At 37.1% G+C, this 144,179-nt stretch overlaps 1 protein-coding gene across 2 annotated transcripts; it reads right to left on the bottom strand.

Annotated features, from left to right (window-relative positions):
- Positions 1-24,177: 24,177 nt before the first annotated feature.
- TRPC6 (transient receptor potential cation channel subfamily C member 6) lies at positions 24,178-143,330 on the bottom strand. Of its 2 annotated transcripts, XM_069469026.1 has the most exons (13): positions 142,650-143,330; positions 70,477-71,251; positions 58,792-58,974; positions 56,526-56,690; positions 49,655-49,871; positions 42,885-43,118; positions 40,239-40,503; positions 38,825-39,020; positions 37,867-38,070; positions 36,131-36,205; positions 27,958-28,041; positions 26,262-26,337; positions 24,178-25,726 (listed from the first exon to the last, which is right to left on the bottom strand). In XM_069469026.1, the coding sequence occupies exons 1-13, from the start codon at positions 142,817-142,819 to the stop codon at positions 25,575-25,577; spliced, it is 2,796 nt and encodes a 931-aa protein (XP_069325127.1). In that variant the 5' UTR covers positions 142,820-143,330; the 3' UTR covers positions 24,178-25,574. The 2 variants fall into 2 exon arrangements, with proteins under 2 accessions (XP_069325127.1, XP_069325128.1); XM_069469027.1 differs by lacking the exon at positions 56,526-56,690 and having other exon boundaries at positions 25,575-25,726; positions 142,650-142,819.
- Between the last annotated feature and the right edge of the window lie 849 nt (positions 143,331-144,179).

The raw sequence follows: 144,179 nt of genomic DNA, 5'->3' as shown, positions 1-144,179 counted from the left end.
TCAATTTATTTCATCAACTTTTTATAGTTTTCCATGTAGATGTCTTTCATCTCCTTGGTTTATTTTATTCCTAGGTATTTTATGGTTTTGTAACCATTTTAAAATAAATCGTTTTCTTGATTTCTCTTTCTAATTTGCCATTAGTGTATAGAAATGCTGCTGATTTTTACATGTTGACTTTGTATCCAGCAACTTTACTGTATTTGTTTTTTAGTCCTAACAGCTTTTAGGTGGAGTTTTAGTGTTTTCTATATATAAGATCATGTTATCTGCAAAGAGGGACAAATTGACTTCCTCCTTTTTAATTTGGATGCCTTTTATTTCTTTCTCTTGCAGATTGCTCTGGCTAGAATTTTCAGTACTATATTGAATAGGAGTGATAAAAGTGGGCATCCTGTCTTATTCTTGACCTGAGAGCTTTTAGCTTTTCCCTGTTCAGTATATTAGTTGTGGGTTTGATATGCATGGCCTTTATTGTGTTGAGGTATGTACCTTCTATACCTGATTTATTGAGCTTTTTGTCATGAAGGAATGTTCAATTTTGTCAAATGCTATTTCTGCATCTATTGAAATGATCATTCAGTATTTTCTTTCTTTTTGTTAATGTGGTATATCACATTCATTAATTTGCATATGTTGAACCAGACTTGCATCCCTAGGATGAATCCCACTTGATCATAATTATTTTTTTTAATGTGCTCTTGAATTTGGTTTGCTAGTATCTTGTTGAGGATTTTTGCATTTATGTTCATCAATGATATTGGTCTATAGTTCTCTTAGTTTTTGTTATTGTTGTTGTTGTATCTGGTTTTGGTTTTAGTATCAGGGTAAGTCTGATACTATAAAATGATAAAATGAGTTTGGAAGGATTCCTTCTTCTTCGCTTTTCTGGAATAGTTTGAGGAGAATTGGTCCTAGTTCTTTAAATGTTTGGTAAAATTCAGCAGTAAAGCTACCACATCCTGGGCATTTTTTTTTTTTTTGATGGAAGAATTATTATTACTTATTCCATTTCCTTACTTGTTATTGGTGTTTAGATTTTCTATTTCTTTAAAATTTAATCTTGTTAGGTTGTATGTATCCAGGAATTTTTTAATTTCTTTTATGTTTTCAAATTTGTTGGCATATAGTTGTTTATTATAGTCTCCTATAATCCTTTATACTTTTGTTATATCATTTTTGATTTTATTTATTTTGGTCCCTCTCTCTCTCATGCACGCTCTCTCTTTGGTTAGTCTAGCTGAAGATTTGTTGATTTTGCTTATCTTTTCAAAAAAACAATTCTTTTGTTGATATTTTGAATTATTTTTAGGGTCTATTTTTTTCTCAGAGTTTTATTATTTCCCTCCTTCTACCAATTTTAGATTCAGTTTGTTCTTGTTTTTCTAGTTTCTTGAGGTACACAGTTAGGTTTTTTATTAGATATCTTTCTTTGTTTTTAAAAATAACGTATATGTTTATTGCTATGAACTTCCCTCTTAGAACTGCTTTCACTGTGTCCCATAGGTTTTAGTATGATGTGTTTTCATTCTTATTTGTATCAAGGGATTTTAAATTTTCCTTTTAGTTTCTTTATTGATGCATGGGTTACTTAGGAGCATGTTGTTTAATTTCCATGTATTTGTAAGTTTTCTGAAGTTTATCTTTTTATTGATTTCTAGCTGTCTACCATTGTGGTCACAAAAGATACATGATATAATCTTTATCTTTTTAAAGTCATTAAGACTCATTTTGTGGCTTAGCATATCTTTCCTGGACAATGTTCCATGTGCAGAGAAGAAGAATGTATATTCTGCAGCTGTTGGATGGAATGTTTTATAAATGTCTGTTAAGTCCATTTGGTCTATGATGTAGTTTAAAGCCAATGTTTCTTTGTTAATTTTCTGTCTAGATGATCTGTCCATTGTTGAAAGTGGGTGTGCAGTCCCCTATGATTATTTTATTGAAGTATATCTCTCCTTTAGATATAATAATATCTCCTTTATATATTTGGGTACATAAATATTAAAATTGTTATATTCTCTCATATGGATTCTTTTATCATAATATAATGACTTTTTTGTCTCTTTTTAACTATCTTTGACTTAAAGTTTATTTATCTAAGTGTGGCTGCTCCTGCTCACTCTTGGTTTCTGTTTGCGTGGAATATCTTTATTAATCCCTTTACTTTCAGTCTATGTTTTCTTTAACAGTGAGGTAAGTCTCTTATAGGCAGCATACAATTGGGTCTTTTTAAAATTAATCCATTCAGCTACTCTGTATTTTAATTGGAGAATTCAATCCACTACATTTAAGGTAATCATTAATAGATAAGGACTTACTACTGCCATTTTTTCACTTGCTTTCTTGTTGTTTTGTATATTGTTTCTTCCTCTCTTGCTATCTTCCTTTGTGGTTAAGTGATTTTCTTCAGTAGTATATTTTAATTTCCTGCTTTTTATTTTTAGTGTATCTGTTAAAGGTTTTTGGGTTACCATGAGACTTACAAAACACATATTATGGTTATAACCAGTTATTCTAACCTGTTAGTGACTTAACTTTGATCTATAAAAAGAAATAAACAAAATAAAACTCAACACTTTAGCTTAATTCCCCCCAAAATTTTGAATTTTTGATGTCACAATTTACATATCTTTATATTGCCTATTTCTTAGAAAATTGTTATAGTTATAATCATTTTGTCTTTTATTCTTTATATTAAGGATACAAGTAGTTTATACACCACAATTACTACATTTTTATATTCTGAATTTGTCTCTATACTTTTACCAGTAAATTTTATACCTTCAGATGCTTTCCTGTTACCCTTCTTTCAGTTTGAAGAACTACCTTCAGTATTTCTTACAGGATAGGTTTAGTGGTGATGAATTTCATCAGCTTTTGTTATCTGGGAAAGTTTTTATCTCTGCTTCATTTCTGAAGGATAGCATTGCTGGGTATACTATTCTTGTGGGATGGGGCAATTTTGTTCCTTCAGCACTTTGAATCTCTGAATATATCATCCCATTCCTCCCTGGCTTATAAGGTTTCTGCTGAGAAGTCCACTACCAGGCATGTTGGGTGGATTTTTTTTTATAAGTTATTTGTTTCTTTTCTCATGCTGCATTTGGAAGCTTCTCTTTTTCTTTGATATTTGAGAGTTTAATTGTAATGTGTCTTGGGGTAGTCATATTTGGACTGAATCTATTTGGTGACCTTTGACCTTTCTGTATCTGAATATTTATATCTTTCTCCATGTTTGGAAACTTTTCTGTTATTATTTCCTTGAAAAAGTTTATACTCTTTTATCACTTTCAAGTCCCTCTTGAACTCCAATGAAATTTGCATTTACTCTTTTGATATTGTTCCATAGGACCTATATGCTTTATTTCTTTTTATTCATTTGTCTTCTTTCACTGTGTATTTTCAACTAGTTTGCCTTCAGGCTCATTGATAGTTTTTTCTGCTTGATAAAATTTGTTGTGGTGGTCTTCTATTGTATTTTTCAGTTCATTAATTGTATTTTTCAGCTCCAGGATTTCTATTTGACTTTTGAAATTATTTTAATGCCTTTGATAAATTTCTGAATTGTTTTTCTGTGTTACTCTGGAGTTCACTGATTTTCCTCAAAATTTCTATTTTAAATTCTTAATCTGAGAGATCACACATTGTCAGTCACTGGCTCTTTGTTTTGTCCATTTTTTGAGGCTGTGGCTCCCTCTTTATTCTTGTTTCTTGTAATGTATGTTTATGTTTTTGCATCGAAGTATTAGGTATTTATTTTGGTCTTCTCTGTCTGACTTGGTTTGTCTTGGTCTTTCTAGAGTATGTTTGTCTACAGGTCCTATGCAGATTGACTGTTGAGGTCCCTTAGCTCAAGATTGCTGCCTCCTTTTTAGCACTAGATGGCACCCTAAGCCAAGGTTTGCCATGGCTCTTGGAAAGGTTCTGAATTCTGTGCAGTGCCTGTCCTAGATAGGCCTGGATGGGGTCCCAAGGTGGATACCTGGCTGTGTGTGAAGTCTATCTGGGGGGTTATGCCCAAAGGACTCATGGTGCATGTCTCCTACAGCATAGGGCTGCTGAACAGCCCCTCTGATTTGGCATCTCCTTTGACTGAAATGGAGATCAGCTACCATGTTTTGTGCTCTGACTGCTGCTAGCCTCACCTCCACTCTTTATCTGTAGCCTACCTGAGGAATTTTTGCCCTACAGGCAATTGTAATGCTTCCTATGGGTTGAGGCAGGAACATTTTTCCTGCAAGGAACCCAGTATGGTAAGGAAGTCAGCTGTCTGCCTCTATCTCAGTTTCCCAATGTAGAAACTGTAAATCTTAAGGGACTTTTCCATGTGGTATCTGACAGCGTAGGGGAGGGGAATCACAGATGGAGAGGTCCAGTTCCCCTACCTTCTGCTACTGTTTTTTTTTTTTTAACTTCTCTGTGGCTTCAGGGATAATCACAGCCTCAGTTTTGAGTTCTAGGATATGCCAGGTAATAATCTTGTACTTGATAGTTGTTTTAGCTTTTCTGTGGGGGAGAGTGAAACTAGATTGCTCCAAGTTTGCTATTTTGGTGATGTCACCAAATCCACATTAAATTTTCAATAAATCATCTGCTAAAGGTGATTGGAGAAGAAACTCCAATGTTGGACATGTTAAGGAAGGGGAGCTAAGTGGTTGAAGTTACATGGCAGAGTCAACCAATTGGCAGCTATTAATGGGGAAGAAGGAAGGGCAAAGGCAGTCTCTTAGGGTTCCTCTTTCTCTTTGGGTTCAGGACTCATTCTTGTAGAGAAGCAACCTTCCCTCCCACTCATGTTTTTTTAATTGTGTGGTTATTATTATTATTCTTCATTTTATGGCTGCTATTTTATTTTTGGGTTTTCATTTTTTTACATAAAAGAGACACTACTCCACCCTTCAGTTTTTGTTTTCTTCTTTCACCACTTTATTCTATATTCTCTCTCTGCCTCTTGGCTCTCTTCCATCTTTCATTTGGAGAATATTTGGTAGGAATCAGCCAGAGGGATAGTTTGTCGTTTATAGAGCAAAACTCTTCAAAATGTACAGAGACTTCCCCAGAATGTCATTTCAATGACAGGTCTTCAGGGCAGCCACACAGTACCAGGAAGAATATAATAGCCATGAAAATGTGCCAGTGAGATCTCTTGCTTCAGGGAGGATAACTCACTGGGGGCCTCAGTCGCTGTCCTTCTGGATTCACCCCCTGTGTTTGTGCTAAAACCATGCTTCCCATGGGTTCCTTCCAGCTAACAAATGAGCCTGGTGGAGATATGGCCTAATAGGTGCAGGCCTATTCCAGAAAAACACAGGACTCCTTTAATAGGAGGCTTTAATTGAGAACTTCCATTTGGATAAAACTCTCTTAGAACTTTGCTACAGTCTGGGATCCTTACTACTTAATCCCCTTTACTTCCTCCTTTGGGAGCGCCAAAGATGTTTAAATGTTGAGAAAGGTTGAAAAAGGTTGAGAAAACTTGGGATCCTTAAAAAAATGGGATAGAGGCATCTGGATGGATGTCCTGAGGATGGTGGCTCTGCACACCTGCCTCTATGCTATCCTGGCAATTCTCAGAGCTTGCAGCAGTCAGGTACCCTTCCGTAGTAAGAGCTAATACTACCCCTTTGCTAGAAGATACAGCAACGAGGCAAGAAGGACCCCATTCAAGAGCTGCCCCTACCTCCTTTCCTGGATTCCAGGCTGATAAACTAGCTTAGAATATGCTGGGCTACATAAGGGAAGAAAGAGATTATATACCAGAGAAACTACAAAAAGTAGTGAGACTGTATCAGTACTGGATTTTAAGGATGTTTGGTCAAGGTTGCTGGAACATAAGAATAGATAGGCAAGAAATCATTGACTTGGGGGAACTTTCTTAAGACACTGAATTTAACACTCTGGCAAGGACCCCAAGGGATTGGACAAACTCACTGCCAGGGTAGCTATTAGAAGGCTGGAGAAAGTGATGGCTCAGTCTGAGTAAAGCATCAATGCTGGGGTTATACTGGAAGCTAGTAGAGGAGGGAATAAAGAAGCTGAGGGACATGGGCATGCATGGATATATTATGTGAGGTCAGAAGATCCAGCAAAGGATTCTGTCTCACAGGAAAGTCCAGAGGACACACCAGTTATCAAGGCCACTATGAATGCACTGAAGGCAGTAGCAGCAGAATCACTGAAAAGTTTAGTGGTGGCTGTCCTCTGCAGGCCAGGGCTGACGGTGGGGGAGGCAGTCACAGCGCCAGCAGAGCTGGGCTTGTTGATATCTGTGGGGGTGATAGATTCTTGAAATATTATCAGTTAGGTGGTGGCTCTCAACTTCCAGAGGCTAGAAGACCATACTTATCATAATAACTGGCAGCCAAAGAGGCTTGATCTTTAGGGAGTTTTGGAAATGGTTGAGCATATGGTTTCTGGGAGCAAAATAGATAGGAGCCAAAAAGGGTGCTATAAAAATCTATAGATTGCTGCATCTTGCATCTCCTACCACAAAGAAGGAAGCACACTCTAGGCCTTTTGGGGTCAACACATTCCACCCCTAGGAGTGCTGATTTGACCCATACTCCAGGTGACACAGAAGGCTGCCAGCTTTGATAGGGGTCTAGAGCAGGAAAGGCCTCTATAGCAAGTCCAGGCTACTGTGCAAGCAGCCCTGCCCAGTGGGCAATGCAGTCCAGCCAGATGACTGTATGGGCCATGCATTGCAGCTAGTGGTGGGAAAAGATTCAGTGTGGAGCTTGTGGTAAGCCCCGGTGGGAGAATCACAATTCCGGCCCTTGGCTTTCTGGAGCAAGGCTATGGCTTCTATAGCAGAGAATTAATTACACAGCTTTTGAGAAACAGCTCCTGACATGGAACATTTTACTATGAGGTGAAAGTGACCATCCATCCAAAATTTTCCATTATGAGCAGGGTTTTATCAGACCTACCAGATAATAAAGTTGGACAGGCCACACTTGCTGTGGCTGTGGCAGCCAGTGACTGAGCACAGTGGGAGCAAATTGCAGGCTCATTCCTGTGAGAAACAGCAATTTTGGCTGAGGTACTTCAACAGGCAACTTTGGCTGGAGCAATTGTCGTTGTTCTGGCCGACACTTCTTAGTACAGCACTGCAGTTTGCCACAAGCAGAGTCTCCTCCACCCAGCCGTTCTTTCCCTCTCTTCCTCAGGGGAGCCTATCTCTACCCTCTCTCTTAATTTCCCTCCCCTTTATCCTTACAGACAGTTCCTTACCCCCAATAAAGCTCTTATACATAACATCTCATCTTGGTGTTTGTTTTTAGGAGGGTCCAAATTACCACAGGGAGCCTTCTGGTATTAACCTATGAGGAAAAAAGCCAGGAAAAGTAAAAACCTCCATGAGGACTTGATTCCTTGAGGAATTTTTCCCCCTGGATTTCTTTCCCCCAGATCTCTGGTAAACAGCTTCAAGTAATGAGTTGTTTATCCCCAAACTATTCCTATACTCTCAGACTTAGAATTCTACTTCCCAAGGCTACTCCCCTCCACAGCAGCATATAAATGATAACACTCACTGCAGCAGGGGTTGAAGAATGTGAGTTCCAGTTCAGACTTCTAAGGTCAGAGGGCTCTCATTCTATCCTCAGGGCTCCCATTTCAAATCATAAACTGGTAATTATGAAAACAAAAGGAAGCCTGTGGATCATAGTCCTGTGTGGTCTCTCTGTGTGCAAAAACTTGTCTTGCATCCCTCCCTTGCTTTCCTTCTTTACAGTGTTGTAAGTGACCCATCAGGGAGCCATCAGATTTGTTCCCACATACTGCCCACCCCAGATGAATCTTTGTGTGGTTCTGATAAGGCTTCAGGATTCACCCCACCCAGGGATTTTGTAATTTGACAGGAAGAGCTGCCTTGGAGTCTGATGGAGATATCTAGAAGTGAGGGCCCATGTAGTATCAATCACCTTCCACCTGAGCTGTGATTACTTTCACTTCACCACTTTCACTTGCACCAAACACACCCTCACTTTTAATCAAGAATCCCCTGTTGATTTTGGCTGCCTTCATCACAGCTTTCCTGAGGCTCCTGTGTTACGGATTTATCCAAATATTCCTCAGCATCCCTCCTCACCTATGCGTAGTTGTGCGCCATGTTAATTTGCCGTGCGAGGTGCAGGCTACTTTGCTACACCTTTCCTGAAATGTGTATCATGGGATAGTAATTTCTTGGGATGTAAATAGTTGTTCTAAAAAAAATGTTTCTATGGTCAAATAAATTTAGAAAATGCTGGGTTAACATATATATATATAGAGAGAGAGAGAGAGAGAGAGAGGAACACAAGAAAATAAAAACACTTTGTGACTTCAAGGCTTCACAGAGTCTTTAAGATGACTAAGAATATTGTGAATCTTCAAGAGAGAGAGAGACAGAGTGTGTAACAGTTCCCACAATTACTTATCACAGAATTCATGGAGTCCATTCTGGTGTCTGCAGGGTGAGTTTTCACAAGTAACACCTCAGCGACTGGCACATACAAAATTCAAGGCTAAGTGGTGAGAAGGGTGTGGGGTGCCTTCCCTTGCCTAACAAGGAGTCTCTGCTGGAATAAGACTGGTCCCTGTTGTCCCTGCATGGAGCTCCTGAAGCCAGAGCCATCAAGACTGGGAATAATTTGATTTTAATGTCCTAGATGCTTCTATGGCAACCTAAGAGTGTTTAACTCTGGTCCCTGCTTTCAACTTTAAACATAGCCAGACCCAGACTGTGAAGTTGCAGTTAATTATTTTAGTTCCTATTTTCCCCAGATTCAGTTGGGTCCCATCAAAAAACAAAGCTCATGGTAGCTGAGAAAAACAGGTCACAGTTGGAATTCATTTGGCAATGGAGGGTATTGGATTATGTCCCTGAATGTCTCCTTTGGCAACACTAAAACTTCCCAGCTTTTGCTAAACAAACTAATCCTGTGTGTGTGACACACTGTAAGTCACGAGCCCAGACTGCCATTCTGTTCGAAGGCTTCCTAAATTGTAGTTTATATGCAAACCTATTGCACAGCAAAACCCAATGTTTAGCAACCCCCTGCCAGATACATCTATTATACATTCAGAGACTTTCTGGTATGTCCTATGGTCTAATCACTACTTGGATTGCTTTAGAGTGAACGTCTTTGCCAGTTACACTCTGGAGTTAGGGGTTCATCTCCATGTAGATCAGCATGACAGACCCAAGCAGGGAAAGCAGGCTAAATCAAGTTGAAAAGATTTAAGTGCTTGGCTGATACAGGAAATCCTAAGGATCTAGGATTTGGGAGAAACTCCTTTATTGGTGGTTTTCTTACAGTCTTGAGGCTCAGTCTGACGGTTGGATATAATCCAATGTTTAAATACTCCAGGGCTAGCTCAATGAGGCAAGCCTCTGGGGACTGTCTGGGAACATAAAGAGAACTGTTGTCGCACTGTGGAATATCCAGTTATTGCATGCAACTTCTTAAAAAGTTTCCATAAATTTTCTTCATATACCATTGAGGATTTATTTCAATATTTATCTATATTTAGGTATTTATCGCTCACTTTCTTCCACTAAGGATCTGAGGCCATGGATTGATTCCAAAAATGTGAGACTTTTTCAAATAAATAAGGCTTGTTTTCTATTTTTATGTTGCTCATTCTGCATCAGTTTCCCAAAAGTGAACACATTGCCACTCCTATAGCGATGGGTTATCACAGTTTCCTTTCTCCCTTTTGTCATTTTTTTTTTTCCTGGAAAACTGTGGCAGTGTTTCTGAAGGAGGCCTGTTTGTTTGTAGAATAGCAAGGAAACAGGGAGAGTCCAAAACATGAGGGTTGGTGAAAGGTGTGGTTAAGACGGGATGAGGGGACATTCAGGACAGAATCAAGGATTATGTTAAGAACTAGAAGATGTCAGGAAGCCCTGTGTATTTGACTTTCTCAAGTATCCAGTTTAACCACATGCATTCACCTTGTGGCTTAACTACATGGAGCGTCAACAATGCCCTTTTCCTGAGGGAAATGTTGGCACTTTTGGCCTGCAAAGACAAGAATACTCTAGCTGAATACATTTTCCAGGATCTTCTTTTTATGTACCAAAAAATACAATGAAAATTTCACACAAAAAAAAATGTAAGGCAAAACAATAATGAAGTGAATGTAGCTGGCGGCACGGACCCTACAGCCGATGGTACCCCTGGTAGGGGGCAATGAATGCTGCAGCTTCAAGGCAGGCAGGACAGGAAAAACAGGGAGGTTCAGCTCTTGGCATGGGGGTTAAGGGTGTGCTGGGAAGGGTCTCTGTCTATGCAGATGAGATAGTCTTTTCATCCATTAATGCTTTTAAAAATCAATTTGTGGAGGGAAATATTAGGATTATGCACTGAAAAGCCATTTGCATTCCTTAATATGGTGTTCTCATTTCCATGAGTTGAGTTTTCTACAATTCTCCTTATTCCACAGCAACAGAGGGAATCACTCCCTTGTTTGTACTACCTTTGTAGGTATTGTGCATGTATCTATTATTACAATTACCACCCTATTTGATTACTTGCTTGTTTTCTGTAGTAACCTGATCCTGGAAGGACAGGTAGCATGGTCACATTGATCTTAACTTCCTCTGTGCCTAGCACAGTGCCAGGTATTTAGTAAGAACTCAAATGATGTTTGTTAGACTTAATTGAATTGAAGGTGGCTACAATGGGAGTAGAGAGAGGTATAAAACGTATCTTCTTTTCAAGTCAGAAGGAAATTAAGGACAGCATTCTTAGTATCATTAAGTTTCATTTTTCCACCTGCAGCCAAAAATCTGTTAACTCCAGTTAATTTTGCACAGACATGCAAAACATTAACCACACACCCTACCTCTATTATAGCTCACGCTGAAAACCAAGGCTCTATCCCCATAGCTCACAGCTTGAACAAGCCAATCTAGGTTTGTACCAGCTACCAGCTGCTCCTCGTCCTTGTCAGACAGAAAAATAGATACATGACCTATAGCTGTCACAAATTACAGTGCTCGTGCTACCCAGAATAGTACAAGCTGTTCTTTCTTTTCTCACCAGTCAATCAACCTAGATGTGGAAAACCCATTAGGGTGTCTTTGCTGTGCCTTCCCCTGCCTCCTTCATCCTCTCATTGTATCCCTGCAGGAAGGCCTCTAGGCCTAACTATTTCTTTTTCTAAGTTAATTAAGGCAGGGGCCAGCCACTGCTACTGATGGGAGGCAATTACACACATGAGCAGATTTTATCATTAATGTCTGCCCCTTAAACTGTTCCATGCTCAGTTTTCCATGGCTCCGTTTCATTTATTACTCCTAATTAGAGCCAGCTCCTACTTATTCAACTCATCAGGTATTTTCGAAGCATACACCCTGAGAGTAAGGCTGTATCTGTTACCACTGGCAGAGAAAGGACGATCTAAACATCTCCTATGCTTGCTGTTCAGCATGCTCACTCCTGATATGTACAAGCAGGACAGCTCAAAACCATGGCAGAGAGGTAGCTGGGGAACATGGAGATCACCTGGGTAGTGCTGGGCGTATTTAAGCAGAGGGTACGCTGGCCCACTCATGCATTCATTCAGTCACAGTTTATTCAGTACTCCCTGTGGACAGAAGTCCCTGCATGGCCTGCGTGTCCAATAAGGAGGCTGGTTGAGAATTTAGAATTGGTAGTGGTAGTGATTGGTAGTGATCATTTTATATCAGTTTAAACTCTTCTGGCAGAACTGGGCAAAGCTGGTTATTTACAGACTTATCCTCTCTTCCTCAAAAAATTAAATCTATTCCAAAGAAAACAGCCTGGGCTATTGTTTGCCTTCCTCGGTCTCATTTAGTCATTTTAAAACGTTTTCTAGTGAGTTAAAAAGTCCTTCAAAGTCAGTTTCAAAGATACTAAGTTATTTGTATCTATAAAGCTCAGCTCCCTATTTTCTTTAGGGATATCTTCTCACTGATCTTCTAAATTTCATGGAAAGAAGATGCAGGAGTTTGTGACCATAGAAGTTTGGCACCTCTCGCCTGGACCTGGACCTCTTCCTTCAGGCCAGATGGGTGAACTCCTCGGCGCACATACCACATCTACAGGGAGGGGCAATGGCACCCTCTAGTGGCTGATCTATGTCAAGATGCTTTTTCCTGCTATCCTTGATTGGCAAACTGAAAGACAATTTGCTTTCAACTAACTTCACTGCTGATAGATGGGAGCAACTTGACCTGAGTTTGAGGATTATTTCAATGCTCTTCCTTTTGGAAAAAGTCTCTTCTTTCGCGGTTACTGGCATGCTTGCATTCATAAAGCACTGGCTTTGGTCTTCAAAGAGCTGGGGTTAGAATCCTGGTTTGGGGCAAGAACAGTGGTTGCTACTTCTTTTCTCTAAGCTGCAATATGGGGAATGCTGTGAGGACGATGTAAGCAAATGAATTAAAAGATACTACATGAAAAACACCCAGAGAAAAATAGTACACATCAAATAAGCATTCTGCAAGGGGACTGCTCATCTAGTTTTTCTTACTCGGGGTATCAGAGGTGCAACTTTAATAGTCAGATGGGATCCATATATATGAAAACAATTAGGGGAGCACATTGATTCTCAACAAATCTTTTCACTTCCTTTATAAAGTATTAAATTAAATGCTTTACAAGAACTAAGCAAAACTTAGGCTATATATTTATCAGAACTTTCTGTATACATCTGTATACATTTGATCAGTTGCAGAGCTCAGGCTCCAAGATTTGTTGTTTTTTGTTTTTTGTTTTTTGTTTTCTAAAGAGTTGGTGTTTGTTTTAATCCATGTATCGCTTCTTGGCCTTCTGGCTAAGATCAAGTGTTCTAGCCTATGTGACGAGGGAACAGAAGAGAATTCAGAATAGATGAGCCACACTCATTGCTGGGGAAGATAATGCGACGGAATGACTTGGGTACGGCCTTGTGCAAGTCAAGGCTATAATTGCATTTGCTCTACAGACGGTCTCAGGGCCCCATCGGAAACACCATGATTATGAACAAGATTAATAGAGCCTACCAGTGACCTCATAAAGCCACGGAACCAGTTCCGTGTGACAGTGCTCCGGGCCACCTGGCAGGCTGCCCCAGAGCTGGGGCACAGGCTCAGGCTGCTCCTCCCCTCGGAGCCTGGATAGGGGACCGAAGACCTGCACGCACCACTGGCTCTGCGCCACAGGATGGCGCTAGAGTGACTTGGGAAGTATGGCTCCAAGTGGCCCTAGCTTGCTTGCTTCAGTCACGAACCACATTGGGTATGTCCTGCAATACTGGCTCAAGTCAGTTAATTTCAAGAAGAAAAAAGAAGACACTTTTTAATTTATTTTTTAATCAATTTTCCTATTGGCCTATAATTTCCTGAGGCAAGCACTATAGTGATTTCATTGCCATTTCTTCACACAAATGAACAGGATGATGGAGGCATGGAAGCTTCTAGGTAAACAGCAGGCAGCTCATAACTGTGTCAGCACCAGCTTCCAGTAGGTATTTAGAAAACCCTGAGGTTAGCACCAGTTTCCAGGGGCAAAAGAGCCCGTAGCAAGGAAATTGTGAGGAAAAGAAGGAAGAAAGCAGAGGAAGAAAGATTCACCTAGAAGCGAGCAGGAACTAGGCTGGAGTGTGGGGAAGGGAGGCCGGGGTCAGAGACGGTGTGAACAGAAGTGTGACTGATCTAGGTCAGCTCCGGCAGGTGTGTCACAGCAAAGGTCTGCAGACAATGTCACCATACAATGTCACCATACAGGTCTTTAACCCAGCCAGTTCTGATGATGTCACCATATGGCTCTTTAACCCAGCCAGTTCTGATGCTGCCAACATCACACCAAACTTTCCATTCAGGAGCAATGTAAGTTGAGGAAAAACAGGACTCAGCTCCAGAAATGAGGGTAGAAACAGGCCCCCCAGACAGATAGCAGGAGAATGATGTTGCTTTTGCTGCCTTTGAAACCCTGCTGTGATTTCTTGTTCCATTCACAGTGAAAGCCACAGCCCTCCTGTGGCCTTCTCGGCCCTCCGTGCCCTGGCCCCTGTGTTCCCTCTCTGATCCCTTCTCCTCTTGCTGTCCCCTCCCTCAGTCCAATCCTCCTCACTGCTCCTCAAATGCACCAGACACGGTCCTGTCCCTAGGTCTTTGTCCTCAGGCTCGCCCAGTCTAGAATGTCACGTACCTGCTTAGCTCCCTCCTCTACCTCCTTCAGACCTTTTCTTGTGAGGCCTTTCCTGACCTCCCTCTTTAAAACTGCAATTCCCTTACCTCTCTTCATTTGTCTTCATAACACCTTTTAATACACTACATATTTTACTTTTTTTGCTTCTAGTTTGTTTTCACCTTCCTGAATGCAAGCTCTATGAGAAGACTGAGATTTTGCCCGTTGTCTTTGTCACTCAGAACAGTACCTGGCACACATTAGGCATTCAGGGCATATTTGTTGTATAACAAATGAATCTGGAACTTGCTGTTCTCAGCGTCGTATCTCTCCAGCGGAGCACACAAGCTCCAGGGGGCGCAAGGGGCTCACACCCCGCATGAAGGCCGAGGTTCTGACCTGGCAGGGTTTAGGAGTGCCTGTGTGGTGAAGACTCAAGAGAGCCCTGCGAGTGTGTGGGATGGTACCCCGACTGACTGTGAGAAACAGGCATGCCCGTGACTGAGCCCCCACCGCCAAGACCCTTTGGATGTGGCGGAAAATAAAGCCCAGGATGAAACTCTGTCCCTACCAGAGAGAGCAGCCATGTGTGGAAGGCAAGACCAGTGTGAAATTTGGAGGTGACATTTGGTCAGGACCTAAATTAAGGGTTATAGACAAGAACAGGTGTAGTTCCCTTGCCCTGACTCTGGACAAGAGCCCCCTATGTCCCCACCCTGCTATCTGCCCTCTCCCCACATGCCATCTGCCCAAGAGTGATCTGCTCGTGTCTCAGCCTGGTCTTTGATAGCCCAGATGAACACCTGAGGCTTCTCCTGCGCTTAATTTACAGGCATGAATAGCATCTCGGAATGGAGCTGGGGGTCTGCGGCAGACCCAGTGTATCAGATGTGTAAAGGATTGTATCAGCCTGTTTCCTGACAGAGATGCTCAACTCTGTCAGAGATCCTCAAAGACCAACTACTTCATATACATTTTCTTGTTTAACCAACACTTGACCTCATCAAAGAGGCATTTTTAAGCAGCTGAGGAGATTGGTTCTACATTTGCCCACGCTCACATGGGAGGTAGGAAGAGGCACCTTAGGGATTTCCCTCCAGGTTTGTTTCTGGAGCAACGTGCATTTCTCTGAACCGCATTGCCTCGTGCCATCAGCACCAGCAGCTGGGGCTGCCTCCTGCCTGGTTCCTTGCAGACCTTGTCACCAGCCTTTCTGATCTGTGTCACTGTGACCTCTCAGTCTGGATAGAATACCATGTGGGTTCGCCAGCATCTAGGTATGACAGAAACAAAGACAGCCCAAGTCCAGCCAGGTTTGTAGGTTCTTTCTGACAGTTTTTAAGCAGATCCCCATGGTAGACAGACAGAGATAGCTCCCCCAAGCATTGGAGATCCATGTTCTCCAACAGGTCTCAATGCTGACTAAGCCTGGAGAGGGTGACTGAGACATCTACGTCAACGTGTTTGGCCAGAAAGTATTACAATGGTCTGGGAGTTTTTCTGTGCCTAGGGACTGTTCCACTTTTCCCCTCCCAGGCTACGGCTGCCAGCCCTACTAGGGTTGCAAGTGGCACCAAACAAAGGATTCATTCAACAAATGTATTCATTTAATAAATATTTTTTGAGCACCCGGTATGTACCAGGATCACTGAAAGTATCTGTGAAGTAACTTCTTGGGTTATGGGTCTGTGAGATTTGTGCAAGGTCTTTTTTGGTGGCAAGAGGAACCGTGAGTCCTGTGAACTAGGTGACCTGAGGGAAAATTAGTCATTGTTACCTTGCTGCCATTTATTAAGGCCACCTTCGGCCCTTAAATTCCCCATAGCTATCTAATAATTCCTGCTGCCCCTCAGGCCAAGAACACCACTGTGGTGTTCTTCGTTACAAAGTGGCCTACCAAAAGGACCCCATATTCTGGATTCTTTCTTGGATCTACTATCATCTAAAGTTACTAATTCTGGGTCTCATTCTTTATAGGTACAGATAAATTCTTTCAGGTTAATGTCAGCAGTTGGTTAATGTATAACCCTCATTAAAATTGCATTTCAAAGAATATATTATATCTCCACTTAAAGGACTAACCAGTGGTCAATCTGAAGGGCCTACCTGCCTCAGGAGGAAGGATGTTGGTCCAGGATATCCCTATAACCCTTGAATCATATCATTTAGTTAAATGGAGTGAGTAGCTACCTCTGGAAACAGCCGTGTCCCCGGAGGGTAAAGATGTCACCTGGTTTAACCCCAGGTAACCCAGACATTCATTAATTTCATGAGGATCCGACCCATCTCCTCTGAAGACTCAAAAACACATACTATTTCTCAAAATTCCAAAGTTCCATGGAAAACCAAATAGCACTGTAGAATTCTGATGCAATCTGTGACTACAAAGAACTCGTCTGTGGCACTGTGCGTTGGCTATGGAGTGGATGTTCCTCCCAGATCCCTTTTCAGTGTGTCCCTCCGAGAGGGCTGTGTGCTTTTGGTTCTAAATGCCTGCACCTGCTGCTCTCTCTGGAGGCCTACTCTCGGGCTCCTGGAGCCTTTGCTGAAAGTGCCGGGAGTTTCACATCCCTGGCCGTTTGCCAATGACGGATGGGCAAGAGGCATAAAAGTCTAGCTCAGAGGTACACCTTCAGAATGCCTCTGCAGGATCGGGTTGAAATCACCCTTGGCAGGATTTTTCCCAAGTTGCACAGTTGCTTGGCTTTCTCCCTCCCTATCCTGCTTTCTTGATCTCTTTATCAGTTTTTGCTGGGAGCATTTCTTCATGAATCACTTGCACGTGAATCCTCATTCCGGGCTCTCCTTCTGGGGAACTCTATTTAAGACAGGTGCATGAAGATAAGGAGTACACCAAGCAACATATATTTCTGACACCATTGCCCCAAGGAATGGAAGTAACAAAGCTTCAGTCTAAGCGCATGTTTCTCTAAATGTATGATACTTCCAAACAGAAGCCCCCTAGACCTGAAATTCCAGCTCACCCCCTCCCACCCCCATAGACATACCTAGATGCTCCTCCCGGAGGCTTTCACAGCATTTCATAGGCTGCATGTCTGAGTCGGAACTCCTTGAGGACAGAAACTGTGTCTTAATTATTGTCTGAATTTTAAGGGAAATGATTAAATAAACCACACATTTCTGATTACCCACAAAGTCCCAGGAGCTCTGCTAAGCATGGAGATGCATAAAACTCATTGGAATGAAAATGGCATTAAATACTTCTCTTGCAAATCACAGGTCAAGACACATTGAATACTGCATTACTGTAATTCTCTGACAATGCATTTCTTGTAGATATTTTTGTAATTCTCATGAAATATGGTAAAATACTAGAAGGCTACAGGCCTGATGCCTTCCTGGAGAAGGAGAAATCAGAAGTGGTGTAGAGTATCTCATTGCTTACAGTCAGCTGCAGATAGGTTACAATTAATGTCTAGCTTCTCACACTAGGCATAAATGAATTTCTGGAAAAAATCATTATATCCTCATAATGTCATAACCCCAGGCCAGACTTCTTAGAGGAAAAAGTTTATTTAAAAAAAAAAAAAAACTGCTGATCTTGTGACACATTAAAAATGCTTTTATCAACCACAAACAACATTGGAGGACTTCTGATTTGTCCTAATTGATAACAGTTCCAAGGCTATAGAGGGCCTTAACTGTTCCTCACACCAAGTTTTTCTTATAAACCCTCCCTGAGCTCTTAAACCATAATGGTTTAGGAGAGAAAAGCTTAAATACATCACTAGGTCAAAGCTGTTTGGGGGATTTGTGAGAAAAGGTAATTAGGTCCCAGAGTGGACAGTACCAGGCAAAAGTGACAAAACTGAGATAGGCTATTGATGTCCTGCTCACTAGTGAGGCTCAGTGTCAGATGGACTAATGGAAAAGCCATGGGCTAATTGCACCCTATTAGTGGATCATGAAAGACACCTGGCTCATGGCTCCAAGGCAACCTGATAGGCTAGACCCGTAAGTGAATTCACAGAAAAAGCTGGCATGTGAGGAATTTATTATTTACTTCTACTTCTTGAGCCAAATGATAACTTTCTTATTAAACAAAAGTATGAAGTGAATGAGTCAAGAGCCATTACCCTCCCAGACGGAGATGGATATAATCAGGAACCGCCCAATCAATGACTAGATAATGTCAAGGTTTCCTTACACGAGTTTGGTATGTCCTCTAAGAAATAAGATGAAATTACAAACTGTGGCAGGTAAACTAAACCTAACACAAATTTGTCCAGGCTTCATTTTCTACTTTGAAGATGTCAAAGAACTTCTCAAGAGTTGTATAGCTCTATAGGATGAATAAATTAAAATAAAATAATACAAGGAACTAACTTGTATTAATTGGGTCTATTGCTTATAAATAAATTACTTGTAAAATAAATACATAAATAGATTACTTGTGTTCTGTTTCTAGTACTTCTACTAAAAATAGCACCCAGAACATTGCAATGAATATCACAGGTTTCAAATAAAAGTTTTATGAGCAGGATCTAATATGGTACTTGCCCTAAACAATATTATGATTCTATTATAAAATGATACAAAATTATTATGATCCAAAATAAAAAAAAGTGCTTTGAAATTTTCCCAAATATTGCTCAAATGTGATTTATATTTTTCAAGAATGACAAATATGGCCAGGCCAGGTGGCCTGTAATCCTAGCACTCTGGGAGGCCAAGGCAGGAGGATGGCTTGAGGTCAGGAGTTTGAGACCAGCCTGAGCAAAAGCGATACCCTGTCTCTACAAAAAATAGAAAAATTAGCCGGGCATAGTGGAGCGTCCCTGTAGTCTCAGCTACTCAGGAGGCTGAGACAGGAGAATTGCTTGAGCCCAAGAGTTTGAGGTTACAGTGAGCTATGATGATGCCACTGCACTCAGGCCCAGGTGACAGAGCAAGACTCTGTCTCAAAAAAAAAAAAAAAAAGAATGGCAAATAAGTGGCATGAGGGTCAACTTTCCATGTCAATGGCAAGTATTGTTCAACGTCTGTGTGTCATTATTTCCTACTGATTATGACTGGGCCCCAGAATCTTTTTTAGCATAATGTTCGAGACATTGTGTACCAATTGATTGGAGAAACATGAGTTAAAACCTAAATTTCATTAGGTTTATGAGGTTTAATAGAGGGTCGTTTAAGACAGGGTGGAAAAGCAATTTTGGAGTCACATTCTTTCTCTACAATTGCTACCACTAACTGACTGCTTACTATGGGCCAAGTACTATTCTCGGAATTGTACTCGGATTGATATCCATCTCTGTCTGGGAGGGTAATGGCTCTTGATTCATTCACTTCATACATTTGTTTAATAAGAAAGTTGTCCTTTGGCTCAAGAAGTAGAAGTAAATAATAAATTACTTGCATGCCAGCTTTTTCTGTGAATTCACTTACAGGTCTAGCCTATCAGATTGCCTCAGAGCCATGATCCAGGTGTCTTTCATGATCCACTAATAGGGTACAATTAATTCATTTCATGCTCATAACAACTCAATGCTGGAGATGGCATTAGTTTTTTCTTCTGTAGAATTGGGGCAATGAAATCTAGAAAGCTTAAGAAACTTGGTGAAGAATACACAGCTCGTAGTTGTCAGTGCTGGGATTTAAGCCTACACCTTCTGGCTCCAGATCCTGTACTCTGAACCACTAGGCAGAAGAGAACTCAGAAGTAGACAACAGAGAGACTAGAAAAGAGTAAATCATTGAAATAAAGTATAAAAGAAAGCAAAAGAACAAATGAGGAAAAAAAGTCCATATTTATAAGCATAATGTTTTTTTCTAATCATATCAAATCATAAATAGCTATGCTTTGAAAAATGCCTTTGATCATATATACATGTGTATATATGTATTATATGGTTATCTATTATATATCATGGCAGACGACATGTCTATGCATATACGTGTGTATATTGTACATGTTAACAAATAGTAATAACGACACGACATGTTAATATTTTTCAAAATACAAGAAAACTTAGTAAAATTTGACCTTTTTCAATTATTCCAGTGAAAGTCCATTTTCTGCCGAGAGTGAAGGGTAAATGTCATACGGCCACATCACAGACTACTGAAAAGGTTAAGGCAAAAGCAGAGCATCACTATCGTTCTTTGAGCCTGAGACATGATAATAAGTAAACTTATTTATTCTGAAAAGATTGTTCTTATGGTAGTACGAGAGTCTATTTTCATGGACAATAATTAGGACAAAAATGCAGGGCAGTGAAGTTAAAGATTCACTTCTTGAATGTCAGCATCAAGGTTTTCTCACATGATTTACAAAAAAAGTCATAATGTTCTGTGCCTTTCCCAGAGGACATACCTGTCTGTCTACTTTTTGTACACTGTTCCTGCAGTTTATCAGTGGGCAATGATAAAAGCTTTGTGGCCTGCAGGCTGAACCTTAGAAAAAGAAAAAAAGATAAAAATTCTTAGATTCTGTACATAACAAGCACTATGGTCTGAATGCTTACGTCCCCTCCCCCACACTCATACGTTGAAATTCTAACCTTCACTGTGAAGGCATTTGGAGATGGGGCTTTGGGGAAGAATTAGGTCATGGGATATCGGAGCTGCTGTGAATGGGATCAGTGCCCCTGTGAAAGAGGACCCAGATGTCTCTCTTGTCCCTTCTTCAATGGGAGGACGAAGCGAGGGCACCATCTATAAACCAGAAAGTGGTCCCTCACCAAACACTGAGTCTGCCAGCACCTTGACCTTGGACTTCCCAGACTCCAGAACTGTGAGAAATATTTTTTGCTCTTTATAAGCTACCAAGTTTACATATTTTTTAATAGTAGCCGAACAGACTAGGACACCAATCTTTCTTCTGTTTTTTTCCTTCAATATTCCAAATAATATTTTACTTACTTAGGAAGTATTATGGTCATCATGAATGTATGATCTCCTTAGTAGATATAATTACCTTTACCATTGAATAAGATATAATAGCTTTCAATGTGTCATTTTCATGAGAGTTTGAAAAATGTGAGTCACTATCCCTTATAATCCACTTACACTGGTTAAATTGACTATCCATCAAATGGCACTAATACAAAAAAAAAAAAAAACCTGTCCTATACTTGGTCAGTGTCTCTAGCTATTTCCTCAGTTGTACAAAAGTCTGTAATTCAAATGAAATATATTTGACAGGAATTATCATCAAATCTATCCTAGGGAAATGTTTTTAAAATTTTTTATAGCGGTAGCTATAAACACAGAGTAAAGGAGAAAATTCATAGAATCATTCCACAGATCCACAAGAAGAAAAATGCATTTGCCTTAATTAGCCAGGTCTGTCAGAGAGTTCATGGTGTATCTCTCACCTTAGCTAGCCATGTATAAACGTAGACTCAAACAATGAGTCAACGTTTTGTACGGTAACAGATGGTTAGCTGAATTTTCAATTTTCTCCATTTTAGGATGCTGGGCTGCACTCCCGCACAACCTCTAATTAACTTGGAAACTTGTGCTGTCTACATCAAAGGGCAGAGACTCTAAAGTGTAGAAATCCTTATCCAGCACCATTCAACGGAGCTGCCGGGATGACCCGCGTGACTCTTGTAAACTCTGCTTGACACGCGGCGAGGAAGGAAGGTTTCAGAGACAAGAGGGGGACTATATTGGCGTGTTGGAATCAGAACGGACGCAGGGTACACTTTGAATGTGCCACCGGGAGAACAATCATCTGTGTCTGGGGCTCTTCCTCGGCCTGAAGCTGGTAATCGGTCCTGACAGTGATTTCCTTAGGGGACTGGTCAGCCAGTCTGCCCGGCTGGCACATACTGACATACAGTGTCTCCATTTTAATTGACAGTTTGGTTTGTTTTTACTATTCACCTGGCAGTAAGATTCTCTCATACTGAAATAGTCCTGGAAGGGTGGGATTGGCTGCCCAAGTGAAGTACAAATGTTTGCTCCGGATCAATCCATCTTCCTCACTGCCGTGCAGCCACTGAACGTGCTATTGCTCCCTGAAGAACTCCCTCAGTGTCCCGTGCTCATGCCTGGCTCTTGGCTCACACTGTCCCCGCCACTAAATATACACTTCTGTCTTTATAACGGTGATGGGGTCCAGAACATGCTACTCCGAAACATGGAAGCTTGGCATATTGAATATTAAAAGCTGAAGGAATTTGAGAAATGGCAGAAGCAGAAAGGTCACGCTCACCCTGCCCTTGCCCTTCTCCTCTGAAGCAGGCCATAGAACCTAGGGAGGATTTTCCGACCTTCCCCTGAAGCAGGTCATAAGCCCCTCACTCAAGAGGTGTCCTGCTTCTGCTGGAGGAAGGGAGCATCCTTATCTCTGAAGATGCAGAGAAGGTCGCAGAGAAGAAGCTGAAGAGAACGGCCTTGTGAGGTTCCCTCCAGTTCATTCCCATTAGAGCGCACCCCCTTGTCTGCTTATATTTCTCCACGACTGTCCACTCTTCATCAACCTCTGCATAGAAATACGTAAGTTCAACTGTTTCTTGAGTCTTCATTTCTGAAGGCTCCCATGTCATATAAAACACATTAAATAAATGTGTATGCTTTCTTCTTGTTAATCTGTCTTGTTGAAGGAGCCTCAGCCATGAACCTAGGATGAGTGATGAAAACATATTTCTCCTCCCCTGTATCTATAACCCTTTTGGATCCAAATCTCCTCTTTACCCACCGTCTTCCTCACTTAATGCTATTGTCTGTCTCTGGACTGACATGTAATGGAAGTTAGGGTGTTCCTGTACAGCCCATTTTTCCTCACCTAGAGACTTAATATAAGCTGCACAACCACGAAACAACTGCACTCCATAGGGCTGATCCGTAAGGCAGCTCAAGACCACCAGTAAATGGGAGGCAGGCATAGATTTTGCTCCTGGCCTTGACACTTACTCTATGTGCACGTTACCTGGCCTCTACTGCCTCGAATGTCTCATTTCCAAAATGAAGATAATAATAGGATTTGCTTCATACAGTTACTGTAAACGTTAAGTTATATTAAATTTGATAATGCATGGAAAACATTTATCACAGAGCCTAGCACATGGTAGGTGCTCAGTAAATGTTTCTCATAGTTGTATTAAGTCACATGACTCAAGTACCTGGAGTTCACATGCTCATTTTCTATTCATTTCAATCCCTGGGAGTTTTAAGCAGATAGCAGGTTCTGGTAATTTATTTTATATGACTAGTAAAATTGTTATGGAGTTTGTGCTATTTCTCAGTTTCAGAGTAATGAGAGCAGCAGAAAGTAAAACCAGGCATTGATGCAGAAAAACAGGGACTTTATTCTGTTCATTGGTGGCAGGTCTGCTGTGAAAAGTTGAGGAGTGGGCAGGACGCCATCCTCGGGGAACATCCTCGGGGAACATCATCCTCACAATGACCAGCATGGCTGCTCTGTCCTCCTTCTGGAGCCTGAACCTCCAGAAAGCACAGACTCAGAGAGCAGAAATATGACAGAGAGAGCAACTGGGATAAAAACATTTCAACTTATTAATCACTTTATTTTAAAAGGTGAAACTATGACATGAAGATAGGATTTAAAGCCAGTGGTCTTGAGACTTTCATCATGCTTATGACCATCTTTTGGCAGTGTGCCTTTAATTAACCTCTTGTTGGAATTTTAAAAATCTTTCTTAAAATACGTTTGTTTCGTTTTTCATCTTCCAATTTAAGGGAAATTAGAAGAGATGCCAATTCAGCTGCACTTTGAGGAACGTCTGCTGACTTCAGGTCATTAATTTCGAACAACTGGAGTCACCTGGTGGGTAATACCTTTTACAGCGAAACCCACAGTCTTGCCGGTTGTATTTCCCAAAACTTCTATCTTGTCAAGTCAAACCAACTTAAGAAACACTGGGGACTCTGAACATCTTTTCTAGAATCTTCTGGAGTCAAGCCCATGTGCTGTCATAGAGCAGTTCTTGGCATGCAGGCCTATCTTTTGCTTGGCAAAACACACACACTTTGTGGGTGTTAGATTATTTTAATTTGTTGATAGTGTATTTGGTATGAAGTTGATTTTTCACAAATGCTCATTCAAATATTGTCGCAAAACATTTGAAAATGGACCTTTTTTTGATATCACTAAGTAACTTCTCCATAAGTAATACCCACAAATACAAAAATCACTGAATATAAATTTTCAGCTGTAGTTTCTGATCTGCTTGCGTAAATGTTCTTTTATTTCAACTAAGCCAAAGTTGGGGCTAAATAGATTTTCTGTGACCATTTCATCTTTAAAATGAAGCTAAAGATTTGCATTTGAAGCCTCCCTTTATTGAATCTAAAGCAGCATATCCAAGTTAATGCCCAGAATCATCTGCATGTCAATAGTCTTGGGTAAACAGATAAACCTTCATTTTTTCCCTTTCAGTTGTTTAAGATACCACCTCATATCATCAGTAAGTAAAAACAATAACCTCTTGATGAATGTACCCGAATGCAAATTCCTGTTTTATATATTTGGGTAGGAAAATAGTACATACTGAGAATAACAGGTAAGTGTTAGCAAATTCCCACATCACTTTTTTTCCCTTTACATCAATGGCCAGATGTGGGAATTTATCTGTAAATGCCCCCCAAAATGGCACAAAATTGTGCTACAGTTGGACCAAATAACCACATTGCTTGGGGCTCTGATACTTCCCCAATAAAATATTCTTATGTGGACAATAGTTTTGCAGTCACAACAAAAAATTATAGCATAAAGAGCTTTTGCATGTCCCCATTAGCTACAAAAGAAATGGGGCAAGCATCTTATGTGTGCGTACACACGTTCACATACATGCATACAAAATACACACACTCTCACACATACACAACTGGACTACATTTCCAGGGTTCAGTGGAGGAAACACTTTTTCATTGTTAATTGTAATGTTCTCAAAGAGATGAGTCAGAAAATTTAAGAGAGATATAAGGCCAATTTGCACGAACAGAATCTGTCATATTCTTTGGGGGCTAAGTAGGATAGATGATGATTAAACAGCATTTTTAAGTGGCCATAGATTATTATTCTCCGTATTTCAGGGCTGGGAGTAACAAGCAGGGAATCCACAGAGCACTCAAGAAGGTACCTGAAATCACCTTCTGGGGGGAAAACCACATGGAAAATAATGTGGGTTCACCCCTGCTAGCTGAGACCCTTCCCAGGCAGACACTGCAAGGCGATCACATTAGCACAATAGTTATACCCAAGGAAGCAGTTTATAAGACAGGCACCAAGCGACTGATCATCATTTTCATCATAATCTTCAACCTTTAGCCTGAACAATAAAATTTAATCACCAAAATATTAGATATTGGGGGTCCCAGGTAATAGGATGACCCAAATTATCATTTAACTTTTTTCTCCTTTAAAAGGTGGGCACATTGGCACTTAAAAAAATAAATCAGAAAATAATATGGCTTCAAGTGGACAAATAAATAAAAATCTCTAAGGAAGTCTTTGCATTATCTATTGCTTTCCTCTTGATTTGGTTCCATGGATAATTTCTCCCCAAGTTTTCTAATAAGTTCTGCTAGATCTTCCGTGTTCTGAGATTTTTCTTCAAGGAGTTCATAGCGGAGACTTGAGATGTCCTGCTTAATCTCCTTCAGTTCCCCTTTGAAAAGCAAGAGTGATAAGAAGTCAACCGTTAATACATAATGCCAAGAAATAGGTGATTCTGGGATAGGATAAAATCAGTCCTAATTTCATATACATTTGTAGTTTGAATCGTTTGAAGGGAAATAACCTCCAAATGGAGCAGGTTTCTATTTTCTCAGTTTAGTATTTTGGTGAATGAAGAGATCATAGCAAAATTATAACATAAGTCCTCCTAAGGTAAGTTAAAAGGGAACTGTAGAAGATGTTTTTCAGGGGTTGGGGCAGCAGCCCCTCAATTTTCTCAGCTACTTCCTTCTCCCTCAAAGCCTCCCTAAAAACAATAGCTTTTCATCTAGCAAGTGACATCTGTCCCCAACTGTGGAGAAATAGCCTATTCCCCACTATTTAGTGGGACTGATGGTTGGTGAGATCCTGTTCTACTCTTCCCCTTGGAGCTCACTCTCCCAGACCCGTCCTTCCAGACCTCTCAGCGCCACATCAAGGCCCCTGGCTCACGCTTCGGGGATGATTTGTCCCTGTGTCCAACTCACCTTCATTCACTTCGTCACTTTCCTTATCTATCTGGGCTTGTAGTACATATCTTTTAATGAGCCTCTTCATTATTTTCTAGACAGAGAAAGGAGAAATGCATCTTAGTTTTATGTTCATGAGAAATCTCTCATTTGCAATAAGTTTCTGAGTCTTCCTCCCTTTAGTAAGCACTTTGGAAATGATGCCTATCGAAGCCAGTAAGCTGGCAGGGGATGCATAATATCTCCAAATTTTGTTTTTCTTTTTAAAGCAATTTTTATATCAGCTGGGCTATGACTCAAAAGTTAATTCTTGAGACAAAAATAAGTTTAGAGAAAACATCTAATCTTTCATGTCCATTGCTTGTATTTTATTTGAAAAGTATTAGTGCAAGACAGAGCCTTGCAGTTGGCAGGATAAAGATGTGTAGTGCTGCATATAGAAGTGGGGAATTAAGCTAATGTCTACTCGCTTATGCCCCACCCCTGACCCACCAAAAAATGTAGCCAGTTTTGATTTTATACTTGCTGTTAATTTAGGAACTGCTAGTTTCAATGCAATAAAGTTTCTCCAGTATCTGGGCATCTATCATGCAGACATTGCTTTTATTATATACTTTTCATAAAAAGCAGGAATCTCAGTGTGTGCTCAGGAAGTCCTGGATAAATGTATAGCTAAACCAAATCTTACACCTAAGCCCAAAGTTACATGGTAGATAGTAAAAGCCTGCTTTCAAGAATCTATTCTAAGGATATAATGTGGTCCATGGACAAGAATGTTCATATTACTACTACTAACAATAGTAGAAAAAAATAAATCCTTAAATGTCCATTAATAGGGAATTATTATAATAAATTTTTATACATTTATACAAAAGAAGATGATACTTTAACATTTAAAGAAGTATATATCTTGTGGAGAGAAAAACACAGACTACAAACTATTACTCATATAAGTAATATTAACTTATATTACATATACATGCATATAATACTATTAAAATATATGTAAAATTATGCATATATACATACATATAGTCATCTGGCAGAATATTAACCAAAATAAGCAGTCTTTGTTTTCAGTGGTGGAATTTGAGGTGAATTTTATTTTCTTCTTTCTGCTTTTTGTAAGGTTTGCCTTTTAACAATAAACATGTAGACTCTAAGCTCCATGATTTTAAAATTTTATCTATTTTGTTTACTCTTGCACTTCTAGCACTTAGAAAATGCCTGGCACATGGTGGTTACTCAATAAATATTTGTTGAATTAATGCATTACTTCAATATTGAGAAAAATATCTTAATAGTTCATTTTCCTTTCAAGAATCACATTGTTTGCAACAATTTGGATGAAACTGGAGATCATTATCCTAAGTGAAATATCTAAAGAATGGAAAAACAAACACCACATGTACCCAATATTAAATTGGAACCAACCGATGAGCACATATGTGCATAAAGGGAAGTAAAACTCAATGGAAATCAAGAGGGGTGGGGAGGAGGGGATGGGCAATAACCTACTGAACGGGTACAGTGAACACCTTCTGGGTGATGGGCACACTTATAACCCTGACTCAAGCATAACAAAATCTATACATGTAACCAAAAACATTTGTACCCTCATAATATTTTGTAATAAAAAAGAAAAAAGAATCACATAGTTTGATTCTAAATATTACAAATTACTAGCCTTATTTCTTTAAAATATCATGCTTACCTGATATTGTCTTGGAGGATTATTAAAAGTATTTAAATGAAAATCTTCTGAGCTCCTTATACTTGATTGTTTATTGTGCCCAACCTGTAATTTGAAAAGAATTAGAAATTGATTCTTATTTAATTTTTCTTTTAAATAATGTGATGAGATTATTAATTAGTTATATATATGAACTAATAAAGTATCACATATACAAATAATCTTATCTATAGATGCAGTGCCATTTAACTTTACTTGCTTAATATTTTGTCTACCAAGACAAATCAGTGGCACTCTAAGTGTATTCAGTTTCTCATTGGCTATTTGAGGTTATGGAGTTTCTTAGACTGTGGCTGTCAATCATGTTGTCATGAGAATCATGCTTTAACCTTCCCACAGATACACCTGTGGTAGAGGAAGAGGCAAATGAGCCAGAGAAATAATGGTAGTGATTTCAGAAGTCCATTGATGAAGGATTAACAGTCCAGCCTGATTAACTAAAGCATCCACACCTGCAGTAGGGTCTGATGTGGCTTCTGAAGAAACACCAGGGTAAGACTTTATTGTGAGATATAATTTAGGTGCCAAGAAAGCACTAATTAGTCCATTTAAATTTTAGGTACCATATAATATCTCATTTTGGTAGCACTTTTCACATAATATATTTGCCCGAACAGGCAAACAACAAAGAAGTAAAGCAATCTGAAATAAAGGTGATGGCATGCTATATTAACATGCTAAGAGGATGATTTTAAACTTTTAAATACATTTTCCAATGGGAAAAGCTTGTTTTACAAAAAAATAAGTAGAAGAACCTGAGCAAAACAGAGCAGCTCCAAATTTGCATGTTTATGATGTACAACTGTCTTCTAGGGGAAGAGAAACTTCAAGACTGTCTTCAAAGATACCCGTGATTTCTATTTCCTAGTAACATCTAAGTTGCTGTAAGTAAAGCTCAATGAGACTAAATTAAAATCCTCGCCTTAACTTCAATGCTTTAAACCTTTAAATGGACACATGCTGAATTAAAATAACTACGCACACATTCATCCATTGAACAAGTATGTATTAAGGGTTCTCTATATGTGAAGTACTGTGCTAGGCTCTCAGTGTTCAATGAAAAACATGAACAATTATGATCTAGCTGAGTTATAATAATAGGAAAAACATGGCAAGCCTATTAAGATCCATAAAATACACTATATAAATATGAAAATATTATTTAGATAGCATCATTTTTCATGTAGTTATTTCCCTTTTCCTTTCACTTTCTCTAAAAATGTCAGCAAAATGTCCACATATTTTTTACTTATATGGAGTTTAAAAATCATTAGGATAAAATTACATAATTCACCAAATTAATCAAAGAGAGACAGCTTGGGTGCTCAAAAAGAGTCCTTGAAGAAAACCTGAAGACTAATTACCATCTGGCTCTGCCACAAGCTAGCAGATTATTAAGATGCTTAAACTTTGTATAATCTTTTCTGACAATGAAGGGAATGGGCTAGTTGATTTCTATCATCATTTGAGCCCTACTAATTTATGACTTCGTGAAATGCGTGAAAACTTCAATGTAACATTTTAAATAATATAATGGGAACTCTGGGTTTCAAACTATGATTTATACTTTAAGGATATCAACTGTGAGGACCTGGTTTAAGCTCACACTCAACCCATTATGATAAAGCATGGAGGTGAAGACAGCCTCATAAGCACAGAGAAATTGTCTGGACAAAGGAAATATTTGTGGATCATGCCTTTGGTTTATTTACCATCTATTCATTAACTCACTATTGACACTTTGGGCTGGATAATTCTTCGGTGGTGGGGGTGTCCTCTGCATTGTATAATGCTTAGCAGCATCCCTGGCTTCTAACCACCAGATGCCAGTAACAGCTCCCCCACCCACCATCGTGACAACTAAAAATGTTTCCAGGTATTATCAAATGCACCTTGGTAGAGAGAGGGGGCAAAATCACCCCTGGTTGGGAACCACTGGTATAGTTAAATGGTATATAACTAAATAGCTATAAATTCATTTAGAGCATTTTTATGAAACTAGTTCTGCTCTAAGTCTGAAAGTTTTAGATGGAAATGTAACATTTTCCCAGCAAAAAACTTCTAGTCAGTTTGTAATGCATCATAGAAATTCAGCAATTACTTGTTAAAAATGGAATAATACAGAGAAATAGTATGGAAGAGTAAACTCCAATGATGCAAAGAAGCATTCTTGCCACTTGGTGGCAGAAAATCCTAATATATAATTGGTTCAATGTACAATTACTAAAATAATTTCATATCTGGAAAGTCATGTCTGTAACACTTTTGCACATATAAGGAAATTCAACTTGTAATATGAATAGTATTTAAACCATAGGGATTTGTGTATTTATAGATCGTGCCAACAAGTATAATGGCACAGGGGCCAGAAGTGGGGAGTTTGTTGACTGGAAGCAGGAAGGATTGGATGCAAGCTTTGTTTTGGACTAATATGTAAATAAACACTCTCTTCAATACTGAGTGAACCATTGCCTATCCTTTTTTTAATACTTTCTGCCACATTTTCTGCATTCTTTATGCTTTTTATTTTTCATTTCCTAATAATTAATTTGATATTAGCTTTTTCATATTATGGGTTCATTGTAGGATTAGAGTAAGGAACACTAAATATCTTGTTTGTTATTCATTAAAAGGAACAACTAAGCTGTTCCTTTGAAATTTCTTACATTGCTGGACATAGCAACAGTTCTGGGAGTCTCCCATCTCCCACAAGCATTAAATAACCTGAAGCCAGGAACAAAGCAGTGAATTTAGAAGGCATAGGCAATAGATCCAGTCAGCAGAGAATACAGATATGAAATGAAGCTGTGTTGTACAGTGTTTGTAAACATTTTGCTTTGGAATCAAGTAGATATGGATTTGAATTCTTGATCTCTCACTTGCCTGAAATAGGGCTTTGAACAAGTCATTTCACCTCTCTATTCTTAGGATCCTCAGGTATAGAATAGGAAAACAATATTACCTACCTCCTAGAGCTAACATGAGGATTAAAGAGACAAGGTGTATAGAATATGTAGCTTGACATACAGTAGGCATTCTATAATTGTCATAATTGTTATTATTGTATAGAAGGAGAAATATCTACTATGTGGCTTTAGGTCTAGTTCATGGTCAGCTTTAACCTACAGATGATCTGGACTTACAATGGGGTTATGTCCTGATAAACCCATCATAAATTGAAAATATTGTAAGTTGAAAGTGTATTTAATATGTCTAACTACCGAACATCATAGCTTAGCCTAGCCTACCTTAAACATGCTTAGAATACTTACCTTAGCTTACAGTTGGACAAAATCATCTAACACAAAGCCTATTTTATAAAAAAGTTATTATACTTTTTCTTTAAGGCTGGTCAAGTGAAGCAGTGGGAGTGGAGAAGGAACAAAGAAATCTGTAACTGGTTGTGATCAATTAGTTGTAAACACCACTGCATTGGACCAACCTATTATAAACATTTTGAATCAAAATTCAAAATTTGAGGTGTGGTTTCCACTGAATGCATACCATTTTCACACCATTATAAAGTCAAAATATTTTCAGTCGAACTATCATAAGTCAAGTACTGTAGTCAATTTATTCTGAAGATATTTCGCCAAATATTGCTTTTTACCAATGTGCCCAAGCCCACAACCAAGTCATTCCAGGAATGAAATATTCACTGATTCCCATACCCAGATGAGCATTAAAATCTCCAAAGGTCTTATTAAAATACATATTTTCAGGCCCCACTGCCAGAGGTTTTTACTCAATAGATCTGGAGAAGAGGAGGGGGAATTTGCACTATGGAGAAGTGGCCCTAGAGAAACGGACACAGTTGGAACCATTACTTTATGTGATTGTTTCATCAGATGATTAAAAATATAGTCTCTGCCCCAAGTAAAGGATAAAGAACACAGTTTCTGGATACATAACTAATTTTTAAAAAGTCTCACTTGATCCAATGAAGAAAGGACCTACTTTATAGGGCATAGGAACCTGCTCTAAAATTGACAGCTCGAGAGTGATCTGTTCAGAAGCTGGAACAAAGCAGCCATTCAAGAAGTAATTTGGCATTTTCAGGTTTACACGTGTAATAGTGTCTGCAGAGATCGACCTTTAATGTATGCTATCCTTTCAGACTGTATATCTGAAAAGGTAACTCTAGCAACCACCAAAATCAATGACCTTTAGAGTTGAAGGATGTGATTGAAGATAATGAGTAGGTCTGCGTACTTTGTTTCAAAAAATATTTTTGTATATGTAAAGGGAATGTAAATAGTTGTTATATTATACTGTCTGTATTATTTTTATTGTTGTATTGTTATTTTTGTTCTTTTTTTCTAATATTTTCAATCCTCATTTGGTTGAATCCATCAATGTAGAAACTGAGGATACCAAGGGCCAATTGTGTGTGTGTGTGTGTGTGTGTGTGTGTGTGTGTCTTTATAGTCAATTGAAATGCCCTTTGCAAAATTATAGAAAGTTTCTGTCATTATCAGACATTTTTTAGATCATAAATGGGAGTAGATGGAAAGGGAAAGAGTCATTTCCTTGGATTACTCAATTAAGAATTAGTTGTCTGCATTGTCAATATACTGAATGCCACTGAATTTTATACTTAAAAATGGTTAAAATGGTAAATTTTATGCTATGTATATTTTACTACAATAAAAATAAATTTTTAAAAAAGAAATCAGTTGTCTGTATATAGGAACCCCAAGCTATCTGGGCTACTATGCATATTTAGGTTTTGTAGTGGGACACTGTTATTTTTGAGACTAATACTTCCTGACCTCTTATCTGTAAGAAAACATAGTGGGCTATATTGTCAATTACAACTCAACTCTCATGGGCATAAGTAAGACTAAATAATATTATTAATACTAGCTGAAACTCTGCGCCTTTCTTTTTCCTTTAAGCATCACAGTATTTAAAATACATAGATGAAGTTAAACTTGTAAGATGGACTATATCATTTACAAATGTTTATATCTTATTAAACTATTATCAGTTATATATTACTTGGTACACATGTCACAAGTGACAGGGACCAATCAGTATGTCACCAGGGATATTCATTTCTGAATATATCCACTTACTAGAGAAGCCTTTGAAAAAAATCATTAAATCATTTCACCTGGCTCTACTTTTCTTATGTGATATGTGCAGATAATCTAACTCATAAATGACAGACTTTATTAAAATGACCTATCAAATTATAAAATCTTTTGAGTGGGATACTCTTTGGAGACAAACTATTCATATTCTTTCAGTTTCTCTTTCCCCTTCATCTTCCCATCCATCCCTCTGTCCTTCTGTCCACTCATGCATTCTTCCCACAGACACTAGTGAGTATCAACAATGTGGACGTATTAAGGATCAGGGCTGAACTAAGACAGGGGCTGTGTCCTGCAGAAGTCCACACCTTCATCAGTTAGTTTGCCTTTTCTTGGTCTGGGGGATTAACTGGTTGACATATCATGACTAATAGGATCTCACCATGGAAGAAGAAAGGGAGGAACAAACTAATACATAAGTAGCAACATATACTTCCTACCATGTGCCTTGCCAGGTATTTTATTTAATTTACTTTCATGACCCTTTGAGGCTGTAGTAACTACAAGTGAAGAAACTCAGGCCTGAGAAGGCCATGAAATTTGTCCCAGTCCATAGCTGGAAAGTGGTGGGGAAATGAGATGATGATGATGATGATGATGATGTGTGCGTGTGTGTGTGTGTGTGTGTGTGTGTGTGTGTCTGTGTGTGTGTTGCTGCCAAACATACTCTAAAAATGCTAATTTTGTTGCCATTTTACAATTAATGTATGCTGACTTCAAACTTATTCTGATATTACTATTTCCCATTACTGTTACTATTTCTACCACTCACTATTTAATTTTTTAAATTATTTTTTCCAGATATAACCATTTACAATTTTTAACTGGACTCCTTTCATTTTCCGCTGGCTTTCTTCCTCTAGGACTTTCAGACCTAATTTCTCTGTCCTCACTGGGTTAGTATCATTACCAAATTTTATGGCTATATTTACTCTTGCTGCTCTCTAATAATAATAATAAAAATAATAAACAGCTATTACATACCTACTATGTGCCAGACCCTGTTGTAAGAACTTTACATGCATTAAATAATTTAATATTAAGAACAACCTTGGGGTGTTAGCATAATTACTGCCTATATTCCACAAATGGGTAAACAGCCTTAGTAAGACAGAGTTCCAAGTAGAACACATACTGACATGCATTACAGTGATAGAAATTGCTTATAAAATATTTGAACTTAATTCTCTGTGTTTCTTCAGTATTCTATTCCTGACAACCATCACCATGAGACTGGGCTGGCAGGCTTTTTCTGTAAAGAACTAAATAATAAATATTTTAGGCTTTGTGGGCCACATACAATCTCTGTTACTTATTCTTTATTTTTTTTTTCACAACTTTTTAGAAATGTAAAAAACAAATAAAAATTAAAAAAAAAAAAAACTCTTTAATTCTCAGTCCAAACAAAAACAGGCTGAAGACAAAATGTGGCTAAGGGCTGTGGCTTATTGGCCCTAGACTAGCCTCCTAACTACCAAGCTATCCTTTCTAGAGTGAAATTGATTTTGTAGCTGTGTTATATGTGTTATTTCCCATTTCATAACTTTCCCTTATCTGAACCATTTTTAAATGCAATCTAGATTCACCTGGTAGCCCACAAACAAGCCCAACAAATCTTGTCTGAATAGCAACATTCTGCCAATTTGCAATGGCCTGCTCTGTTGACTGTCTTGGAAGACCAGGGGTGATTTCCATTTTTGCCCTCTAGCTGTCTACCCTCAGCCCATACTGCCATATTGCTGCAGTTGAGCCCCAGATCGTGGGAGGCCTCAGAGGTCTACGCCCACCTGCCACCTCCCACTGCAGCCCTTCCTGCCTGTGATGTTGTTCTTTGGAAGTTCTTCCCATCAAACCTCCTAATCTTACTAGAGCTATGGGTTAGGGTTTCTCTTATCCTAAAGCTCTCTTTGGTGTTCTGATTTGAAATGGGGAAGGTTGACACATTTGTGGCAGGGATGGTTAGAAAGAAAGCTAGGAGGCTGGATATCAGATAGGCCTTAAGAGGATTCTTATGTTGTTGGAGGAGGTAACAAACCCAACTTGAAACAAAGTGGCCCCTCTCCCTGGCATTTGTGTCCCATGGGGTGGCTGTGTAGCTCAGCTCTGGCCAGTAAGACATGGTAACAGAAATTGCTGGGAGGTGCTTCCGAGGGTGGCAGCAGATTCAGCTAGCAAGCTCCACTTTTCCTTCGCCCTTACTCCTTCTACGTGCCTGAAAAGTGGGTATAATGACTAGAGGTGAAGCTATCACCTTACATAAGAGTATGACAAAAAATCCAGGAGAATCACAGAGACTCACCCCTGACAACAGTCCCATACTGTCTAATTCTGGGGAGTTAAGTAAGGTGGGGGGAGAAACAATTGTCTTGTTTAAACCACCGTGATTTGGGTTTTAGCTTACTATGTGCAATGGAATGCAAGTCCTACCTGATACATTACCCTTTTCCTGATTCATCCTTTTATCATTTCCCTTTAGCAACAAGCATTTGCATGCTGCAAGAAAGGAAGAAAATATCCTCATCATTGAGGATTTCACTACTCCTAATTAAGGAGCTGATGAATCTCTAGGGCACATTGTTCATTAATAACTGTGTCAACCACAACAGCCATTAAAGTCCTACAGTGCCTATTTCTACTGCTTCACGATCACTGACAATAAGGAGCCACTGCTGGCCATGCACACTCTCCATCTCAGCAGCAGGGAGCTAAGCTAATCATATCCTCCATCAGGTTCCTGACAGATTCCTCTCTTATTTTAATTTTCCCTTCTTCACATTACTAGTTTTATATTTCATCACCATAAGTACCCATAAGTATGTGCTTAATGTCTTAAATATACATGCAATTCTTCTGCTAATCCAGACATAGGCTTACTGCCACCTCTCAGTAACCAATTCTTTTGAGAATTATTAAAATAGTTAAATTCTTTAATGTGTCTTTTATCTACTTTTTGAAATTGCTTCTGAACATTTGTCCCTTTGTCTGAAAAGATAAGCCTGATCATATGCACAACTTTATAGTTTCAAATGTTACCTTACCTGTTTTTTGTCAAGTGCTACTTTTGAAAGGTCTTCGTGACTTCCTAAAATTCCAAATTTCTTTTCTTCATTTCTCTTTTAAAGATAGATAGTAAAATGAGTACAGTTGCATAGCCAATTTCACTCTTTACTTCATATTTCAAAAACCATCAGGTCTAATTCCCCAACAAGTTTTAATGAGAGAAATACATTCTTACTGTGTCCTTCCCTTTGGGAAGTGCTTGGACATTTCGTTCGGATACTGAAATGTCTCAGGAGCAGTTCTAATCAGACCTGTAAACTACACACTTAATCACACTAAGCAAAGAAAGAAAAAGATTTGCTACTCCATTGAGTTCTACAAGTTATACATCCAGAAGAACGCCGTAGATGGCAAACTTTTCCAAAATTCCTACACAAAATAACTATAATAAGAAGTACATTTAAAGAGGGCTTTCAAATTCTCAAAGTACTTCTACATATTTATTTGATTTGATCTTCACAATATAGACATAATTTTTATATTATAGTTGAGGGAACTAGAACTCAGAGAATTTTTTACTTGAAAATCTCAAGCAATAAATAGCTAACTGAGCACAATTAGAACATTTCCCTTTTATTCAATGATAGAATTTTATCATTGCAAAGAAACTTTATAATCATTTGGACCAGCTGTTCACCCAGTGTAGGAAGGAAGATCTCCAATAAATTCCTAATGTCAACCATCCAGCATTTATTGACTACCTACCATGATGGGAAGCTCACTACTTCCAAAGTCAGCCCATCACTCTGTTGGGCAGATCTTATTGCTACAAATTTGTTCTTACATTGAACAAAAATTGAACTATTTGAAACTTTTGCCATTACCTCTCTTTATTTTTGAAGCAACAAAAAACAAAGAGTATTGTCTAATCAAAGGTTGGAATTCTAAAGATATTCTTGTTCTCCTTTAATCTTTTTTTTTTCCCCAGGAGAAACAGCCAGCTCCTTCATTTCCCCCTCATATGACATTATATTCATACATGTCCCCATCCTGGTCCTCCTCTGGATGCACCTAGTGTCTCAATTCTCCTCTGGGTAGAGAGTTCTGCACACAGCAGAGATGGCTGCACAGGGTAAGCACCCACCTCCCATCTCCAGTTATATACAACGTGTTCTCTAAACACACCCGAACATACTGTGATCATCCTGGCTCCTCATCTAAGCACTATATCTCTTTTATGTTTTCTTGAGGTTGCATTGCCTTGTGGGATTATTGTTTTCAATTAGTGTCCTTAGAGATTTCTTCTTTGAACTCCTTACTGCTGAGGCTGGTCTCCCATATTGCAAGTGAGAAACTAATTTCTGAATTTTTCAATGGAGAACTTATTTAAGAGTCTGTGAAGTTTCCCTGAGTCATAATCAGCTCCTGATGCTTTACCTTGCTCTATACATTGAAGGTGAAATGAGGGACATGTAGCCACAACAGCAAAAATGGGGCCCAGAAGAGCTCCCCCTTTCAGTATTCACTCCAGATAATATAACACATTAGTTTAGTTATATTTCATGAATTTTTTAAAATATTATTTTAAGTATGAAATGTCCAATGAGCTCATATTAAGCAGACACAAGCCAAAGGACTAGGCTGTGTTAAGTGACTACATTTGGGAGTAAATGATATGTTATCCTGAACTGCTTCTTTTTAAAGAGATGTGGCATAGTGGTTACAATGGTCGGAGCACTTAAGAGTACAACTATAAATTTCCAAGCCAAATTACCTTGTTCATTTCTGCATCCTCCTGGAAACCTTTTTTATGACCCTGGAACAGCTCAGAAATCCATTTTTTAAGCTTCAGTAACAGATAAAACAGGGACTTTGGACTTGGCACTAGGTTGAAGGGAACAGGAAGTGTTCTCCCCTCCTCAAAGTAGGAAAACCAAAGTTTGGCCCTTGCAAACTTCCACTCCACATCAGCGTCATCCTACACAAACACACATGACAGTTCATCAAGGAAATGCATAAACAGAATTACTGGGATGCTTTTAACATTGTGTGGCTAGATGGAAGAACAATGCCTACAAACACTCTCAGACCTCAAAGACTGCTTCAAGTTTTTTTTTGAAATGTTAACATTATAATCACACGCTCTTTCCTAAATCTACCTACAATTTTATCAGGCTTATAGGACTATAGATTTCAAAGTTCATACATGTTTATAAATATACTGAAAGATATGAACATATTTTCCTACATTCTAAAAAACACTATGAAAAATTTTTTATTCTGCAGTAAATCACTCATTAATTTGGGACACAGACCAAGATTTCTGGAATAAAAATTTACATTATCATTCTCAACTTGAAAAAGGGTGAATTTGGAACATCACTCAAAAAAGACTTGGAGAATAGTAGCATTCATAAACAATAATTTTTTGAATAAAATATAAATTCATGCTGATATAGTATTCCTAAAGTTTTTTTTTTTCTTAAATAAATAACAAATCACATCAGACAACATTTCTACTCCTTATGCCTTACTGCCCCACCATATCTTATCAATGTTGTGTTTGGAGGCAAAGAGTTAAAATTTTCTAAATGGCTGATAAAACAACTATATAAAATGGGGAAAGAACAAAGGAGGAACAGCAGTCCATACTTTCAACCTCATTGCTGTGTTGATCCTTGAAATAGTAAAAACATGTAGGTACAAATTATAAAAATGAATAGAGATTATACCTCAATTTCCTGGAATGAACTGTTGATCATTGCAATTAACATATTTAGTAAAACGATGACCATTGTAACATTATAGACTCCATAAAGAACATAACCAATGTTTTCAATGAATTTATGATTATAGTTGATGACCACTGATTTCACTTCAGAAAGTCCAAATATAGCCCAGAACAGTGTCTTAAAACTTTCCTCCACTCTGGGGAAAAATATAAGAAAGAAAATAAATAAGAAGGTGTATAAACAAATAACAATAGTACCATAATAAGAGTGAGTTGATTTTGTGTCTTTGCAAATACTAGCTATTCATGAGAAAATCTTTACCTTTCTGAAACTCGTTTTTCTTTTCTGTAAATCAGGTACAACAGGATTGTTGGAAGGATGAGGTAATATTGTGCATATGAAGTACATAGTCATATAGCTCAATATCTGGCACATTATAATCACTCAATAAATGCTTACAACATAATTTTATAACCACAGATATTAACGTTTAAATACTCCATAGCTTTGGCAATTGAAGTGTTAAATGTATTACTTTAAAATAATACAATTTGTTAGAGTTCTTTTAGGTTTCCTGATGATCTATCCTTCTACTCATCCAATAAATAGATAGTAATAGTACATGTCTTAATGACAAAAATGACAATATAAACAGACAATGTAACCCAAACCACTGATATATCTTAGGTAGGAATCCCAGTGCTTTAGGCATGCTATTGACCAAAGCTAAGCCCATCTACTTAACCCAGGTGGTTTCATTTTCCTGACAAACTACAAATGGCAAACAGTAGGTTATGCTTCAGTTGATGCTTCTCATAGTAACACTGAAGACCTGATAATTGAGTAATCTGTTCCAAACATACTTTATAAAAAACACATGTGCCCATGATGAACATAAGTCAAAACTCTCATTACTACTGATAACTCAGATCTTCTCAATGATAATATGGGAGAAATGGAATTAGCAAAGCAGCTGTTTTCATAGTCAGTTCCCCAGGAGGCCCCAGTAAGCATAAGGGCCCAGGGTACAGGGCAAAGGTGTGAGAGTCAGTAAACAAGGGGTCACATCCTCTCTTTTCCAAATACTAACAGCCATGAAACATTTAGCAAATTATTTAACTCTTGTGAATTGCAGTTTCCTCTTTTTGTGAAATTGAGATAATGAAAGGATGCATGTGAGATATTTACCATAAAACCTGGCTCTAAAAATGTTAGTTATTATTTAATATTAGGAAAGGTCTTACATCTCAGAGTTTTTCCAACTCATTTTAAAATCCTCTCATTTTGTGAAAAAAGAATTAGAGATGAAGTCTTTACGAAAATATTATTTATCCCATGGTCTTACATAAACACTGTTAAACTAACATTTATTTAATTGGCAATAACTATCACCAGAACATCTGAGATCACATACGTTGTGAAAGCTTCATTCTGTTTTGCGCCAATGTAGTAGGAGTAGAGGTTGAACATTCCAATCATAAAGGCCACAAACACCATGATGAATATGACCATGAACTTGAAGATATCTTTTACTGTTCTTCCAAGAGATATCTGCAGAGGTCCAAAGCTTTCATTTGCTGGTAAAATATAGGCTATTCTGGAGAAACTTAAAACTACAGCGATTGCATAAAGACCTTCAGATATAATTTGAGGATCGGAGGGGTCCCACTTTATCCTGGCTAGGAAAAAGCAAAGATAAGAGTTATGGTGAGTTTCTTTAAGTAGTTTATTTAGGTAACTTTTTTTCTGAGAGAGAAAAATAATTAGCAATCCATTTCCCAAATGGAAGTCTCTGATCTTAAAAGGTTTCTTAAATGTCAACTGTATTTGAGCGTCTGAATTTATTAAGAAGATGATCCCCCTGGTTTGCTAGCAAGTTTCCATAAAGGTACAGCATAATAGCTAAGAGCTCAGACTATAGATAGAGTCAGTATCTGTAAAAATTCATATATATATATATATATATTTCACATATATACAAAATTTCAACTGAGATAACTTGTGCAAATTACTTCTCTTAGTTTTATTTTCCTGTTTTTAAAAATGAGATAATACAACTCCTACCTCCCTCATCTGCTATGAGAATTCAATAAGTCAACATATGTTCAGTGTTTAGAAAGTTCCTAGTACTTAATAAATGGTAGCACTTATTATTTAATCTTCAGCTATAATTACAATATAATGTAATTTGGGGCTTATAGAAAACTTGTAGTTATTTAAACTTATTAGAAGTAATTTTGATTGGTCACTCAAACAAGTCTATTTTTTACCATAAAATGTAGCAATTATTCACTTATAAATTTTTATGCATTATTACATCAGGTCATTAAAAACCCAATTAAGAAACCATTATGAATAAAAATGGAAAACAGTGTGGAAGAAAGAGGAAAAATATGATTATAAATTTTTATTTGCTTATTTGTTGAGAAGCAGAATTAGGAAAGGATAACAAACTAATAAAAGCAGTTTCATTTTTTATAAGTGCTTTGAATATAAGTATCATCTCTAAATAGATAGCTTTGATTTTTAAAAGTTCTATTTTTAAAAAATCTTTAAACATTAAAATAAATACTAAAAATAATAATAATAAGGGGCTCTTGTGTGATATAAATGATAAACCCATAGAGGTGCCAAGTGAATGTTAACTGATTTCTTAACAGAAAGTTTGAAATAAGTATTCAAAGGGAATATATTTTCCCCAATCCATGTTTCTACAAGGAGGGATTTTCCTCAAGCAAATAACTGGACCTACTTTCATCCCTTAGTCACTTCCTCCTGAGGAGGTGGAACGACTTATCTGATTGCTGAATTGGAATGAAGAACTTGGCATCCTTGGCTCAGTGTTACCTACTTTCTCTTGAGAATTCTCCTCTGGTCCTCCATGGTGGAGTCTCACCTGATCGGGCACTTGCTGCCATCCCCCTTGTGGGGAGAATGCCCTGATGCATTGATGTCTGAAATTGGAGGATATGTTTGCCTCGTTCTGGGATATTACTGAGCCTGCTGGCTAATAGACTCAGACCTATGTCATCTACCCTGAATCTTATCAGTATCAGAGTTGATGATCTGACCTCCATATTAACTTCTTGTTTTATTTCTCAACTAGTTCAGAGCCTGATGGGGAAATAGTGGTGTTATTTATTGGGGGTCCTCTCAGAGATCTCAACAATTCCTTTGCTTTCAAATAGTTTATGTTTTAAATGGACATGGTACTCAAATGTAAACTTTTTATTGTATATATTTATGGGATATAACATGGTGTTTTGATATATGTATACATTGTGTAATGATTAAATCAAGCTAATTAACATATCCATTACCTCACATATTTATCATTTTTTATGGTAAGAACATTTAAAATCTACCCTCTTAGCAATTTCCAAGTATATAGTACATTATTATTAACTATAGTCACCATGTCATACAACAGACTCCAGAACTTATTCCTCCTGTATAACTGAAACTTTTTATCTTTCACCAAGATCTCCCCATTTTGCCTCCACCCCAGCCCCTGGCAACCACCATTACTTTCTAATTCTATGAGTTTGACTTTTTTAAGATTCCACATATAAGTGAGATCATGCAGTATTTGTCTTTCTTTGCCTGGCTTATTTTACTTAAGATAATGTGTTCCAGGTTCATTCATGTTTTCACAAAATGACAGGATTTTCTTTTTTTTTAAAGGCTGAATAGTATACATTGCATATATGTACAATTCAAATGTGAACTATTGTTAATAGAAGTAAGGAAAAAAATAAATCCAAGACATAAGGAAGACATTCTCAATGAAGTTTGGTAGGTAGCCAGTTGATCTAAGACATAAAAGGAGATGATTTCTGTGACCAAGGGAGGGTTCCAGCCAGTAGACAAATTAAAGGAAGAGCAGAAGGCATGCTTCCTCATGCTTCCTCAGATAGGTGCTCATTCTTTAGATACAGATGTTGGAAACTAACCAACATTTTACGAAAATTGGGAAGTAACTCAACTACTACTGATATCTATCATACAAGAAAATTCTGCATATTTATTAATTTATATTGACTGTGTACTGTAAACTCACCCAAATTGTAGTATTTCACATTGTCTCCCAGTGTAACTTTTGTCAAGTCCTTCAAAGTATCATTTGCATCAATGATGCTCTGGGCTTTGGAAGCATGCCAAAATGCCATGAATCTTGCAATGAATGATGCTGCAAAGATCGCTAACATACCAAAATCAAGCATATTCCACAACTCAAACAAGTATTCCTTGGGACCTTGAGTCCAAATTTCTTTACATTCAGCCCATATCATGCCTGCAATAGAAAGGGGTTAAAATATCAATTCAATTTCATTCCAGCCTTAGTTCTTCAATAAAACAAAATAAATTTTAAAGGTCTCAGCCTGACATTTAAAATTTAGCCCCAACCTTCCTGGCCAGCCACAATTCCCACATCCCTACAAATCCCATAGTCTAGCAATATCGGTGCATTACCTGAAAGCAATTTGACAAAGTTCATTGACAGCCTTAAGATAACAAACATCCTGTTGATCAACAAATTCCACACATAAAAAAATATTTAAACAATGTTTATTGTGGGATACTTTATAATAACCAAAACACACAAACATACCCATATCAACACCCTGAAATAGAAATAATCATGGGACTTGGACAGATAGAATATTATGCAGCCATGTAATATGATATTGTATCAATTACCACGGGGTAATGTCCACGAGAATGTGCCTCACTGACCTCCAACTACAGGAATGTGATTGACTGTGGGTCTCAGCTACTGCCTTCTGAAAATCATTTTCACTTTTGTTTAAGGCCATGCTTCCCCTGAATTGCTCCCAGCCAGTGACTGAGGGTGCCCCTTCTTGGGAGACATGGGACTCCTCTGACGGCCGACTGGCTCAAGGATTTTGTGGCAGCCTTGCTAAGCTTTCCTTAGACTGCATGGAGATCTAGGATGCTTCTACCCAACTTTCCTTCTCTCTCTCTCTCTCTCTCTCTCTTTTTCTCTCAGTCCCTTGAGGTTTGACTTGCATCCCAATCTGATGGCCATTGAGAGCTTCCTCAGCTCTCTCCCCATTTTCTCTTGCAAGAAATTTTCTTGATAAAAAATTTTTCTCTTGATAAAATTTCCATTACCCTTAATAAAATTGTTGTACATTTAATCTCTGTGCCTACATCTTGGAGGACCTGGACTAACACACATTGGAAAATCTTTACATCATAATGTTAAGTAAAACAGTTTAAAATGTTATATAATCTATGACTTCATGTTTAAAACCAGCATAGCAAAAGACTAGAAGAAATTACAGAAACATATTAATAGTAGTCATCTCTTTCTGGTGGAATTATTAATAATACTGCATATGCTCTCAAATTTTTAGTGTGGTATTTGGGACCACTGGTTTTGAAATCAGACTGTCATGAATTTGAGACTTTGTTCCTCCACTTATTAGTTGTGAAGTCTCTGGTAAGTTACTTAAACATTCTAATACTCAATTTGTAAAATGAGGATGATAGTTCATATCTACTTCATAGGATTATTATGAGACAAATAAAATAGTACATGTAAAATAAACAACACAGTGTTTGGTACTTGGAAAAAATTATGACTAACATTTATTGAGCATTTACTATTTTAAATTTTCCATGATTGGCACGTCTTCTTTTTTAATTTGAAGAATTTCATTTTATTTAAAAGAAGTGACTTTACCCCCCATTGTCTTTAAGACACCCCTCTCTGACATCCCACCTCCTCCTAGAGCCCCCTGGAGAAACAGAATCCAAACTCCATCAATAGATCAAAACCTACCTCCATCAAGAAGTCTTTCATAGCCCCTAGTTGAAAATAACCTTCCCTTACCCTTGGCAACCACCTGCCCCAAATTCTCACAACGTTTGTCGGAGATGCCAATGACAGAAGCTGCTATGTGAATGGCTGCACAGCCCTGTAGGGATTAAGAAAATGCCACAGTCTCGGCTCTCCAAGAGCACATCATGTGCTTTTTCTCAAAACCAACAATCAGTACAACATAAAGGACATAGTTTACAGAGCAGACAACTTCATTACTTATTTTGAGTTATTTCAAGTTAAGAGGGCACTAGGATTGAATTCATATATACGCTAGCAGAGCAACTCTAAATCTACACACACACACTAAAACGTAAGTAGCGATGAAAAAATGCAAAGGCAGCTTTCTTTTTGCAGTCCCTGCGTTCCTGCCAGCCTCAGTAGGAGGTGAGGACAGGCCGGAGTAACAAAGCATGGGGACTAAAGGGACAGTTGAACTCATACAGCCTAGTCGTTTTCAAAGTTTCCCCTCCGCTTTTTCCTTCCACTTCTCCATCTTCTTTCCTCTCTTTTTAAGTAGAATTCTTGGTACAAATGATGTCTTACTGAAGCTTAAAAACTGAAACAAATACAATGAACAATTCTGCCAGAAGGAATAGTTCCTGTCTTATTTCTCCCGAGGACCCCTGGGTGCTGCCAAGCACAGTTTGAAATCCTCCCTCTCATCCAGGCTCTGTCCCAAGCAGGGGACGTCACGGGATCAGGGAGATGGGGTGCTTACTGACGCTCACGGCTGCTCGTCCCATTGTTGAAGTTTTAGAAATACTCCTTCATCGTGGACCCAATGGTTCTATTTTTGCCTTCTAGAGCAGTAGCAAATGAGTCAGCTCACTCCGCCTTTAAATTTCTTAAAAAAACAAAAAACAAAACCCAATACCACATGTGTGCTTATTAAATCTATTCTTCTCTAGCAGAGGCAGGTTTACCATGAAGCTAATGAGCTCAAACTTCAAGAGGCCTTATTTGCTCAGGCTCCTTCTAGGTCCTTGCTTTGTCTTCTTTTTCTAAAAATGAAGCCCTCCAAATAAACAAGCCTCGGGATGGACAATGCTTGGATCCACTCCACTCCTTACCCCCTAGGGTAATCTAGATCTCAGTCCCTTTAAGTGCTGTTTCATGGAGAAGCCACTCACCCTTCTGGCTGCTGTGCTTGGGATGCTCCCTATTTGCCAATTGGCTGCAGGTGGCACCCAGAGCCAAGCACAATCCTGCGGACGTGCTCTGGCCAGTGGGGTAAGCACAGCCTTGACTGCAGTCCTCTCCTTCTGTTGAAGAGTCATCCCAGGACTGCATTTGCTTCCTCCGCAGCTCACACTGGCCACTAGGTTACAAGAGCCCCTGAGGATCTTTCCACCTGAGTGTCTTCAAGCACGTCCCCCTCCCTGTGTTCCTGCTACACGTCCTCTTGTTGGTTTGAGCTCACCATTGTGTCTCGTCAAGATGTCCTGGAACATCAGTTCTGCAATTTAGCCTTTCAAATTTTTTTCAACTAAAAAATTAGATGAATTTGCTTTCTGTGACCAATAATGTCAGTTTTCTCCCTCAAGCCAACATAACACACTCAACATCTAACCTAAGTAATGCCACTTCTTACTAATATTTCCAGAAGGTACAACAAACTTCTTTCAAAAATAACTTTAAACAATAAATGCCAGTGTTGGAAACTGAACTAGGAGTCTAACATATGCTATAAAAGCATCAGTTGTCTATTCCGAGTTATTATTTTCCCTTTATTTTATTTTTTTAACTTATAAAGAAAAGAGGTTTATTTGGCTCATGGCTCTGCAGGCTGTACAAGAAGCGTGACACCAGAATCTGCTTCTTGTGAGGCCCTCACAGTAGAAGGCAAAGGGTAGCTGGAATGTGCAAAGATCACACGGCAAGAAAGGAAGGAAGAGAGAGATGCCAGGCTCTTTTTACAACCAGCTTTTGCAGGAACTAAGAATGAGAACTCACTCGCCACTACCCCACAGGGAGGGCCTTAATCTATTCATTAAGGATTCACCTCCATGAGCCAAACACCTCCAATTAGACCCCACCACCAACACCGGGGATCAAATTTCAACATGAGGTATGGAAAGAACAAACATCCAAACCATAGTGTAGCCCCTCCCTCAAAGCCTCCCTTTCTCTTTTTTTTATTTCAGAATATCATGGGAGTACAAACATTTTGGTTACATATAATGCCTTAGCTGTGCCCAAGCCAGGGCTACAAGCATGCCCTTCCCCCACACAGTGCACTCTGCATCCACTAGTTGTGAGTTTACCCACCCCCCACTGACCGGCACCCAGTGAATATTACTACCACATGAGCACCGTAGTGGTGATCAGTTAGTACTGATCTGATGGTGAGTACATGTGGTGCTATTATTTTCCCTTTAAATAAATACTGTAAGATAATCTCTGATGCCAAATACAAAGTTAGTGGAGTAATAGTTCCCCAAAAAATGCTTTTATTTATAAAGTTAAAAGCTGATTTAATAGTCTTGGTTTAGGTTTCTAAGTGAAAAAGGAAAAAACATCTAAAGTTTATAATAAAATTAGACTAGTATAAGGAGTTAATTATAATAAAGAATAAAATGAACATTCTTTATATGTAATCTCCTTATATAAAATGTAATTTTTCAAAGTTTCATCTTACACTAAAAGAGTCATGTCTGAACTAATATGCCTTTAGCAGGAAATAGCACACCTATATAAAGGTAACATAAAAAATCTTAGTGAAAACTTTAATAATAATTATAATTACCTGAAATTTATTGAATATTTCCTGTGTGTGAGCACTGTATTATGTACTTTTCATATACTAACACATTAAAAAAAACCATAGTGGAGAGGATTTAAATATAATAAGGTAAAGGCAATGTCCCAATGATTGTTTATTCTTATTTTAAATCTGATATTATAGGTGAAATTTCATTTATTTGTTGTTATAGTCTCCTCAATTTGATTGGAAAAGAAATAGAATAAAATCAAAGTCCTCTTCTGTATCTAAGAGTTTTTATTATTTGGTGATACAATTCACATTTTATGCCACTGTCCATATTTTTCCTTGAAACATATCCAGAAAATGAAGTGATTCAGAAGTTTTGAATAACTCAAATGCTGTTGAATTACCTCACATGCATTTAGAATGATAAGGCATTTTGCAAAATGCTTCTTAATATTTCAATAGATCATCCCATCAGGTTCCAGCGTAAAGAAGCCAAGAAGACAAGCCCTGCCCTAGAAGTGATAAAAAACTGACTATATGCTTTTACAGGTCACTGGGTAGGGTGCAGGGATAGGGGGAGAGGATGGAACCAAACTTATGGCCTACTAAAGGTAATATATGAAAATCCCTTGGGCCCTCTTCTGTTTTTTTATATCTTGTTTTCACCCTAGGTAATTTCATGCATAGTCAGGGCCTTAAGTAGCGTCTGGGAATTGAGGATTGCTAGAACTTTATCCACGGCTCAGACTTCTCCCGGGGGTTGTATTAATACTCTCTATTACTTAGTGAACATTTCCACCTGGAAATTCCATGGGCACTTCAAAGTCCACCACAACCCAAACTTAACGATCAGCTTTTCATTCCCCTAGTCCCAAGCATGATCTTCCTTCTATATGCTCCCACTTAGAGAATTGCAGTCATCACCCAGTAGTCCACGGCAGAATCCACAGCTCTCCCTTTGGATGTGCAATAATCACCACGTTCTCTGGAGTGTATCTTTTAAGTAGCTCTGAAATCCTTTCCCCATGTCCCTGAGTTCTGGCCCTCATCCTCCTCACAGGGATCACTTCGAGCCACTGTGTATCTTACAACCACTGTGACCTTTTTACAATGTGATCTGATCACATCACCAGCTGCTGAAAATCATCCCCCAGACATTTCAGCACCCTTATCTCCCATCACCCACAGCCACACATGCACCTGGGCTCCAGCTCTGCCTAACTCACGTGCTCCACACGTTGTCTTAGTTCCATACCTCTGCATCTGTTTCCATGCCTTGTAGAGTCCTTGTGCCCCAAACACAGTCCAGTTAACATTCCCTCATCCTCAAAGTCTCAGACTGAGCATACTGTCCAGGGAGGGCTTCTCTGCCCCTTCCACATCCCACCTCAATCAGATTTCTATGCCCAATCTTTGTGTGTTCATAACATCCTAACACTTCCTCAAGTAGAGCGCTTTTCACATTGGGTTTTAATTACCAATTTACTTATTGACCTGCTCCCCAGACTTAATTAACTTCCTTGAGCACAAAGGCTGCATCTCATTCACCATAGTAACCTCATTACCTAACAAAGGCACTTATTAGCTATTGAATTTATTTATTCATAAACATCCAATTGAAATATCTTTCTCATTTGCATTATATTTAATGATAAGACACATGTATGTTTGATTCTAAAGACAAATAGTGCAGTAACTAAGATCAAATTCTTTCTCTTTCACTTAAAACCTGGGAGATTTAAAGCAAGTTACTTAAGTCTCACATAAATCTGATAAGAAAATGTAACTATACGTTACATATTGGAAAACTGAGGCACAGAGAGATTCCATGATTTGATATATGTAAAGTGCTTTGAATAATTCCTGGTATGTAATAAATATTAAATAAATGAGAGCAGCTAATAGCTTCAGCTCCTATTAAATCTCAACATGAAATCATGTGGTTGTTTTTAAGCTTGAAATTTTATAGCTCTTCCAAAATATGAATGGCAGATTTTTATTACCGGTGGGGTTTCATTGATATTATCCTGTTGGTTTTCTTCCTGGATTTTTCTTGGAAATACAAAAAAGCACATGGTATGTGAGAAGACTATGGCACTGACAATGCACCCAAGGCAACTGTGCTTTAAGAACACAAAGCACACATTTGGTGTGTGGTGCATTATATCACGCTGCATACATTTGTATAACTGATGTGTAAAAGAATCAGTGTCATTCAGTCCAACTGCTAAGGCTGCAAAAAGACATGATGACAGAAATTAGTCTTTACCTATTACCCAGGATATAATGAGCATCTCCATCCATGAGAAGCAGGATGTTTTCATCCTGAACAGCTGTTTTGCATTATCTGTGCTGGTTTCATTAGGAAGGAGTTTGGTGCCTTCAAATCTGTCAGCTGCATTCATGACTAGCAGTCCCAGAAAAATGGTGAAGGAGGCTGCGTGTGCTACAAACTTCATAAATGGTCCTCGCATTATCTTCCCCATCTGCCACAACACACACCAAAAGAAAATATTAACTTGGTATTGTACATTTTGCAAAACACACACATATACACACAAGCATAAACATCTGCATATTCCCATGTTCTTCTAAGATAATTATAAATGTTTATATAATTAGTGATAGAATAATAATTTTTCATGCTGTTATAGAATTTCAGTCTTCACCAACATGTACCAATGTTCTTGATTAACAAATAGACTTTCTTTTCTATTAAAGGATTTTTAAGTTCTTCAAATATTATATAATATTGGTGACAAAATGCAGAGCATAATATCAACATTATTCACAGAAAGCAAACTAATTTTGCCTGAAGTATTGAGGAAGCAGCAATGAAAATATAAAATTGAGTCTACTTTGCAATCAGGTATGGCTCCTTGGTTGTTGTCCTCAAGTATATTTCATTGGCATGCATGCAATTCAGACATCAGCTGATGTTGCCATCTTGGTGATGTTGTAAATGGAGGAAAAAGTCATGAGTACCATGAAGAACTCCCAACTGAAGACAGGGCAGCAGGGCAGTTCCCATAGTGTATTGGAACAATGTCCTGGAAGGACCTTGGATTTAAAGTCCAGCATTTTAGGTTCAGATTCCAGTTTCATTCCCTCATTAGCTGAGTGACAATGAGTACATTTCCTAAATTATATGAAAACCAGATTCTTCATAGGAAATATGGGGACAATAAAAGCTATTGTGCCTCTTATAAGATTCATTTCTGCCTGAAATGCAGAGATCTTAGTCTAGGCAGGGAAAGGATCTAGAATGTGTCTCAAGGGCTCCGGACATCCTCTGAAATGGTGAACAAAACTCAAAACGTGTGTGCAGTGTTTTTAATTTTTTCCCTTAGGAGAGGGCCTATATCTTTCAACACCTTTTCAAATGAGTTTATTATTTCAGAAAAATTTATAAATTAATAAAATACAACCAACACTGAGTTGGTATTTGTATACACCAAGTACTGTTTTAAGTGCTTTGCACTGTTAACTCATGTAATCATTACAATGATCCAAAGGAATAGATACTAGTAAAATGCTCATTTTGCGAAGAAACTGAGGAAGTAAGGTCAAGAAACTTGTTCAAGTTCACACACATTGTGGTAGAGGTGGAATGTGAACACAAACGTTCTTGTTCCAGAGTTAATTCTTCTATTTGGTTACAAAGCAGTTTCATACTTTCTTATCAAAGTGCATACATATGTAAATTATTAAAGAAAGCAAGTATCTTTTAGGACTTGGAAAAGCTAAATGCTATAATGGAAGGAACACAATGTTCTGTGTTCCTGTAAGCTTTATGTGTCCATATGTTTTCCAAAATCATAAAAGTTAGAGCAGAAATGAATCATGCAGTTTGGTCTCTTCTCTCTCTTGATATTTTGAATCTTAGGCCAGGCGGGTGTGTGTGGGGGGGTGGGGATTATGTGTGTGTATTCTGGATGTATATACAGGTATCCATGTTCTTAGATATCCAAAGTGGATTGCTTGCAAGACCTTAAACGGATACCAAAATCTAAGGATGCTCAAGTCCCTGATATAAAATGGGGTAGTATTTACATACAACCTATGTATATCCTCCTGTATACTTTAAATTATCTGTAGATTACTTATACTATCTAATACAAAATAAATGCTATTTAAATAGTTGTTATACTATATATTTTTAATTTACATATAAATGTACATATTTACAGGGGTACATAGTGATGTTTTGATACATAGAGATCAAATCAGGGTAATTGGCATATCTATCATCTCAAACATGTATTATTACATTCAACATCTTGTTTAGAGAATAATGGCAAGAATAAAAATCTAAAAATCTGTTTCTGTTCAGTACAGACACAACTGTTTTTTCAAATATTTTCAATGTGTGGTTGGTCAAATCCAGGAATGCAGAACCCATGGGTATGGAGGGCCAACTCTCTCCCTCTCTCTCTGCCTCTCTCTCTGTCTCTCTCTATCTCTCTCTCTCTATGTATATATTTAAGGCAATAGATCCAACTGGTATTTCAGAGCCAATCCAAAGTTACTTTGTAAAAATTTGCTGTAAAAAGGAACAATTCTATAAGATTACTTATTAAATTGATTCAAAGAGTATTTTTTAAATACTTTTTTAAAAATCTAACTCACAAATAATCAAACGAAGGCAAAGTTAAAACACATGATAGACAAATTTTCTTTTGCCTATTGCCTTTAGCTGTTTTTCATTTTAAATATGAACAGTCAATAAATGAACATCAATGTGACTTTAATTTATTTTTCCAGGGTGTGCCATATATGCAATTGTAATTCTGTAATGTTTTAAATACAATTTATTTTAATCATATATTAAAGCAAATGAAAATTTATTATAAGAGTCCATATCTTCCTCATGGAAAAAGCTATTATAAATCTTACAAAGCAGCACGATACTGGCATAAAAACTATAGACTTAACTAAGACCTGAAACTATGAAACTACTAGGGCAAAACATTGGGGCACACTCCAGGACATTGGTCTGGGCAAAGATTTCTTGAGTTAAACCAATTTTTAAAAATTCTCAATTTATTTAACTATTTTGAGAAAACTTAGATTGGGGCCAATGACTATTAGTAGTGAAATCCATGGAAAAATGTACAACTTGCCTTGTTCCAGAAAGATTAAGAAGCAGCCTTCAAGGACATCAAAAATACAATAGAGCATACATTAAAATAGAACGTAATTAATTAATTACAAAAAGAAAAAGTGAGGTTGGGGACTAAAATAGGGTTGAAAATAAAGCTGTCCACATTGAATGGGGCACCAGTCTGATAAATCTGAAATCTTTTTTTTTTTTAGCTTATTATGGGGGTACAAAAGTTCAGGTTATATATATTGCCCATGGCCCCCCATCCCTCCGAGTCTGAGCTTCAAGAGTTTCCATTCCCTAGACAGTGCGCATCACACTCATCATGTAGGTATGCACCCATCCCCTCCCCCCAGCCCCCACCTCTGTCCGATACCCAATTGTTGTTATTCCCAAATGTGCACTTAGGTGATGATCAGGGAAACCAGTTTGCTGGTGAGTACATGTGGTGCTTATTTTTCCATTCTTGGGATACTTCACTTAGTAGAATGGGTTCCAACTCTCTCCAGGAGAACCAAAGAGATGCCATATCACTGTTATTTCTTATAGCTGAGTAATACTCCATGGTATACATATACCACATTTTGCTAATCCATTCATGAATTGATGGGCTAAATCTGAAATCTTGGTTTAGCTATCCTGGACACAGCTAAAGGCAATGATCAGTTATCAAAGTAGGGTGTCTGATCTGTGTGCCTCACCCCTGACCTGGCTTGCTTTCCTTCTCCACCGGGCTGCTGGCCCTTACAGAATATTACTCCTTCCTTGTATTATTCCAAAGGGAGAGGAGAGAAGAGAATCAAACCAGGCATTCTTGCTGATTAATAACATTTTAGGTTTTTGGTTTTTTTAAAGCAAGCAAACCAACCAACCAAATGCAAACAAAAAGTTGACTGGAAACTAAAGTGCCATGTCCGAATCTTCACATCCTTTGTTTTTCTTTTTGTTTGTTTGTTTGTTTTGTTTTTTTAGACAGGGTCTCACTCAGGTGCCTAGGCTGGAGTGCAGTAGTGTCATCATAGCTCACCGCAGCCTTGAAGTCATGGCCTCAACTGATCATCCTGCCTCAGCCTTGTGAGTAGCTGGGATTACAGGCATGTGCCACTATATCTGGCTAATTTTTAAAAAAATTTTTTGTAGAGACAAGATCTCTCTATGTTGCCCAGGCTGGTCTAAACCCCTGGCCTCAAGGGATCCTCCCACCTCAGCCTCCCCAAAGTTCTGGGATTACAGGCATGAGCCACTGTGCCTGACAGCTTTGCTTTTTATTATAAATATTGAGTCACATTTCTCTTTAAATTAAGGGGAATTTTGGCATCTCTCATTGGACTTTAGGAATTGAAGTGAGTTATCCATGTTAGTAAAATTTGCCACCTATATAATCTAGGATATAAACAAGTTTCTAAAAATACTGTAAAGGAGGAGATAATTGAATAAATTGAACAATTAATGTACCTGGCAATTTATTGAGGGTAAGCATTGAAAGAAATACTTGCCTTTAAATATTATGTATCATATTCTTTTTCAGGTATTTATTGATGACCAAATACCTAGCTACAAAACTCCACATAGAAATGAAAAACGTTGAGACTTGCTTAAGGTAAAATGATTTGAAATACAGTAGGAACTATTTTTATTGTAGTAAGCATAAAACAATTGATATTTGGGTTACGGTAGGAGAAAGAGAACAAGAAAGAACAAAGAAAGTTCTAGGCCAGGTACAGTGGCTCACTCCTGTAATCCTAGCACTCTGGTAGGCAGAGGCAGGAGGATCACTGGAGGTCAGGAGTCCAAGACCAGCCTGAGCAAAAGCAAAATCCTGATTCTACAAAAAATAGAAAAAGTTAGCCAGGTGTGGTGACACACACCTGTAGTCCCAGCTACTGGGGAGGCTGAAGCAAGAAGATCACTTGAGTCCAGGAGTTTGAGGTTGCTGTGAGCTAGGCTGATGCCACGGCACTCTAGCCAGGGCGACAGATTGAGACCCTGTCTCAAAACAAAACAAAACAAAACAACTCCTACAAGGAGAAGAGAGAAAACTTGAAAAATAATACCAATGTTAAACAGAAATAAGGACTCAGTCAAGGTGCCTAGGCCTGCAATTTGATTGATGTGGACTAATTTTCATTTTCATGGATACATTGGAAAATCTAAAATATTTTAAATAAAAGCATCAATTTAGCTGGAGCAATCCCCCCACACACACACGCGCACAAAATCAATCCTGTGACCTGTAAATAATGTTTATGTTCATTTCTAGTGGGAAACTGTAAAACAGATTTTATCATCATGCTTCAAAGGATAAATAAGTCAGTTAAATATATTTTGTATAGGAAAGAAAATACCTTGACAATGTCCTTTTAATTTGATTATTTGCCTCAGTGTTCATAAACGAGGATGGAAAACAGATGCCAGAAAGAAATATGGCCAGGGAAGAAGAAATAGTGAAGGAAATCAGGTTAATTAGAATTCAATCAAAATTTAAGAAATGTGTAACTCTAAAGACTGCCAAAAATAGTCTGTGTCAAAGCACCAGACACTCTGGAAGGCATTATGCTTTTGAACTAGCTGGTTATGGAAAAAGAAAATTATTCAGTTCAGGAAAAGACTATAATTTAACTGATCACAGAGTCGTAAGAAGAATAATTCAGAAACTCCTCCCTTTCAATTCAGTTTAATCTCTGAAGGCTTAGGAAATGTAGTAGAAACAGAACAAAGAGAGTACATATAGAGATGTAGCTTATGTTCTAGTGAGGACAATTTAGATTTGTTTTTCCAAGTAAAATCTGATATTCCTATGAAAAAGGGAAAAAAATACAACTTTATAGATGAAATCTCTGCTATAAATGTCATTTCTAGTAAATCTCACTATTTTCATTTTATGTCCCTCATTTATATTTATAGGAGATGTCAGCTTTTGGCCTTATATATTTTAAGGGGAAAAAATCTATGATGATGGATTTTACTCTCAAGAGAAAATGCCCAGTTTCCAGCAGTACCTATCATAATCACTAGAAATAATTATGAAGTTTCCACTGTGTAAAAGTGCACCAGCTTTCTAGCATGAGTCATCATGAAATGTCCTTATATAGCTAAAACACCAAATATATGACTAAGTAATAAGAAGACAATATGTTGGCAATGGTGGTGTATGTGTTTGCACCCACATGTTACAAATGTTTGAAAATGAGTCATGCCCATCTTTAAGAATGGCAAGTGATCCAACTGATATTTCTATACAGCACATTAATAGATGGTCTTGCAGATATTGTAGCCACTTAGCATTAGCATTTTTTCAGTCTGCCTCTCAGAATTACAACTTAAACAGATCGAGGAATGTGGCTTCAAAACATGAAGAATAGGCTTTTTAGCAATGCAGTACACAAATTTTTCTGCCTGTTAACAGAATGACAGGTAGACATTTCTCAAACTTGTTCTGTCACATTAATGAAAGGCTAGGTCCATCTGAATGTATTATTTTCACCAAAGCCTGGGCAGGTAGAAAATCTTTGCTGTTAGGCTCTGGTGTACTTTGTCCCTAAAAGAAATTCCTTATTGAAACAAGTATTATATTAATGTTTACATGATTGGCCTTTATTTAAGATTTATCCGGTCATATTAGCTAAAATAAATACAAAACAAAACTTTCATCTCAAATTTTGCCAGAGGAGAAACAGAGAGAGGAAAAGTGTTCATCTGTCATTTGAAATATCTATTCAATGATACTATGACCGTATTAAAATATATAAAAGTATGTACATAAATATATTAATACATAGAGAAAAGAGCAAAAGTAAATAATATAGTAACTGAAGTTTTCTTTCACACATTATAATGGTGATATTACAGGTGAATTTCTCTTCATTTTTTTCTGTGCTTCTATAGCAAATAATATTAGTTTTGTAATATTGAAAGCAATAAAGATGATTTAAACCCAACTATACTTCTCTGAAATTTTCATTTTCAGAAATAGAATTTTCCCCTGCATAAGACATACTTCTAGTGGGTAACAGAGCTCCAGGCTTCGCAGACATACCTTGCTGCATGGAGCAAACCAGTAAACGAGAGCCAGGAAGGGCAGACCAATGGCAACAGCAAGGACCACAAGAAACTTGACCGCCATCGTCTGCTGCCGTAAACCGGAGAGGTTCTCATACCATATAGAGAGAAGCTGCTGCTGGCAGTTTGGATGAGCTACAAACTAGCGGGGAAGTGACAAAACATTTAACAGCTTGATTAAAGAAAGGTTCAGTATAAACTATTTTCACATGTTTTAATATTCAGTTCTGTGCCTTCCCATAGATAATACTGTTAGAATTAAAGAACAAACATAAAACATCTAATTAACAGGCATCGGCCGGGCGCGGTGGCTCACGCCTGTAATCCTAGCACTCTGGGAGGCCGAGGCGGGTGGATCGCTCGAGGTCAGGAGTTCGAGACCAGCCTGAGCAAGAGCGAGACCCCGTCTCTACTAAAAATAGAAAGAAATTATCTGGCCAACCAAAAATATATATAGAAAAAATTAGCCGGGCATGGTGGCACATGCCTGTAGTCCCAGCTACTCGGGAGGCTGAGGCAGGAGGATAGCTTAAGCCCAGGAGTTTGAGGTTACTGGGAGCTAGGCTGACGCCACGGCACTCACTCTAGCCCAGGCAACAGAGAGAGACTCTGTCTAAAACAAACAAACAAACAAAAAAAACAGGCATCAAGCAAGAAGGCAAGAGGTTCTAATATGTACTATGTAAATTTGAAGATTACAGTTTATCAAACTTTTCCTTTATGGCTTTCTTTGAAAGTATAGAAAACTTTTTGAAATTTAATATTATAAAAAGATTCATCAATGTTTTATATGAGGGCTTTTAGGATTATTTATATTTTTTTCCTCTAGAAGAAGTGAGGTAAATATCATATTAGCCCAGCTGGCTAAATATTTTAAAAAAAATGCTTCCTTTCCTATACTGACCTAAAAATGCCACATTTATTTTATACTAAATTCCCATTTGTATATGGGTCTGTGTCTAGACTGCCTATTCTGTTCCACTGATACCTCCTTTTATTCTTGTGCCAATAATTCTTTCAATTAAGAAAACTTTAAAATTCAATTTTTATTCTTCAGAATTTTTCTATTCTCACATATTTAGTTTTTACAAATGAACCATACATATGACAGAGTTATTTAATCTATAAAAAGCAGCAACCCGAAATAAAAATTGGTAAAAAATGTTAAAAGATTATATAAAGGAACCACAGTTGAGTCTTAAGGATGGTTGACCTTGAAGGTAATTAAAGCAAGGCACAATGTTCACTCGGAATGGTAAAGTTTATAATACCCATTATGGGTAGAAACTGGTACACCTTTTTTGAAAGGAAACTTAGCAGATGTTTTGAAATTTAAAAATAAAAATTTGACATATTAATTCCATAGTTATGAATTTTTGTCTACAGATAAAACTCATGCAAGTAAGCAAGCTATAAAAACAAGTATGTTTACTGTACAAAAATAGACAAAAAATCTTATAACAACAAAAATCTAAAAAACATAATAAACATTCTTAAATAGTAAACTGTTTGAATGAATATAGTAATACAACAATGACGCCTTTAAAAAGATGAAGTGGACATTTGTTGGCTGATATGTGAAAATGTCCAAGATAGAAATTTGTGGAGAGATACATAAGAGTGGTTAATTAATCTCCATTAAGAATTAGAAAGATTTAGAGGGGGCATGTCTACACAGTTGGAAAGCTTACCGTGAGCATGTATTACTTTTGTTAGAAAATCTACCTTTACAAACATTTTAAAAGATATTTTATATAACTTAAGAAAGCAGTCAAGTGGGTGGAGGAGGCCACTGCATGAAGACAGAGACTAAAAATATTATATTCCACAAATAAAGATACAGCTGGAGGAAATTCAAAGGTACCAAGGAAGAAATGGAAGGCACTGATTCCAAATTGGTAAATAGCAACAAATGGGAAATGGAATCTTAAATAATGATGTTTCAATCGTATGACAAATGTAAAATTTGAATGAACAAAGTCTTCGTTCAATCATTAGTGAAGTCAAGGAAAGTGGCAACCACTGCAAAGTTCTGTAAATGTAAGTCTAGATTTTAAAGACTGGCAACAGGCTAGGTCAAAGTGCCTCACAACTAGATAGATGCTTATGATTTATTAGAGAATCTGCCTAGTGCAACTGTTAATTAGAAAAACCCAGGTCAACTTAACAATAACAACACTTTATCTTTATTTAGCACCAATAAGAACTGGAATAACGTAAATGGGCTTCATGCCTGATCTTACTTTTTTTACTTCATATTTAATGGCAAGTTTTAAACGGCTGAGATTCGGGCGACCGTGATCACCACTGCGGAGCGTTTCAACATCCCCGTTGAGAATGGCCTCGACTTCTTCAGTATTTCTGCACAGATCAAGGAGTCCAACAACAAAATCCTTGCACTGCATTGACAGTTTTTTGTAGTCATTCTAGGAAAGACAAGCCAAAATAAACATAATAATGTAAAAGTAGCACATTTTATTAGTTATGCGGCAGAATTTTTCTGTGACTGCAAGGATCATACACTTCAAGAGAAAAATTCTACTTTTGGTTTGCTGACTGACCTCTAAAATATATTAGCACCACAAAGATTTTCTTCATACCCTACAAAAAGGAAATTTGCCTAAAACATAATCAAAGATTTTAAAAGAGAGTATGCTGTACCAAACTTACCTGTTGATTCAGGAGAAATATAATTAACTTTTTCCATAGCACGATGATAGTACTTTGTGTACATCATATCCTTTATGGTCATAACTTTATCAGCTGGCCATGTAACATACATTTAATAGATCTTTGGAAGACCTTCTAAACTGTGTTGGTAAACTTGAGAAACATAGAACATTTAAAAAGGTTCCAGAGGAAAGCAAGCACATATAGATTATCTATTTCACAAATTGTTATCAAGGAAATTTATATGCCAAGCATATAAATTTGAAAAATGAAATCCAGATATAGAATCTGCAAATTGAGATTCTTCTCTTTAGAGAAAATAAATTGTAATGAAAATTCTTTCGTTATTGTAGTTTCATAGTTTGCTGATGACCTAATATTCCCTTGGGAAGATTTAGAGAGTGTAGGTCACATTCTGATCACCATAAACTCATGTCATCCTTCCATACAGCATCTGTTGACATCTCCATTCAGGTCTTTCTAATACTTTCTCCCTCTTACACGAAGGCCACCTATAACCACACGTTAATCAAGAAAACCTACTAGCCAGAGCTTTTTTTATTGTATTGCAGGATAATGACATTATCACATTTAATCTTCACAATAATCTTGCTCAAGTTAAATAATGTGTCCAAAATCATGTAACCAGTAAACCCAAATATGTTTGGCCCAGACTTCATTTCTTCTTTCTTTCTTTCTTTCCTTTTTTTTTTTTTTTTTTTTTTTTTTTGAGACAGTGTTGCCCAGGCTAGAGTGCAGTGCCACAATCATAGCTCACTATAACCTCAAACTTCTGGGCTCAAGTGATCCTCCTGCCTCACTCTCCTGAGTGGCTGGGACTACAGGCTCATAAGACCACACTTGACCTTATTTATTTATTTTAGAGAGGAGGTCCCACTATGTTGCTCAGGCTGGTCTCAAACTCCTGGCCTTAAGAGACCCTTCTACCTTGGCCTCTACATTTGGCCTCCCAAAATGCTGGGATTACAGGCATAAGCCATTGTGCCTGATCTAGAACATTTTTTTACTTTTATTTTTGAAACAACTGGGTGGCAAGCAGGGTAAGTACTATTTCTCATTTTGCACATGAAAAAACCAAGATTCCCTGAAGTCACACAGTTTCAATGACAGTTTGTTCTTAAACTCAGTTTTGCAGATTCAAAGTTAGTTGTCTCCCCTTCCTAAAACTATCTGTATGTTGTAGGATGAAAAGATCACCCTGGATGGATCAAGAGAGGAAGATGCTGGAAAAACGTGTGTGGTTCTGGATGTCAGTTAATAAGGCAACACGTTGGGGGAGTCTATATGGAGCACAGCTCTATACTGGATATGTTATGTTTAAAGCACCCACTTGGGCTCCTCTCTGTAAATCACGCCAAAAGTGAACTTCAATACAGTTCAGTAAGCTAAACAGGCTACACTTTGCTTCAGGTCCAAAGAGATTCTATGAAAGCAAATTGAGAAAGCAAATTGTGTCTTAGCTGAGAACAGCTCAAACTATTTCTAACCAGGTGTCTGGTTAGATAGTATAAATAGGGTTACAAAGAAACAGCTTTGCCCCTTTCCTAAAATGGTCAATTAGGGTCATGGGGACAAACCTTGAGATATGTTGTCCATGTCCATCTAGACCTAGATACACCTGTAACCAGATCCCCGCTCTTCAACTTATTTGCCATGTGACCTTAGATTAAGTTAGAACCGCTCCATGAGGTAGGTGCTGTTATTTACTCTTATTTTACAGATGAGAAAACTGAGGCTTAGTGAGTTTAAATAAGTGTTGAAGAGATCATGCATGGCAAGTCCTTAGCACAGTGCTGGGCAGTTAGGAAGCATTTGATAAAGTATAACTATTCTATTTTACACATCAAAGGCAAAATCTGAAAACAGTCCATCTCTTGACATTCACAAAATACCATGGAGCTATGACAAAATTAATGCTCTTGGCTTCTTTTGTATGTAGAGCTCAATTATAGAAGTATATATTATTAGTCCTTTTAAAGGCAACAAAGTAAGAGTCAAAATCCGTGCTCTCTAGAATTCTAAGCAAGCTCGGGTGAAATCGGATATTTAAAGAGAAAGTACGATTCTTCAATATTGGGGTAACAGTAGAAACCACAGGGACTGAAAAAGTAAAGTGCAAGAGCTTTGTGGTATTTAATGCTTTAACCTAAACATTTTTCCTAATTCGCTGCTAATTTCTAAGGAATATTCTCAAGCTAACACACCTATTTTAGAAAAGAGAGAGAGAAAGAATAAGACTGCTTTTAGAAATACACTTTTTAAAACTTGAAAATCCATTTACAAATGTATTCATATTTTAAGTTACTGACATTAATATTATTAATTCATATTTTAAGCAATTGCTCTATCAACTCACTTAAAATGAAATATTGGTAATAGTCCATTAGCCAGAACATACACACAGACACACACACACACACACACACACACACTTCCATACCGCTTATATAATTTTGGTTCCTTGAGAAGAAAAATGAAGCTGATGGGTTGATTTAATTCTGAGTCATGTCTTTGGGTCACACACCTGTACCATACATTAATAAATTAGAAATGGGTGCTCACCTACTAACCTTTCAGTTGAAAAGAGATGACTGAGAATAGGCTAATAGAACAGAGTTTAGAGACTATTTAAAAAATAAAAACATTCCTGTTAAAATTATCTTCTTAAGGGGCCATCTGAATTGACTTTTGCATAGTAGAGGAGATGTTATGATTTGTGAATTTAATCTCCAGCTCTCCTTTCTATATAAAGAATGAAGTCTACTTCATAGAAATTAAGAGGGTGGGGAAAAATACATGCCTTGATCCTTAGTAATCAACTGTGGGCTTTGGAGAGGGCAGACCTGGGTTTGAAACTAGGCTCAGCCACTGACTAGCTATGTGACTATGGACAAATAACGTAATCCCTTAAGGCCTTAAAATCCTCATGTGTAACATGGGGATAATATTAGTACCTACTTCCTGTGAGGATTATACAAGATAATGAATGCCAAGTTCTTGGCACAGGATAGTACTAGTCAACATTAATTATTATTGTTGTAGTTTTCATTGCTTCACAAGCAATGTCCAGGTCTTTTCAGTTCCTCATCACAAAGCTATGCTAACAAATATAAAGGCATGTTGGGGTCCCAGGATATCACCTAAAAACATATAGAAAATAAAACAATTATTCATTCATGCATTTCACCAAATATTCTATGTACCAGTGCTGTGATAGATACCACAGTCTTACTAAAATGGGAGTTCATAAAATAGATTATGTACATGAAGAGTGAGATAAGCACATATTATTATCTATATAGTGATGAATTGGCCAGCCTTGCTTCTCGGAACCAAGAGTAACTCTGAGCCTTGCTATTCAGGATAAATGTCTCTAAATGGCACATTGATTGTTGAGTTCTGTCACAGCTGACGTGGTGACAATTGGCAAGCATTTATAGACCACTTACTATGTGGGTTGTGAGGACCATAAAAATTAACCAGACACTATTTTACAGAAAAAGTGGACAGAAATGTAATAAAGTTTCAAAACAATAATTGAAGAAAAACATTTTCTTTGCTATGTCAGATGCTACTGCCTTTTTCTGTTAATTTGCACCATCAGCAGAGGCTGCTTATTTAACTTAATGTAGAGTTTGGTAACCAGCTTTTATTCTTCCCTTTATGTAGGAATTTTCAGGTCCCATCGAAGCTATGAAGCTTGGAGAGCAGTGGTGACAGTAAACAGGTAGTTTCAGGGGCCAGGGTCGCTCATAAAGCAGATTGTGGCACTTAACTTCCCTCCCTAACTGTTGACTTGTCATAGACCTAAAATTATGCCAGAAAGAGATTTTCTCTGCCTATTTATTTCAAACTGTGATAGGAAAGTCAAAGGGGAAAACGTACACACAGACACACACACACACACACACACACTTCCATACCACTTGACTGCATTTGTTTGGCTATCTGCCTCTCTTAATAGACTCAAATATCCTTCAAGACAAAGATTATATACTATCCATCTTTGTGTCCTCTGAGCCTAGAATCATGTGAAGCACACAGTAGGTATTCAGAAAATTCTGTTGACTGATGTAAAGAAAGAAATGTGGCTGGGTACAAAACACACCTGGATCTGAATTCCTGCTCTGCCGCTTAATAAGTGTACGATCTTGGAAAGCTGACTTCATTTTCTGGCCTTCTCCTAATTTCTCCTAGTTATGAAGAACTTAAATGCTACCATATCATAAAGTTAAAGTGTAAATAACTTAAAATAATTCATAAAGCTCAACAAAGGTACATTTCCTCCTTCCTCTTTGATCCGGTGCAAGCCCTGCGCTTCTGGTGTTGTGATTCTGCCTTGCAGGCTACTTCAGCTAAGTGATACCCTTTGTTATCCTGTTAGGTTTGATACTGGTCACACCACTTTCCTGCTAACAAAAACTACTTTTTAACACAGCCAGTTTCTTGGAGGATATTTATCTTTCAAACAATGCCAGACATTTTTGAACACTATACACCAGAACATAGCAACAGTTTAAAAACAGATACAGCAGAAGTTTCTCTACCCTTCCTCTTTCTCAAAGTCAGCAGCAGAGGCATCTGGAGGGCCATGTGCACATCTGCGCACAGACCTCTAGGAAGGAGCTGGAAAAGCTCCAGAAAGCTATCTATCCAGAATGACAAAGAGGACAATCCCAGCTATATAAAAGAGGGGGAATAAAAGGAAACACTGTAGGTTATACAAACAAACTAAAATGTAAACAGGTTCAAAAAAGGATTTAGAGACATAAGTCATAGGTACAAACTGAGATACTAAAAGGAAATTAGGACTTCAGAGGAATGCATTTGCTGGCAAAACCATTCCTGCTATTGATTTTCTTGTTTTTTCAGTTTGTTATTCCTTATCTGAGCTTAGACTTGAGTCAAGGAGAGAAGCCAGGAGTTTTGCTGTCTTTCCTTAGTATCAACACCAGTTAAGTTCTGGGTTTTCTATTTGTTTACTCATTTGTATTTGTTGCCAAAATTATTCTTAATCCAATTTTAAGCTTAAGGTGGCTAAGGACTCATGCTACCAAAGCCTAAAACTATTGATAAACATTCAATATAAAAATTGAATTTAAATGGATTAAAAACTTTTGAATATGTTTTTCCCTATTCCCTTTAAAAACTTGCAAACCTCCAAGGCCTATTGGTTTTATTCTTGTTCCTGTGGCTCCATCTAATTGTTAGATTTCTCTACTATGGTCTGGTGTGTCACCTCTTCTTGGAGCCAGCTACAGACCTGGTGACGTAAGTAATAGGGCAATTTGTTTGGCTTAGAAGATTCAAGTCATGGGCTAAAATTGGCTGAGAAACTAGCAATGCTTGTGGCCTCTCTTGTTAATGGACTGTGGATTATTATAGAAGGGGAAAATTTGGAAGGAGCTTAGAAAAGCTATATATTGGAGCTTATTTATCTTAATGAAAGTTTTCATTCTCTGACTGTAGTAAAATACAGTCAAACACAGATGTTCCATGGGCTGTAGAACACTGATTATTTTAAAGGAATCAATTTCCAGATCCTCAGCTTTCCTAAAACTGATTTCCTTGAAAATAGATCTTTTGCTCTTTCACAAAATAATTTCCCACTTTCACCCACTCATGTACCAAACAATAGAGAATTCCCCTTTAACGACTAGCCCAGGTACTATAAACTCCGAGGGGCTTCCTGTATTTTCCCACCTTAATTCAATTTCTGTTGAAGATGAAGCTTAGTGATAGAAATGCAACACTTTGGCTCATGTTGGGATGTTCTGAATTCCAATGTATGGTGCAGTGTGGTGATAGAAACAAGGATCATTTTTAATGTACTTCACCTCTTTTTTTTTTTTTTATTCAAAAACATTTATTCGTCCTTCTATAGCACAGACTTTTTGGAGGAGGAAACTAAGGGTGAAATTGATTATTTGGCATTAGTCAATGGCAATTCAGACTAAAGAATGTCACCAAACAATAGAAGGCAAACAATATACCAGGTAACAAAGTCATGATTTTATACCTTTCTTGCCTGACCTCCCTACCATCAGCCAAGGATAGGGAAAGACCTGAAATATCACATCAATTATCATTAGACAACTTACGTGGAATCTCTCTTTTGGCCTACAAAGTGGCAAAGCTGATTTCAGGATCATGATTGATTTTTAGAGAAAAACATTCCCAAGTAAGTAGATAGGAGTTCCCAAGTAGGTAGAAGAGAACTGCAATGAATCTAGCTGTTTGTTATCAGAAGAATGGTACCCAGAGGGTAAATATAAAAGCTAAAGATGAAATCTCAAATCAAAAGCAGACTAATTATAGAAGCAATTCCTAGACAATTTTTTGTCTGAGAACACAACGAAGTTACCCAACAACCAATCCTGGAAAGAGTGAATGGTTTCCACTCAGGATGATTTGGTATGATGGGTATTCAGCTAGAAATCCAACAGTAACAGAGATAGTGACTAAGAAAAGAAGGAGGGCGAACAGAGTTGGGGAGACTGAGTAAGATGCTCTGGAATATGGAGCTCAAAGTCATGTTTGTGTGACAAAAGACTCCAGTTCTAGAGCTCAAAACTGGAGTACCTGATAAATCTGTATAGCAAGGGAGTCCTTTCATTGTCCTGATGGTAACACAATGAAATGCCTTCCTCCCAGAGACTGAGAATTGTCCATACCAGACATGCAAGTTGGTGTCTGAAAAGTATCAGAGCATGTGATGCATTTGAGGGATTGTTCTCTATGACCCAATTGATTAGGAGGGTGTTTCTGGAAACAACAAAAGATCATTCATGGAGGAAAATAGGAGAACACTTTCATAAGAATATGAAAGGAAAATAAAACCAGCCTTAAAAGGCTGATGAGTGGAAGATTATGGCAAATCAAATTAGAGCTGGGAAGGAATTCAGCCTCAGGAACTAGAACCAATAAATGATTTGAGGGTCTTCCTATGAAAGGGAAAAATACCAGCTCATAGAAAGAACCCACAGCTACCTCACACATGATAGGTACAAGCAAGCAATGCTCAATGCCAAGGAGGAGGCAAGGACTTGCACTCACCTCTTCATTTTTAATCGTCAAAGAATGCACACTTCTGAGTGAGAGTCCAGTAAAAGCAGAAAAAAGAAGGCACCAGTAGGGAATATTAAATACAAAACATTTGCATTTTGATGTATTTAAATATAAATGATTCTTTTAAATTATTCTTAATACTCGTCTTTCGGATATATTATTATCTTGAATAAAAAGCATCTCAAACGGGCAAGGCAGAAAAGGTTAGTGAGGATGATTCTTTTCAGTGTGACTTGGAATGGTTTCTAGGACTCAAATTTTCACAGGACCTTGGCCAAAATTCACAGATAAAACTTTTATGTGATTTCTTTCAGATTCAGCATTTGTAATTCAGTAAGAAAATTATGAAATCATATCAAGAAATATTTTTCCCAACTACAATCAACTCTCTTCTAATTTTATTCCATAAAATCTTTAATAATTTGTATATCCTATTAACAAAGACTAAAATAACATGCTGGCTGCCATAGCAAGTAGTTTTTAGCTATGCATGTGTGTGGTGTGTATATAATTATATACAAAAAAAATACATTTTTTTCATTAAATATAGCAAAAGTGTGAACATGAGTAATCCCACTAAAAATGCATTACCAATAATAATTGTGTCATATAGTTAAAATTTGTTTTTCAAAAAGTGTATATATTTGTTATTTTGAACAACTGGGTTCAATTTATGTGGATTTGATCAAATGTACCAATAATAGATATAATGGTAACTCTTTCCAGAATATTTCTAATATCTAGAGTCTTATGATCACAGTAAATAAAACAAATTCTAATTTCATATATACATATAGGTGTTATATGTTTTATCTATATACATGATATATATGTTAATGTGTATATAGGTGAGTATAAGAGACTTCACAACAAAAAGTTATTACATTAGGAATCACATTTATGGAGGAAATGGGACTGGAAGTATGAGCACAAGGAGAAACAGGAAAGATGCAGCTATTCTGAATATTAAAGAAGAGGTTCTTCCCTTATTTTTAAAACAGGTGAAGGTAGGCATCAAATCATTATAGCATTTAGAGACCCCTGGATATATCTGAAGGAGTAATTTAAGAGTTCTATTTTTAAATGGCAATACATACACCATGCAGAAATTATATCCCTTAAAGTACTTAAACTTACAAAAGAAAAAAATTAGCTGTCAATTTTAAAATGTGTAAACAAGCACAGAATTGTTCAAATATCTTTCAGGTGAAAAAGGAGCAAAATAATTCAAAGACCATGAGCAGGGAGGATTCCTGTGGCCAATACAATCCCTCAGGTCTGTGAGGCAGCCCAGGCCTGGGTTGTCCAGCCTCTGTGATCTTTGCTTCCTGACACTCTAAGGGGCTTGACTATATTTAAAAAAAAGACTGGAAGGATATGTGTCAGCATATTTACCCCTTAATAGTGTTTATTTCTTGGTGGCAAACGTTAGGAATGATTTTTAAAATTTTATTCATTTTTATATTATTATTTTCTAACATGGCTATATATTATTTAAAAATAAGAAAAAGGATGTTATTTTTGAAGGGAAGAAGTAGCACATGTAGCAGAAAAGCTCACCTCAGAGACATTAGCTTCTCCAGCCCTGCCAGGTGCCACCTGTCATAAACTGAGGCTGGGATGCTGGGAACAGAGTTAGTGTCACAGTAGCCATGGGTGGTAGGGAATGTGGTTTCCCTGAAGGTTTACACACAAAGGCGATGGTGGCCTGCCCTCATCTAAGGCTGTTCTTTCCTGGGCTACCCAAATTAGTCTCAGAGAATAGAATATTTGTTTTAATGCATGATATCTGGCAAGGAACAATTTTTGTTGTTGTTGCTGCTGTTGTTGTTTTGTGTCAGTAAAAGGTTTTATAAAAAATGCCAGGAACTTCCCTTTCTCTTTGTGCAATAATGTTGAGTCAAGTGTCTAATTAGAAAAACTGTTTGTCAAGTGGTAAGATAGACTTTTAAAAATATTTTTAAAACCACTACCCTCTTTTAACAGTAAACTAATTTAAGTTTTCAAAGTGATTTTAAAAAGACATTAAGAATAACATACTACTAAAGAGATTTATGTTTTCAGAGAGATTTATCTCTTCTTTGCCTTCAAACCTGCACAGAGGCAGGGCATTAACAAAAGGGTATGCTTAGAGCATCTAAGTAACTGCTGATGACAGTGGAACTAACAGAAAGCACGAATGGAGGGCGGGTGACTGATCCGTTTACCTCACACCTACATGAGCAGAAGGAAATGTGTGATGAACAAATAAAAGAATAAAAGTCCAAATCCCTAAATCTTCAAGATCCTATGGGGACCTCTACATTTTGCAATGCATCTAGGGACAAGGAAGTGCTCACATCCTGGATAAATGTGATTCTTCTCACCTTTGAGCCACTAGCCCACACCTCGCACCATGAGATCATGCCTAATATGGTAATTACCAGACACAGGCTTTTTCTCTCCCATGAGATTATAAACGAATCCAGGGCAAGATTACTGACTGAACTGTCTTTGTGCTTTGCACTATGTCTCCATCTCCATCCTCAACTATCTCCGGTACAATAATTGGTACAAAACAGGGGCTCAAAAGATGTAGGCAAGTGAACAAATGAATGTAATAGTCTTCAGTGGTTTAGAGAAAGTGTTCAAACAAGGATACAACAAGGAAACAGAACTGTTGAAACCTAAGCAGTGAAATTACTGAAAATTAAATATACAGTGAAAAAAATAATTAATATGAATCAGAGTTCAAAGAAACTGCTTTAATTTGAATCTGGCAAAGTTCTTTGAAGCACTAGGTCCTAGGAGTCAAGTGAAAAGCAGGTGACACTCTGAAAGGGTTGGAAAGGATTATTTGCTTGATTATTTGCAGTCTTAGCTGCCAGGTAACTGGGGGAAAAGCACCTTCCTTCGCACTGGGAGCCATGCACACACTGAGGGTTTCAGCAGCCATTTGCCTTCTTCTCCCCTCCCTGGATAGATAGGACCTGAGGCTAGACGGGCACATGACATCCCATACTGTGGTGGAACACCATTCTTCTAGTGACAGTGGCACTAAGAAGCTGTCCAGGAGAGACTGGGCTGCAATCTCCCAGGTGTGGAGTATAGAGACAAGCTTTCTCACAACACATAGGATAGAAAAAATAAAGCCAATATTCATTTTTGTAAAACACTGTACTTGATGAATCAGACCTGATTCCAACTCACATATAGTTTAGTAAAGGAGAAAAGCACATCATAAATAATGACAATTCAGAGTATAACATGATCAATACCATATGGATAGGTTAGACAAGCAATGGAGGGTGTTTAGAGGTATGGGGGGCATGATTTTGGGCTAGAAATCCCAGCTTTCATCCTCTCCAAATGCAGCACAGACCACATGAACAATGGCAGTATCCGACACCATTTATCTCTCCAGATACTTTTTATCAAGAGACTGACTATTCAAAGTTCTAAGTGCCTACTTCTTTCATATCTACAACCTTTTGCTTTTGCTGTTACCTTGGCCTAAAATATCTTTTCCCTCATTCCCTGTCTTCCAAAATCCTATTTGTTCTGCCATGAACAACCGAAATGCCATTTTGCATTTAACTTTCTTTAATCCTAGCTTTAATCTCTGAACTTCTACAGCACATTGCTTAAGCTCTACCTAATGGTTTCAGTTTGCTTTGTATCATATTTATTCATGTATGCATCTGCCTCTTAAGTCAATCGTGACTTCCTTAAACTTATTCCTCTTTCTGACCTGAATAGCATCTACCACTGTGCTCTGAACACAGAGACAGTATTTTATAGGAGCAAAAACATGGGTTTTAGAATGCAGCACACCTGGATTCTGGGTTCTGACCCCAGCTCTGTCATTTCCCAGTTGTTGATCTTGGGCCTTACTGAACCCTTTTATGCCTCCATTTCTCTATCTAAACAGGAACTAATAATATCTTTCCAAGGTTTTGATAAGGATTAGGTATAATAAATGTAAAATGTGTGGTAGGTAGTAGATCATCACTAAATGGTAGTGATCACAACTTTTACCATGATGATTATAATAAAGAGCTTCTTGAATAAACATATAAAATTACCTAGTGTCCACAGTAACTAGCACAGTGCCAAGCATGTCATGGAGGCTTAAAATGCACCTTAACTCTGACTTGTGGAAGGTGAAGAACCTATTGTTAACAACCTACCTTGAACTCTTTCTCAATATTGGCCAGCACTGCCAGCTCATTGCTAAGTTCTAAAGCCGTCATGACTGGATCTTCACTAGACAATGACAAGTAAGCTGGACTTGCCAGTCCTTTATAGGCATTAATCCTAGATCTGGAGTGGCTAAAGGAGTCATGTTTCTGTTTCTGGTTGCATTCGTTACACTTGCAGAAATAATCATGAGGCCGTTCAATCCTAGCACCCTTCCGTAGGAGGGTGTGCACAATTTCATATTCCTGGCAGTGGGCAGCCAGAATGATTGGAGTCACATCGTGGGAGAACCGTGTCCCATCTTCATCATAGGCATAAAAATCATCTTGCTGGAGTTCAGACTGGCTAGGGCTGGTTGCTAACCTCTTGCCTTCAGCAAAAGCTGGGTGACTGAGAATTGCTTCCACAATCCGAACATAACCTTTACTAATAGCTAGAAGCAAAGCATCCCCAACGCGAGAGAGGTTTTCTTTCTTGAGAAGAAGCTCTGTAATTTCCAGATGCTCGTTGGCCACTGCCAGCTGCAGGGCATTCTGGCCCATGTAATCCACACAGTTGACATTGAGCGAGAGGCATTCTTCTAACATCTTCCGCACCACTGGGATGTTGCCGTATTCCGCTGCATCTAAAAAGCGTTCCTCCTCAATAGATAGGCTTGTTGAGCGATCATTAAACATGTATGCTGGTCCTCGATTAGCTAACCTTCTCCCCTTCTCTCGGAGAACTGTCTGCCGCCGGTGGGCCAGTCTGTTGTCGGTGCCCCGGCTGCAATAAAACAGAAAGATTGTGAACAAATCACATTAGGAGCATATTAGCGTGCCAAATGACCTGCCATTCATCTAATGCATTCCTCAAGTATATTCCACGTTGTCTCGTCATCTCTAGACCTACTATATTATAAAATGAAGATGCATTTATTTGTTAATGGATTCCAAGAATTTCATGCTTAAAAAAGCTGTGCACTTTGCAGACTTTAACAGCCCAATTTGGGGTGGGGACTCTGGCAATTGTCATAATCTCTCTGTGCCATTCATGTAGAGATTACAGATGATACAGACTCAAGAAAGACAAACTCTCTTGTCCTTAATCAGTCACCAACATGAAACAGAGTATGCAACTATTTTTAACAAGTAGAGACAAGAGCAAATCCACTCAAGTTAACAAATATTTATTGAATCCCTCCAATGCCAAGACCAGGCATTGACTCAGGAAGACTAATATATTTGACCCAGGAAAACTAATGGTGGAAAAAAGTATATATTTTTCTGCTCTTACAAATCTTATAATCTAAAGGGAGAAATGGGCAATCAGCACATTGCTTTGTTATCAGCTGTTTAATTATCATGATAAGACTGAGCAGGGACATCTAACCCAGCTTCTGAGAGAAAATGACATGCTGAAAATGGAAGGATGAGTAGGAGTCAGGTGAGAGTGTTTTTGGGGAGGGTGACATGGATCAGGTACAGGTAGAGAGTTTCAGCAGAGGGATCAGCTAGGTGCTGGTGCATAGGTTTCATTAACAGAGACAATAAATGTTGGACTCTATTGTCCCATAATAAAATTCACTGCAAACCTGAGAAAATTGGATCAGGTGCCAGGTAGGAAGGAAAAGTTCCGTGAGGAAGACAGTGGCCAAAGCAGAGGCCAGCTTTCAATCTGTGATAAGAAGGGAAAGTGATTCTTCCTTGGATAAAAATGCTACAAAGGGGATTTTTGTCCTTATTGATTCATAACTTTATGTCTTAAGGTCTTTTTGAGATTGGAGGGATCTCATTATGATTAGAGGTTCTATTCTTATCATTATTATTAACTAGAAACTCAAAGAGGGTAAGTTTCTATAGAACTGGGGAAGGGCCAAGTGATGGGGGAGGCAGAAAAAAAAAGAAAAAGGTATGATAAATGAGGATTGTTTACCTCTCTTTGTAAATGTTCAAAAGGTCATCCCTCTTTAAAAACTATGACAAACTTTCCAGTGTGAAGAGAACATAAATGGATCCAAAGACCCCACAAATCATCTTTCCCTCTAATGTGGCCATGTCTAGAGATTCTAAGTCACTTTCCCTAGTAACCCTTCAATCTTGATACCAAATCCCCAGGCAATGCCAACTGTGGCAGCATGGTGCTCAGCAATAGAAAAGAAGTTAGTAAAATTTCAGCAACTCACAAACAGATTATGGTTCTCCAAGGAGCTTGAAGGATATGCTGCAACATTCACAAATATTTTTCACAGATTTTCATTCAACAGTGATTTCTTTAGCTATCCAAGGCCTCTTCAAAACCAACCAAATTGCTGTTTTATTAAAGAGACAATTTTGTAAATTTAAAAAAATGACATGGAGGACCAACAGCCAGACATACAATATGATAATAATAATTTCAAAAATGGGCCTTAAGATAATGTATACATAACTTTTTTTAAAGTGTCACTGTTCTTTTTTTAAATTTCAGAATATTATGGGGATGCATATGTTTTGGTTACATGAATTGCTGTTGTACAGTATATTAAGCACATGCATCACCTAGATAGTGTGCATTGTACACATTAGTTGTGAGTTTACCCATTCCATTTTCTCCCCTCCTACCTTTTTGATTTTCATTGAATTTTACTACCATATGTGCACACTAGTGCTAATCAATTAGTTCCAATTTAGTAGTGAGTATGTGTGGTGTTTGTTTCTCCATTGTTGTGACACTTTACTTAAAAGGATGGTCTCCAGTTCCATTAGATTGTCACCATTTTTTAAGCCTGAGTAATACTCCATGGTATACATACACCACATTTTGTTTGTCCACTTATTTATTGAAAGAAAAGGGAAAGGAAAGGGAAAAGTTCAGAGGACTCTGCTTTGCAACTTGGGTACCAGCTTAGCCACAGCAAAATAAGTACCAAGCAGACTCCTGAAGGCCCTGAGTCCAGGCCTTAGTTCCTGTAAGGTGTTTCCGGACCCACCCTGGACCAGAAGGAAACATGCTGCCCTGAAGGGGAGCCCTGGGAGGACCCAGTGTGGCAGAATTCAACACCTGCTGACTAAAGAGCCCTTGGGCTTTGAATGAACATCAGAGGTAGCCAGGCTGTGGGTGAGACTGGGATAGCTTCAGGTGTAACCTGGCACTGGTGGCCACAGGGAGTGACCATGTCACTCCTCCCCTAACTCTAGCAGCCCAGCTCAGAGAGTAAGGGAAGAGAATGAGAGATTTTGGATAGTAATAGAGGTAATTCTCCCATATCTTACCCAAGCCCACCAAAGTGGTACCACCAAGAGTCTGCAAGAGTCACAGCATTACTAGGCTTGGGATACCCCCCATTGCTGATACAGCTGCAGTGAACAAAGACTTAGAGCATAATACTCAATTCCCTTTGAATTTTTGGGAAGCCTTCTAAAAAAGAACAGATGCAAATAAGTCCAGACTGTGCAAATTAGTACAACCCCCATGGAAAGTAATTTGGAGATACCTCAAGGAGCTAAAAATAGAAATACCATTTGATACAGCAATCCCACTACTAGGCATCTATCCAAAGGAAAAAAAGACATTCTATAATAAACACATCTGTACTCAAATGTTTATAGCAGCACAATTTACAATTGAAAAGATGTGGAAACAACCCAAATGCCCATCAATACATGAGTGGATTAATACAATGTGGTGTATGTATACCATGGAATACCACTCAACTACAAAAAACAATGGTTATCTAGCACTTCTTATCCTGGATAGAGATTGAGCCCATCCTTCAAAGTGAGGTATCACAAGGATGGAAAAACATGCACCACATGTACTCGCCATCAAACTGGTACTAATTGATCAACACTAACGTGCTCACATGGTAGTAATACTCACTAGGTGCCGGTCAGGTGGGGGGTTGGGGCGTGAAGGGTAGAGGGGTTGGGGTGGGTAAACCCACAGCTAATGGAGATGGGTGCACTGTATGGGGGAAGGACACAGATGTGGCCCTGGCTTGAGCGAGGCAAATGCCTTTCATGTAACCAAAATGTTTGTACCCCCATAATATCCTGAATTAAAAATAAATAAATAAATAAAAGAACTATACTAAAAAACATAAAAATAAAAAATAAATACCTAACTCTTCAATGCCCAGACATTGACAAACATCTGTAAGAATCAAGAACACCCATTAAAACATGACTTCATCAAACAAACTAAATAAGGTACCAGTTACCAATCCTGGAGTGATGGAGATGTGATCTTTCAGACAAAGAATTCAAAATAGCTGTCCTGAAGAAGCTCACTGAACTCCAAGACAATGCAAAGAAGGAATTCAGAAGCCTATCAGAGAAATTTAACAAAGAGATTGAAATAATAATAAAAAAATCAAGCAGAAATTCTGGAGGTGAAAAATTCAATTAACAAACTGAGAAATCCATTAGGGTCTCTCCACAGCAGAACTAACCAAACAGAAGAAAGAATTAGTGAGCCTGAAGACAGAGTATTTAAAAATACAGTCAAAAGAGAAAAAAGAAAAAAGAATTAAAAAAGAATGAAGCATGCCTACAAGATCTAGAAAATAGCCTCAAAAGGGCAAATTTCAGAGTTATTGGCCTTAAAAAGGAAGTATAGAGGGATATTGGGGTAGAAGATTTATTCAAAGAAATAATAAGAGAGAATATACCAAACCTAGAGAATAATATCAATATTCAGATATAAGAAGGTCATAGAACACCAAGGAGATTTAACCCAAACAAGACTACCTCAAGTCACTTAATAATCAAGCTCCCAAAGGTCATGAATAAAGAAAAGGTCCCAAGGGAAGTAAGAAAAAAGAAAAAAAATATAAAGCAACTCTGATACACCTGGCAGCAGACTTCTCAGTGTGATAACCTTATAGGCCAGGAGAGAGTGGCATGACATATTCAAAGTGCTGAAGGAAAAAAACCTTAACCTTAGAATATTATATTATGTTCTGCAAACAATGCTTCAAACATGAAGGAGAAATAAAGACTTTCTCAGACAAACAAAAGCTGAGGGATTTCATCAATACCAGACCTGTCCTACAAGAAATGCTAAAAGGATTTCTTTGCTCTGAAAGAAAAAGATGTTAATGAATAGTAAGAAATCATCTGAAAGTATACAACTCAGTAGTAGTAAGCACACAAATATAGAATACTCTATTGCTGTAATTGTGGTATATAACCACTTATATCTTGAGCAGGAAGATTAAAAGACAAATCTACCAAAAATAACTACGATAACTTTTGGAGAGATAGATTGTATAAAAAGACATAGATGAAAACAAAAGTTAAAAGTGGAGTTGGTGGCATTAAAGGGTAGAATTTCTGTTAGATTTCTCTTTGTTTATTTGCTTGTGTGTAAGCAGAGTTGTTATATGTTTAAAATAATTGGCTATAAAATATTTTTGCAAGCCTCATGATAACCTCAAATCAAACCTATTACAGATACACAAAAAGTAAAAAGCAAGAAATTAAAACACACTACCAGAGAAAATCACTTTTAACAAAGGAAGACAGGAAGGAAAAAATAAAGAAAGAAAAGACCACAAAACAACCAGAAATCAAATAATAACATGGCAATATTAAATCCGTACTTATCAGTAATAACATTGAATGTGAATGTACTAAACTCTCCAATCAAAAGATGAGAGTATCTAAATGAATAAAAAAAAAAAGAGCCAACTATATGTTTTCTGAGAGAAACGTGCTTCACCCATAAAGACACACATAGACTGAAAATAAAGGGATGGAAAAAGATATTCCATGCAAATGGAAACCAAAAGATAACAGGAGTAGCTATATTTCTATTAGATAAAATAGATTTCAAGACAAAAACTGTAAAAAGAGACAAGAAAGGTCATTATATAATGATAAAGAGATCAATGCAGCAAGACAATATAATAAACCTAAATATATATGCACCCAACACCAGAGCACCTATATATATAAGCAAAGTTTATCAAAGCTAAAGAGACAGAAAGGGCCCAATACAATAATCAGGGAAGACCTCAACATTCCACTTTCAGTATTGGACAGATAATCCAGATAGAAAATCAACAAACAAATTCTGGACTTAATCTGCACTATAGACCATATGGACCTAATAGATATTTACAGAACTTTTCATCCAACAGCTTCAGAATACATGTTCTTCTCCTTAGCTCATAGATCATTCTCAGTATAGAGATACTTCAAAGAACTAAAAGTAGAACTACCATCTGACCCAGCAATCTCACTACTGGGTATTTACTCAAAGGAAAAAAAGACATTCTATAAAAAAGAAACCTGCACTCAAATGTTTATAGCAGCACAATTCACAGTCGCAAAGATGTAAAAACAACCCAAGTGCCCATCAATACATGAGTGGATTAATAAAGTGTGATGTGTATGTATATATATACATATATATACACACACACATATATACATATACACACATACATACAAACACACACACATATACATAGCCTAGAGTACTACTCAGCCATAAAAAATGGTGAACTAATACCTCTTGTAACATCCTGGATGGAACTGGAGACCATTCTTCTAAGTGAAGTATCACAAGAATGGAAAAACAAACACCACATGTTCTCAATGTTAAATTGGAACTAACTGATCAACACTTACGTCCACATATAGAAATAACATTCATCGGAAATCAAGCAGGTTGGAGGAAGGAGGAAAGGATGGGTAAATTCACACCTAACGGGTACAATACACACTATCTGGGGGATGCACACACTTATAGCTTTGACTCAAATGGTACAAAAGCAATTTATGTAACCCAAACATTTGTACCCTCATTATATTCTGAAATTTAAAAAAAAAAATTTAAAGGCAAGCAATAAGGAATGTTGGTGCAGTGTGGAGAAAGGAGAACCTTCATACACTGTTGGTAGGAATATAAATTAGTGCAACCACTATAGAGAACAGCAAGGAGGTTCCTCAAAAATCTAAAAATAGCACTACCATGTAACTCAGCAATCCCACTGCTGGGTATATGAGTATATCCAAAGGAGGAGAAATCAGTATATGGAAAAGATATCTGCATTCCCTTATTTATTGCAGCACTATCCACAATAGTCGAGATTTGAAATCAACCTTAGTGTACATCAGTGGATGAATAGAATAAGAAATTTTGGTGCATATACACAATGGAATATTATGTAGCCACAAGAAAGAATGAAATCCTGCCATTTGCAACAACATGGATGGAACTGGAGAACATTATGTCAATTGAAATAAGCCAAGCACAGCAAGACAAACCTCATGTGTCTTCACTCATATGTGGGAGCTAAATATTCAAAACAATCAGTGTCATGGAGACAGAGAGTAGAATAACGGTTACCAGAGGCTAGGAAGTAGAGTGGGGAGCAGGCAATAAAGTGGTGATGGTTAATTGGTCCAAAAATATAGTTAGATAGTTAGATAGAATGAACAATATTTGATAGCACAAAAAAGTGGCATAATCAACAATAAATTAGAGTATACTTTAAAAGAACTAAAACAGTGGAATTGGAATAACCCTACCACAAAGAAATCATAAATGTCTAAGGTGTTGGATACCCCAATTACCCTGATTTGATTATTTCACACTGTATGTCTGCATCAAAATATCACAGGTACCCTATAAAGATATATAACTGTTTTATACCCATAATAGTTAAAAATTTAAAGAAACAACTAAAAAAAAACCTAGGCTGAATCTAGCATTGGTTTTGGCACAACACAATTTTTGAGTTAGAGCTGAGTTTCCAGAACAGCAGCATTCTTTCTGAGTTAACAGGATGGATGAGGTAGAAGAGACAGGAGATCATCAAGGTTTGTTACATGAGCAAATATCCATCATCTTCCTGTCAAAATTCTTAACCCTGTTCCCTTCTCTCTGTCACTTTTCTGGCTTCTACTAACCTCATTAGTGTTTCACTTCCTCTCTTGTCGTCTGTATTTATTACTTTCCATAGTTTCTGTTGTAGACAAGAGGAAGTTCAAAGATTAGGGGAAGAGGAGGTATCTGCTGAACATTGAGAATGCTTTGAAAAAAATGTAAAATTAAAGGAGAAACCAACTAGGATCAGGGATTTATAAAAATGAAATGAAAATATTGGGTGTGAGAAATTGCAAGAGAAGTTCTCATGTAACTAAAAAAATTAAGACAAATAATTGACACAAAATAGCATCACATACCAAAAGATCAAGAACCAACCCTCTTTTTTGCTCTTTTTCCTCCATTAAAATGGGATAAATAATTATTCCAGCCTATCTCAAAGGTTTATTTTTAGAATCAATAGAAATTATGAATGTGCAAAGCACTTAAATTTGGATTTAATTGTTTTTTACAGCCACAGGAATATGCACTTATATGAACAAGAAAGACACTTGGAATTTATCATTTTCCAGTTGTTATTCAATTAGAGGACACATGAAAAAGGAAAGGTCTGTGATGATAATTGATATAAGTTGTTTTTGTGTTTTTAAAGAAAGAAAAACTATAGTTAGTAACTTTACTTATGTCTCAATTTTTAATGTGATTTACAAAGTTCTATTTGTTCATATAATACTTCTAAGTTTACATTGAGTTACACTGAGATAGAATAAGACTGAGTTGTGACATCTTTAATTCTAAAATTTGAAAATAATAATTTATGATTTTAATGCCTATTTATTTGAAAAATGTCAATTTCTATCTTGGCAAGCCACTAATCCTAAGGATATGTTCTATTTCCTCCTAAATTACTACTTATGACTTCATACCTATAACTTCTAACCTCTTGAAAGAACAGCAAAGATATTTCCATAGAAAATATTTTTTTTAGGTTTTAAAGCATCTCCTGTCTTAGTTGTTGTGACAACAAATATTAATCATATGCAATGACATAAATTTCAGAAACACTTTTAGAAAAAGGACTGGATTATCGTCATCTTTCTTAGCACTCTGTCAACAGAAAAGCCAGATAAAGAATGTTTATAGAGGCATTTTTAATTGCTTTAGGAAGATCACAAATGCATGCACGATGAAGTCAGTACTCTTTGCATGTGTAGTGCGATAAAGTGTAAGCTGCTTGCATGTTGACAGAACAAAATGCATGCCTTACTGTTTAATATTCTTAATTGTAGTCTAGAGAAGCAAAAAAGATTCTGTGTATTTCTGTGTTTCAAGTGGTGTTGCTTACTCCCTGATGTTCATATGCAAAAGTAAAACGTGTAAAACAACTTTTTAAGTAACAAATATTTGAAAACATTCAAGAAAGATACTAAATGTTATAAGATTATATAATAAATCTCTTCTGTAAATGGATTTTATAAAGCTGTATTGTATAATTGCACATTAACAGTAAATGGAACCTAGCAAAGTCATCTATTAAAAAGAGGAAGAGCTCAGTCCAAAGCACTACATCAACCAAAGAGATATTTTCATTTCAGCTAAAGGGCACACTTCTGAAAAGTTTGCTCTTCTATCTAAGAAAAATTTTTAAGACATTTTCTTCATCCATTTAGCTATATTTAGCATGATTAAAATGTTAGTACCCTACATTTGTATGTCTATATTTTTTAAATGTGTTTTATCACAATATATAAATACTAGTTCTAAGGATATGTGTAATTAGCCACCATCTCCATAGCATTCAAATATCAATTAAGTCACAAAAACCAAGTTTGTACATACCTCATTTTCCTGATTCTTTTCACTGGCAAAATAATGCCTGCTGCCCCAGATAGTTTTATTCCATCTCTATTGAAAATGCCAGCAACGCAGATGATTATAGCTTCTGAGTAGAATGGACTGTGTGGTTGAGTCCAGAGCATGTGAGGTAATTTTTTCTACTTCCTGTTCAAATATGATGCACTTTTATCAAGCGGAACTGCTCCTATACAAACCGAGCTCCATCTTAAGTACTCAGCTTAACTTTTACTTTTTGCTTTAAAAAATATCCTCGTAAATACTTGAATTAAAGCACAATTCTATCAAAGCAGCGGTGTTAAAAATGTAAATGGCATGTAACTATTCCAGGCAGCGTGGAGAGCCACCACAGGAGACTTTGTAGATTCATCCTAAGAAAGTAGAAATAGAGGAAATTCCAGAATATGCATTTTACTACATGCACAATTATTCATGGGAAGAATTAGACTTGGTTATTTAGAGGTTAACAGTCAACACAACTAGCAAGTGTGCAGACCACTTTAGGAGAATGAGTGATAGAAGTAGTTTTATTCTAATTTTATAACACTGAGACTGTTTTCTACTCTGTTCACTTAATTGCTGGCCAAACTAGGCTCTTCCTCTGGGGTTGAGGAAGCAGTAAACAATTAGAGTAGTTTTCCTTAGTCCCATGAAAGCCAGAATAATTTTGCCTTATTCACCACTGAATTCATCACTCTTAGCAGAGGAGCCCACTGCAAACACTCAGCACATAATTGCAGAGTACATGAATCTCTCCTGTCAAAGGAATAAAGTTCAAAGCCTATTTGTTCCCTATTAACCCTACAGCAAATCACTACGATGTACAACCCTGCAAACAAAAAAGGAACAAAGCACAAAGGCTGAACTACAATGTGTCCTGCTGTATATATTTTTTTATATTCATTTCAAATGAGCAAGCAAGATCAATAGGGAACAAAAGAAGTTGAAAGGCATATTTCTTAATGGCATCCTTGTGACTTGTCCTTGATCCAGAAGTGGAGATTTTTTCATTCGTAAAGGCAGAACGAATATTCTGTCACCTATCCTGCTCTCCCTGCCTGCCTATCTTTGACATTGCACATAGACCATGACCACCCACCTTCACAATGCAACACTGAATCCCTTTAACTTCCATATAGATTTCTAGAGAGCAATTCTTCATTTTGATTCAGTTAGCTTTGATTTTCCCCACAAACTCCTCTCATTTCATCAAACACTAACTTTCTGTTTGATCAGTCACACTACATCACACTCTGCCTTAGTACTCTATGAGTGAAATAATAAGAGCCTGAGCTGTTTGTCACTTTCAGTTTGGAGCCAGCAAAAGTGTGACTGAAAAATGTCTTGTGCATGTTACATATTTTTGGTTGGTTTGTTTGTATCACCAATTGACATCTTGTTTATGTAAATTAGATACCTAACTGTGAAAGAGAATGAAACCATGAGTAAATAAGGGAACAGCTATAGAAACTTGGCTTTTTATAAAACAACTATATCTGAAATGTCACTGTTCCTTTTTAGCACCCAGTTTGTGGTTTAAATTATTTCATGTGTCATGGCTTGCTTCTTTGAAGTGCTCTTCGGAAGATCTCTGGGAACAGGCATTTATTTTGGTCTAGTTTGATAGAGTACTCTAGGGAATATTAAAAAGTTTATATGTAATACAAGCAAACTATATCCCAGTTATCAAAGGAATAGATTTAAAGCCATTGCTTCTATTATCAACTGTCATAATCCTGTGTATTACATGAGCATATTTTCCCATTCCACAAATAACCTCAGTATAAGGTGGATTCCAAGCAGAAAAAAGACAGTGCACTTAAATTGGATAATCTGAGGGGTTTAACTATGGGACTCTAAGAGTGCCATGGTGTTAGAGAAATCCAACATGGGGCCGTGCAGTGACAACATCAAGGACAATGTGGGTTTACGTCTGAAGCGGCATTGGGAAGGAGCAGTTAGCACAAGATAAACAGGATGAATGTAAGGCAAGGGCCACGTGGCAGAGGTCCGACCTTTGATAGAGGATAACAGCGACCCTCAAGGAGACAGCCAGGGGAGTTGGTACCCTGACCTCACCCTCCTGCAGGGGCCCTCACAGCCCAAAGCTGGGGAAAAAGCCCCCGGAGGCAGTCCACACAGGCATGCATTGAGGCTGTTTCCCCAGGCAGAGAACAGTGTGCAAAGGGTGAAGAGCGGGCCATGAGGACTAACCCAACAACACTCAGCACGCGCTCTGTAAGTGAATTTGACTTTGCCATAATTAACTCCTTCAGAAAGTACTGAGGAAAACACATGCATAGAGAAAATGGTAAGTGTATTTTTTATTATGAGTCACTGATGCATCATCAGTTCACACCTTTCTGAGCTTATTTTTCCCTTCTATAAACTATCTGTCAGGAAAGAAACCCACCCACATTCAAGTTCAGGCAGTCCATTATCTTCAAAAATGAAACTGTAACTAAAATTCACCCATATGAATTTTAAGTTGATGTTCATATGATGCTTAGGATGAACAACTCTGATTCTGAGGGTGAGAAAAAGAGTAATCTGATGTCATAGAAACATTAGAAATGGTTGTGATGAGCACAAGCTGAAGCTGCAGATTCCCAGGGATAACAGCATGAAGGAGACAGACTCCATAACAGATCTGGAACATGCTCTAAACCTCTTCCGTAGGTGCCAGATCCAAATGTTCACAGTACCAGGTTTTAGTCGATACCAGACTGCCATGTGTAAGAGAGAACACATATAGAAAAGGAAAAGGTTGGACCACGTAGTACACAGTTTTCATCTATCGAAACCAAAATTGTGGAATGTCTTCCTTTCCTGATGTGCTATGATTTCATACACTACTATCAAACCCCACATCCACCACCAGGATCTTAACAGTTCGTTCATTCATTCCTTCATTCATTCATCAGTTCAAATATTTACTGGACATCTCCATCAACATGTTCCAGGAACTGTGCTGGGCACATAGGGGGTACAGCAGGGAAAGATAGGGTATGGCAGAAAAGAGAGAATGAAACAAAAGATTACAGCATGATGAATGTTATCAAAGGGGGAGTAGTGTGCTATATAAAGGAACTGCAATCAGTTTGCAATCCATTCTGGGGATCAGAAATGAGGAAATGAGGAAATGTCACTGAGTCTAAAGAATGAGAGAAAGTTAGCTGGGAGGAGGGAAGAGGAGAAATAGCCCTCCAGGCAGAGAAAACCATGTATGTATAAGTCAGTAGTCCAGAGAAAAACCAAAGCATGTCCATTATGTCTGGAACATGCAGGAGTTTCCTCCGCCATGGGGATTTCTGGTTCCTGGCTCAGTTTATCTGAAGGTCTAGGACTCAGGGTTAGAAGCTGAACATCCACTGATGCTCAAGGTTTGGCACTCAGCACTTTTACCTTAGGGCAGAGAGGTAAAAATTTAGGTAATTCCCTAAGATCTCAAGATTCTGATTTAGGAGGTTCAAGCTTCAGAACTCAGATACTGGGTTGCTGGCCAAAGAGAGTTTGTTCGGAGGGTTTGGAGTTTGTATAATTCAAGGTCCTGAGTTAAGAATAATTAAGGACAAATTTAGGGGAAGTGAGAACTGAGTTGTTAGAGATCTGGCCTTGAGCCAATTTTAGGGAGCCTTGCAAAATACTTGGAAGAACAAAGCTTTGAAGAAAGACAGAGTGAACTGAAAATCCCGACTGCCATTTACTACCTGTGGCATCTTTTTGAGCCTCAGATTTCTTAACTGTAAAAATGGGGGAGGAGTTAGGGGTAGTAGCTATGTTTTAGGATTACTATCAAATTGGTGATTGTCAAATTCTGCACAAGGTAATTCAATGCCTCATCTATTATGGACTTCAAATCCTTCTTAATCATAATTATTCAATACTTTCCACTTTGAGGATGTTCTGCTTAATAAACAAGATGGAAACTAATAGCCAATAAATTGCTCTCTCTCCTAATGCCGTCTGTTAAATTTGCACCATGTGCCCAAAGCAATAGTTTGACCCTTCCTTGTTTTTTCCTTTGCTCTGACGTCAACACATCCAAAAGGGCATTTTTATTGCCTTAGTATAATATTTATTTTTTAATCTTCAGCATACTATGTGCTTTAGCCTTGCTGCCACTGTTCTTGGTGCTCCATTGTTTCATCTTCATTCCTGACTAGATATTTCCCTTTCTCTTCTTATATACACATGCTTTTAGAAACTGAACTCATCTTTGGATTCTCTTGCCAAGCACAGGGCCAGGTGCAAAATGATTTATGGATTTACAAATGAATAAAAAAGCAATGGAAAGAAAAGAGTATGAAAAGAAAAATGAATGGAGAGCACCCTAATTTGTCACCGTTTTTGGAGTTTCTCAAACTATTTATTCCATATCAAGAACCTTTTTAAAAATTATACAGTTAGAATTTCACTTATCATCAATAGCCAAATGCATAACAACCATACTACACAAACTGCCTCTACCACCAGAGAGTTAAATTTTGAAAAGAAGTGTATCTGTATTTACCAAAAAGGCAGGACTCTCCCTAGTGTTTCTACTTCATTCAAGAAGCTGCAGGGAAGGTAGGCAGAGCACTTCATACATGTGACCATGGTTGCTTCACTTCCCACAAAATGACTACTCACTGAGGATTTCTCCTACCAGAAGGATGTAATCTAGTAATACACCAGTTTTTAGATCACAGATCTGTGGCAGTAAAAGAATTTTATATCTGAATATAAAAGTTGTCACAAGACCAAATGTATCAATTTTAACTACTCACTTAATACATCTAAAGTCTTCCAATAATTTACAATCCTCTCTTCTAAGTGGGTTGGTGACTTTAAGACACAGGGCAAAGTATTAGAAAGCATCACAAGTAGCAAATGTTGCCGAAGGACTTTCAAAAGCAACCTATAGTCTGTAGTTTTGTCCTTTATACCATTCCTAGCATCATAATGTCAGACTATTTTAAGCTATGCTTTTTTTCCCTCTTCTTGTACCCAAATTTGTAAGTTTTCATCAAAAGTTCCAGATTCACAGTGGTTAAAGCACGGATGCTAAAGTAACCAGATACAGATTCAAGTTCTGGTTTGGTCATTTGTTGACTATCTGGCTTCCTGCAAAACGAGGATTACAATGTTCCTATTTCACAGGTTTGATGAGAGAGTTACAGTATTATGTGTGTTTTTATTTGGAAAATACCACTAACAGCCGTAGCATAGTACTAAGTGCTCTACAAATCTTAATTTTATTAACCTTCATAACACCCCTATGTAGTAGGTACTCTTTGTTATTCTTACTAATGTAAAGATCACATATTTTTAATGTGATAATAGTAAGTTCTTAATAGTCACAATTATTATTTTTCCACAGTATTTTAAATTAATTTTTACTTGTCATAAAGTCAAATGTACTTATCTACTTTCAGTAAAAATGAAATATAGAAATTTGGTGTTTAATTTTGGGTATACTAATTGTGTCAAGCAAGTTATAAGTTCACTATATACTTACCCCTAATTCTCTAGCTTTATAAATAAAACTACTAGATAAATTCTTATGTACATAAATATTATATTATATTAATTTGTCTAGAACTGGGAGGTTGAGGGCTATTTCCTAAAGATTTACCATGTGCTGATCACTTTATAGGTGTTATTTTAATTAATTTTCACTGCAGTTGGTGAGGTTGGCTTTGTTATTTCCACTTCATACATGAAGAAATGTTTGGAGATCACTCTTGAGCAGGCATGGTATCATAAGGAAAAGTGTTGTTGGGCTTTTATGTTTTTTAGATTTTTAAAAAAAAATAGCTGAGAAAAGCTAAAATTGAATACTCCTCAAAAATCAACCAATATTTATGGACTCTCTACAATACCTAGGACTAGTTATGAACTGATGTATAGAAACCTCCTTGTTAAATTCATACTATTAATAAGTAGTAGAGCAAATTGCAAACTTAGGTTTGCAAATGTCCTTTTTTTTTTTTTTTGAGACAGAGTCTTGCTCTGTCTCCCAAGCTGGAATGTAGTGGCCCAATCATATCTCACTGTAAGCTTGAACTCCTGGGCTCAAGTGATCCTCCTGCCTCAGCCTCCTGAGTAGCTAGGACTATAAGTGTGCACCACCATGCCCCTGCTAATTAAAAAAAAATTTTTTTCATAGAGACAGGGTCTCACTATGTTGTCTAGGCTGGTTTTGAACTCTTGGCCTCAACTGATTCTCAGCCAAGAACTACAATTTTAAGATTAATAATAAAATTAACACCATTTACCTTACCCCTCCCCGCCTGAGAATTAGATCGCCTTTTTTGAAGACTCTGTGTGCCTATTTGAATTACTATCTTCCCCTGAACCCCAACAAGGAACCGTTACCTGGCTTTTCTGTTAAACTTTCTCCTTATTATTTTTTATAGCTTTTGCATCTTTGTATACCCTGAACAACATACATTAGCTTGTAAAGAGTACATACTTAACACAAACCTGGCAGAATAAGGAGGGGAAATACTGCCACTGATACACTCTTGGAGGAAGGCTCCTAAAATAAGATAAGCAGAACAGAGTGTGGTTGTTGTCTGGCTTGGGCTTCCCTGGGAGTTTGCAGGGGCCCCTGTGGGTTAGTCAGAAGCTGACCATAAGTGAGTCCTGGGAAACATAGGGTTCCTCAGAGCCGCAGTGTCTGCATGGGCGAGAGCAAGGCATCTGGCCACGCGTCTGCTGCTCTCCGCTCTGCTAGGAAACAGTAGGTCAAAGTGCATCACCTCAGAGGAAGAGAGGACTCACACTCTTAACTATTCCATATACCCTTTAGGAATACAGCTGTAACCAAGGTATTTTGTCTCATCTCCTCTGTTGTCTTTAAAAAAAAAATTTACCAAAACACTGAATTACGCTGAAAGCTACATAGTATGACCAACAAGTAGCTGGAAAGATACCAATTATGTTGAGCAGAGGATGGGATGTGTCTACTTCCATTTGCAGCTGTATTCAACCTTCAGGGATGTGGTCAATGTGTTTCTATTTAAAATGGAATTTTCACGGTGACAAGCTATACAAGTTATATGACTTCCCTAAAGTAAGGTAAAAAGGAAAACACAAACTCAGTAGAAATAGTGAAACCATTGCTTTGGTATAACATGAAGCAAACCTAGCAGACTCATGCTGGATGCTTTGGTGTCACATGAACAAAAAGCAAAGTTCTACTTTTCCACAGAGAAGTTATTCTTGTCTTACTTTTTTTCTCTTGTGGTCAAAATGCACTTCTTCAGTCCTTACATTTATAACACAAATTATTTTTTATAAATTTATGTTATATTCCTTTGCTACTAAATTTAAAATTGAGAACTCCACCCAAGGTTTGTATTTCTTCTATGCATTCTACTCTGTGATTCTTTATTAATACCATTAATCACTGAGTGAATATTAGTTACTTAAATGTTTGCATGCATGGAATATATTTCTTCATTACTTCTACTTTACCCACCAAAGTAATATTAAATAGTAATAGGCCCACAAACTGGAAGTACCAGAAGGGCATTTACAAATTTTCTTTTTCAGCCTTGTCTGAAGTACCTGCTTTAAGTTTCTCTAGAAGAGTGAATGTGTAAAACTTATTTGTAATTATATAGTCATTTTCTACATGAGGAAACCGAGGATCAAAATAACTTGCCCAATGCTAGACAGCTACTTGTAACTCTGAACTGTTTAATCATTTTTACTCCAAGATGCTATTACAACATCAAATCACAAATATAATTTGCTATCATAATTATAATAAATGTTATTTAAAGGAAATTAGTTTGTGGTCCTATTAAGAGGAATTTTCTTATGATGAAGATCAAATTAACAAAAAACATATTGTTCCCCAGATATTCTCATAGCTGGTGTTAAATGTATTCCCATTTAGAGTGTGGCCAAATAAAGTAGAATTGGCCTAGGCTGAAAAGTTGTTTGAGTCGATATTCCTCAGCTCTTAGCTGAAGCCCAGAGTAGTGATATAAACCAAGAGCATATCTGCTCATGAGATGTTACCGTAGAAACTAATCAATTGGATCAGTCAGATGTTTACCAGCCGTTCTACTTAAAGAAAAGTATCATTCACCCTCTTTGGTCTTCTGTTAACATGCTTTTAAACCAATCTCCAAGGGCCCTTCCGGTTAATACAATAACTAATTTTCTTTATTTTAAACAAGTATAATATTTACCTTCATTTTCAACAGCTTTGAAGATAGAGACTAAGCTGAGTAAACTGAAGTCAAGTGAGAACTTGGGGAACACATTCTACAAAACGATGTTCTCTCCAAAAGCTGTTTTGCCTATCTTGTTCCCTGTGTCAGTTAGTGGCACTCCAGTTTTCTAGTTACTCAGGAAAAATATCCTGGTGGCGTCCTTTACTTTCTTCTTTCTTTCATACTCCAAAGCCATTTAATCAGGAAATCCTACTTATACTTCAAAATTCTTAACTGTACTTTAAAATATATCCAGAATCTGCACATATCTTGTTAGCACCTCAGTTCAGGCATCTGTGTCATCTAGATGCTATGACCTGCAAGGCCCAGCACAATCTGACCCTTACCGATTCTCTTAACTCTCTGACCCTCCCACGCAGTCCCTTTGTTCTTCCCTTATGTACCAAGCATGCTAGTGCTTTTTCACCTCCTCTACCTTCCGCCTGGAAGCTCTTCCCCTGGTATCTGAGCATATCCCCATTTTCTTCAGATCTTTACTTAAAAGTCAGCTTCTCATTAAGGCCTTCCGTGGTTACTAATTAAAAAGTAAAATCCCAACCTCTAACATTCCAAGTCTCCATTCCCTAATTTTTATTTTTCATGTCACCACTAACATCTGTACATTGACTTATTTATCTTGTTTATTATCAGTCTCTCTCATAAGAAGGCAGGTTCCATGAAGGCATGGGTTTCTTTCCCCTCAGTGTATTCCCAGCATATAGAATAGTGCCTACACCCAGCAGGTTCTCAGTAAATATCTGTTGAATGGATGAAAACATGCATAGATATAATCTATATATTTTCACTTATATATCTATAAACAGAAATATAGATATGTAACCTATGTAGATACACAATCTATAAATATATAGATTATATATCTATGACTGTAAGGAAATGTTAGGTGTAGCTTCAGTGTCAGCATCATAATAGAGTTCTTTGAGAAAAGTCTACAAAATTCATAAAGCTCTACTAGACTGATTAGAAACAAAAAAAGAAGAAAACATGAATTACCAATACCGAGAATAAGAGAGGTAACATCATTATAGAGTCTACAGGTGTTTTGTTTTGTTTTTTTTTTTTTTTTTTTTTTTTGAGACAGAGTCTCACTCTGTTGCCCAGGCTAGAGTGAGTGCCGTGGCGTCAGCCTAGCTCACAGCAACCTCAAACTCCTGAGCTCAAGCGATCCTCCTGTCTCAGCCTCCCGAGTAGCTGGGACTACAGGCATGCGCCACCATGCCTGGCTAATTTTTTCTATATATATTTTTAGCTGTCCATATAATTTCTTTCTATTTTTAGTAGAGGTAGGGTCTCGCTCTTGCTCAGGCTGGTCTCGAACTCCTGAGCTCAAACGATCCGCCCACCTCGGCCTCCCAGAGTGCTAGGATTACAGGCGTGAGCCACCGCGCCCGGCCAAGTCTACAGGTGTTAAAAGGATAACAGGATATTATGAACTAACTTATACCTGTATATTTGACAACTTGAATAGCGAAAGATTTTTAGATATGACACCAAAAGCATGACCCACGAATTAAAAAATTTGGTGAATCGGACATCATCAAAAAGAAGAACTTTCCCTCTTAATGTTCTGATCTACCAAAGCAACTTTTTTAGAATTTTTCAGACTTAGGGCCAACTTAGTCTTTCTGGCAGTGGTTTTAGATCAACCTGAGGCTGTCCACTAGCTTCCTTCTTCTTTCTTCACTGCAGTTTTTCTTGGTCTACCTTTGCTTGCCCCAAAGGAGGCCAGGGTGAAGGAGGGGAGGCAGGAGAATGAGAGATCTACATTAGGATTTAGTGGGCTTTTTTCCTTTTTTCTCATTAGATTTATTTTGAAATCTGGTCATTCTTTGTCTTCAAGTTATGCCATGGGTATGGTTTCTGTGAAGTTTTATTTCCCCTTTCTTGTTTTGTACTACTTCTGAGATATATCAGAAGATGGAGCTAAGCAGTGTCATTAGTGTTCAACTGCCTGGAATTTTCTGTTCTTTTATCTTTCTTGTAAAACATTTTAAATCAATAGAAGCAGAAATAAAACTTAGATCTCACTAAACTTTGGAGAATAACTCTATGATTAAGCCAATTTCAATCCCATTAGAGAGTAAAAAAGCAAAAATTCTCTATTTTCTGTTAGGTTAGATAGGAGTTCATTTCATAGATAGTTATTGTTGGCTGAAATTGAATAGAACAAATTGAAAAAGATTAAACCATTTCAGCAGTTCTACATTTGGGTAAGAATGTATCCAATCTCTACTCAAACACTCTGCTCTATTTACAATGATCATTTAAGGCATGTGCATGTGCGTAGCAAACAAAGTTGTTTAAAATTTTTCTATTATTGCATAAAATGATTAAGAATAGATATGGTGTTCATGTGAAATTTTCTGCACCTTTCTCTGCCAACATTTGAGCAAAACATTTTCCTCTGTTACTCCTTCTACCCCTGTATTCTTTGGTGGTCTTGAAATTATAATGGCTGTTAATTTGGGAGGCATCTCTATAAGAGGAACAGGCTTTTTCATTGGCAAAGTCAACGCAGGATTACTCAGAGATAGCCCAGTGCCTATACCCGATTGGTTAGTCAGAGTTCCTCCAATGTAAAAGTAGCCTCTCATTCATTTCACTTTTTAACTTCACAATAGTCTTCCTTTTACAAATTTGGGATTATAGGTAGATCATGTCCCCTTGGGTGAATTTGCCAACATGTAGAGAGATAGGGGCTTTGATCTCTGTCAGGTTTTCTTTAATCCCTTAAATTTAAATGTATTTAAGTCACAAATGTAATTCTACCATCAAATGTAATTCTACCACACTGCAAGAGGTTTAATTTCAAAGCTTTGTCTTTCCTTTCAATATTCCCCATTTCTCAAAACAGTGAGTAGCAGGTAGTAGGTAGTATGATATATGTGTATACAGTGTTATACATACAATCTTCATCTATAAAAAGTAGACAGCAAAATTCGATGCAATGGTTATCTATGGGTGGTATCATTATATGTGATTTTATTTTTCACTTGCCTTTTGTCATTATTTTATGAATTTCCTACAGTGTGCCGGCAACACTTTTTCAATAGTATATTTTTCCTTGATACAAAATGAAATACTGGCTGGGCACAGTGGCTCACGCCTGTAATCCTAGCACTCTGAGAGGCTGAGGTGGGAGGATCGCTGGAGGTCAGGAGTTCGAGACCAGCCTGAGCAAGAGCAAGACCCCGTCTCTACTAAAAAATAGAAAGAAATGATTTGGACAACTAAAAATATACGTAGAGAAAATTAGCTGGGCATGGTGGCACATGCCTGTAGTCCCAGCTACTCGGGAGGCTGAGGCAGGAGGATCGCTTGAGCCCAGGAGTTTGAGGTTGCTGTGAGCTAGGCTGATGCCACGGCACTCACTGTAGCCTGGGCAACAGAGTGAGACTCTGTCTCAAAAAAAAAAAAAAAAAAAAGAAATACTGTTTTAATTCACTTTTCCAGTTATTTCTTAATTTCTATGCCTTAGAAATACATATGAAACTATCAAGTCTCATTGCCTCACTTAAAATAGCCACTACTTTAGGTAGAAACCTTAAAGGAACCATTGAAGAGATGAAAATGTTTAAAAGTCTAGTGCCAATTACGTTAGCCACCGATTTGTGTATAACCATGGAAGAAAGAAACAATGTGAAGTTAAATGTGTCAAAGTAATATTATTTTGGAATAAGCAAGTAATGGTCGTTAGCATATGCCTTGCCTTGGAAAGGAAGTAGTGCGGTAGAGCATTTTGGCTTTAGAATCAGATGAAATTTGGCTTCAATCTTAGCTTTGCAATTTATTAAGTGTGTTATTTTGAGCAAGTAACTTGATCTCTCTTAGGTTCATTTCTCCACCTGTGAGAAAAGAACAAGAATACCAACCTTGCAGGTTTGTTTTTAACAAGTAGGGAAAAAATTATAAAATAGCCCACAGCAAAGATAGCTAGTCTTAGACTTTTCAGGATTTGGTGATGGATTGAATGGAAATGGAAGGACTGAATGGGAACAGACTAGGATGGCTCTCACGTTTCTCACTTAGATGAAAAGATCTGAGCTAAGACCTAAAGGGTGAATATGAATTAGCCAAGTAAGTTTCAGTAAGGAGGAAGAGACAATTCTACAAAGAGGGAATCCAAGAACAAAAGGGAGAAGGTGAGGGAGAGTGTAACATGTCCTTGGAACTCAAGGTAGTTTAATATGCCTTGAGAGTCAAGTGCAACAGAGTAGCTAGAGATTAAGATGAGAGAAAAGGGGCAGCCCTCTCATGAAAGGACTTTTGAGTTAGGCTGCAATGTTTGCACTTTACCCTGAACATGATGTGGAGACACTGAAAGCTTCTAAATCAGATGTGGAGTTGACAGGAGCAGGGACAGGAGGCAGGATGACTAGTTAAGAGACTATGGCTAAAAACTGGGTTCACATGATGGTGGCCGAAAGTAGGAATTGGCAGTGGGGACTAAAAGAACACATCAGAACAGCCTTCCCTTTCTTTGTCTTCACTGCCCTCATTGCAGAGTCCTTATCACAGCATATTTTAACTACACAGTAGGATGTATTCCAAGCAGACAAAGAGACATGCCTTGTTTCCAGTCCCTAACACAATTTCTGGTACATGGAGAGTGTTCAATATATGTGCATTAATGAAAATGTGTTTTGCACTTGGTTTTGCAAGGCTCTGTTGAATTACTGCCTCTAAGTCTTTGTTAAATATGTTTCACCAATTACTCTCACATTTGAAAAACAACACATGAAATCACTAAATTCAATTATAATAGTAACCTCTAGGACACTGAAAAAAATGTATGAAGCAAAGTCTTTTGCTTGATCATTTCATGCCCATAATTATTTGACTGGGCAAGTAATTGTTCTTATGGAACGCTGAGGAAAAACATGGATATTAAAATTTACATTTTGATGACAGAGTTCCAGTACTATGCACTAGGTTAACAGGAAATTATATGCATTTGTAAAGAGGAGTATGTGTGTGTGCACATGTGTGTGATTTAATTCTTTCATGGATATTTTGCAGCTTTTATAAAAACAATGGTACATAATTTAAAATTTGTCAGTTAATCAACTTTATGAAATTATTTATTTGCTAAAGAACATTTGTAAATGAAGCAACTAGTTGTTCCTTTTAAGTTTTTTTTTTAGTTTTGTTAAAATTCCTGATACCACCCATCGTTTCTGAAATGTGACAGAGTATAAAATATTTTTGTCTATACCTATCTTTGTATCCATATTGATAGCCATATTCATATCTATATGAATAAATAAATCTATGTTCAATTTATATATTCTTTATTATTGTACAGTATGTGTGGTAGAAAAGGTAAAAGTCATATTAGTGGAGTATTATCCTATCATTAGGACTTCAGACACTAACATGGAAAGATGTCTGCCATATGTGAGTGACCTGCAAAACCAAAGTGGATCGTAAGGTAGTTTTTGTGAGATGATCTTATTTATTAAGATGGTCTTATTTAGTAAGATGATTTTATTATGAGATACTTAAAATTATCTTTAAAATGTAGATATTACCTTGGAGGGCTGTTGGCTTCTATATTACATGAAGTAACACATTATGAAGAGCTGCTTGGCTTGGCACTTGGCACACATTAAACACTCAATAAATGCTGCTATTATTATTTTATTATCATTGTTGTTACTAACTCTTATATGTAGCCTCCTCTCTCTTAGCATAGAAATCTGTGTGGATGAAGGACCAACGACTTTGCCATGTGGTGCTTTCTTGGCCTGTGCATATTAGAAAAATATAAACATGTTTAGGAGTGTGAGGCAATAAGTAATTAATTGTACCAATAAAAATTCTTTGACCCAAACAGAATTTTGACAGACTGGAAAGTTGTTAAACGTTTTTTGAAAGGCTAAGTTGACCTAAGAGTGCATATGAGGAAATACTTTATAAAAAAATACTACAAGCCAATTGTCATCAGAATTATGAAAACATTAATGATTCTTCCCAATACAAATATCCTGGAAAACTACAGCTTGTAAGTATACAGTCGCATTAGCAAGCAGGAGGCATAAACAATGGACGGTACCATCTTCCTCCTTTTAACAACTAATGAATATTATTTGAAAGTGAGGAATGATAAGTACATTTTCTAAGGAATTCCCATGTACTTTAAATACCAGAGTGGCGGATCCACAAGACTTCATTTTGTGACACAGCGTTCACAGATCAAAAGGTTAGAAAAAGCTTCAACCTTCACTAAAAGCCTAGAAAGATCAGAAAGGATTAAGGACCTGATACATGCTCCTGAGGATGAGAATAGGATAATGCATGTACAGTCTATTAACTAGGAAGCATGGAGAGACACAGAAAAAAAGTGGAAATCTAGGTTAAATACCAGGGCAGCATCCTGGCAATGAAAGCCCTTGCCTTTGGAGCACTCCCCTCAGGGAACGAGTAGATGCTGCTGCTTCATAAAAGGAATTAAATAGCCTGGGTAAAAGCAGGAGTGAGCACTGAGTGGTCCCTTGTCCTTTAACTGGAGCCTCCAACATATATGTTTTTTTAAAATTGTCAGAATGTAGAGTCATCTGAAAGCAAAGTAAGTCATTGCTAAAGCTTGGACAGTATAGATTGTTCTATAGAAGTGCATAATATCGGAATCAAGAGGGGGCTTAGAAAACGTGTTTATGAGATACTTCTTACTGTGTACATGCCAGGTGCAATTCTAAACATTACTTTATAAATCATAATTCAATTCTAGTTGGCAAGGTGATGGAATAGGCGGACCCTTGTGCAAATCCCTGCACAGCAAGAAGAATTTGATAGCCGTCCACAGACAAAAGTGTCCTGGTGGGAACTTTGGGATCCAGGGAGGAGTACAAAACCCCGGTGGAGCCCAAAACCAAGGAGGGCTGTTTCAAGAGGGCAGACCCACACTTAGGCAGCAATTTTGCTGACTGGTACAAGCTACAGACCAGAAATGACCTTGGCCCCTTGTGGACTAAGCTACAACTCTCTTTAGCATTGAGTCTACCACCAAAACCATCTGCCAAAGGGCCCAGGAGGAGTCACACTCACCCATACCTGGGGTGACGAGTCCACTGACCACAGTTCCAGCAGTGGACGTTGAAGTGGCCCTGTGACTCAGCTTCAGCCTCCCTCAGCTACAGTCTGAGAGCAGTTGTGCTGCCCAGGGAACACCAGGAGTCACGCCCTTCTGTGCCCTGGGAGGCAGCCTGACTGCCCTCAGTCCCACAGCAAGCCCTGAAAAGGCTGTGTCACGTGGCTCCAGCCCCTCTACCCTGTGGTCTGAAAGCAACCCTGCCCACCCCGGGAACCCCTGGGAGTCACACCCATCTGTACACTGGGAGACAGGCTTGCCGAGGTTGGTTCCACAGGAGATCCTGAAACAGCCCTGCGATTCAGCTCCAGTGCCACTCAGTTATGGTGCAGGGGCAGCCCTGCCTGCCCAGGAACCTGGCAGGAGACTTGCCCATCTGTGCCCCCAGAGGAAGGTCTACAGACCTAAGTCTCAGCTATGGACTCTGAAGCAGCCCTGTAACTCAGTTCCAACACCTCTTACCTTCAGTCTGGGGCCAGTCCTGTTTGCCCAGGGACCCACAAAGTGACCCAGTAGGGCCCCTCCCAGGAACCCAGAGGGAGGCACACCTGTATGCATACTTGGTAAAAGGCCTGTTGTCTGCAGACTCTAAAGTGGACCCTTGTACCAGAACCAGCCCTACTGCCCAAGGTCCTGGAGGCAGTCCAGGCTGCCCGGGGGTCAGGCAGGATCCCTGCTCCAGCCCTGGGACAGGCCTACCAACCATGGACACTGCTGAAGACCCAGCAGTAGCCACGTGACTGGCTCCAGCCCCACTCGACTGGGATCCGGAGGCAATCCCATCAGCCCTGGGACCCAACAAAACCAGGAAAACAATCCATGAACAAAATGAGAAATTTTATAAAGAAATAGAAATGATAAAAAAAAGAATCAAACAGAAAGACAAATACTATATGTTCTCACTTATATGCAGAATCTAAAACAGTCGAACTCACAGAAGCAGAGAGGAGAATGGTGGTTGCCAGGTGCTGGGGGTAAGGGAAATCTGGAGATGTTGGTCAAAGGGTACAAACTTCTGTTATAAGATGATAAGTTCTGGGAATATAATGTACAGCATGGTAAGTACAGTTAAAAATACTGCATTAGTTATTGGAAATTTTCTAAGAGAGGAATCTTAATTGTCCTCAACCCCTCCATACACACCCACAAAGCTAACAATGTATGGTGAAGGATGTGTTGATTACTTTGTGATAATCATTACACGATGCATAAATACATCAAATCATCATGTTGCATACCTGGAATATATGTAATTTTTATTTGTCAATAATATATTACTAAAGCTAAAAAAAAATAACTCAATCCCCATTAGAACTCTATAAGGTATATACTATTAGCATCTCCTCTTTACAGATGAGAAAACCAAGCAACAAGAGTATAAGTAACGTGGTTTTAGTAGCACAACTCCTTAATGGCAGAGCAGAGATTTGAGCCCAGGAAGTCTGGCCCAGAGTCTGTATCCTTAACCTTTGAACGCGTTGCCTTTTATCTTGGTAGACAGCCAGTGTTACTCTCTCTAGGTATGAAAGGTTGTTTCAGTGCGTGGGAGCAACATGCAGAGCACATATTTTAAAATGATTTTGCCTCACAATCTTGGTTCTAGGGATATCTGTTTGGTTGTGTTGAAGGAAGATTATTTGCTAATTACTCTTCCCAAATCTTATGAATATGATGAATGAAGTAGATGTTATTTGAGGCTTTTTGTATTTAATACAATTTTACCGCCTACCATATTTTCAACCAATCTAAATACACAAGGCCCAAATCAGCAAGTTCATCCATTGCTCCCACTCACAGTTACTCAGTATTGACATTGTATATTATGTTTTCCTTTTCTCATCCCCTATAACCAGTCAAGTTCATTCTCTCCTCTTTCCATTTTTTCTGCTCCACTGAAATCCAAACCCTTATGACCAGATTGTTGTAGAAGTGTCCTAAGCATTCTGGCCGTCTCCTATTTACTTGTTTTAGCCGTAGCAGAGATGGCTGCTGAGGGAGACTTGAGCAGGAGATGGCTCTGCAGGGTGGAGGTGAGCCAAGCTATGTCCTAAGATAGAGGCATAGTCAGATGGACAAAGACCAAATTAACTCCAGTCACTCATGGTGCTAAAGCAAAAGTAAGTCCAGGTTCAGAATAAGCAACAACACTGTACAACTGAACCCCTAAAGCTAAGGAACTTAACCTTCAGAGCCTCTTACTTGCACAGGTCCCTTTCTAGGCCTTGGGAGGCACTCTAGCAAGGGCTTCTAAAATTATACAAGCACCAGGCCCCACAAAGCCTAATCTTCTTCTGCTCAACTAGATTAGGAATGTATAGAATTATTAATCTTTTGTTCTATAGCATTTTGTTTTTGTGGGTTTTTAAAACTTTCTAAGCATGATCAAAACATAATTCTAGGTGAATTTGTTTGTTTTAGGATAATGTGGTTTAAATAACTTCACACCAAACATTTGCTGTTAGATCTTGAAATGATACTTTAGTCGGAAACAGAACAGATAATATATGCAGTAAAGGGGAATTGGGGCCTAGCTCAGAATATAAACATTAAGGAAGGAGAAGAACAGAGGGAACTTTCTGATTGCTGAGCCTAATTATGGAAAAGCACCCTCCTGGGCTAGATGGAATGGAAGCTTCCAGATAGGTGTGTAGAGCACAATATTCCAGGAAGAGGAAATAACTAGTGTGGTGGCCCTTAAAACCCTGACATGTTTGAGGAGTCCAAAGAAATCCAGTCGGCCTGGAGAGTCAGGGAGCTGGAGGGAGAATGGAGCCTCTCTGGACTGAAGCATCAGCCTGGGACCCTGGCATTCAGGCCATTGTAGCCATTTGTTGGATTCTGGGACTCCAGTGAAGGGTTTAAAATATGGAGTGATGCAATCAGATTCATTTTATAGAGATATTTTGCAATGTGAGGAATGAATCGGAGGGCGGCAAGATCAGATGCAAGGAGAGCAGGCAGGAGAGCACTGCAGTACTCGGGGTGAGAGATGATGGCACCAGTAGGATGGAGAGGAATGGATGGATTTGAGATATACTTGAAAGGTGGAATTGATAGGATTTGGAAACTGGTTGGCTGTTAATTGTGAAAAAGAGGACTTGGACTGAACATCCAGGCTTATATGACACCATCTACATTTGGAGTTCTAGGGCTTTGGGATAAAATAATGTAGTCATTGAGTGTCACTTTCTTTAGGAAATTTTTTAAAACATAAAATTCAAAATGATACTTCTAATTCAAATCCAAATTCAGGACTACAGAGTTTGTCACTTAATCTCTTTATATTATATCTGTATCTCTTTTCATCTACACCAAGACTCCTGATTCCCAAGGACACACAAGATAACATAACATCCCATATATATTCATTTACTGTATCCCACATTACACACATAACAGTCTCATAAAAACAATACCAATACTACTATTGCCTATGTAATTACTATTACTGAGAATGTGTAAATCCTTTTTTCTCCCTGTATTTTTTTTGTAGTTAAATTATATTCTGTCTGACATATAGCTATTACATGCTATATTCTCTCCCTTTCAGAATCATTTAGTCTAGGTTCTATAAGTAACTGTATATTTAATACAACTCCATGGACTTATGTTGATGTTTCTGTAGTCGTTTTTATTGCCTGAAGCACATTCTCTAGAAGCTTCTTCAGGAAGAAATCTTGGGAACTATTTCTCTAAGTTCTGGTATGTTGTTTATGGTTAATCTATACCCTTCAAATTTGAAGGTCAGTTTGCTGAATATAAAATCCTTAGCTAATATTTCTTTCCTGGAGTATCTCAAATATGTTTCTCCATTTTCTGCTATCATAAAACATTGCTGTCTAAAAAACGGTCTGATGATAATCTAATTTTCTTTCTCTTATAAATCACCTGCTGGTTTTGCTTAGATGCCAAATTATTTTTTCTTTAAATGCAATAATTTTACTAGAATATATCTTGATGTTGGTCATTCTGGGTTGATATTCTTAGGTACTCAGTGTGCTCTAAATATATAGTTTCAAATATAGACATATTTTTAGCAAAATTTTCTTGGTTTACAGTATTTTTTTCTGTCCTCTTGCTTTGTTTTTAATTTTTTCCCAGAGACCTCAATTACCATTATGTTTAATCTTCTTTACCTATTCTCAAATTATTAACTTTCTGTCTAATTCTTTTTTAAACTTCTTTATTTTCTTAATTTTTATTTTAATATGTTGTCTCTTTTCACCTCTATTTCTCTTAAAGCACTCTCTATTGTGTTTATTCTCTTGTGTTGAATTTTTTTCTTTTATTTCTAATATCTCAGTTCTGTTACCTCCTTTCTGAATTTTTCTCATTCTGATGAATATTGTTCTTGTATAATCAATCTTAAGTCTTTTAGCTTGCTTTTGAAATAAAAAACTATTTCTATATGTTTATATTACCTGTTTTTATGGGAAATTGGTTTCTTTGAATTTTTAGGAGGCACCCTGTTCAGGGTAACTTTCTAATGTCACAGAGCTCCCTCTTCTGTGATTTTTGTACAGCAGCTTTGCTTCCCAAGGCTTCCTGGTTCTGTGCCTCCTTCTCCAGCCCAAGTGTGGGAGGCTGAATGATCTCCCAAAGATGTCTGTATCCTAATCCCTGGAATCTGTGAGTATGTTACGTTACATGGAAAAAGGAATTCCGCAGAGGTAATGAAGGTTAGAGACCACAAAATCAGATCCAGGGAGATTGTGCTGGATTATCCATATAAACTCAATCATGTGATCACATGAGCCCTTAAAAGCAAAGAACTTTCTCTAGATGGAGGCAGGAGAGATGGGGAAGAATGGAAGGTCAGAGAGATTTGAGACTCTGGGACAGACAGCAAGGAAATGGGGACCTCAGTCCTACAACCACCTGCCACAGAGATCTGCCATGAGCCTGAATAAATGCCTAAGTGGACTTGTCCTAGCGTCTCCCAAGAGCACAGCTGATACCTTCATTTCTGCTTTGTGAGACTCAGAATAGAGGAACCAGTCAAGCCCACTCAGACTTCTGACTTGTAGAACTGTGAGATAATACATTTATGTTGTTTATAAAACATAATTTTTAGCATGGAATTTTTAGCAGTGTTTTATAGTAGTAATTTGGAAACAAACACACCCACTTTTATTTGAATCATTTTTTCCCTTTCTCTGTGTCATCTTTATGCTCCATTTTGACTCCACTTCTCGTTGTGAGGTCTATTCCTAGAAAGGTGCCCTAAAGTCTCAGTTTGGAGATTTCACAGGACTAGACTGCTCCAACCCAGGGGTTAGACTGCTCTCATGTTTAGAATTTGCCATAAGCCTCTTAACTCTGCTACTGGAGTGAGCAAAACCCTCCCAGTTTTAGCCGTTGTTCTCAAACTGCCTCAAAAATATTGTATCATATGCATTTTCTTGAATATGTACTGTTAAGTGTCTGCACCACACATGCTTGAAGTATATCGAAATTCATTCTTGTTTAACTGTGTTGTCGTATGTAATTAATGTGAAACAGAAGTCTCAAACTGCCTGGGTCTTCTAATGAATACCTATTGCTGTGTGCAGCTGACGTGCTCTCAGTTTCTCAGATGTCGCACTGAGCTTTCCTCTGCTTTCTGCAGCGCAGCCACTGACGCCAAGCAGGCCTTGGGGCTATGCTGGCTTATCTCATCAGCCTACACTTTGGCGGTTTGTGGAAATACCTTGCCACCAATTTTGTCCATCCGGTTTGGGTTTTGCAAAAGAGTTGCCTTGGCTGTTTATATGTGGGAATTTGAAGACATTTTGAAAACTATGCTTCTGCTGTCAGCATCTTTCCAGAATCCTGAGCCTAATCTAGATACATTTTTGAAAAATTGTTCATAAATATTATTCTTAAAACAGGCCATATTTCAATCTCCCAATGGCAGCTTCCCTGATAAAGAAATTTAGTAATAATTTTCTGTGTAAGGAGAGTTACTTAAAAATATATTGGGTTTAATTGTGTCCTAGGCCATCTGTTTTATGATTTGGGGGTGTTTATGAAGCGAGGCCTGTCCAGGTACATCAATGTCAAAGCACTGGCAGGTAATGAAGGAACTACCATTCCAGGTCAATCACAGAAGTTTCAATGGGATCATTTGGTTTTGTTCTGTGATTAATTATATATTTGAAATATTAAATAATTTTTAAGTCTCTAGTTATGTCAAAATACAGCAAAGAAGTGAGTTATACAAGAAGCAGAAAAAGTTACTCTAAACTTCTTTATCTTCATTTAGCACTCAGCTATGCATACGTGTAAAACTTCCTGTTTTCTAGGAAATACTGAAACAATTATCAGCCGTGGAAATAAGGCAATACCAGTGGGGTAGGCACATAGAAGACTGCCTGTGGCGGCTGCTCTGCAGCCATGCTGGGAAGGGTACAAGCAGAGCAAGAGCAGACGAGGAAACCAAACAATGCAGCGACTGAGAAACAAGTTGAGAGCTAAGTAAATCTAGATACTCAGAGCAGTATATTAAGTTACTGTAAATTAAAATATCTTTTAATTTTTATTATTCTTAAAGACATGGATGAAAAGAAAGATATGGTATTCTTTATATCACACTTAAAAATATTGTATCATATGCATTTTCTTGAATATGTACTGTTAAGTGTCTGCATCACACATGCTTGAAGTATATGGAAATTCATTCTTATTTAACTGTGTTGTTGTATGTAATTAATGTGAAACAGAAGTCCACAGCAACTTAATGCATAATTCAGAAGTCACAGCCATTTCATCAATGTGAAGATGGTAGAGGAAATGTGTACACATAATTTAATATTAAAAATAATTCTAATCTAAAGAGTCCAGATAAATTAAATACAATGATTTATTTTCTGAAATATCCAATTTGTTTTGAGTATATGTTCTAAATAAAGTTGAGTTAAAAATCAAAATATTTTGGTTATATTCCTAATTTGACCACCATTGGTGGTTTTGTTTACTCAATTTTCTAAGGCTTTATTTTCATATCTGCGAAGCAGAGATAATGGCACACAGGAATTGTGAGAATCAAATCAGATAACCTACACAAAAACCTGTAAGAAACTATGAAACCCTTTACATAGGTAAAACTTTTAACCTTAAAACAATCTTTTGAAAGTTGCTTATTGCACAGGGGAAGTAAAATGAGACTAGGAATGCATCTACACATCACCATGGTCTAACAGACTAGGATGCGAAAAAATGCAAACATATTTTATGAATTAATAAGAAAAATATATTAAGGTTCACAAGTAAGGAAATCTGGTTGGAACTTTTGTGAGGCCAAAGGATTTTTTAGTTATACTAACCTAAGAAATAAGTCCCTTTTTTACAGGAATTTTTTTATTTCAAAATATTAAGGGGGTACAAATGTTTTTGTTACATAGATAGCTTTTATAATGCTTAAGTCAAGGCTATTAGTGTGCCCATCACCCAAATAGTGTTGATTGTACCTGTTAGGTAGCTTTTTTACCCCTATACTCCTCTCTTCTCCACCCTTCTTGATTTCCAATGATTTTAACTTCTCTCTGTGCCCATGTATGACCATCAATTAGTTCCAAATTATTAGAGAGCACATGTGGTGTTTGTTTTTCCATTTTTGAGATACTTAGGATAATGGTTTCCAGTTCTATCCAAATTGCTGCAAAAGACATTAATTCATTTCTTTTGATGGCTAAATAGTCCTCCATGGTATAAATATACCACATTTTGTTAATACACTTCTGAATTGATGGGCCCTTGGTTTGTTTCCACATCTTTGCAATTGTGAATTGTGCTGCAATAAACATTCGAGTGCAGGTGTCTTTCTGATAAAATGAATTCTTTTCCTTTGGGTAGATATCCAGTAGTAGGACTGCTGGATCAAACAGTAGGCCTACTTTCACTGCTTTGAGGAATCTCTATAGTTTTTTCCATAGAGGTACTAATAGTATATAAGCATTCCTTTCTCTCTGCATCCGCACCAGCATCTATTGTTTTTGGACTATTCAATAATAGCTATTCTGACAGGGGTAAGGTGATATTTCATTGTGGTTTTAATTTGCATTTCCCTGATGATTATTGATGTTGAGCATTTTTTATATGTTTGCTGGTCATCTTTCCCTTTGATAGATAAGTCAGTCCTTTTAGTTATTTTTCTATGACCAAAACATATCAGAAAATTTTTAAACCATTCAGCTTGCTGGTTATCCATCATTTAATTATGTCAGGTTTTTGGCAAAGTGGGGCAGAGGAGTTATGATGCTTTAAACAAAGAAGTTTCTTCCTAAAATGACTGTATTTCTCACAGCTATCTGAGACAGAAAGCTCAGGCCAGGGGCAGGCTCAGTGGATGAGAAATGGTGAGGGAATTCTCCATGGGCAGTTTCTCCACTCATGCCTACTTTGCCAAGGACTGAAAAGCACCTTGGAATTAGGCTGGAAGATGCCAGTTGCCACACAGTACAAGAGAAACAAAGTATTACCTTATTAGTGTTCTTAATAACTTAAAAACTAACGGTCAGAGCATGATAATGTATGTGTATGTTTAGCATTGGTAATCACAAGGTGTTCTCAAGTGGTTTGGAGGGAGGAACTCAGCAGAGCTCTCCCGACAAGAAACCACTGACATAATTTCTATTATCTTGAAAAACATGCTACGCCTGGAAGTTTGAAGAATCTGGAAATAACAAGCAACTCTTGGACAATTCAGATTGAGCTCAGCAATTGTCAGGCCTAAAATGTTATTGGTAAACTGGTTGGTGCATTAGCTATTGGAAGAGGAGAAGGATCACCTAGATCGATTCTTAAAATAATTGAAAGAATTGAAATTACAACCATAATTTAGTTTATTTGTTGTGCTTTGGTGTATAGTTTCTTGACCATTGTAATTTCAAGAATACAATCAACTGGGAAACAGAATCAAATACAAATGCAGGGGCTGTTGGGCACCTGCCTGGGACCCCATTTGAATAGGTAATAAATTAATACTGGAATCAGTCATCAATAGGGTGTGAACTCTTCATGACTGAAAAAATGTAAAGTGGTCACTCTATTCAGACCCACTGATAAAGACAGTGCCCTTAAATGAAAATGTAAAACACATCTTGCTGGACAGAACCTGGCTCTTTGGCATAATTTTGCAAGTTTGTCTTGTGTAACTACTGATTTCAACTAGCTGACAGTCACTAATAAAGTCAGCAGTCAAACCCAGATGATATTCAGAAACCAAATGATGTTTGTATTATGCTTTTTACCTAGAATGAGTGATTCATTACCTAAAATTTAAACCCTTTATTATAGATCCTAAAAAGCCACAATATTTAGAAAAACACAAAAGAAAACTGAAAAGAGAATAGTGTCTACTAAAAAGTAAACACATTTTGCCATTGGAAAGGCCTGTAAATAAAGTAAAACAAATTTTGAATCTCTTTATAGTTAGATTTATATAAGCAATTATTATGTGTAGTGAATGTGATGTATGTATACATATAAATGCATTAAAATGGAAATGAAAGATAAACCTAAATAGATTAAAATTCTATGGACTTTAGATTTCAACACAAGAGAAAAAAACTTTAGAAGAAAACATGAGAAAATTTTTGTGACTTAGACAAAGTTTCCCTAGATAGAATATAAAAAGCATGAACCATTTAAAAATTGATAAGATATACTTCGCTAAAATTCAAATTTTCTGTTCTTTGAGAGACACTCAAGAAAATGCAAAAACAAACTATACACAGAGAAAACAGAACCACATATGTGATTAGAATCTCTATCCAGATTATATAAAAAAACACAACTCAGTAAGACAAATAACCTCAAAAAAGGCCAAAATATTTAAATATAAATATACAAATGTCTGATAAGCACATGAAAAGATGGCTCAACGTAAGTAATCATCAAATGACTAATTAAGATGGACTATGTTTAGTTTGGCAAGGGTATGGAACACCTAGAACTCATACATTTTTGTTGACAATGCAAAATGGTACAACCACTTTGAAAAGCACTTTGGCAATTTTTTATAAAATTAAATATACACATACCCTATGACCCAGCAATCCCACTCCAAGATAAATGAAAACATGTTTGCTTAGTGGTCTTCAAGCTAATTGATACATTTTGAACTTTTCCAGGAATGTAGTGGAAACACCAGTAGCACTATATGTAGAAACCCTGCCATGCAAAATAGCATCTTAGGAATTTGACTGATGAAGATCACAAATTTGTTCAATTCATAAATATCACCTGGCCCTTGAAGTATGAAATTCCTATAAGAGGTATGGTTCTGAATGAGAAATAGTTCTGTATTAGCCTTTGTACACATACATATCATAAAGAGTCAGCCCTCCACAGCTGCAGGTTCTACATCCATGGATTCACAACCGTGGATCAAAAATATTGGAAAAATAAATAAATGAAAAAAATAACAATATGACAGTAAATATAATACAGATAAAAATAATATAGTATGCCAACTATGTAGCATTTATATTGTATTAGGTATTATAAGTAATCTAGAGATAACTTAAAGTATACAGGAGGATACATGTAGATTATATGCAAATATTACACCATTTTGTATCAGATACTTGAGCATCTGTGTATTTTGGTATCTGCAGGGGGCTCCTGGAACCAATCCCTCATGTATATCAAGGGACAAATGTATATGTATCCATTTATTAGCAACAGATTTGAAATATTTGAAATAAAACTGATACCTTACAAGGCTCATTGGCCTATTCGGGTTTTTTTGTTTTGTTTTGTATTTTGGTTTTGGGGTTTTTTAGCCCTACTAAAACTCACAAAGCATCATTGACCTGTTTTATAACCCATAAAATAGCTCTCTTGAGGTTATTAGTTTGCCTGGGTCTCCTGACTGCTCATCAGATACTCCGTTAACCATATCAAGGAGTCTCCTGATGAAAACCAAACAGTTGGATAAAGCACTCATCTGGCTTCAGCCTTAATACATTTTTTACATTTTAGCTAACACATGAGGAGTTTATTCCCATTACTTAAAATAATTTTTAGGCATATGATGGAGACCTTTACCATATTTTTCTTCCTTTAGCTAAGACATCTGTCCATTTGCCTTATTCTAGTGAGATGGACTTAATTTTTCCTATCAGCTGCTAAACACAGGCATCATTTTATCTGACCTATTTGCCCATGTAACGTCCCTGGTGCCATCTAGTTTTCACACAGATGGCTCTACATTTATTTGTTTGCCTGTGATGTTAAACTTGTTCTATTGTGTGAACAGGGAATAAAGAAGAGGAGAAAGTGAAGGTAAATTATTCAAGTTCACAGGAATAGAAAAGTGATGGATCTACATAGGGACTCATGTAATAAGGAGATAAAGGCAACAACTGCAAATATTTCAAGGAAACATGAAGGTTCCTCAGTAATAAGTTATTGAATAAATGCATGCATAAATGAATGAATGAGTGAATGAAGTGCCCAGAGAAACCTGAGTTTGAATCCCAGCTCTTCCTCTCAGTAGCTAGAAATTTGGGCAAGCTACTTAGCATTTATGAGCCTTGGCTTCTTAATTTACAAGATGGGAAAAATAATATTTATTCATAAAATCTACCTGAAGATTAGACATAATGTATATAAAGCAGTTATCACATCATTTGGGAAGTAGTGGATTTTCATAAAAGTGAAGTGCAGCTACAGGAAAATGATTAATAAACTTCAACTTCTATTCATGACTTTTGTTAAGAAAGAAGTCTTTTACCAAGCCAGGAATATATACATATAACACAATTCTCTATCATTAATAGAATGGATAAATAAATTATGATATTATTATATAATGGGATACTGCAGAGTAATAAAATAAATGAACTAGAGAGATACTCAAATTTTATGAATCTTAAAATTTGTCAGGTGAGCAAATTAAGCAAGAAATAAAAGAACACAAATGGCAGGATCCATTTAAAGAAAGTTCAAACACAGTATATTGTGCAAGGATAAATAGATAAGTGGTAAATGATAAAGAAAAACAAAACAATGATCATCACAAGAGTCAGGTCGTAAAGAGGTCTATGGGAATCCTCTGGGTTTCAGCAGCATGTTGTTTCTTGACCTTGGCATTGGTTACATGTAATTCATTTTATAATTATTATTTAAACTTTACATTTATGTTTTATTTACTCTTCCTTTGTTGTGCCTCACAATAAAGAATGAGAACAAAAATGTAGTTATTATCATTACTCTTAGGCATTAGTTGTTTTTAATTAATGTTGCTTTTCTTTTACAAACACATGACATCTAAGTACATGAAACCATAGTCAGAGATGTTTAGTAGAGGTTCAAACCTTTATCTTCTTTAATATATCTAAGTTCTTCTATTTAAGGGCACAATCCAACAACTATATACAAAGATACTCTCTTAACCTATCTCCTCTTACCTAATTCCGAAAACCAATGTTCTCCACTTGGAAAACAAACTCACCGATGCCCTTAGCACGCTGGATACTTGTGGCTAGTGTACATGGCACTTCTGCTTCAACAGCTCCAACAAAAACTAGTTATGTATATTTATTAATGGAATAGAAATGGAAAACGACAGTTGCCAATTCTATGAAGAATAATTTGGATGCTTTGGAAAGACTTGATGAGGAATGTCTACTAAGAAAATTATTGTTGTACAAGTTTGAGTGAAACAACTGTAAAAGACAGAAAATCACAACAATCAAGAAGAACCCTTTACTCAGATTATTTCAGAGGAATTTTTAACTTCTCAGTCTGCATAAAAACATTGATACTGTAAATCAAAGATGATAGATTTTAGTGTGGTTGAGGGAAGAAAGACATGAAGTACCAATCAGCTGACCTCAAGTCTTCAGCATGCTAAAGGAAAAACCTTGACACAGTATCAAAATATTGGTGAGTCAATCCTAATATATATTTCAACTTACCATGTTTTAACATGATGTATTAAGCTTTGGATAAATCACTCTTCATAATCCTCTGCTTCAACTGGCACTTCCAATTAAAATATTAACTACTGATCCCAATAAGGTAAGATGAGAGGGTATCTATACTATATTTTCAGAAGCTTAATGTGGGGAATAAGAGGCACAAGGAGGGCTCTAGAAGTTTGGTTTAAAAAACTCGCCCCCATAGCAAAAGTTTTCAGAAGTGTTACGTAAGCCTATTGTCTCCACCTTCTCAAGCCTGTACTCTCCTCAAATTATTCCAATCAGAATTGTGTACTTACTCCACTGACCACTCTTTATCAAAGCTGTAATTGACTTCTGTCTTGCAAATTCAACAATCAATTTATCTATTTCAATCTTACTTGCTGTACCAGCATCAATGACACAAATAAATATTTCCTCCTTCTTGAAAAACTTATTTTCTCTAGGCTTTTGAGATGCCAGATTCCCCTGTTCTACCTGACTAGTTGATCCTTTACACTCCCTCTTCCTACCTCCTCCTCTCTGCCTGACCACTAACATTAGCATGTCTGGGCGCTCTTGTCCTGGTTCCCTTCTCTTCTCTATTTTCACACACTACTTAGAAGAGCTCATCCAGTATCTGCCTTTAAATACCAAATCAATATCACCAGCTCTCGCTGATCCCTGAGTACCAGGCTTATCAATCCAGCTTCCTGATGCCTAACAGGCATCTAAAATGTGATAGGACCAAAATGGTACTCTTATATTCCATTTTATCCTCCTTAGGCCAGAAACCTTGGAGTAGTTTTTAATCTCTCTCTTTTCCCTACACCTAATGCCTATATAATAAGTTTTCAGTGGTTCTACTTCCAAAACATATCTGAAATACAATCACTTATCCATATGTCTGCTTCTAAAATACTGGTTCAAGCCACCTTCCTCTGTTCTCGATCTCCAGGAATAGCTCCCAACTGGTCTCTGCATCCATTCCTGTTCCCTACAAAGAGGTCTGAATATTTTCTCAAAATATACAATCAGACTATGCATTTACTTTGGTAAAAATACAAACAAAAAGACAGACCTTAATAATTTCCCATTGCACTCAAATAGTACAAAACTCTTTCCCAAGACAGATCAGAAGAAAAATCAAATAGGTAGCCAGCAGCTTGATTACATACAGCTCACACTTCTCATCTTCTCCTATGCTCCAGAGACCCTGGCTTTGTCGTCATCGTTGTTCCTGGAATATGTCAGGCCTACTCCTATTTCAGGGTTTCTTTATTTCACCTGGAATGATTTTCCTTCCAGATCTTCATATATTAATATTAATAGTAGTCTCAGTCTCATCATTGAGCTCTCCTCTCCTCAGACTTTCTTGTACAGCCTGACAAAAGTAGTTCTCCATCCTGTCGTATTATCCCACTGCGCAATTTCGTTTTCCTAAAACAAATACTTACCACTTTCTAAAATTACTTTATTTGTTTCATTTATGTATTTTTCAGCCTTTTCCCATTAAAATGTAGGCTCAGGGGCAGAAACTTAGATCTAAACCCTAGGTTACAATCATGAAAATGAAAGTGGAATAAATAACTAAATCACCAATTAAATGAGTAAGAGAAATCTGCTTCTAAATAGATAATACAGAATCCCAAGGCAATGGTTCCAGGTAGAGAGACCACAAAGAAGGAAACTCACAAAGGTCTTTCACATCCAATGTTGTCAAAATCCTCAAAAACATTAATGTAGCAAATTTTCCTTTTTGATATGGGAAATTACAAAGCATCTCAAGTATTCCAAAGCATATACAGAATGAATGGCATGGAACAAAGGCTCTTCTGCCAAGAACATTTTACAAGAATCTACTAGGCTATTTAGAAATCCGCAACACCTTCTTCGTTCAAACTCAGGAGAACTTACACCTCTGTGGGTTTAGCACTAGCCCTATCAATTGTGCCAAGCATGCCCCAAGCATATCAGTTGGGACCATCAATGTCTGTTACAGCTCAGTCTCAACAAAAGATTTTTCCTGGCTGTAATTTAGAAAGCAGTGAGTTATCAGAAACTTCATGTAGAAGATAGACTATGTCAACAGGTATCCAGGTGGTAATCTTTCAGTGAGTGTTTCTGACTTGTATCCCAAGAGACTGCCCAAAGGCCAGGCATCCACTAACAAATGTGCATGCAGAATGGAACATGTACACACACGTATATGTCCTTTGGTCCCAGCAGGCACTATATGATCCAAGCCTGCTGCCTCTCTCCTCTTACCCATTAATTCCCTATACTCAGAATCACACAGCAAATTAAGGAACACTAAAATAAGACTACTAGACAATTCTGACACCAAAATGTAACTGTTATGTCAATAAATATGCTACATTCAAATATATTCACACATAATTCTCACATATAAACTGTCTCTAGGAGCTGCCAATTATGACTTTAAGATTCCTTAAGGCTATTCAGAGCATAAAAGTCTTGCCATATACAATGAAATTATTATGTAAGTAATGGGGCTAAAATAAGATTCTTTTTAAACCAACCATAATGCAAGAGAACTTCAACAAAGTAGGCTTTCTGAAATGTTCTCTCCTTCCTGTCTTGTACTGTAGGCCGGTCATTTAAAATTCACCATCCCATTTAATGTTCCCAACAGAGTAAGAAAATATTATATTTATATCACAGATGAGAAAAATGAGGTTTAAAGAGGTTAAGTAGCTTGTCCAAGGATGAGACAAGCCATTTAACCAAGGTAAGAATCTAATGTTTTAATATTAGCACCAATTCTGTGTGCTAGCAAAGCCCATATTCTTTCCACTTCAAGAGATGCTGCATCCATAAACAATCATGCTTATTTATAAAAAGAAGATTGAGATGAAATGACTGTTAAAAACTTCTTAAAAAGTATTTCTACACAATAGAATACAGTGCAGCTATTAGAAAGAATAGAATAAATCTATAGTTGCTACAATGCAAAATTGTACAAAATGCATACACTATTGAGTAAAAAAAATCATGGTGTAGAAGAGTAGAAGTGTAGAATTATTTTTTCTAGATCTGTGAAATGTGATGTTGGTGTTTTGATGGGGATTGCATTGAATCTGTAAATCACGTTGAGCAGTATGGACATTTTAACAATGTTGATTCTACCAATCCACAAACATGATATATTTTTCCATTTGTTTGGGTCATGTGCAATTTCTTTCCTTCTGCACAGCAAAGGAAATAATCAACAGAGCAAATAGGCAATGTATGGAATGGGAGAAAATATTTTCAAATTACACATCTGAGGACTCAAATCAGCAAGATAAAAACAAATAATCCCATTAAAAAGTGGGCAAAATATATGAACAGAAGCTTTTCAAGAGAAGATAGACAAATGGCCAACAAACATATAAAAAAATGCTCAATGTCACTAATCATCAGGGAAATACAAATTAAAACCACAGTGAGATCTCACTTTACCCATGGCAGAATGGCTATTACTAAAAAGTTCAAAAATGACAAATGCTGGCATGGATGCAGAGAGAAAGGAATGCTTATGCACTCTTGGTGGGATTGCAAAGTAGTACAACCTCTATGGAAAACAATATGGAGGTTCCTCAAAGAAGTAAAAGTAGACCTACCATGTGATCCGGCAATCCCACTACTGGGTATCTACCTAAAGGAAAATAAGTCATTTTATCAGAGAGACACCTCCAGTTGAATGTTTATTGCAGCACAATTCACAATTGCAAAGATGGGGAATTAACCCAAGTGCCCATCAGTTCATGAGTGGATTAACAAAATGTGGTGTATATATAAGTATACACATGATGGAGTACTAGTCAGCCATAAAAAGAAATGAATTAATGTCTTTTGCAGCAATTTGGATGGGACTGGAAACCATTATTCTAAGTTAAGTATCCCAAGAATGGAAAAACAAACACCACATGTACTCTCTAATAATTTGGAACTAATTCATGGGCACACATGGGCACAGAAAGAAGTAAAAATTGTTGGAAATCAAGAAGGTGGGTAGGGGGAGTGGGGAGGAATGAAAACTTACCTAAGCGGTACAATGAATATTATTCAGATGATGGACACACTAATGGCCCTGACTAAAGCATTATAAAAGCTATCCATGTAAGAAAAACATTTGTATCCCCTTAATATTTTGAAATAATAACAAATTTTAAAAACCCCAAACCCTATAGCGAAATGTACAAAAGGTATGTGCATAGTTAATAAAGGATATTCAAATCATCCTTAAATAAATAAATAACAAAAATAAAGTGGCACAGAGAAAAACACTATATTGGATAAGATAACAAAGTGTTAGTTATTACATTTAAAATTAAGAAAGAAATATATGGCCCTAAGAGATGAGTAGGTAAATTTCATGTAAATATAATTCATACAATAAGAAATATAATTAGTAAAGCAACACTTTGAAAAAAATATTCCATCAACTAGTATTCAAATAAATGCAAATTAAAAACAATATGAGGTATTATTTTTCCTATACTAAATTAGCAGTATAAATAATGATTTCATCAAAAGTATGTAAGACTGAAATAAAATTTATGTCCTCCCTTTTTGGTGATGACACGGGAACTGGAACAACCTTTTTGCAAATTTCATAACTTAATCTAAGACTCATGAAAACATTTATATTAAGTTTCTGTGCTTCAGAAATTCTGGGTGGAATTTAGTCTAAAACAAAATCTAAACTATTTTTTTAAAAGGTAAGATGCTTTTGGCAACAAAAATTTAGAATCAACTTCTGTATGTCCAACAATAAGAAAATCATTAATCATATAATAATTAATTCCTCAATAAAAATTGCCTTGACAGAATTTATGTGCCTTTTATCATGATTATTATGAAGAATACATATTGCACATATGAGAAATGGGTATGATGTTATATTATATTTAAAAATATATATGCTGTGATGTAAAATTATGCATATATATAGCCGGATACCAGAAGGTAACTAATAGAAATATAATTTGATTTGTTAGAGTTCAGTTGTATTGATATTTTTTTTCTTAATTTTAACTTGATTTCTGTTAATGCTGTTATAAAAACATTTGTGCAACTAATAATAATTTTCACAACCTTAATACACATAGTGTTTTTAAGCATCAAAAAGGATGAAGAAAAGTTAATTTCAACAGCAAAATCTCTAATATTTGTCATAACCACTAATAACTAAGGACAAAGATCAGTTGAATAGCAATATTATTCTTTATATATAAATGTTTCTTAAGGCCTTTGTAAAGTGATACATTATAAAATACAAACAGAGATTAAGTAAAAGATATGCACAACATGCATAGCAGGTGATATAACTTTGTTACACCTGGAAAAATGTATTCTTATCAAATGCAGTACTTTTTAATATTTCATTTTTATTTAAAAAAATATATATGCTTAATTATATGTTCATTGGGTTTACCTAATATTGTTGTGGGATAAAAGATGATTCCTATATTTTATTAAATTGTAATATTTAAAAGCAGTTGAACCATGTGATTTAAAAATGAAATAATTTTGGTGCTGCATTAAACAAATTTAAAATAATCATTTCCATTAAGAGCATCTATATAACTACAAATACATAAGTACTTAGGGCAAAATCGTTAGTATCTATAGTCTAGTTTGCTTGAAGAAAATGCTTTTGTACTTTACTAATCAGAAAATAGTTTCTCCATATAAGAGCATATTTTCAAGTCAACATACTTATGTAAACAAATAGTTCAAATTCAAACTTCCTGGAAACGAGTATTTAACATTTAATCAGCAAATACAGTCAGTGAAACTGCTAAATGAATTAAAAGGACTAAATAAATATCACAAATTGACACTCATTAAGCACAAAATACTTTAAAGCATTAAAGAATAAACTCTACTGATGGCCAACCTGGGGTGACAATATTAATAAGGTATTTTTATAAATAGTTTCTCAAAAAGAAAGCCAAAAATATATTGGATTTGACCACTTAAACTATTTTTCTTTTTTGGCACAATTTGTCTCTTTTAAAAATATAAGTAATTTTATTTAAATTATTCTTCCAAGAAATAACGTTTAGAAAAAACTTGATTCAACATTTTCAAACCTAAGATAAATTACTTTTCATTACTTCCTCATACAGTCATAAACCTGCAATTTTTTTGTAGTTTTAAAAATTATTACTTTTAAATCAACTCCCCCCCAATAAATTATCTCTACCAATTAATGACTCAAAAAAAAATACCTAAAGTCCAATTATTCACAGATGGGCTACAGTTTCTATACATCTGGTGTACAAGGCAATGTTTGCCCTTAGATCCAAACTGTATTTTCAAAGCTGTCTGTAAAGCAACCAGCCTTAGAAGTGTCTCCCTCCAGAGCCTAGGGGCAGTCAGGGTTGTTGCCCATTACAAAAGATTTAAGCTCTCTAAGCTCAGAGTTCCTCTCCTGCAACACAACTCACTGGCAGTACAGGTGTCATCTCATCCTTTTGTGTCTCCTTGTTGGAAACTGGGGTTTGGGGAACCAAGCCAAAAATGAGAATACACACTGGCTCCTGTCATTGCTGTGATAGAACACTGTCCTCATCTTTGACCCAGGGGGTTTGTGTCTTTTATCAGCAGCATGAAACAATGACAGGTCACCATGTAAGTTTGCAAGTAAAAATCTCAGACCATTTACAGTTCTTGACACCAATAAGATCATATACTTTACTTATGATTTAAAAATTATTTTCAGGACCTAGAAGCTTATGATTTTCTTTAACTAAGTGAAGCCAGGGCCACACACTGCACATTTTCCATTGTGTGACAGGTCACCTCTAGCTGTAAGAAACAGGAGAGACAGACGATGAAGCAAAGAAATTGAACATAACCCATATTTGAAACACAGCGACCTATATTTGAAAAAATAATAACAAAGCCACATGAGGCTGATTTTTCTAATCATCCAAAATCACTTGGCTCTAAATATTTTTATCACCTTCTGTCTCAGTTGTTTGTATGTCAAGAAACAAAATGGTTCACAGAGTATTTGTACCAAACCATAAAGCTTTCATCAATCCATTCTGGCACAAACAGAATCTAAGGAAGTGAGTCAGAAACTTCAAGTTTTGCTCTTGAGACATCTTTTATTCTCTCTTTTTAGGTTTGTTTATTTGTTGTCCAAATCAAAAACAGGACATTTGTTGATGATTCAACAACAAGTTCTAAAAGAAATTTAGTCTTACCTATCAGATTACCTAATTTTTAAAAATTCTGTCTAATTAAGATTATGAATGTCTCAAATTCAGCATACTTCCTCTAGAATTCCTACGATATTATTTCTATTGGTACTGAGTATACACCTTACCCCAGTGGATGAGGATCAGGTCTAATTCTGGGTTCTGAGCAGTGCCTGGAACAATGTATGTGCAAATTATGTGACATGAATATGAATAATATTGACAAATATTGTCAGACCTTATCCATTGTGATTTTTCTGTTTCATGTGGCCGAAATAAAGTGAAAATATCAGACCAAGAAACGGTTCTTTTCTAAAATAATGGAAAAGAAATATGTTGTATTCAGCATTCAGCTTATGTTAAAAGAGAAGCTTCCTTAAAGTCTGGGTTTGCAGAAATGCAGGAAGTAGGGTATTAATGGGAAGTAAGATAGGGTGTGCAGGGTGAAGCACAATCAAAAAGAGGCAATGTCAATCCCTTCTTTTAAGATCATAAAACTGAGCCAGTTCTTACCAGTGCAGTTATTCTAGCCAGTGAAGCTTACCACTAAAACAAATGTTGATGTTTACTGCAGAAACAAAATGCCCTGGGCCATACTCTTCCCTGTGACCTATCCCACATCTGCCTACCCTGATACCAGCCTAACTTTTTTTTAACTTTGCTTTTGTTTCTTCCTGACTAGGCTTTGGAATCCTTTGCCTGAACCTTTATCACAGCTGGTATTCTATTTCAAACTGGATGAATAAAAAAATAATTCAGATGACATCATAGGCTAAATCCAAATACCTCCCTGCCCACTGACTCCTATTGCCTTGCCCACCTGTGACATCAGCCCACCCTGGATGTCAATGTTAGCTGAAAGCAAGCAATGTCAGTTCTATGACTTTGGACATTATACTCTAGGCTGCTTGCTGATCAATACTTTAAGATCTACCTAGATAATGTTCCTAATAGTTTCCAGCTTTCTTCCCCTTACCCAGCTTACCTGCTGAGATCTCAGCACACTTTGTACCACACACATTAAGAATTATAATATATTCTACCACATATACATGAAAAAGCTCCTCTATTTTATTCACATCTCGTTTAACTCCCATAGTTACTTTTAGAAGAGCAAATGCACTTATACATCATTCTCTCCACAAAAAAATGTCCTTAAGATTTATCATTGTTCCAGATATCGAGCCCAGCAATAGGTTGTATACAAAGGAAAATGATAAAATTGCAAAAGCGAACTATTTTTTAAGTACCTGCTCTGTACTAGACGCTGTTGCAAGTTTTCATAGTTCAGTGGCAAAAATTTTCATGTGAACACTTTTCACACATGGTTTAAATGCTACTAGAGGTATGTAGAATGCACATGCAATTATAGAAACAGACACATTGAATTCACAGGGAGATGACTTTGAAACATGTGGTCAAATGCAAAGGGCTCATTCCAAATACACAGACCAGTATATACATGAAATGGATGAATGAGACAGTATACTGTACATACTGTGTCATTTCAACAGAAAGAACTGAAAATAAAAATTGTTCCTTTTTACTTCTGCTTTTTTATTAAGGGACCAGTTGCATAGAAGCTGGAGCAAAAAAAAAAAGAAAGAAAAGTTTTAGATTTGCATATATACATTTTCTAAACTTTCATTTGCATTTATATTATGCTTGGTATATTAACTGGGCACCTAATCTTATTTCAAAGTAGAGCAACAATGAAAAATTAACCTATTAAGAGAACACACAATAGCCTGATTATGCTGCAGTCTTTAATGTTTCCCATGCCTGCATGAATCTGTGCATATGGATTGGGAATTTTATGGGTTCCCTGGCTCCAAGGAGAGACAGTGATCTCTTCAGTGCCCATCAGCGGCCTGGCCAGTTTCAGATGGTGGCTGCCTAGGGCTAGGCAATGAGAAGAAGCAGGTTATCAGCCTCACTATATCTTTTTTCCTGATTCATCTCTGAGCAACTGAGGGAAAAATTGAAAAACAAAAATGAGAATGAAAAACAACCAATCAACAAAATTCTTTATTAAGGAATATTAAGTTAATGGAAGTTATTCTGAACTCTAGGTTAAGACAGATAGCAGCTGATCTTCCTTCAGAGCTGGATTCTCCCTCAATCAATTCCAGCCCCATTTCCTTGCTCTATCCTGTCCTCTGCTAGGGGTGGGCACCCCCCGCCCTTGACCTGCTCCCTTCTCTGTAAGCTTGGCTTGTTCTCTATGCCTCAGTCTTAAAACAGGCCACAGAGATTACACGCCATGGGTTCAGGTTGTTCCACGTTGCGTCAGTGTTTATTATTTCTTGTTGTCTAGATAATATTCAGTGCTGGGACAGTGTGGTCTGATAGTCAAGGAGCCCTTACCCTGTGCTAGGCCAAGGGACACCACTATGAACGGGAGAGGTGCCAGCTTCAGAGTTCATTCTCTGTCTTGCGAAGTGTACATTCACTAGGTGATTATACAACTAACTCTCTTTTTGAGGATATCAGCCTTCTTCACCTATTCTGCAAAGGCAGGATGCTTTAGGCTTGGTGTCAACTGGTCACAGAACATATGCGTGCTCCATATTATTTCCTCCATCTCAAATTCTGTAATCCTCTTTCAACTTCGCCACATGGCATCCTACTCTTTCACCATTCTGAAATGGACCTCTCTTCTATTCAAGTATTTTTTTTAAAAGGCTTCCTCTTGGCTCCCCTAACTTCCTTTTCCTATCTAGGAAAGGTACTGTGTACTCAGTATATTTGCTCATGATCTGAGCTTGGTGAGTGGTTGAGCTGATATTTTCTGCTCATAGTTATCAGTGTGAGTCATCAGCTTTCCCCCGTCCTGGTACGAGTACCCCTGAGCATATGGTATGACCTAATGACATACAAAGTTATGGATAAACATATTTCATCCTGTTGGAAGAAGGGGTGGTAGAAAAACAATTTTATTTTTAGATGAACATGGGAACATTATGGAATAGGATGCAAACTTTTAATGTTAAACAGATGTCAAAGAATATTTGCGCTTACAGTAGGAAGCACATTTCTATGAGAACCAGTCTTTCTTTTCTGTATCCAGGGATATAAAATGTTGAGAATTTTATATAAACAAAATGTTATAAAACTATGAGGAGTAGCTCACACGAAACATTCTCCAAGATAGATCACATGTAAGGGCACAAAACAAGCCTCAGCAAATTTAAGAATATTGAAATTATATCAAGTATCTTTACCAACCACAGTGGTATGAAACTAGAAATTAATAACAGGAGAAATTTTAAAAAATTCAAAAATACATGGAGATTAAACAACATGCTCCTGAACAACCAATGGGTCAATAAATAAATAAGGAAATTAAAAACCATCTTGAGACAAACAAAAATAGAAACACAATCTACCAAGACTTATGGAACACAGTAAAAACAGTTCTAAGAGGAAAGTTTATAGCAATAAATGCCTCCATCAAAAAAGAAGAAAGGTCTCAAACAGCCTAACATTACACCTCAAGAAAATAGAAAAACAATTAAGCCTAAGATTAGCAGAAGGAAGGAAATAATAAGATCAGAGCAAAAATAAATGAAATAAGACTAAAAAATAGCAAAGTTCAACAAATCTGAGTTAGTTTTTTTTTAAAGATAAAATTGAAAAACTTTTAGTTAGGCTAACTAATAAAAAAGAGAAAAGATTAAAATAAATAAAATTAGAAATAAAAAAAGGAGACATTACAACTGATACCACTAAAATACAATGGATCATAAGAGACTACTATGAACAATTATACATCAACAAATTGGATAACCTAGAAGAAATGCATAAATTCCTAGACACAAACAACCTACCTACCAAGACTGAATCATGAAGAAATAGAAAATATGAACTAACCAATAATGAGTAAGGAGATTGAATAAATAATCAGAAGTAAAAGTCTCCCATCAAAGAAAAGCCCCAGGACCCGAGTGCTTCATGGCTGAATTCTACCAGACACTCAAAGAAGAACTAATACCAATCCTTTCAAACTCCTCAAATTCCTCCAAAAAACTGAAGAGGAGGGAATACTTCCAAACTCTTTTCATGTGGTGATCATTACTATGATATGAAAGCCAGACAAGGACACTACAAGAAAGGAAAATTACAGACCAACATCCTTGATGGACATAGATGCAAAAATCCTCTACAAATACTAGCAAATCAAATTCAATGACATATTAAAAGAATTACTCACCATGATCAAGTGGAATTCATTCCTGCAATGCAAAGATGATTCAACATATACTAATAAATGTGATACATTACATTAAAAGAATAACAGACAAAAATCATATGATTATCTCATTAGATGCAGGAAAAGCATTTGACAAAATTCGACATCCTTTTGTGATAAAAACTCAACAAATCAGGTATAGAAGAAATGTACTTCAATGTAATAAAGGTCATATATGAGAACCCCACAGCTAATGTTATACTCAATGGTGAATAATTGAAAGCTTTTCCTCTAAGATCTGGAATAAGGCAAAGGTGCCTACTCTAGTCACTTCTGTTCAACATAGTACTGGAAGTCCTTGCCAGAGCAATTAGGCAAAAGACAGAAATAAATGATATCCAAATTGGAAAGGAAGAAGTTAAATTGTCCCTGTTTATCAATGACATAATCTTATATACAGAAAACCCTACAGAAAACCCACCAAAAAAAAGTTAGAAATAATAAAGGAATACATAAAGTTGAGGGATACAAAATTGACACACAACACTTAGTAATGTTTCTATATACTAACAAAGAACTATCTAGAAAAGAAATCAAGAGAATAATCCCATTTAAAATAGTTACAAATAGAGTAAAATATTTAGGAATAAGTTTAACCAAGGAGGTAAAAGGCCCATACACTGAAAACTATAAAATACTGAAAAAAATTGAAGGAGACACAAATAAATGGGAAGTCCCATATTCATGGATTACAAGAATTAATATTGTTAAAATATTCATACTACCCAAAGTGAGCTACAGATTTAATGCAATCCCTATCAAAATTCCAATGTCATCCTTCAAAGAAATAGAAAAAGAATCCTAAAATTTGACATAGAACCACGAAAATCCCCAAATATCAAGGTAAACATGAGCAAAAAGAATAAAGCTGGAGGTATAACACTACCTGATTTCAAACTATACTCCAAAGCTACAGTAATTAAAACAGCATGGTACTGGGGAAAAAAAAAAAAAAAAAAACAGACACATCAACCAATGGAACAGAATAGAAAGCCCAGAAATGAACTCACACGTGTACAGTCAATTGATTTTTGACAAAAATGCCAAGAATATGTAATGAGAAAAGAATAGTCTCTTCAATAAACGATGTTCAGAAAACTGGATATCCACATGCAGAAGAATGGAATTGGACCCTTATCTCACACCATGCACAAAAATCAACTTCAAATGTATTAAAGACTTAAATGTAAGACTAAAAACTGTAAAACAACTAGAAGAAAACATAGGGGCAAAACTACATGACATCGATCTAGTCAATGATTTTTTTTTTAATTTGACCCCCAAAATGCAGGAAACAAAAGCAAAAATAGACAAATGGTATTACAGCAAACTAAAAAGCTTCCACACAGAATAGGAAACAATTACGGGTGTGCAGAGACAGCCTACCGATTGGGAGAAATTATCTGCAAGCCATACATTTTATAAGGTAATATATAAGATGCTCAAACAAGTCAATAACAGGAAAACAAAGAACCCAATTAAGAAAATGGGCATGAGACCTGAGTAGACATTTCTCAAAAGAAGACATACAAATGGCCAACAGATATATATATATTTAAAACAAAGTTCAAATGACTAATCATTAGGGGAATAAAAATTAAAACCACAATGAAATATCATACCTGTCAGATGGCTATTATCAGAAAGACAAAAGATAAGTATTGGTGAGGATTGAAGAAAAGGGAACCCTTGTACACTATTGGTGGGAATGTAAATTAGTACAGCCATTAGGCAAAACTACATGGAGGGTCCTTAAAAAACTAAAAATAGAACTACCATATAATCCAAAAATCCCACTTCTGGATATTTACCCAAAATATTTGAAATCAATTTGTCAAAGAGATGTCTGCCTTCCGATGTTCATTGTAGCACTATTCTCAATAGCCAAGTTATAGAATGAACTCGTCAACAGATGAATGAAGTAAATGTGGTATTTATACACAATGAAAAGTATTGTAGTAGTTTCTATTCAACCTTAAAAAAGAAGAAAATTCTGTCATTTGAGACATCATGGATAGAATTGGAAAACATCATGCTAAGTGAAATAAGGTAGGCACAGAAAGACAAGTACTGCATGTTCTCACTCACACGTGGAATCTAAAACAATCAAAGTCATAGAAGCAGAGAATAGAATGGTGGTTACAGAGGCTGAGGGCTGGGGGAATGGGGAGATGATATTCAAAGGGCACAAGACCTCAGTTAGTTGGGAGAAATACAGAGTTTTTAGTTCTATTACATAGAGTGGTAAATATAATTAAGATAGACTATATTATTTGAAATGTATTGTACATTTCAAAATTGTTAGAATAATTTTCAAATGTTCTTATCATTAAAAAATGTGAAGTATTTGAGGTGATGGATATGTTAACTAGATTGATTTAATTATTCCACACTGTATTCATAAATCATAACATCACTTTGTACTCCAAAAATTTATGCCATTATAAACTGTCAATTTATAATTTAAAAAAAAACTTTGAGGAGCACTATCTCACCTATTCCTTAAGGAGTGATTTTCCATGAAGTTATCACAGTAGATTTTAACAAAATACTTTAAACCTTAATAATCGTGACATATCATGGATATACTTCTAAATGAAAGTGAACTTTTTTAATAGAGTTAAGAGAATTTTTTGGTAATTTGAAAGGATATTTATTATAGTGAATTTTCAAGATTTATTTCTTCATAAGTTTGAAAGCATCTCCTATCAATTCAATCTATCTCTTTTGATAGTTCATTTTTAAAGTAACACCTGTTCATCTTGCGGAAAAGTAACATCTGTCAGCCCAAATTAAGGAATAAAAATAAAACCTGTATGATCCCAAGATGATTACTTTATTTTGTTTTACTTCAGATCAATAGAGTGGTAGGCTTCATTATGGTGGCATATAAGTGAGCAAAATTTGTTCAACCTCTAATTAGAGTTTCATGGAAACTGACTGTTATTTATTCTAAATCTTTAAAAATTATCCTTTAGAATAATTTACATTTCCACCAATAGTGTACAAAGTTTCCCTTTTCTTCACATCCTCACCAAATTTATCTTTTGTCTTTCTAATAGCCATCTGACAGGTGTGCGATGATACTTCATTGTGGTTTTAATTTTTATTTCCCCAATGATTAGCCATTTGAACATTTTTTAAAATATATATATCTGTTGGCCATTTGTATGTCTTCTTTTGAGAAATGTCTACTCAGGTCCCATGCCCATTTTTTTAATTGGGTTCTTTGTTTTCTTGTTATTGAGTTGTTTGAGCACCTTATTGGGCGTTAGATCTGGTATGTTGTTCTTTTGGACCATTTAGTATTTTAAAAATCAAAACACTTCACATGTAAAACCTTATTTCTGGGTTCTCCAAAAAAAATCAGAGGATTTAGGAACACAGGCCTCTAGTGCCTATGGCAACAATTGACCAGGGCTGACGAAGACTGTTATGTTTATGTAAGGCATCCTCTTAAGGTTACTACATCCCCAATGCTCCCTGCCTTTATATTAGACTTGCTTTACTTGTTTTCATTACTTGTTCTTGAGCATTTGAGTTGGCAAGACCGATTCATGCAACCATCCTTCCATGCATGGGACATTTTTGGATATTGTGTGTGACATACTGTTCTATAACCAAAAAGTATATTACTAAGCCCTAGCCCCTACCCTCAAATACCCAAAAGCCCTATACAGCAGGCACAGAAATAAATCATCGTACCATAGTTTAATAAAAATAACGGCATAGATCTTCCCAGAACATTTCGAGAGCTCTGAGAAGCAACCCAGAGTGCAGAGGAAAGTTCACAGAATGATTCTCTGAAGGGGTGTTTCTGATGAAAAAGGAATCAAAGGCAATCTAGACAGAGGGAATAGTGTAGGACAGGCACAGCAGTCAGAAGCATTGATAATTTATTATTAGAGCACAAAGATCAGGAAGAGGGTGAGGAGAGTTGATGCTGGAGAAGCGAAGCAGAAGTCAGACTATAGAAGCCAGTATACTGAACTATCCCATAATAAGGTTTCAGATTATATTTGATTGTTGCCATGAGTTAATCCACATAAAAGAATATTCTAGCTTAATACCTGTCTTACAGCATGAACATTTTTGTTAACTATATTGGATTTAAATCTTTCTAAAATGTATTGCATGTATCTCTCTTTTCTTAAATTATGTTCACAATGCTCAATTTAAGTGTCTTGTGATGACTCACAGGTACCATTATAAGTGTCAATCATTATAGCATGCTGCCAATAAAATATCAATGCTATAGGTGGGATTGAGGCTTATGGGACTTTTCTTCCTACACTAACATTATTCTACCTGAGTAATTCATCTTTTTTAAAAATATAAAGCTGTTACACAAATTGACAGCAATGAAAAGAAGTCTTGTGCTCACTCAGGCAGCACATATATTAAAAGAAAGAAGTCTCAAGTACTGTCTCCTCCCTCTCATGTGTCGTTTCTGATACACTGTAGGCTAAAAATAAAATACCAAATTCATCAGCAATTTGTAAAGTAAATCTTTTTTTTCAGGTTAGGCTAAACACTCTTATAAATTGTATACATGACGTCCGTGCCAACTCTATTATTTACTTAGAGATTCCCCCTATACTTTTTTTTTATTTTAAATTTTCACTCACACTCTTGAGAACGTTCAAGAACAGTGGTTTTCATCCTTTTTATACTTCTGTGCTACATCTGCTCTGGTGGATATATAAAGGCAGAGAGCTCCCTGGACTGGATAGAGATGGTTTAGGCTAGGATATGCACAAGCCCCATTCCTCTCTCTTCTACTCAGGAAACATATGACATGCCATGGCAATATTAGAGAGTTCCAGGCATAAACTTAAATCCCCCAAAATTTATAATAGTGTTATACAGGAAGGAAAACCAATTGCAATATAAGTAGACAGAGTATGACCTCATTTAAAATATATATATTTTATGTGTAAATAGATATTAAAGGATATACATATTAATTGATATATTTATACATATATTTATACATGGATATTAATGTATATGTATGTATCAATAGAAAGATATTAAAGAATATACATAAAAGTGTTTTTAAAAAGTAAATTCCTTTAAGAGTTTGGTTCTTTGATTCTCATTATTAATAAATTATCGGGGGCACACCTCACAAATGTGTAAGATACACCACAGTTAACACAAAAAGATGGTGCTGGTTGCCTGGATGAGTGAAGTGAACCTGTGATAAATAAACATCCTGAGTGACTAAAAATCCAAAATTCCTTTAATTATGGGTGATTCCTAATTGAGTTCTCTTCCTCCTCTAATCCTCCTAAAAGTGGATAAACCAGGTTATACAAAGGAAGAGAAAGAAACACAAAAGATTTAAAAATAAAGATGGTAACTGAAGAAAGTAATACAAAGAGGAAGATAAGAAACTAGGTAAAATCAACCAATTTCAATGGGTCTTGCAAGGATTTGAATGAGCAGTTATGTATTTAGGATCTGTGAATTTGGGACAGTCCCTAAATTCAAAGAACTCATTACTTCATCCTGAATCCCAGAACCTTTCCAGATTAAATCTCTTTGCAAAGCACCCCAATCAAGAGTCTAATGCAAGAGAAATTTAGTATTCTAGTAGCCTCTGCTGTTAATTTGTCTTCTGATCTGGGCAGGCCTACAGATAGCCTACAGTTTCTTCTTATGAATGTTGTATAAGTGTCCACTATTATAAATAAAGTTGTTGGCGACATTCCTATCTGTATATCCTGGGGCACGTGGGTAAGAATTTCTCTTGGGCAGTGGTTCACAAACTTTAGCATGTATTAAAATCACCTGGAGAATTTTTGAAAACACAGGTTGCTGGACTCTGCCCTCAGAGTTTCTTATTTAGTAGGTCTGGCTGAGGGCCTAATAATTGAATTTCTAACAAGTCCCCAGGTGATGCTGAAGCACGCACTTTGAGAAGCCCTGATCTAGGGAAATGGTCTCTAAACTGGAGTACCCATACCTGTGGCATACACAAGATCTTTGTAAGAGGTACAGAACAGACAAAGCTTTACTGGAACCTATTTTCAAACCCTCCATATTCATATATATCATTTCCTAAAACTTCCATTAGATTTCCCTTAGAATACTCTTGTAGTCAAGCAGTCACACTGGTTCTCTATTCCCACCTCCCACTATAACAATCTTCCTTCTTTCACTTTACAAAAGAAAGTCATTCGCCTCACCCATTCCTAGCATTGTTCTAATGTGCAAAGGGCTCTTGAACATTAAGTGTCCTAAATACTAACTAAGACTCCTTTAATCAAGTCACCAAATGTCTCCCCATCCATCTTTTTAAGAGATGTATTTCTAATCATTACTAAACAAAAAATTAAACTATTACTGATCAAAATGTGTAAGATTTTGATAAAAAGAAGTCTGGACTCTGGAGCCAAAATATCTAGGACCAAATCATGAACCCACTACTTATGGCTGTGAAATCTTGAGCAAGTTACTTAATTTTCCTATGCCTCAGATTCCTCATCTGTAAAGTGTGGGTAATTATATTAAGTTCCTCTTAGAATTACTGTGAGCATTAAATAAGCTAATATATGTTAAGTGCTTAGTATGGTACCTGGCACATAGGAATTATTATTTTTAAAATTATTAATTATTATTTTTAAAATTATTAATTGCAAAAACTCAATTCAGAGAAATTTTTATTTTAACTTTTAAACTTTATATAAGTTTATATTATTAATATTGTACTTTTCTTTCAGGAAACTCTTATAGGGTTATCAATAAAAACTTTCAAGAAAAATACGTGTAATTAATATGATGGTTAAATTATATGGAAATATGATTTTAAGTAAAATATGTTACTTAGAGAAGAGTTTATGGACCATATGATTCACCAATCTCACTTTTGGGTATATATCCAAAGGAAATGAAATTAGCACTGTGTAGAGACAGCTGCATTCTCATGTTCACTGAAGCATTGTTCACAATAGCTAGGATACAGAAACAACCTAAATGTCCATCAACGGATGAATGGATAAAGAAAATATGGTACGTAGGCACAATGGAATACTAGTTGGCCATAAAAATGAAGGAAATCCTGCCATTTGTGACAACATGGATCAATGTGGAGGATGTTATGCTCAGTGAAATAAGCCAGACACAGAAAGGCAAATACTGTATGATCTCACTTATATGTGGAATCTAAATAAATTGAATTCATAGAAGCAGAGAGTAGAACAATGGTTACCAGAGGCTGTAGGGTGAGGAAAACGGACAGACATTAGTCAAAGGGTACAAACTTTTAAGTTGTAAGATGAGCAAGTGCTACAGAGCTAATGTACAACATGGGTGGTGATGGATGTGTTAATTCATTTGATTGTGATAATTATTACACAATGTATACGTACATCAAATAATCACATTATACACCTTGATACACAATCTTTGTCATTACATTGCTAGCATTTAGTTTTAATGAATTGCAATTTAAAAAGTGATGTAACATTTTTATTTTCAAATGTTATTTTTGCAACAGACCTGCATTACATCCTTTGTGACTATTTAAACTTACAATAAAAAAATTTAGATGTTAAAGATGTGTAACAGCATAGGTTTTTTCAGTGTTCTTTTAGGGTGTACACAACCTGAATCTCATCAAGATCACTGCCTTACGTATATGCCTAGGGGTGAAATTGCTGGTTATAAGGTATTCTCATATTCACCATTTACTGTTTTACAATTTTTTTTCTAATAAGGTTGTACCCTTTTGGTGTACACTCCCACCAGCTGGCTACAGGGTTTCATTGATCTACATCATCATAGATACTTGATATTATCAAGCTCATTTACTTCTTGCCAGTTTGGTGGTTGTCAAATGATATCTTTTGGGGATTGGTTTGACATTTTCCAGATTATTAAGAAGACTAAGTATAATTGCTGGTCATTGGTGTTTCTGCTACTATGAGAAAGCTATGTGTGTTTTTTAGGGAATTTATAAATTGTCAATATTTTATATGTTGTCAGTATCTTTTTCCATTCTCTAGTCTTGTCTTTCTTTTCTGTTTGTGGTGTGTTTTGACAGTGTTTCTTAATTTTTATGTTGTAAATTTATCAATTTTATAACTTACGTTTTGTGGTTTTTTTGTGACTTAAGAATCATCTATGCCTAAGTCATTAAAATTTTTAGAAGATTAAGGCAGATGTTTTCTTCTTAAATTAAAATTCATCTGGAATGGATTTTTGTATATGATGTGAGGTACAGATCCAATTTCTGCTTTTTTATATATAGACATCAAATTGTCCTAACACTATGTAGTGAAAAATCAATCATTGACTATTTGATTTTCCCAGCTGCCTCTTTCATATAAATTTGATTCAATCAAACAGCCTATTATCACGATGGTATCACATTGGCATAGTAATTAATTATAACCTATGATGCATTCTGATATATGGTAATACAAGTCTCCCCAGATGATTCTTCTTTAATGGAGCATTGGCTATAATTTGGTCTTTTCACTGTGTAAATTTTAGAATCAACCTGCCAATTTTGTTCTTGCAATTTTGATTAAATTGTGGTGCATTTATAGAGCAATTTGTTTAAAAAACTGACATCTTTAAAATTTTAATATCTGTGAAGATGTTATATTCTTGCAATTATATGAATGCTCTTTGATGTCTTTCAATACAATTTTAAGTTTTATTCCATTAAAGTCATGCATGATTTTTGATAGATTTCTTTCCAATGACCTTAAATTTTATTGTTTCTGTGAACAGTCTTTTTATTGTGTTTTCTAACAGTTCATTGCTGACATACATGAGTATAATTGATTTTATTTATTAATCATATACATACTTTGCTAACTCTCTTATTATATCTAATAATTTTTCTATGACAGTTTTGAGCTTTATTATATAGACAATTTTATGCTATCAATGGCAATTTTATTTCTTCCTTTACAAACTTACCATTTTTATTTCTTTCACTTCTCTACTGTGCTAGTTAAAGCTCCAGGACATGTTTGGAGAAGCAGTGATGTGGGCATCATTGTCTTGCTCCCGAATTTAAAAAGGAAGCTTCCAATATGAAAGAAATTGAATAAGACATAAATAAATGGAAAGATATTCTGTGTTCATGAGTTGGAATAAACAATATTGTTAAACTGTCCATACTACCCAGAGTGATACACAGATTCCAAACAATTCCTATCAAAATTCCAATGGCATTTTTCACAGAAGTAGAAAAACAATTCTAAAATTCTTATGGAACCACAAAAGAACCCAAATGGCAAAGCAATCCTGAGAAAGAAAAACCAAAGTTGGAGGCATCACACAACCTGCTTTCAAATTTATATTAGAAAGTTACAGTAATCAAAACAATATAGTGCTAGTATAAAAACAGGCACATAGACCAAAGGGACAGAATAGAGAGCCCATAAGTAAACCCAAGTATATAGGATCAACTAATTTTTGACAAGGGCACCAAGAAGACATAATGGGGGAAAAGACAGTCTCTTCAATAAATGATATTGGAAAAACTGGATATCTACATGCAAAAGAATGAAATTGGACCCTTCTCTTACACCACACACAAAAAATTAACTTAAAATGTGTTAAAGACCTAAATATAAGCCCTCTTTCCAGAAGAAAACATAGGAGAAAAGCTCCTTGACGTTGGTTTTGTCAATAAATTTTTGGATAGGACATCCAAAGCACAAGCAAAAGTAAACATGTGGGACTTCACCAAAATGAAAGCTTCTGCACAGCAAAGAAAATAATCAACAAATTGAAAAAAAACCTCTTCAAAACCTCATAATATTCAGAAAAAAGAAACCTAGTTAAATAAGTTTTGTTAACAGCAAAATTTTCACCCTTTTGGCAAATTTTACCCCATAAAATCTTGGGTGATTGCGGAAAAAAATACTCCCTCCATACTTTCTGAAATTACAGAACTCAAAGATTACACTGAGAATCCAAATGAGGAAGAAAGACCATATTAAGATAAAAATTAAGTTCAAACAATTTTTATCCTTTAAATATGAAATTATTATGCCATGCTTTATTTAAGAAGCAAACCAGAAAGGGAATTTTTCTCATATACTTTCTCATAAAACAACTCTGACACTTCTTTCCTGACATCTTATCAAGTGTAACACATAGACCTATCATTTATGCTCCTAAAATATATCAAAACTAGCACCTTGTAGATAGTAGACATTTGACTAGAATTTGATGAATTAAAATACACTATTTTCCAATTTATCTGATAATATCTGATCACTGGGTCCTCGGTAGAAAGCATAGTTCTTTAATCTCACATTTTTGTTCTTTAATAAATACACGGTAATACTTTTCTTAATTGAAACTAGGTTTATTTTCAACTCTGGTTTTCACAGTGAATCTAAAATAGCTAGAATAATAGGTTTTCAAAACTGGCTACATATTAGAATCATCTAGGTAATTTTCAAAATATATATTATTGCCAGACCCTACCCCCAGAAATTCTGATTTATTTGTACTCTTATAAGTCTTAAGGAATCTATTTTTAAAAAATTATTCAAGTGATTCAGATACACAACTGGATTGGAAAAGCATTGATTAAAATATTTTCTAATCCCTATCATCTGATGTACATGTCTAGATAAGAGCTTGGTAATATTTTTTCTGTGTTCACATCACTTAAAGTGCAACACTCTTCCTCCAGTAATATTTTTTACCATAAGTGTCTAGTGAAGGGATCTCACACTCTTGCAGGTAAGAATGGGGATGGGGATCATTCCTAACCCACTTTGGGTATAAGGGGCACTATAATCCAATTTGGAAAATAATTGATCTAATTTCTAGAAGACAAATTAAAATGAAAATCAACAAAATAACTTTGTAAGTTTTGCCCATGAACAACTTGGTCCAAATCAAAATTATATATTATCAATATTGTATAACCATTTTGCTTAACCATTTTTTCACACTTTCTTGATTTAAAGTTGGATTGTTCCATTTCAGTATTTAAGATTTTTCTGGAGATAATGAGCTTTGGTCTTAGGAAGTTCAGTTTCACAAATCCTTTCAACTTAAATAAAAATTCAAGTACCTTACCTCCTGCAATCATAATAAAAACAAAAAGAGATAAATCCCCATGGGTGTCCTATCAACACAACATAAAAAAGAGAAATTGTTTATATTCATATTTTCTTGTCTGTAGGATTATTTAAAAATATTTAACAAGCACCATTTTAGATGTCAGGCATATATCACGATGCTCTTAGAATTTATCAAATGACCTAAGCTGCAAGAATATAAAATTCCAACATTGTAATGTTTCTGAAAAGGCTAAGATGAAAACATGATATCCTAAAGGCAAAATCTAGTGATAGCATGTGACTTCCATAGAGGAAAGAATTACAGACATAAACCCAATACACTGAAATTATTTTGTATAAGGCAGGCATTGATTTATTCATCCAACAAAGTTTTACTAAGTCCCTAGCAAATGCTATTCACTGTTTGCAGACTAGACCCTTGTCCTCATGGAGCTATGATTCTACTGGAGGGGAAGAAGTATAAAACAGTAAAAGTGAAAACAAACAGCAAACAAACAAAACAGTCAAATATGAGCTCAAGTACTGACTCACAGACTTAAGAGCCATTAATTCTTAGGCAAATTATTTTACCTTTCTGAACTTCTGTTTCTGCATTTACAAGTGGAAATAATATTACCTACCACACAGGCTTGCTGTGAGGATCAAATACACTAAGCTAATGTAAATAAAGCCTAGAACTTGCATAGTCTTATCTGCGTTTTAAAGGCAGCTAGAGAATAAAATCCAAACTTAAATTCTGAACAGGTCAAAAGAATACTATTTGCCTTGTAATCTTTCATGTCTCCTCTTCTTTTTCATTTACCCTAACTCTAGCATACTGAATATCATATTTCATTAATTCTAAGATCCATATTTCTCTCATTTTAATTTCTCTAGATAGAACATGTCTTATAAGACTTCTTGCAATTGCTGTCAGTCAAATGTCAATCATTACCATGACATAATTTTCATCACCAGTGCATGTCCAAACATTAAGAGCAATGGCATCCAAAGCTTCAGAACAGATGACATTCTCTTGAAAAACATCCTGAAAATAGTAGTGAAGCACTCTTTTCAAGCACAAGAAATACATACGTGCATGTATGTCTATGTGGGTGTTGGGGAGGGTGAGGAGAACACAAGGACCAGTGGTGAATCAGATTTGTTTAACAATGTTCTGGAACTGTTAGTCAAAATAGGCTAGCTCTATGTAATTGCAAAGTCAGTTTAATTGCCTAGCACCAAAAGCTTTGGTCTATCATTAATTCTTTGGATTTTTTAAAGAAAATGTTTTTTGGGGGCACAGAGGACAATACTGTGTGGGAAAACATGGGCATTGAAGATTCTGAGTTAAAAAGTGATTCAATAGAGTCCATCCCTAAATATGAAGGAGCTTTAGTAATACAGTAACATTGTTTAAATTATATTTTCTTTTTTATTATGTGCATAAGAATTATATATGGATCAAATATATATCTAATTAAGTATAAGGAGCTGTTTAAAAAGGTATAAAATAAAAATCTAAGACATAGTTTAACTTATAGAACTTAATTTTCTGTTTATTTCTTGAAGATACATAAAATATCAGAGCACGTTACAATTGATAGAAGCTTTGACATGATGGAATATGGCATTCACAGTTGCCAAATACAGTGCCCAGCACATCAAAGGAACTTACACCAATGTTTGTTGAAATAAATTAATGAGTCCTTCAGGAAAGAATACAGTATCTGTCCCTGAATGCCCCTCCAAGAGCATGATTCCTGCAGAAACTCTTCCCCTGGGTAAGTGTGGGGATTTTCACACTGTCCCAGAATCCACTTTTTACAGTTACCTCTGCCACCCTGCAATCTACTCAATGCAAAATTCTGTTTCAAGAAAGCTAACATTTTAATAACAAAAATGAGTTTTTTCCATAACAGTTTAACTCGGAGCCCCGGCCTGAGCAAGCACCACTGCAGTGGGTTTGTACCACCGGTCCCTGGACACACTACCAGGCAGGGCAGGGAGGGAAGTCAGTGCCTAGCAAGTTGCAAGTTTCCTCTCCACCTGAGGAAAGTTTCCCCAGTGGCCACTGGAGGGAGTAGGTACAGGTTCTGGCCGCAGCCACCGTGAAAGTTCACCCTGAAGCCACCATCAGAAGGAGACATGGGGAGGGGGAAAATGGCGGATTAGAAGGAACCCGTGAACCTACACTCCCAAGGAAAGAAAAGTAAATAGGAGGCAGGTGACTGCCGACAGCTATTCTTGGAAGGAACATTGTGAAACCACAGAGAAGCAGCACTGGACTCTCAGTGTGGGGAAAAAAAGGTGACGGGATGATACATTTGATAATACCAAAGCACGCGCTGGGAAGATTAGCAGGATAGAGCGGTGAGGCACCGTGCTCACGTTGCAGGTGCACTGGCCGAGTTGTGAGAGGGCTTTCTCCGCTACCACAGATTGGGGACCTGCCTGGAGTCTGTACAGAGTCATTGCACCAGACAACAGGTGCGGTGAGAACCAGGCAGTAGCTAGAGCCATCCTGAGCTCTCGGGTACACGGCACCAAAGGAAAAGAGGTCACTTTATTAAAAAGACACCTGCACTTAAATGTATATTGCAGCATAATTCACAATTGCAAAGATACGGAATCAAGCCAAGTGCCAAGCAATTCATGAGCGGATTAACAAAATGTGGTATATGTATATTATGGAATACTACTCTGCCATGAAGAAGGGTGAATTAAGTCCTTTTGCAACAATTTGGATGGATCTGGAGACCATTATCTTAAATGAAGTATCTAAAGAATGGTAAAAACAAATACCACATGTACTCACTATTAAATTGGAACTAGCCAATGAGTACACATGTGCACAGAGGGAAGTAAAATTCAGTGGAAATGGAGCAGAGGAGAGGGGGCAGGAGGGGATGGGTGAAAACCTACCTAACGGGTATAATGTACACTATCCGGTTGATGGACACACTTATAACCCTGACTCAAGCATAACAAAATTGATAAATGTAACCAAAAACATTTGTACTCCCATAATATTTTGAAATAAAAAAATTATTTAAAAAAATAAAATAATAGAACTAATTTTTTAAAAAGTTTAACTCTCTAAAAAAATTTTTAAACTACCTTTAGAAATCATGTCATTTCCTATTCTTATTATAACTCTCAAGATAACTTTGCTAGTATTTCCCATAAAGAAAACTCTTCCCAGTTTTGTGTCAGGGGTTTGTGTTGACCTACTACATGTCAGGACAAAATGCTCTTTGTGCAACAAACCGGAGTGGTTGTAATTGAAACATGAAACGTGCCTTGAATAGGCAATCAATCTTAACTTGACTATCCACACTGTAAGAGATTTCTGGCAATTTATATCTTCAGATGAACACCGTGTAAAATGCTTCTAAAAATTATGCAAATCCTACAATGAAATCTCTAGTTTCACACTGTCATTTGAGTCAGTTTCTCTAATCCAACTTGCATTCCAGCATAAAAGCAATTTGATCCACGTGACAGAAATGAAGAGTCAAGGAAAGCTTTGTCTTTTGTCATCTTTAAAGAGTCATGATCAGTTTGCGGATCTTTAGTAAAATTAATTAGTAAGTAATCATTTACAGACTACTTAGTTTCAGTACATTCATAGTTTTCCTTTGGTGACAATATCTGGCAATTTTTCAAAAACTAGTTTCACTGTTTATTGAGGTAAGTGATAAAAGAGAATCTTTTGCTCCTTCCTTTCTTTCTTACTATTTCTGCCAACTACTAGCTGTGTAACATTTGGCAAGTCACTTAACCTCTTTTTTCTGTGGTATATTTTCTCTCATCAGTAAATGGGGATTATAAAAGTGCATACCTCATAGATTTCTTATGAGGATTAAACGAGTTAATACTTACAAAGCACTTAGGGAAAAGCCTAGCACATAGAAGTCCCCAGTAAATCTAGCCATTATTTTTATTATTACTGGATATAATCATATAAGGTCAACTGGAGATGAATAATGAATTCAGAGATTAATAAGTTAGTGATAAAAGTGGGATATAAAGCTTGACCTTCCAAAATGGTCAAGATTTCAATAGAAAGTGGGGGTTACACACACTTACTACCACTATTCATAACTTTTTCTTCCTGTCTTCTTCCTACTTTTCCAGAGTATAACTTGGAGATAATGAGCACAGAACAAGAAATCTTGGTTCAGTAAATCACAGCCAACCTGTGCCTCTCCAAATACTTATGAAAAGAGAGAGGAAAAGGAAAGATGAGTGTGCTTTCCAAGAGCACGACCCGCCTGTATCCAGCTGTGCCTGGTGCGAGCATGATTATCTGGGGTGCTGAGGGAGTAAGGGACTCTGAAGAGCCTGCCAGCCCTCTGTCCACATGTTCCAGCCTGCACTGACATGTATTGGATTTTGCCCACTGAAAAATAGCTTATAGGCTGTTTAAATTTCTGCACATTTTTTAATATCTCTAAATTTCAGCATCATCGTTTATAAAATGGACTTTAAAAATAGCCAAGTGGCTGCTCTGATGAGCAAATTACATTTGTATGACAACTAGAAAAGAACCTGCTACAGAGTAGGTATTCAAAAATTGTTAGTTGTCCCAAATATATGTAAATATTTTGGATTAGTCCTCTACAAAAACAGCAACTCATATTGAACTGTATATAATTCTAGTTAACATCATTCCTCCTCTTCCTTGTAGCTGAGTTAGCTGAATTAGGTAGAGAGCAGTTATGCCGCAATCATATATGTTGTTTGGGTATCTGTAACACTTATTTCTATGTGCTGCTATAAAAAGACATTTCTATAAGAAATGTGATTTAATCAATTCCAATGGCTTCAAGAGTCTTGAGCAGCATATCAAATTTTAGATGCCAAAGTTTAATTGAAATTTGGCATATAGATGAGCACTTCTCCATGTACTGAAAACCAGCAGAAGATTCCTAAACAAAGAGCAATCACAAATGGTAATTTTATCCAACTGGATCCAATTATATTTAGCATTTTTTATAAAAGGGAGAAAACAAGAACGGACTCAAGAAAATGTTTTCCTTTTATGATTTTTACTCTCTTTAGGAGGCAAAGATGAATTGCCTTATGAAGTTACTTCTTATAAGTCAAGGAACATAACTGTCTAGAGAAAAAAATGCAATGTCTTCCTAGAGGTAAACAAACAGAATAAATGTGAGCATTTAAGAACATCTGGCAATCACTCCATAACCTACAATGTTGGCACCCTAAAAATCTGTTCCAGGATAATAATTTCTTGCCAGTGGAGTTGATTACTTCAAGACAGGGCAGGTTTGGAAACATAATAGGTGGTTTCTGTCATGCAGAACATAGACCTTCAAAGTGATCAATTTAAGAGACCCACCATTAATCCAAGTGGCCAGGGGAAATGTTGATTCCTAGAAGAGGAAGGAGAGCCATAGCCAAAGGTGATTTTTACACTTGTTTTTCCCCCAGGAAGCAGCTTCCAAACTGCAAACTTTTAACCAAAGTCAAAGTCTTGGCTTTATGGTTATAGATGTCATTTCAAAGGACATAATTGATTTTAGGATTTTCTCTGCATTCTAAGCTACTATATATATATATAATAAATCATGGTATCATGCATGCTTCATGTAATTTATTTTATTTATCATTTGATAAATATGTCTTGTAAAGAAATGAGCCCTTGACTTTCATTTGGAAATCCTTTATACTGCTGCTGGCTGTCATGTTCTGATGTAACTGCCTCTTTGGGTTCAAAGGATAAAGTCACACCTCTGTGGGTAAGTGGTGGGGTATTTGCTTAAAGGAGTGGACATCCCTAAATGTCAAACATCCAGGAAAGAAGAAGATTTTTTTTAAAAGAAATGAAGTTTGAAAGGTGGATCTTACACAGAGGTAAAAAAGGGGAGAGGGGGTCTTTCTTTAATCTGGGCTAGGACTATTAAGGACTAGATTGAGGATGGCCTAAGGAAGGAAGGGAAGAATGCTTGCTGCCAGTTGAATGAAGCTTGGGCTTAGGCAAGGATCAGTCCTTAGGAGACCCCATAAATGAGCTGGAAGGGAAGTTATAGCCCGCCATCAGTTTTTCCTCTGTGTGTTAATTCTCTTTTGTTATCCCTTAGCATTTAACAGGCCATGAGTTTTTCTGTGTATGTCAGTTCTCTTTGGATATTCCTAAGCATTTAACAGGCCCTACTACAGATACAGCTTCATCTCATGTGTGCACAGGGGACTTTAAGGGGAGAGCCTCAGGCTAGAAAGCTAAAAGAAGAGTGGTATGCTGGTGGCAGCAATGATTAGTGAACAGAGTCTCCAGAAGAAGGTAAGTCTTAGTGAGAGTCAGCTGGAATATAAGATATGGGTATCTCTATGTGAACATTCACTCTTCTACCTAACTTAGAAGATCCAGAGCTGGCATCACTTTATTCTTTATCAGGATAAATACTGAGAAGGAGGAACATGTCTTTGTTGAGGAATGAATTAATTGTCATCTTCTCTTTGCTAGACAGTATGCTAAGTGCAGGGGGATGAAGCACAGCCCCACCACCATAGGCTTACAGTCTAGTGAGAGGAAAGTGTAAAATAAATGAGTGTAAAAAAGTTTAACAGATATTTGGCCAGGCGCATGGGGCTCACTCGTGCCCGTAGTCCCAGCTACTTGGGAGGCTGAGGCAAGAGGATCGCTTGAGCCCAGGAGTATGGGTGAAAGAGCGAGACTCTGTCTCGGAAAAAAATAAAAAGTATAACGGATATTTGAATAGACATATTTACCAAAAATGAAGGAGAGGTAATAAGTATATAATAATTTAATATTATTTATAGGCCTGAGTCCATACTCTAACTTCAATTTTAACTTCTTTAATAGACTAACTAGTCTGCTCTATCATCAATTAATGTCAGAAAAAATTTTCTAACCTGCAGTCTGAATTTTTCATTCCTTTATTTATACATATGTTCAAGAATGAGTTTATTTTGCCTGGAGAAAAGAAGGCTCTGTTTAGGGGATTTTACTTACCTGAGGTCTCTAACATTATATTACCACTCTTAAATCAGGACTTCAAAGACTGGGTTCTAAGGTTCATAAATGAGTTTCAGGTCATTCAAAACCCTCCTGATGTCAGTAAAAATTGCAAAGGATACATAACCCATTGAAAAAAGGTCATTTTTTGCTTTCATCATGTGAAATAGGGTATGGAATTAAGAATCTCTTTGGGTTTCTCCTAGGACTGTGATTCAGTAAGCCACCCTTTAAAAGGTTTTTGTACATATTCATATTTAAAGCGATCCTACCACTACTGGAACACTGACTCTGTATAAAATATTACATTAATAACTAGTGAATAAACAATGCCTTTTATGTAAAAGAAAATCATAGTTCTTACAAGCTATACGTTATTTAACCAATATATCAAAATACATTGAGTGCATTTCCATTGTAAATATTTTGAACTTTAAAGCTCACTCCTTTGAATCCCTGTATCTTGATTAATTTTTAGTATTTCCTCTTGTCTTTGGTGTTCTGTAATTTAAATGACATGTTTAAATGGGTTTTTCTGTTTCACACTAGTACTGTTATACTTCATGAACATGAGAATTCATCCTTTCTGGAAAATCATTATTATCTATTCAAATGTTGCCTCTCCCCCTTCTGGAACTCTTACTTTCTAGCACCATTTCTCTTAATAATGTTTATATTTCCCATTTTGTATACATTTTGAGTACTATCATCAATTATGCTCTGTCTAATCTGCATTCTAACCCTTCCGTTGAGGTTTTTTTCTATTTCAAGAATTATAATTTTCATTTATAAATGTTCTGTTCATCTGTTGTATTAAATGTCTTGTTCTTTTCTTAGGGTTTGATATCTTTTTATATTATAAACACTTTATACACTTGTATTTTATATTCTCTTTCTTATTGTTATATTATATCAAGTTCTGAAGGATCCAACACAGCCATGGCTTATGGTGACTCTCACTCACAGATTATATTGTCTGTGGGCTCTCATTTCTTAGTTGGTTCTTTGTGTGTGTTATCATTCATTATAATGGGCATGTTTTTAGCAAAACTTGCTTTTTCAAAAAAGTCCTAGGCAGTCTAGATTGTTGGTGCTATTCTTTCATAATAGCTTTGTGTTTTACTCTTATAGGAGCCGCAGGAGTATTTTTCAACTTGAGGATTTCTTGGTCAGCTAAATAGTATAAAAAACAAAAACAAAAATTCACATGGCATGCAGGCCCCAATAATGAAATTCTCAGGGGAAGGTTTCTTTTCTTCTTACTAATAAAATTTCTTGTACTCACTCTGTGCCAGGGCACAGGGGGCAGGGGGGTGGGGAGGGCGCTGCATATTTTTCTAGCCTAACTTTTCATTAACATAAGGGTCCTGGTTTTATGCCGGGCGCAGGGCTGTCTCAGTTCCAGCTCCCTGCCTCACCTGGAACCACGGTCTTACCTTCTTTCTGTCTCATATGGACAGTAGATTCCAAGCTTTTTGGTCACAAGATCCATAACTCCCCAAGACAGGCACAGTATCACTTCACAATCTATACCCTGACTTTTAACTTCTTTGTTCTTGGTACATGGTAATCCCTTTTATTTTTTGCAAAATTGGGTAATGTTTTAAAATCATTTTAAATATTTTATCCAGTATTGCTAGGTGTTTGTAACCACAGTTTTTCAGATTTTCTCAGTCTGCTGTATTGCCAGTCCTTTAGTTTATAGTTTATGGTTTTATTATTCATAATTAATCAATTAATCCTAGAAAAAAGTTTAGTTGGACTGTGTTTCAAATCTTGAGACTTTAGAATCCCTTAAAATTTTTTTTTTTAAGTCTGGGATTCTTACCCATGTTCAGAAGTGATGATTTAGAGGCTTAATAAAGGAACTTTGATATGCTTCCTGAGATCTTGTCAGGAGATACACCTTTCTTGCTAATCACTGTTAAAAATTAATCATAATAGAGTATATTAATTGATTGTAAAATTAGATTATATTAATTGATTGTAAAATGAGAAAACTTGAAATATTTTCTTCTAAACACCATTTCAAAATGTTACTACTTATACTATTAAGGCCTAATAATATGTAATTGTTCTTAAGCAAGATAATTTACTACGATTTTTAAGTAAAAGCCCCATAAATACACGTTAAAATCTTTCTACATAAATGAACTATGAAACAGAGTCATAGAATATATCCCACAGAAATGACAACTTGTTAAATATAATGATTTGGGATCTTATAAAGGAAAATCTCAGTGACTTGAGAAAATGGCAATATCCATATCTAAAGTGAACTAGTGATTGCTACTTTCACAAATAATATATCTCCCACTCTGAAAACATATATGAAATTGTATAAATCACAAGTCCAAAGCATATGGAAGAGCTTATTTGTACTCTCTACCAGAAGGAAGTAATTTTCTTTAGCTCTTTCTCATATAACGTAGGTGTGAAGTACTGTGGATTATTGGTTAAAATTTTTCAGTTACTTTCAGTTACTGGAAAAACATAAACATCTTGTCAGAGAAAACAATCGATGAAAAGATGAAAAAGTAACTGTAGAACTCTTTGGAACTAACAGATTCAGATAAGACCAAACTGTAATTCTGGAGCATGGCTCACTCTTAAATTTATTATGGTACCACTGACATAACACAGAGGGTGCACATTATGAACACACATCTTTCTGTTCATCTTGCTGCTGCTCAGTTCTATTCATTAAGAGTGCTCTATGATTCCTGTTATTCTCTAAATAGTAGATAATGTAAAGAATTAGATAAATCAATTGGGCAGTAAAGACACATTTGGAGAAAGCACTGGGAAAAGTTTTCAGAACAACTTGGAATTATTACTTTACTTAGTTTCTGTCACTACTAATATATCACCACAAGTTTTTAAATCAAATTATTTTCCCACAGACACAGTAACAGGTATACAGCTTACAAAATAGTACAGAGCTTGTAGAATAAAATGGAAAAGATTTTGGTCATGGAACAGTCTAATTTTTAAAAAGCAGTATAGCTTTTTAAGTCACTTAATTTAGCCAGCAGGTAATGTTGCCAAAGCTATAACCCTCAGACTTCATAGATCTCAAGTCTAAGCCAACAGAAAAGTCCATCTATGTTTTAAATGTATACCTTCAAAGCAAATTTTAAAATAGCTGCATTCGAAATATACAGGATTGATTTATTTTTCTTTCTATTCTTATTTTTTCCTGACATATATCACGTTGCTTTTCAGTGTGGTTCATGGACTAGGGACCTCGACATCATTTGAGATACTGTCAGAAAAGTAGACTCTTGGGCTGCACTTAAGACCTGCTAAGTCAAAAATCTGCATTTTAACAAGATCTCCAGGTGATTCATATGCACATTAAAGTTCAAATAGTACTATGAGACATAGAACTATTTTCCAATTTAATACCAAGATTTCTTTGGTTGATGATGAAAATGTCCTCAGATATCGGTGATGTTTGCACAACTTTATGGATATATTAAATAACACTGCCTTGTACAACTTAAGTGGGTGAATTTTATGGTATGTGAATTGTACCTTCATTTTTTAAAAAGTAAAAGAAAAGTTAAGTTATAAATGCTTTCAACTTGCATGGCACATAAATGAATGGAACCAGTTCTAATTTTTTTCTTTTATCTTTGAGAAAAATTAGTGTACCATTTTCCTGGGGTTCACCTCTTCCTGAGAAAGGGAACCACAGCAGGCCTGACTCCGGGCAGCCCTGACTATCGGCCCAAAGGCGCACCCATCCCTCAGGCGAGTCTGCCAGGTGCCCGTGGGGCAGAGCCCTCCCTCCACCCAGAGCTGCTTATAAAACTGAGAAGCTTGAGAAACCGCTTGCGGATGGATGTGACAGGTCAGGAAACTTGGCTACCCAATCAAGTAAAGGGGCACAGGATTAGAAATACTATGCGCCAGCGGCACGTGTGGTCGCAGGGGTGTGAGGGAGGGGAAACTCGATTCCACTCTCTGCTGACTCACTACCTCTCCTCAACTCCCTTCAAAATACCGCACCTTCTCCCAAGTCAAGGCTCCGACTTAGAGGCCACTTCGACCCCCGACCCCGGCGCCCTCACTTCTACAGTTCGCTAGTCTCCCTGCACGCACCCCTAAAAGGCTGGTCTCCCCCACGTCCGGTGGAAAAGTCTATCGGTTCCATTTTCCTGTCTTGGCCCCAGGGCCTGAGTACAGGGAAGAGGATGTGGGGGGTGGGGGGGCAGGTCCATCCACTCCCTTGCACACCTCCAAACTTTCCCCTGTTCGGCGGCCCCGGGCCCCGAGGACCTGAAGCGCTCAGGCAGGCAGAGCGTGGAGACCGCCCCGCACGCGGGCTCCCAAGTTTCCCGCACGCACCAAGGCGGCTCCAAGGACCCCTAGACTTCGAGTCATTCTTCCACGTAGGATAAAGCGTCACGAGGGCGCACATTTGAATCAGCCCCCTGTTCGGATCACGCCTGTTGTGCCGTGACTGGGGAGTCTATTGGGGGCGCAGGGTGCCGTGGGCTGAAGAAATTGACCAGCCATCTGATCACCTGTTCTGGGGATGTTACTCCCCCGTCTCACTCTCGCGGGCAAACACATCCGTGCGTGCTCAACCAGGAGCAAACCTAGCCCCGCGCGCGCCCGCCCCTCCGCTCCCTCGGGTCCCAGCCCTGGCTCGCGCAGACCTAGCAGCGCCGGCCCTCGCAGGCTCACCCGCGGGTCCGGACAGGTCCCGCGAGCGCACAGCCTCCCGCGGCGCAGCCCGCGCCCGCCCCGCCCGCGCTGCCCGCACTCACAAGCTGGGGTAGTAGCCGTAGGGAGGTAGCTGGGGCTGCGGGCAGCCGTCGTCTCCCAGCTCCGAGTCCATGAGCAGATAGTCCTGGCTCTCGTTGCGCCGCGCTCCGGCTCTGGCTGCAGCCCGGGGAGAGCCGCCCCGCCGGGGCCCGAACGCCGGGCTCTGGTTCATGGCGGGAACGTCCGACTGGCCTGGGCCCCGCCGCTGCTGCTGGAGGCGCGTCCGCAGTCCTAGCGGGACCCGATGCGGAGGGGCCGCGTCGGCCGCCGAAGTGGTCCTAGGCAGACCGATGCCCAGGGGACCAGGGGGAGAGACGGGGAGTAGACGCCTGGCGGTCCCGGCTCCGCGAGTGGCTCCCGCGCCGACTCGGAGAGTAGTGACCACTTGGCGGGGAGCAAAGGGGACCTTGACCTGAGCGCATCAGGCTGAGGGGACCCCGCGAGGATGCGGCCGGGGCTGCCGGCCAGAGAGGACAGGCGGGGCCGCGAGTTGCAGCGAAGCTTAAGGGCGGAGAGCAAGAGACCGGGCTGAAGAGTTACTATGTCAACCGAGACTCTCCAGCCCTCCTCTCCCGCCCTCTTCCCCCGCACACTCAGTCATAATCCCCACCTTTAAAGGGATCGGAACGACGTTCTAGGAGCAGCCAGAGCCTGTCCTGTGCCACAACTTTCAGGGCCGGGATGAACCTAAACTAGGCGGAGCCAGACACGCACTTTTTTTTCTCTTTTTTTTTTTTTCTTTTCTTTTTTTTTTTTTTTGCCCTTCTACATTCAGAGTCTGCTTATTTAGAAACAACACAAACTGAGGACATTCTAGGAAGCTTCCGCTTAAGTAATACTATTGAGGAACCAAGGAAATCTGTTTTTCAAAAGAGGCACAAGCGAGCCTCTCCTTTCTCCAGACTGCCCTCATGTTCCTAGGGCATTTTCTCTCTTACTCCCAACTCCCGAAGTTATTACGACTCTACTTTAAAATGAACAACGTGCTATGTTCCCAACACCAGATGTTCCCAGTTCCTGAGCAAACCAACAAAAATAGGCACGTATTTTCCGATGATGCCGATAAAGAAGCCAACAACCTGCTTACTTCGGAGAAAAATTTTTCTTCCATCACTGCAAATGCTAGAGTATTTCTCTGCCAGATGTTTCCTACATTTTCAAATTGTTTTTAATTTTTTTTTTTATTTCAGAGTATTAGGGGGGTACAAAAGCTTTGGTTACATGGATTGGCTTTGCACCGCCCAAATCAGAGCTATTAATACAAGCATGCCTAAGACTTAGCTTTAAATTTGGATTAATACGCATACATGTGATAAGTAAAAACTTCTCAACAAGGATGAATCAGTATTTGTAGTCACTGAAGCAACAGTAGTCCATTTGGAATCCTTCCATTCATTCAACAAATATTTAATGAATGCCAGCTGTGTACCCAGCATTGTTTTTAGGATTCAGAGGTGAACAAATGAGGCCCTTGTCTGCCCTCTCAGAGCTTTCACAGAAGAGAGGGAGACAGAGATTAAACAAGCAAATGA

Source organism: Eulemur rufifrons, chromosome 6, assembly GCF_041146395.1.
Source record: "Eulemur rufifrons isolate Redbay chromosome 6, OSU_ERuf_1, whole genome shotgun sequence".
In the NCBI taxonomy this organism is placed as follows: Eukaryota; Metazoa; Chordata; class Mammalia; order Primates; family Lemuridae; genus Eulemur; species Eulemur rufifrons.
This window is presented reverse-complemented; position numbering and strand designations above follow the sequence as displayed.

Coding starts and splice junctions, on each gene's coding strand:
- TRPC6 (XM_069469026.1), bottom strand. CDS start 142,819: ATGAACCAGAGCCCGGCGTTCGGGCCCCGGCGGGGCGGCTCTCCCCGG. Junction 43,119..49,654: donor CATTATATCCTGGGTAATAG/GTAAAGACTAAT, acceptor TTTCTATTGCAG/GCATGATATGGGCTGAATGT. Junction 25,727..26,261: donor AAGTGACGAAGTGAATGAAG/GTGAGTTGGACA, acceptor TGCTTTTCAAAG/GGGAACTGAAGGAGATTAAG.